Genomic DNA, 144,179 nt, shown 5'->3' on the forward strand with positions numbered 1-144,179 from the left:
CCACCCCAGGAGGCTTTATTCCACATTGGAGGTGTTTGTATGTGTGACCCTAGCTATATGGGTATTGTGGGAGATGGTGATTGCAAAGGTGACCGCATGATGGTTGCTTTGCCACAGAGGATGACACTGTAGGGATGCTGTAGCAGTAACCTGTGTTGTGTAATATCAACTGCAACACACCTTCACCTCATGTGTGGGTAGCCCCTAGCTGCACCAAGGTGTTTGTAAATCCATTGTTAATGGCTCTCTGGCAATTTGTGTGCTGGCATGGGTACATCTTCCAATGTGTGTTTGGGTCGTTCAGGTTACCCAGGATCAAAGTATAGACCCAAATCAGAATACAGTTGATGAGGTTCATATAGACAGGATTGTCTTCCTGGTCAAATGTGGTGGCCAGTAGCTAGGTATGATTTGAATAGTTGTGTTGCCAATGGTGAACTGCCTCTGCAGTTTCCCCTGTGCATCTTACTGCCTGTACAGCATGGAGGTGTGTATGTGTGTCATATATACTGAAATCACATGTCCCGTTCCATTTCTACCCACAATTTGAGGTATGACTGTCTTATAGGATGGTTGACCAGGTAAGGCTGGGGTGCTCTCTACAACGGTGAATCATGTATGTGTGTGACTATGCAAATGTCAGCATTTCTCAGTGTTAAGAATCCTTGCATTGAGGGCAGAGTGATGTATAGACTCCTAGGGTTTTGCAGCATGACCTTCAATGTGTGCTGCTCTGAAAATTGTATGTTGTATTGCTACCCTCACCATTTTTGCTAATGAAGGTACTATGGGTGCGACGAGAACCATTGCCAGATGCCTGAAGGCCTGTTGAGAAATATGGAGGCCATCTTTTGCAGAGCATCATGGTCTGTTGATCATATCATCCCAGGCTCACAAGTGCTGGAATCCCCTGGAATTTCACAGGATAAAAGGCCACATATTAAGGTCAATCATTTTATGAATGTATTGTGGCATCAGTGTGGGTGACAGCAGAATGCTGCATAAGGCTATGGACATACCTGCCTGGGTTACATAATCAGTGTGCTCACCTATGTCTCACTGCATATAGTCCAGGAATGAACATCTCAGGTCAGCCATGCCAACATAGACTGTGACAGACTCATGACAGTACCTGTTGGTGAGAGACAGCAGTGCGTATGTGATATGGCAGAGTCTGTGACCTGACACACAAGTAACTTTGACATTCCACATATACATTCGGGTGAGAGGCACATCACTGTGTCTCACAATGGAGTCTCCTATGTGTAACATGTTTGACATGTGCTGATGCCTGCGCGGCTGTGGGTCAATGGTGTGTGGCTATGTGTGGTATGTGTTGTGCACAGCTGTGCCATTCACATGTGCCTTTGCCTTGGAGGTCTCTGTTGTTTGTGGATGTGTATGTTGAGGTCCACTACATATGTGTGTGTGTGTTGTGTAGGTGTGCCTGGTGTGTGAGGTGTACTGATTGTGTTGACAACCTGCATGGGGACAGATATGCAGCCTTAACAGGGAGAGAGCATGGACTGTAGGTTTCTACTCTCATTGCATCTTTCACACAGTGTGTTCATTGGTGGTGTTTGTAGATGGATGTCCATCCGTGTACATGAGAATGGTGCTGCACTGTACCAGGACACCCAGAAAAAACACACTGGCAGGGGAAACTGTAGGAAATTTTCCAGTTATATAGTCCAGAATCTGAGGTAGGAAGGCCAGGGAGACCTGAGGGGTGGATCTACAGCCAGGGGACTTACTACAACAGTAGAAGGCTGACACCACAGCATACCATGTAGACAAGCTACAAACAAGCAGTATTAGGTGCAACAGGTAAATGCATTTGTACACCTCATAGTACATGCAGCAAGTAGCAGGGAACATCAGGATCAGGGGGGCAATACATGCTGTATTGCCACTATGTTGACCATAGCCACAGACATACTTTGCTGATAGATGGCGGGGTATGATGTCAGGGTTAGCAGTGGATAGTGCTGGCAAAAGTGGATGTGCAAGGTGCGTACATAATAGTGAGCAATGTATGCAGTCCTGTAATGTGTTCCTCTTTTCATGTCTTTCAGGTAGGATGTTTAGATGTTGCAATCCACCCTTATCAGAAACTGAGACCAGACCACTGCAATTATTTAGGTCTTGAAACTCCATCAAAGGGTGCTGTTGTCAAGGACTCACCATAACCAGCAATAATGCACTGCACTGTGGGCAGACCTGTAATCAATAGTGAATGATGTGGGCCAACGGGACAGGAGCTATGAACAGGTCCAACACCGTGCTACAGATATCATACATCATGTGCAGCAAATGGACTGCAGCTGTGGCCAGGGACCATGCTGGCACAGGGGGAGGGCCTGCTACACAACCACCACTATCAGCCACAGAGGAGTTCCTGGCAAACCTGGCTTCAGCCACCAGCTCACAGGAAGCCATCAGTACATATGGCATGTAGGTGGGTGGCACAGATTCCACAGCCAAGGATGGTCCAGGTAAGTCTCCTGTGGTCATCACATGAATACTGTAGCATTCATTGTGGCAGCCTCTGCATACCTGTACACATATGTCAGGTCAATCTGCATTTGTGGGTGGGGTTTTGTAATGTACACACATATTGTGAATGTCAGCAATCTGGGAAGTATCACAGCTTGTACTGTACATGTTGATAAATGCACCTAGTATCCTGTACCAATGTCACATGTCTGTATGCTGACAATACCTCGCCCTCACACATCCATAGGTATTTCTGGTGGGGCTGGGGACCACCAACCTGTAGCCTTTGAGTGTGGAACTGTCTTGTTATGGCTCACCTATACCCTAGTCATGTTAAGGGCTGCCAGTTTGCCATGGACATGACTGCTAAGCTTAGCCATATTGCAATATGTCCATGTTCACTTGTAGTGGGGTTCACACATTGGTAATCACAGCAGCATGCTTGCAGGAGCTGTAACATATTAGCACGTAGTTTTGTATAGGTGTAGCTAGTCTGCTATACAAGGGTAAATTACTATTGTGTAAATGGGTGAACTGTTTTAGGTGAAGGTCCCTCACATACTCTGATTTGTCATGTCTCTCACAGGTGTATAGTACTAGCAACCATTTTTTTTTATTCTACTGACCTCCCCCTGGCTGCTGTGCATCCCTGGCTCCAGCGTTTTGCAGTATCCTACTCTTCTGCTCCTGCCCATCCGGCTCTAACCTGCTCTTCCCTACTTGAAGCCAAGCCCACACTAAGAACCTACAACCAAGGAATTTCTGATCAAATCTAAACTCCCATTTTTCTCCCAGCAAGGAACTTTCAGTGAAACTTGTGCTCCTGCCCATCCGGCTCTAAACTGCTCTTCCCTACCGGAAGCCAAGCCCACACTAAGAACCCACAACCAAGGAATTTCTGATCAAATCTAAACTCCCATTTTCCTCCCAGCAAGGAACTTTCAATGAATGTATGTGTTATTCTTAACCTTTTGTAACAATTTAAGGTAGGACATAAACTCAAGTAGGTCGTGGTGCGCTTCCCCTGTCAGGATAGCCAGCAGCCAAAGCTTTCCCCTTTTCTCGTCTCTTAAATAACCCTACTCTCCCTAGTATATTTCTACCCCTATTCTGACTTCAATAGCTCCCCCCCAACTGGATTTGAGACTTTGTTGCTTCAATCTGACTGCCCACTAGGTGACGCTCCTCTACCTTCTTGCTGTCTCTACTAATTTTCCCTCTCTCCCCCTTATCTTACCTACGTAGCTCCTATACATCTCTTCTACTGCTCTCTCCCTCTCTATTTCTCCTTGGATTACCTATCCTCATTTTTTTTTTCTTCCACTTAGCAAACGTCCATCTCTATTCCCTCTCAAAGCCTATTACCTTCTTCTACTGTCATCTCTTCTATATGTCTACCAACAACTATATTTCTCTGTCAGTCTTTTAACCCACTACACATCTTTGCAAACTTACCTTCTGCTCTCTCACTCTCCTGATTGTTTTCCCTATCATTCTCCTTCCTTTGGCTCTTCCCGCTCCGTTCGCCCTGTGGGCTCACTCCACTCCCCTACCCTGCCCCCAATTCCCCCCGCCCCCAGCACCTCCTCATATATTCCTCATATTTCCCCTCCCTCTCTCACTAATTATCTAATCCTAGCCTTCTCCTTATTACCCCTCCCCCTCTTACTCCTCCCACACCACTATACTTTTCCCCTCCTTAACTTAGTCTCTTTCTCTCCCCTACAAACAATTTTAACCCCATCTACTTCCTCAACTCTCCCTCCCAATTTTCCCTGTCCACTTCCACTACTTTTATTCCATTCAATACTCCCTTTCTAAGCATGACCTCCCAAACCCTTTACTCTATTTGTGTCCCATGCTCCCTTCTCATACTCCTAATTCCTCTCTATTGTGCTACTTCTTACCATTTCAAAACTCCCCCTTACCTTCCTTCCACACAAACTATCCCTAGCTCTCACCTGCAACCATTGCAGTCCACCCATTTTCATAACATATCTTCCTCGCTAATTCAACCTAACCTACTGTACCTATTCCATCCCAAACTCTTCTCCACAACAACTAAATAATTCACTCATATACTACAACTAGCCCAAAGCAGCCTCCACTACATAAACCCAAAAAGCTAAAATTTATCCTCTGCAATGACCTAGCCTTATCTGGAGATATCCATTCCAACCCTGGCCCCTGCCACACCACTAACAACTCCCCCCCTCCCCCTACCTCTCCCACTTCACACAACCCTTCTCCCCCTCCCTCTTCTACTTTTGCTTCCTCTCCTAACACCCTAAAGTTCTTCACTATCAATGCCCAAAGCCTTAATAACAAAATACACCAATTACAAGCTTGGATTTACCACAACCCACCTGACATCTTAGCTATCTCTGAAACCTGGCTAAAATCCCACATTGCCAACTCTGAAATCTTACCTCCTGGTTTCCAAATTCACAGAACTGACCGATTAAATAATAAAGGTGGAGACTCTGCGCTAATCTACTCTAACCATCTTTCCTTAATCCCCCTACAAACCCCAATTCCACAATTCAAAAATTCTGAACTAACCGCTAGTCTACTATGATTAAATAAACATAAAAATATCTGCATTATCTCCCTATATATCTCCCCAGGCAATAACATTTCTACCCTTGAAGATATTCTTCACTGGGCCTCAACTGAAATAAAATATGAAACCTACATCCTAGGCAATGTTAATATTGATTGGAATAAAATCAACTCGCCTTCCCCCTCTCTATTCATTAACCTTTACAACTTCTCCCAAGTAATCCACTCCACCACTCGTCCTAACAAAAACCACCCCCCAGGATCCATCCTTGACTGGATCCTAGTCTCTCACCCCAACAAAATAATTCTCTCTGGCACCAGCCTTGACTCCTTTAGCGACCATCTCCCAGCATTCATTTACCACTCAGCCACCTGCATCCTACATCAACACCACTACATCCACACTCGTAATCTTACCAACTTCAACCCCACTATTTTCTCAAACACTTTTAAACATATAAACTGGCAAATACTAAATACTCTTCCCCTTGACAATGCTGTAGAACACTTTAACTCTGTCTTCCTAAATACTCTCAACTCCCAAGCCCCTCCTAGAAACAAACGAGTCAAAGCTAATTCTGCTCCTTGGCTGTCCAAAGAAACAAAACTTAACATGCATCTTAGGGATAAATCCTGGAAGCTTTACCAGAAAAATAAAATGTCTTCTACCTTGCTCCAATACACCCAACTATGCAACCAAGCAAAAAAACTTATCACCTTAGACAAAAAAAACTACTACAATAAATTTCAGTCCGACATTAACAAGAACCCAAAACAATTCTGGAAAACAGTTAATTCCCTACTCCATCCAGGGTCCAGTAATAATCCCTGCCCTGACCCTAGTATAACTGGCATGGAACTAAGCTCTCAATTCAACACTTTCTTTACAGAATCCATAGCTTTGCTAACCAAATCTTTCCTAAAAAATAATCCATCCAATTCCCCTTCCTCAACACCTAACACTCCTAATAACTGTCCACTCAATTTCCAGCTCAAACCTGTTTCAACCACTTTTATAAAAAGGCTCCTATCCAAACTCAAGCCATGCTCCAATGCCCCTGACAATTTACCTTCCTCCTTCCTCCTTCCTCAAATGTGCTGCTGAAGGTATTGCTCTCCCAATCTCCATTCTAATTAACAGATCCTTAAAAGAGTCTTATGAACCCAAACTTTGGCATTCAGCCTACATTCTACCTCTTCACAAAGGAGGCAAAAGCACCAATATCTCCAATTTCTGCCCCATTGCCCTACTTTCACCAATATCAAACATTCTAGAAAAAATGTGTCCACCACCAACTTATGCCTTACTTAACTCAGAATCATCTCCTAACACCCACCCAACACGGTTTCCGCCCCGGCCACAGCACCATTACTGCCTTACTATCCTTCTTAAAAACTGTAAATCGGGCCTGAGATTCTGGACTAAGAGTATCCACAGTACTCCTAGATGTCTTTAAAGCTTTCGATACCATCTCCCACAAACACCTTCTCTTTCATCTGTCTAACCTTCATCTCTCCCAAGATACCCTTTCCTGGTTCTCCAGTTACCTATCTGACAGATCTCAAGCTGTCAGATGGAAGAACTCTACCTCCTCCTTCTTACCAACTCCCACCTGGGTTCCACAAGGGTCCATCCTTGGTCCCTTGCTTTTCAACATTTTTATAAATAACCATCACTAGGTCATTCCTGACACAACAGTTATCCAATACGCTGACTACTCCACCTTAGTCTGCACCACCTCTAACCTTCCTGAACTTCTAACTAAAACCCAAATAGCTTTCTCTACTACAGAGAACTGGATGCACCAAAACCATCTCTCTCTCAACTCCAATAAATCTAAAATACTTATTTCCACCCCTCCAGGGCTTTCTCTTTTGACAAAAATGCATTCAAAGTCCTAAGCCAAACCAACTCCCTCAAACAAATATTTTTCTATTCTCCTAAAATAAACCTAAGCTACACTCTCTGTTTGAGAAATGTCTCTCTTGACTCCAAGTATGTAAATATTGTAAATAACATGTAATCTCAGAGCCTTGTAGTATAGACAGTTGAATCCTGCTTCCCTGAATGAAAACTCCTGTAAATTGTGTTCTCTACTATCTTTAACTGTGTTTTAAAAGTATATTTTTATGCATTTGCTTTTCTTACTGTATGAATTTTATAATTGTAATTTTACCTTCAACATTATGTAACCTTTATTGTATCATATTGCTTATGGAGCTTTTCTCCCCGGGCTGCTGCCCTGAATGAAATCTCCTGTAAATTGTGCTCTCTACTATCTTCAACTGTGTTTTAGAAGTATATGTTTATGCATTTGCTTTTCTTACTGTATGAATTTTATAATTGTAACTTTACCTTCAACATTATAGGTTCATAGGTTCATAGGTTCATACTAGGCTATCTGAGTCTGACATGGCGCCAGCAACTCTAACCCTGTGGGTTCTGTCACTCAGCCAGTCTGCAACCCATCTTGTGATGTATGGGTTTACATTTAAGCTGATGAGTTTTTCAATGATACCCGAGTGGGGTATTGTATCGAAGGCCTTCGCCAGGTCGAGGTAGGCTGTATGGACTGCCTTTCCCTCATCAATGGCCTTGGTGACTGTTTCAAAAAAGTCAACCAAGTTTAAAAGGCATGATCTGCCTTTGACAAAGCCAAACTGGGTTGGATCCAAAGTCTGCAAATTTCCTATGTCTTTATTTATGAGATCCATTATGATCCTCTCCATGGCTTTGCAGATAAGGCTTGTCAAGCTAATGGGATGGTAATTTCCAGGGTCGGTGGAGGCACCGCCTTTGTGAAGTGGGACCACAGTCGCTGTGCGCCACTCCCTGGGTACGTATCTGGAGGTGAGACTAAGATTAAACAGCTGTCCTAACTGCAGGTTTAATTCCTCATTGAGTTTGTGGAGCACACAGCCGGGGACACCATCAGGTCCCATGGATGCTGTGTTTTTTGCCTTGGAGAGAGCAGTTCTCACCTGGGCGTTAGAGATGTTTGGGGGGCTACAATCATTTGGTATAGATATCTCTCCTTTTGGGGGAGAAGGGGGGGAGAAGTTTGCACTGAACCTGTCAGCCAGTATGTTGGCAATGTCTGTAGGATCAGTAATCTCTAATTATGTAACCTTTATTGTATCATATTGCTTATGGAGCTTTTCTCCCCGGGCCTCCACTGAAAATGGGCACTTTCTGGCCCAGTGGACTCCCCCAGTAATCAAACCAAAATAAATAAATAAATAAATAAACATTAACTGGATGTAGATGAACTGAATGTTATTGAGATCCTGTCTAGAGTGTGTATGTTGTGGTCTGATTGTGTGTTGTGTATGACATCAGTCAGAAGGTGTGGTCTGTATAATGCCTTTGTGGCACCTCACCTGTATATATATATATATATATATATATATATATATATATATATATATATATGTTTGTGTGTGTGTGTGTGTGTGTGTGTGTGTGGATCAGCAGACATTATAGTGCAGGAATCAATATTGTCATGCTGTCTTCCCTCACAGGTGACCATGGGGGTTGGAGTGTGTCCCCCCATAACCTGATGTCAGTGCCTCATTGGACTGTGATGATGATGGTGGCCATTGTGAGGCACAGGTTGGGTTATTGGGAGCTGAATCTATCCCATTGGTTGACATCCCACTTCCACCCCGATGGCCCCACACGTTCAGTATGTCCACACATACCCAGTCCCCAGAAGCCACAGGTACTGGGCAGTCAGAGGGTGGTGGCATTCAACAAGAGAGTGTGGCAACTATGGCATCTGTCATTGCAGATACTAGCCATAGCCAGAGAGCTGGTGAGGTCTTACACAGGAAGATTGACAGGGGTGCTCAAAGGAGGACTGCTGCCCATCCAGCCCCTGTCAGAGGTATCACAGCATGTGTCATCCGATGCATGTTTTGGTCCATCATGAAGGCACAGGGACATTGTGAACAGTACACCAGATGGATGCTCAGGGTCATGGATGTCACACTGCCTGGCATGCATGACTCCCTCCACAGCATTGGCGATGCTTTATGTCATTTCATTGATGTAGTGGATAGACAGTGGAGTGAGACATTGTCAGTCCTTAATCATGCAACATCTGTGCTTGAACATGTCGTGGGAATAGGGTGTTGGATACATGGATGTAGGTCAGCAACAACATCAGCTGAGAGCCCGAGTGGCCATGCACCATCACACTCCTGTAGTGGCAATACCATCAGCACTATGGAAGTGAGGGTGGTGTCCACACCACAATGCGGCAGGCTATGGCCAAGTGGTCCTGGGCAGTCCCGTGAGGGACATAAACCCAGCAGAAAATGGTCACCTTCAGGAAGTAGCACCATATCTGGCTTTGGGCATGGTAGTGCCAGTTCCACTCCTGGTAGAACCAGTTTTCGTGTTTGTGGCTAGAGGCAATGAACTGTGCATTCTGCCATGTATGGTACATGGCTGTCCAACATACCCTCGTGTAGGGCTAGCAAATGGCTTGACTGTGTGCATGCATACACTCACACATCACTGTCACATGTAGGTCACCAACAGACACACACAGCTCCTCTCCATGGCTTAGCTGACCAACACCCCTCCAGACACACACACATAATGTCAACTGTATGGTACAGCCTAAGCCTTTGGCAAACCCACACCTCACCCTCTGCATGTGCCGAAACCTGTGCCACATCCCTGTAATCCATACCATCCATGTAAGGACATGTTATGTGACAGATGCACAGAGTGAATATAGTACACTTAATGGCAGTTTGTAGTGTAGTCATGTCATGCCCTGTAAGGTGCTGTCTGCTGGCAATTGGCATGCATACACATCAAAGTGTATGTACATTTCTTCCATGATGTTTTATTGTTGTTAGTCTCACAGACCTTATTCTTTTTCTGTTCTAGGTGTCTGTGTATCTAAGTCATGGTGAGCTGCTGCCATTACAGAAGCTGAAGATGGCAGAGCAGCAATGCATACACTTTTCATCACCAAGTTGCAGCTGTATATGTGTATGATTAACTGGGTGTGTATGTGTGAAACACTGTTTGAGGAACAATGGATGCACACAGCATAACCTTGCATGCATAGCCCTTGACACAGCATGCTACTCTTGATACATGTCATCCTGGAGTTCTGTAGGATCACAGATTCATATTTACAGAGGAGGCTACTAGAATACTGGCCCTGGGTTCCTTACAAGCCTAGACATTACTTTATCCCCAACAGAGTCATCGATCAGTACCTGTTGCTCCTGTCATTACTGGGCACTGTTTGGACCCCTGGTACAGATGTTTTTCTTTTTTTCATCCAGTCAACCTTGATGCAGTTGATGAGGATTTGCATGGTACTGTGTTTGACATGTTTGGGGAGTACATTCCTGAGACAGGGCAGCCTATGGGAGACAAACCTGTTTCTCCAGCTGTTTTTTTTTTTTTTTTTTTTTTTTTTGCTGTCTACTATATGATTCAGGCCTGTCTTGCTGGTAATGCACACAAAGTTATAGTGACATATATGGGGCAGCTGTTGAAGTGCTGAGCACAACATTGCCATCTAAGCATGCCACAGCCCACCTGTGGACAACCTGTCTGATAACGAGTGAGGCAGTACTGATTTTAGGTTGTCTGCATGTAACAGGTGTTGATGACCATGGATAACCTTTGTGGTTGTTAAGATAGCCTTTCCATTTAGTGCAAATGTCTGTATAGGTACATACCAGGCCAGTTATGCTGATAATGTATTGCTGTACTGACTGAGGACTATACAGAGATAATGTCCACCTTTTGTCTGGATGTGGTCCCTTTACCTATGTGATGAACCAAGTCCAAGCCTTTTCTTACCACTGCCACTACTTGATGGCTGAATGCAACAGTGTTATCAACCTGAGTTGCCATGTCTGTCAACACAGTTTGTATGTTTATGGGGTTGTCGTTGATGTGGGAAATAGTAGGTCCATGTCCTCAACATATGGTATGATGATACTATTTTCTGCATTCAGCTGGAGGCCAGGAACTGGGCACCATTCCATACCCACTGTATGACCCGATTGCTGTATGTTAACATCAGTTTGTGGGTCAATCACAGACAGCACACTACTTACATTTGCCACAGCATTACATGGTACCTACATATGTGGGAGGTGGTGGTTAGCATTCATGCCATTATACATTTAGGTCATTGTGGGTGGCAGCTACTCACAGGGCATGTACATGTCTCCATATTGCACACACATAGGCAACACAGAGTAGGGTTGACACCTTATCAGATGTGTAATGTGGGACACGTCTTGTATTGTGACACTTTGCAGGACATACCATAACCCAGGGCAAGTGCAACAGACAGGACTTCCCTTGATTTGCCAGTATGACAGCTTTTTTTGTCACATTACTATAGGTTTTTTCTATTTTTCATACCAGTAAGGTGCTTCTGATGTGAAATAACTGCTTTATGCAAGTAGTAAACAACCTTAGAAAATATTTGTTGTCCTATACTCTGGGGAACTCTGTATTGTTTGTGTTATTGTCACAGGTCACATTTGCCTAAACATGGACTGCAGCTTTAATCCTGGAACCTCGGCATTTTGCCTTCAAAGGATATCAACATATCAAATTCTAAAGCATAAATATGCTAAACAATTAAACAGTTGTATTTCAAAATTTGTCTATACATCCCACTTTTAAAGTGACCAGTGCACATTATACATAAACACATCCCTTAGTCATGAAAAACTACTACATTTCCCCCAGAACTGCAGCAGCAGAAAAATTACAATGAATTCTACAGCAACAACATTATCAAAAAAATTCAACCAAGTTTACATAAAAAGTACAGCACCACCCTCTCATAATGTGTGTATGTACTCATATAAAATACACACACACACGCACACACACACACACACACACACACACACACACACACACACACACACACACACACACACATATATGGACATATTGTCATTGAAATTTCTTCAAAAATTTCACAACACCTCATGATTTAATCCATGTGGGACCAAGGTTCTAGAAATTATGAATGAAAGTAGTCTCCAGCTGATTTAACTTATTAGCAAATAGAGTTCAACTACCACAGTTGCCAGATGGTTGGGCTAATACACTAAAAACAGGGATTCAAAATTTCCCAAATGGGCATCAGTAAAATGCACTTCCACTGGACTGAAGCCTATATTACCCCTTCTAATATTTCCAAATGTTCCAAAATTCTAATCTTAACTTTTCTTTTGGTCTGACTTATATACCATCTAACCTCATCACACCCACAACCCAGAATGTATATAGCACCACATGATTGACAATTAAACCTTGCTTGAGAGACAAATCTTCAACATCACTTTAAAAGTGGGATGTATAGACACATTTTGAAACACAATTGTTTGTTTAGTATATTTAAGCTTTAAAATTTGATATTTTGATATCCATTGAATACAAAATACTGGGGTATCAAGATTAAAGCTGTTTGGTACTCCAAATCTGTGTATGCCTTTTGGATTTATTAGGTTTTTGTGTTTTTTCTTTGGTTTCGATAAGTGTTTATAATGTGGCACTGTTGGTGTTACCAGTTCTTTTGGTGACTGGTGTTATTATGGAAGCTGCAACAAATAGCTTGTTCATGCTGGAGGGATAGATTCCTATCTGAGAGACTTCCCATACTCTGGAACAAACTACCTATCTATATCAAACAAAGCTCCTCATTAGCACTCTTCAAGAAAAATCTTGATGATTGGATGGGAGATAGGAAATTCACCCCGGGGATCACTTCTGTGGCTCTGCTTGACAGAGGCACAGGAAAATAATTTTGTTGGGTGGCAAAAGCCAGGGTACCATTTGGCTAGGCTTATATAGGCCCTAGGGCCAATAACCTAGTACCTACCTATGACCCTATGAAACTACTTAAGGAGAGAGAATGCCAGCTGACTGGAGCTAATACATGGAGCTCTGCAGGTTACAATGACCAGTCAGTGAAGTTTGAACAGCTGGAGAGACTGATGTAAAATAAATTAATCTTTTTTATGACACTAAACTGCTAGAGAAATATTTGGCTTTCAATATAACTCCCAGAGGTCTAAGTATAGACCGACTTCCAGCTGGAGGGTTTTCAGAGGCAGAATAAGATTTATTGCTAGAATGGCATGAGGTTTTATTACAATGTACTTTGGGCTGGTTAAAAATCCTAGTGAAAAGGAGCTTGCATACTTTAAAACAAGTTTAGCAAGACATTACTAGCTCACTAAAACCACAAATTTCAGAGCCCTCTTATCACAAAATGTGGTGACATTAAACAAAAACTGAATAAAGTGGAAGTTGAGACAATCAGCATAGAGATGGAAAAACTAGAAAGGGGCATAAATTACTTTGCCAGTAGTTCTGTGTATTTGGTTTGCCATTTCCCTCATAAGGGAAGGTCGCAAAATAGAAAGAACATTTTTTTTTGTCATCTAGTCATGATTCTTCATATTCTTCAGCTGAAACTTCATCAAAAAGAATGTCTCTTTTGAGATGCTGCCTAATGCAGGATTAGCTGGTCAGGAGAACCAATCGGGTTCACCACAGGGCTCTCAGGGTTTTCAGCACAGCAGCAACAATGGGAACACAGGCAGCAAATAGAAAAATAAAGGGAAACGTTACTTTTTGGAAATTTGCAACATGCATCTTCCAAATTGTTGATAATGGACTCAATGAAATTCCAGTTAGTAATGTTGATTGTTTAAAAATTGTTAATTTAGCAAATTTTGCACTTTCAGACACAGTTATTGGCCTCTCATGCTAATGTACTTATTGAAGCTAGTAAATTATGTTACAAACTTCATTTGAAAGTATCTTTTTCTAGAGACACTTTAATTAACATGCAAAGAAATGTGTCATCCATATCTGAAAATTATGAGGACTCCTTGTTAGCTGTATCTATATATGACTATGATGAAAGTTTAAATGTACTTAATTGCAGCAATGAATAAAACATTTTTCTTTTGTTACTGGTTATGGTCATCTTAAGATTCTTAGTTTAGCTAATGTGGAAACCACCTTTTGTTCACCTAAACTGTCTCCAGTTGTTGCTATGTTTGAAAAATTGTTGTTGAATAACACTGAAATAGAATTTAGTAAATTCAAATGTAAACAATTTAATTTAAGTAAAGAAGAATGGCAGGAATTTTCCAAACTTTGTGGCCAGATAGGAGATTATATTTTTAGGGTAGCAGACAAGGGTGGTAACTGGGTTATTATGGACAAAGCTGGCTACCAGAACATGGTAACTGAACTTCTATGTGACAACAGAATTTATGTTAAGCTCCATTACAACCCTCTTGTATGGTTTAAAATTGAGTTAAGTGAACTATTCGAGAAGGGGGGAAGATTGGGGTTCCTTTCATCACAGTCTGTTAAGAAGTTGTTTGCTGCCAATGCTTGAGACCCATATTTTTATGCTAAACCAAATATTCACAAGAATGTGAGCAGGCCACCAGGGAAACTGATTATTGCTGGCATCGGTTCTTACCTAGAAAATGTGGGGGTATTATTGGACTCTTTACTTAAAATACATTTCAGTTCCATACCAGCCCACATAAAGAACACACAAGAGCTTTGTGCTCTAATGCAGAATATGGTGTGGAGAAAAGAATATTTTTGGGCTACTTTGGATATTTCTTCTTTGTATATGAATATTTCAACAGGTAAGGGTCTTGAAGCTATGGCATCAATACTGGTTGAAGGGTATCACAGTGCCTACATTTTGGAGTTACTTGAATTTTGTTTAACATACAACTATTTTAGTTTTAACAAGGAATATTATTTGCAGATAAGGATCACTGCTATGGGGGCTCCTTTTGCTCCATCTTATGCTATTTTGTATATGGGGGAGTATAAGAAGTGGTTTGTGTACAGACATATTTATTACAAGGAGAAGGTGATGTTATATAGGTGACACATAGACAATTTGATTTTCATATGTAAGGGACCTCTATCTGAGTTTGAGTAATTTGTGGGGTACTTGAATTCTAGCAGTCATGGTTTACAGTTTTGTTGTCACACAGACTTCAGTACCATTAGTTTTCTAGATGTCCATTTTTTGTGAATGAGATGGGACTTATTCAATATGTTCCATTTAGGAAGAGTACTGCTGTAAATATTTTTTTGCATGCTTCTAGCATGCACCCTGAACATATAATTAAGTAATTGCCTTATGGTGAATTTAGAAGAGTATGGATGAATACTTCTGAGATGGCTTCTAAAGAGAAATCTCTGGCTGAAGTAGAGGAGAGACGATCGCCCAGAGGGTATTCTAGATCTAATTGTTACATAATGTGATAAGTAGGGAACAATTGCATGAGAATAGTAAGTTTGGACATAGAATTCAATTTACTTCAGGGGGGGGGGGCAGAAAATAAAACATTTTATGTGACTACATTTGTTCCCTTTTCAGACACACTCAGACAGGTGGTTACAAGGTGATGGCCAATAATAACAGCTGATGATAAACTCAACACTTTATTTCCACAACATGTGACTTTTTACTTTTGGTAGATTTTTAAACCTAAAAGAATTGCTGAGCTACCCAATTTCTAGTCAGTCCCAAAATAGTTCATTAGGGTCTTTTCCTTGAGGGAAATGCAGTTTGTGCCATAGAATCAGAAATTTATATAATTACATGATCAATTGGCACAGATTTGGCTCTCAAGCAAGGTTTAATTGTCAATCATGTGGTGTTGCATACATTCTGGGTTGTGGGTGTGATGAGGTTAGATGGTATATAGGTCAGACCAAAAGAAAAGTTAAGATTAGAATTTTGGAACATTTGCGAAATATTAGAAGGGGTAATATAGGCTTCTGTCATGTGGCAGAACATTTTGTTGAAGCCCATTCGGGAAATTTTGATTCCCTGTTTTTTAGTGCACTAGCCCAACCATCTGGCAACTGTGGTAGTGGTACTCTATTTGCCAATAAGTTAAATCAGCTGGAGACTATTTTCATTTATAATTTTGGACCCTTGGTCCCACATGGAATAAATAAGGAGATGTTGTTAAAATTTTGAAGAAATGTCATTGACAATATGCCCATATATGTTTGTGTGTGTGTGTGTGTGTGTGTGTGTGTGTGTGTGTGTGTGTGTGTGTGTGTGTGTGTGTATATATTTTTATATGAGTACATACACACATTATGAGTGGGTGGTGGTGTATTTTTTATGTAAACTTGGTTGAATTTTTTTGATGATGTTGTTGCTGTAGAATTAATTGTAATTTTGTTGTTGTAATTTTGCTGCTGCTGAAGTTCTATGGGAAATGTAGTAGTTTTTCATGACTAAGTGATATAATGTGCACTGGTCACTTTAAAAGTGGGATGTAAAGACAAATTTTGAAACTCAATTGTTTTTAGTATATTTAAGCTTTAGAATATGATATGTTGATATCCCTTGAAGGTGAAATGCCGAGGTACCAGGATTAAAGCTATTTGGTACTCCAAATCTGTATACGCCTTTTGGATTTCTTAGGTTTTTGTGTTTTTTTTCTTTGGTTTTAATAAACATGGACTGCAACCTGCAGGTTGGGACAGGTGGTGGCTATATCTCTCACCTCTACAGTGTCTTCAGAATGTCCTGATGTTTGCCATATATCTGTGCTCTGTTTGGCATAACATTGTGGTTTTCTGACAAAGTAGTGTGAAATCATAAAAGACAGACATTACACAATAATGACAGATATTTTCCTGTCAGACTTCATATCCATCAGACAATGCATGTGAATGCACAACCTGCTGTGCTATCTACTTTGTATGTTTGACAGAGCAATACTTAAAAGATTGACCCTAATATTTGGGTTTTGACCCACTTTTCTGTATGGCTTTCTTCAGATGTTTTTGTCTAAGGGTCTGGAGGTACATTTGTAGTCCTATCACAGGCACACTGCTCATAGGTAGGTACTAGGCTATCAGCCCAAGGGCCTAAGTAAGCATAGCCAACAAGGTTTCCTGGCTTTCTCCACCCAAGAAAGTTATTTTCCTTTGCCCCTGTCGAGCAGAGCCACAGAAGTGATCCCCTGGGTGGATTTCCTATTTCCCATCCACTTATCAAGATTTTTCTTGAAGAGTGCTAATGAGGAACTTTGCTTGACATAGATGGGTAGCTTGTTCCAGAGTATGGGAAGTCTCCGGGATAGGAATCTATCCCTACAGCATGTCCTGTTTATTGTGGTGACACAGTTTAGGTCCCTAGAGCGTGTAGCTGAGAGGGATTGGGATTTTTTTAGGTGTAGCATGTCCAACAGCTTTAGGTTTGACATAGCTTTATATGTTAGGCAGACATCACCTCAGAGTAGGCAATATGCTATGGAGTAAAGCTGGAGTTCTTTGAGACAGTCAGTGTAGGGCATCTGTTTGAGGCCAGTAATCCTTTTTGTTAGGTACTTCTGTGGCCTTTCCAGCTGCTGCAGATATCTTGTGAGGTACATTCCAAAAGGGGCGTTGTACTCTATAATGGATCTAATGAGTGTCAAGTAGAGGGGAATAATGACCTCTTTTTCCCTAGATGAGAACCCTTTTGTGATGAGGTGTGCCACTTATAAGGATTTCCTGACTACTGTGGCGATGTGATTAGCAAAGGAGACATTATTGTCCACCTCGGTCCCCAGGTCTCTTATCACACATTCGGCATTAAGTAGACTGCCACCTAAGTGGTAGTTCATGGATACAGAGTTTTTACTAAAGAGGATGAGCCTGTGGCCATGGCTCTGACAACAGGCATCTGTGTCAGTGAGGCCCTTCTGTAGGATGTCCACATCATTTGGGGACTCAACTATGGCTCCTAGTTTGTAGTCATCTGCAAACTTCATTAGCCAAAGGCCTTCTATGTTAGCCTGTACTTCAGAGAAGTAGATACCAAACAGGAGAGGTTCCAGGACTGAACATTGTGGTACTCCACTTGTCACTGGTTTGAAGTCAGATTTGGAGTCTGCAACTTTTACAGTGTGAGTGCTGTCAGTGAGCCAAATGGCAACCCATCTTGTGATGTAGGGATTTATATCTAGTTTAGTGAGTTTAGCTATAATTCCAGAATGGAGGATGGTGTTGAAAGCCTTGGCAAGGTCAAGATAGGCTGTATAAACCACCTTACCCACATCTACAGCTTTGATGACTGCCTCATAGAAGTCTATCAGGTTCAGGAGGCATGATCTGCCTTTCAAAAACCTGAACTGGGTGGGGTCCAGAGTTTGGAGGTTACCAATGTCTTTGTTTATCAGTTCCATGATGATACGGTCTATGGCCTTACAGACCAGGCTCTTCAGGCTAATAGGGAGATAGTTCCCCGGATCAGTGGTAGCTCCCCCTTTGTGAAGTGGGATAACTGTTGCTGTGCACCATTCAATGGGCACAAAGCCTGATGTGAGACTATGACTGAACATAGTGCTTAGGTGAGGAGCCAGTTCGATCTGAAGTTCATGTAAAATGCAGCCTGGGATGTTGTACGGTCCCATGGATGCTGTGTTTTTGGCTTTAGAGAGTGCAGCTTTTGCCTGCATCGTTGTGATTACAGGGACTCTGCATTCTTCCTATATATATATATATATATATATATATATATATATATATATTATATATATATATATATATATATATATATATATATATGAGAGGGGGGTAAAGTTAGCACTGAACCTATTTGCCAGGACGTTGGCAATATCAGTTGGTTCTATTATTTCCGTGCTGTTGTGCTGTAACTCAGAGCAGATCTGGGTGTTGCCATTGAGATTCTTGACATAGCTAGAAAATGCTTTGTGGCTGTCCCTAGAATCAGTGGTGATTTTGTTTTCATAGCTAGCTTTGGAGGATCTTATAAGGGATCTCAGCTTCTTACTGAGGCTGACCAGGGAATTCCTCCACTCATGGGATTTTACTCTCTTTTCCAACAGTTTCTTCCTTCTGTTGTAGAGTTTGTTTATGGCAGGGGACCACCAGATTGGCTTCCATTTTTTGGAGGATACCATCTTGGTTCTGTTTGGGATAGCACGATCCATGCACTCATGTAAGTGCTTATAGAGTGCATCTGTGTAGGATTCAGCAGTCGTAACTGTATTGTCCATCTGCATGGGTGTCATGAAGTTCACCACTTCTGCCTTAAGAATCATGAAGGGGGTGGGGGCGGGATGTGGATATCTAGGGTGATTAGCTTATGGTTGGATCTGACCAATGAGGAGTTGACTTCAGGTGTGGAACACCGGTCACTCATGTCGGTAATGACTAGGTCTAGGATATTGTTGCCCCTAGTGGGGGTGTGGATAAATTGATCCAGGGCATTGGGATTTATGAATTCCAGAAAGCATTGAGTGAAGGAGTTGGTACATGAGTAGTTTTCCCAGTTAATGGTGGGGTAGTTGAAATCACTCATTATTATGGTGTTTGGATGAGGTGGCTTAATGGTTAAGGTGTTTGCCTTACAAACACAAGGTGCAGGGTTTGAGTCTCACAAGGGATAATTGGCTAGGCTTAAAAATCGCTCGCAAGGGCAGTTAACTTAGTACTAAACTATGAACTAATATTTTCCAGTATATCAAGAAAAGAGGAGTGGAATCTTGGGGCATGGTGTGGTATCTGTAGCAAGCTACAATTTGTATTGCTGTTTTGCACAGAGTTAGTTGCACTTTGATAACCTCAGATGCATTATGCTGAGCAACTAGCCTGGAGGTGTGGATATCCTTAACGAATATGGACATACCTCCGCCTTTGGTGTTCCGGTCCAGGTTAGATGGCCAAAAAGTGTGGTATGAGTTATAGTCTGCTAATGCAGGGGTGCTCTCTGGAGCCTTGAACCAGGTCTCAGTCACTGCACAGATATCAATGTTCTCCATTTTAAGGTGTGCCTCGAGGGAGTGCATTTTGAGATTTAGACTTCTAGCATTGAGTAGCATTACCCTCAGTTTTTGGTTGCCTGTTCCTGTTATGGTGTTGAATTTGTCATTTGTACCTTTCCTAGAAAAGGCACTATAGGGGCAGCAAGAGCCTTGGCCAGTATCCGGAATCCCAGGGATGAGAGGTGCAGGCCATCTCTGACAAAGCATTGTGGTCTGTCGACCATGTCTTCCCATGCAGACAGATACTGGATCTCCTTAGAATGACACCAGAAGCTTAGCCAATTGTTGAAGTCAATCATTTTGTCCTTGTACTGCGGTATCATTCTGGGTGATGGCAGGATGCTACTCAGGGCTAGGGTCATACCTGCCCTGGCTACAAGATTGGAGAGCTCTTCCATGTCTCTTTTCATTTAGTCCAGGGAGGTATGTCTCAGGTCATTCATACCAACATGGACAATGACAGAGTCATATTTGTACTTGTGGAGTGACCTGAGGGTGTGGATTATGTGGTGGATCCTGGCACCCAATAGGCAGCTGACAGTAACCTTCTCCTTGTTTAGCCTGGTGAGTGGGACATCAGTGTGCCTGACTATAGAGCCAACTTTGACTAGTGTGTTGGGTACATTGTTTTGCTTTATGAGCTGTGGTTGAGTGGCACACTGAGTGCTATGTGTAATTTGGGTTGTGTTGCGGGGTGGAGTTTGCTTGTGTTTCTGCTTTGGAGGTCTCTGTTGCTTGAGCAGATTATTATTGAGATCCTCTGTGAACGTTTTTGTGTTTGTATGTGTGCATTTTGGTGGTGTTGGTTTAGTGATATGTGATGAGTGTGGTGTGGTGCAAGTGTTTACCTTCTCCTCTTGACTGTCAAGTTCAGTCTTGGTTGGAGAGAGCTTTGCCTTCAGTTTGGCTAGATAAGTACATCTCTCACAGGTTGTGGTGTTGGGTGGTAGGAGGAGAGGGTTTTCTGTGTACATGAGGCAATTGCTACATTGCCCCAAGATGCCCAGATTCATCAGATAGACAGGAGAGAACAATGGGAGCTGACCCTTGGACATGCCTGAATAAAAAACTACTTTCCTCTAGACAAGTGAGGAAAGTGAGTATAAGAGCTGTTTTTCTCTAAGCAAGTGAGGAAAGTAAGTACAAGAACTGTTTTACTCTAGGTAAAGAGGAAGGTTGAGTGCTTTAGTAATTTGTAGCTTATTTAGTGCTAACAACAAGTTCTGTACAAGTGCTGAGCATGAATAAGCAAATTCAAGTGCTAAAACTTAGAATCTGTACCTGGATCTTGAGGTTGATAGTCTACCTAGTGCTTACCACTCCCACTGATATGATAGAAGGCTTCCCTCCAGCACAGAAAAGCTTGGGGGTGGGCTCAGAAGCTTACAAGCAGTCCTGGATACAGCAAATCTGTTTCTGGACTGGACTAGTTACAGGAAATGTGGGGAAAAGCACAAATGCAGAATTTTAAACTAGAAAGTTGAAAGATATGGAAAAACTGCCCAAACGGCCAATAAACTACAATTTCTGGGCCAGAAACCACTCTTGTGGTAGATAACAAGCTAGAAGGCTTCCCTCCAACACAAAAAGGCTTTGGGGGCTCAGAAGCTTACAAACAGTCCTAGTTACAGCAAATCTGTATCTGGACTAGACTAGTCACAGGAAAGGCAGGAAACAGGCTTAGACTTTTTTTTTAGAAAGTGGAAAGGGGAAAAAAGAGAAACAGAAGATAATTCAAAATCAAGGACCTATCTGGCTTGCCCTTCACAAATGTTCTCTCTGTATTAGGTAGATTGAGCTAGTGACACTAGACTGGAATAGAGCTGGGATAGAGTTGAACAGATGGGGCTGGTAGGAATGTCTGAAGTCAAAATATGATCTAACTGTACTCAGTTGAGTGAGCAAATGAGATAGACCCAGGAGGAGTGTTCAAACACAACTTTACAGGAGGGGTGGGCAATTCCAAAGCCACCCAGATTAATTCCAGAACAAGAACAGCGAGGGCAGACAGGAAACTAACTGCATAATCAGAGAGAGACCACAGTATTCTATAAAACAATTATGAAACACACACACACACACACACACACACACACACACACACACACACACACACGCTCATGAATTGCTCTTGTTGATAGTGGAATACCTACCTAGCTAGTTATGCATAAGATAGCACAATATACATAGTGCATGAACCACAGACCTTATACAGTTTTGCAGTGTCTGCCACTACTGTTCAGGTGGTTGACATCTGTAGGTACTGTCAGAATTGCCACGGGGGGGGGTAACATGCATTTAAAATGGTATAACCTTGTCACGCACACAGTGCTGCAGGGAGTCATGCATTCCAACACTCATGCAGAGAGAGTTGTAAGTTTTGGAAATACAACACCTATCTATCTAGTTGTGTACACTATAGCTGTCTGTACATATTGCATGCACCACAGTGCTTTTGTGTTTGAAAATGTGTAACTCTGCATCTAAGGTGCAAGACCTCTGCAGGCTATGAATTGGTTGGTTATGGTGGAGTTAACAGGGTGGCACGGGCACACAAAAAGGAATAAGCATTCCACACATGCAGACAGCAACACTGCTATAAGGGATATGCATACACAGACACATACACTCACACAGTTGCTAGCACTGATATTAGAACCCCTATCCATCTAGTTATATTTACTATAGTGCTATGTCCTTATTGCATATTCCACAGAGCTTATATGCCTGGGGGGATACCTCTCAACCTCATAGAACAGTAAATGTGGACAAAGTCTTCAATAATGGGAGGATGCAGGCCCAAAAATAGGGACAGTTTTTTTACATATTGCTCTTACAAACTTAGATAACCGATAGACAGGTTTAGTATTACCTTTAGTTTTGTGAAGGGTATGAAGTCTGACACTCAACTGTCTTTCATTATTTTCTGACTTCAACTCATACTGATTTGCCCTTGATTTGCCTGGAAACCACAATTTTATGATACAAGGTCCAAATATAAGAGGCCATCATCTGGGTGTTTTGCAAAACTGTATACAGTTGAGAGGTATAGACTGCAGAGTGTCAAAGACTGCATCCAAGGTGGATGACAGTACCAGGGCCTGTAAATTAATGCAATGGGGGGAATCAGCAGGGTGGAACAGGCCTTAAAATGCTATCGCTCACACACACACACACACACACACACACACACACACACACACACACACACACACACACACACTTACTTGGTGGTCTTGAGAATAGAACCCCTCCCTATCTAGTTGTATGTACTGCAGAGTGTCAACTGCTGTATGTAAGGTGGATGACATCAACAGACCTTGCAAATTAATGCAATGGAGGGGGGGGGAGTCAGCAGGGTGGAACAGACCACAAAATGGGATAACCAACACACACAAAATTAGCAGTCTTGCGATTAGAGCTCATACTTATCCAGGTATATGTATTATAGTGCTATGTACTTAGTGCATGCACCATAGAGTTTATATGCCTCTGGAGTATCCAATGCTGTAACTAAGGTGGATGACATCGGCAGGCCCTGTAATGTAGGGCAATCGGAGATTAACAGGGTGGAACAGGACTCAAAATGCATTGGCATTGCAGACACATAGGCAGAAAACACACAAAGCCACAAGGGAATATACTTTATATATGTATATATATATATATATATATATATATATATATATATATATATATATATATATATATATATACACACACACACACACACACACACACACACACACACACACACACACACACACACAGCAACTGATGTGAGAGTACAACCCCTCCCTACCTACTATTACACAATGGGCCTCACCATAGTATTTCCACATGCCACTGGTTAAAATTGGTGTATGTGTGGCTCTTGCAGTACATCACTCTATGCCTTTCAGTGTCTCTCTCTCTCTCTCTCTCCCATCTCTTCTTCTCTGTAAATGATATATTTATATATGTTACCTATATATCTATATGTATATCACAGTCAACAGATCCAGATAACTCTTATATGCACCGCATATGGATAGATGGGGGTAAACATGCCTGATAGGGGTGGGGTTAGATAGTTAAGTTGTCTTTAGCTGCCTGTATGCAGAAGGAATATATGTACATCCCAGTTCTGTAGTCAGATGTGGGTTCAGACATGGGCTGAAAGTAGCTATGTGTAGGAGCATGCCCATATGACCATCAATAGTAAGAGTGGGACTCCAGTCCAGACCTACATGTACTCCAGTCAAGGGTTTTGTGTGCTGCAGATGATTAGCTTATGAGCCTCTGTAAACAGTCTAGCACCTCACTGATATACTGGCTGTGGGATCTCCTGGCTGTGTGCTATCCTTATTAACTGAGTCATATCTACGGTGAGTACACACTATATTGGACTGAGCAGAGTTTTGCATAATATGTGAGGTACATTTTACACAGCACTGTGATGTCCTAGTATGTCAGTGGCAGATAAGTAGAGATTAATGTGAGGAACCACTGACAGACATTTGTCTACTGACTCCATACACTGCAGGGGACCCATGTTACTGCACAAAGTGTTCTAGTCTGCATATTCTATGTCTGTGTTGCCAGTGCTTCCTCCTTCCCTTATATGTTGTCCTTTGTCCTGTCACAGGCTTTGTCCACAGTTGCTGCTATGTAGTTGTAGCTATGGTGTGAGTGGGGTACATCACCCACAGGATTATGGCCTTCACACATCTGACTGTACCTGTTTAGCAGGTTGGCCAGCATTGTGCCCCATACATCTGGTCTGGTCCTCAGACAGTTTGTGTTGCACTATTGTTCTAAGGCTACATGTTGGCCATACCTCTCAAACTCTTACATTCAGACATCTTTTTCAGTGCCATATATCACAGTTAGACACAAGCCCAGACATGGTCATAGAATCTTAATATTGCTCTTCCAAATGTAGGCAGTTAGTAGACTGGTTTTGTATTAGCTTGCATTTTCTTATGGGTATGAAGTCTGCATCTCAACTGTCTTGTCATTGATGTTTTCCCATCAGTCTGTATTGTTTGGCTAATAGTTTCCCAGACATGCAATATTATGACAAACAGAACATATATATGTGGTATACGTGTGGAGATTCTGAGAAACCCTGACATTCCTGGAGTATGGATGGTGCTCACTGACTTGTTGTGAGTACTGAGACAGTTATGGGGCGGGCAACCTTTGTATCCTGGCACTAGACTGACTTGTCACAACTGTTCTAATAGGCACCATCCATGTTACTCAGAGTTGTCTACTGTCCATATCTGTGGCCCCCTGTCTCTTCATTGACCAGATTTCCTGCAGTAACAAATATCGATCTCTGGACAGCCTGCAGAACACCTACAGTAGGTGTTGCTGACATGCAAAATAATAGGCACAACCTGTCTTGAACCATGGACCCTGTCACCCACAGTAATGTACTTAGCCCAGTGAGGCACAACAACTAGCAGTCTGTAATGCCTACTTCCTGATACTATTAACTACACACAAACATTGCACATTGACCTTTGCATATTGTATAAATGGAACATGTTAGCAGGTTGATTGGGAGAGACCTTGAAATGTGTGGCCTGCTGCTATTACCTTACAAACATAACTGTTACTGCAGCTCTATGGGAAGACGTGTGTGTGTGGTGGGGTAAGGGACCATACCTCTCAACTGTACACATTTTCAGAGAATGTCCAGGTGTTTACCTCACATTTTAGGTCAATTTCTCATAACATTGCAGTAGTCTGGAAAATTACTGGCAAATCATTTAAGACTGAAGTTAGAAAGTAATGACAGATATTTGAGTTTCAGACTTCTGTCCCTTCAGACAATTCATGCCACTGCAAAACCTGTTAATCTATCAACTGGGTACATTTGTAAAAGCAATATTTAACAGTTCTTCCTGTTTTGGGCCTTTGGCCGACATTTCCTTATGGCTTTGTACAGATTTCTTGCTTTAAGATGTTGGGAGGTATGTATGGGACTCCAACATTGACATCCATGCACCTGTCCTATGACCCCGCTATTTGTAAGTCTCTCACATAGTGCAGTGGGTTTGATGTCCTGGGGGTCTACTGTATATTCTGGGGCAGCCAGTTGCAAAACCTGTTAATCTATCAACTGGGTACATTTGTAAAAGCAATATTTAACAGTTCTTCCTGTTTTGGGCCTTTGGCCGACATTTCCTTATGACTTTGTACAGATTTCTTGCTTTAAGATGTTGGGAGGTATGTATGGGACTCCAACATTGACATCCATGCACCTGTCCTATGACCCCGCTATTTGTAAGTCTCTCACATAGTGCAGTGGGTTTGATGTCCTGGGGGTCTACTGTATATTCTGGGGCAGCCAGTATTTGGCAGTGAGTTCCTGTTCTCCCACACAGCTGTCTGTTGTCTGCTGCTGTTCTTGTAGCCCACTCCGTTTCCTTGCAAACATGCAACAATACCATAAATATGCTACCACAGTCTACTACCCCATTCATTTGCTGTTAAGAAGAGTGACTTACCTTGTGCCTGCATCAATTGAGAGGACAGTACTTCAGGGCTGACTCTGTATGATGCATGCAGTACACAGCCAATACATGGTAAGGTATAGGTAGTGTGATGTGGCTGGCATCCATTTTACTGTGTGTATGTGAGTCAGAGTGAGGTGTCAGTACCTGGGTCCCTAGGTTGTCAGTATATGTGCTATGCATTATCTCTTTGCCAAGGCCAGAGTGTACTGGGCATGCCTATGTCTGCCTACAGGGACAGGCTCAGGTAATCCTTCCTCCAGGTTCCCCTGTGTCTGTGAGGACCTTGTCAGTGGTGGGGGGGCTATGTGTCCCTTCCCTGTGATGTTCCTGCTGCAGCTGTTTCTGCAGGATCATATTGTGTTGCATGGCAGATACTATGAACATGTGTGCACATGTGTCTGGAGACCACTGCAGGACTCAACCAGATATGTCAAGGCAGCAGAACCATGACTTGAGCAGACAAAACATATGCTCTATAATGTTCCTAATTTGTGATTGTGCCTCATTATGGCATTCTTCAGTCGGTGTGTGTGCATTGCCGATGTGTGCCATCATCCACAGTTCCAAAGCATAACCAGCAGCCCTGACTAGATGGCCATATGGGATGCCCCCCGTGGCAAATGCCTGGTGCAGCTGTGATGCATGCCAGATGTGGGAGTTGTGATAACTGGCTGGGCTGCCAGCACACACATTGACGATAATGCCCTGGGCATTGCACATGACCTGGCAGGTGATGGAGTGATACTGCTTGCATTTGATGTAGACTCTACCCTCCTCACCAGGTGGTGCTTTGATGTGCACATGAGTGCAGTCTATGGCACCCAGTACCTCTGGGTAGTGTACTGCATGGTGGAAGAGACGCATCTTGCTGGTCTTCTCCTCAGGGGTATTGGGGAAATAAATGTGCTCACTGGCATGTGTTTGCATGACATCTAGAATCTGGTGGAGTACCCTGGATGTGGATGCCTTTTAGACCCCCACAATGTCCCCAGTAGGTCTTTGGAAAGTACCTGGAGCTAGTAATCTTAAGGCTACACATACATTTGTTTCCACTGTGATGGGTTGTCCTCTGTTGGATCTGGGTCTGACGTGAGGGTGGCAGAGCTCCTGTAGTATGTCCCTGTCCACCCCGAAGAGCTCTACTATCTCCAGCTAATGTAGCCCCTGAAAGGTTACTGGGGCCTTAACACTTTTTTCCTCCTCAGTCTGAGACTATTGTCAGCATCATCATCATCATCACTGTCCTCAGCCTGTGGCACATACAGATGTAGCAAAGCAGCAGCAGCCACTATCATTTTTCCAGTTACAGTTCCCAAGTGTGTACTCCAATGGTGCAGAGTATGTGGGAAAAATCAGATTGAAGGGTGTATGCATACTTTATACTGGTGTGCTGCAGATGCAGCCTGTGTGATTGGCTGTCTATGATACATTCCACCTGCCAGCTATATTACTGAGGGGTTTGAATGGGCCAGTGTCAGTGGAACAGGGCTCATTAGTCATTTATACTTGATTGACTTTCCCAGGCTATTTTCTTTTATTTATGTTTTTGTTTTGGATTTCTTCCACACTTAAGCCCCATGGCATTCTGTGCAAACCCATGGAGCTAGTGTAAACATTGCTCAGCAAATTTGACACTCCCCTGTACCCAGGCATGCTTAGCTTTTCTTTAACCTGCTAAAACACTTGGTGCAGGGCTATGTATAGCTTAGCAGCCTGAGACACCCCCCCCTGCTTAGCTGTTCTTAGATGAGTGTAAACAGGTACAGCTAATCTCCACTCCACTTAAACAAGGCATGACACACGCCCTTATAATGTTAGCTATCTGTTCTGCCTACACCAACACAGTTCTAGCACTACCACGGTTGGTGCCTATGGACATGGTGGTCCTTTTTTTGTGATTCAGTAACCCTGCCTCATTTACATACCCGTAATTGCATACACCCTGGATACAGCACTACACCAGGCCCTATCTCCTTAGCTACCACTATTACCTTCCATTGTATGAATCTGCATGCTGACCAGTATAATGCAATAAGACTGTGTACTTTTATATTTAATATTTTACACATTTTTTATTAATAGCATGTTTGCACACTACTGCATACCACTTAACTGTGGCATATGTATTAAAAAAGATTCATTTTTAATATATTGCATTAATTTTTCATGTGAATGGCCATAGATCTGGCCATTTGCGTGGCTACTGTCACATACACAACCCTTTATTTGGGCTGTTACAGCCCCTCTTTAAATTTTATAGTCTGGTAAATGGTTTCTAACCACGTACATTTTTTTCTGCAGACATGGCACCTACATAGATGCCTTTCTGCTTCCTGGAATGCAAAATCACCTCAATTGTATGTTTTTCACCAGCAGATAAGGTGATTTGCATTCCACAGACACCTCTATGTTCACACGGTGTCCGCACACTCATGCACGCCCCAGTCCTGTTTCCTGTATTGCTTGGTGGCCATATTCTGTGTTTGGGCTGGAACACTATTCCTACATGGAGAATCACTCTGTGTAGGGTTTATTGAATTACCCTCAATGACTATTCTAAATTAATGATGTCCAACAGAAAAGCACATGTCACTTGTTAAAAACTTAAATAACAACAATATTAAAGCACAAATCTTGTTTTCAGAAAAAATAAATAAATAAAAAGGATTCACCTTCTAAAAGGAAAGAAGATTTTTAACACCTTGGAATATGCAATGAACATTATACAGAAAATAAAATCCTAGAAAAAACAGAAGAAATGGGCTGGTATCGTGTTCTTTGAAGAAGAATGTAACAAGAGATGGTTTGTTAATAAAAGACAAAAAAAAAAGTAAAAAAATTGAAGTACAAATAAAAATCAATGTATTTCATGGTTATGAATTCTTATTAATTTAAGTAAGTGTTTGAATGCTTATGAACAGGTGCTGCATATTACTTGTTACAAGTTAAATAATTTATTTATTTATTTACCTACTCCAGATAGCTAGTAGTTCCCTTTCCAAAATGTTAGATTTTGATACTTTAAGCTGTATATGAAATTAAAATAAATTATCTTGACTTACAGTTTAAAAGGTTAAACTATTAATCTTATTAAAAGATAATCATTATTATCATGAGACATGTTAGGTGGAACACTTTCTGATATCTTGGCATAGTTGAGTACTGTACTATTAAATCTAATACAAGATGCAACAAATGATACTAAAGAGGCATGTAAGGTTCAGTGGCGGCTGGTGACTTCAAATTAAAGGGGGCTGCAAGAGCAAGCTGAATGGGTGGGGCCAATGGGAAGGGGTGTGGCCAATTAGAAAAGGGGTGGGGCTATGCTCAAAAACACAACTGGAACTTTAATTAAATATGCTGACCTGGGTGCCAAACTGTCATTACAAGAGTCCAATCAAGACAAAATGAAGTGTAGAAGAAAAAAATATTTCTAACGCATTGGCTACATGACAGATTACTTAATTATCTGGATGAAAACAAAAAGGTTGTGAGGCATGAAAAAATAAATTACTTTTTAAATACATTACTGGAACACTAGTCAAAATCAGCTATAAAAAACAAGCTCCTCCTTGCACTGCAGTTCTAATTATAACTTATATTCAGCTTTATAAAAGTATCAAGTAACATGCTGAAAGTAGAGTTCTCTGTGATACCCCACTTGTAAAAATGTTTCTTATCCAAAAAAGACCTGCTGCCTGACAACAACTATTTACTTGTTTCATGGGGAAAACATGATCAAAGTAAAAAAATGAACAGCAAACAAGAAACAAGCTCAAGATAAATTGCTTAAAGGATTACTGCACAGGTTATGGACTATACATGATAGATTGGCGTTTTGTTTAGTTTACGAGTAATGCCTGCAAAGATGACTGCAACTATCCAACAAATGTTATGAGCTTCTGAAAATACTGTAATCCTGTCTTTTATTACAAATACTGTCATATGCATTCCAATATCTAAGGCTTGTACATTATCTAGTCATGTAAATATTCTCTGCATGGCAACAACAAAAAGGCTTTCAGTGTTGGTAATTATTTAACAGTATGCTTATTAAAGGTTACTTGCATCTTACAATCTCAGACAAGCTTACCCAATGGTCATTAAAGCATTGCTACTTAAACACAAAGCAACAGAGCACTGCGACAGCATGCATTTTCTGAATAAGAAGAAACATAAAATCAACAGTATAAAAATATGACAGAAAACCAGAACATTCTGCAAAATCAAGGACAGATGAAAAGCCACTATTGTACTTGTGTCTAACTTGGATGGGGGAATACTCTGCACACTTACACTACATAACTGCTCCTTGCTTTGATGGACACATCCAGAATCACCACATGGGGGAGTGGGGTGCAACAAGTATGTTACAATTTGAAATGTCTCTGGCTGACAGTGTTGGCTCTGACACTCATACCTCTCAACCTCAGAGCAAGAAATCTGGACAAAGCCATACATAAAAGTGGGATGCAGGCCCAAAAATAAGGACAATTTTTAAATATTGCTCTTATAAACTTAGAAAGATAATAGAATAGTAGCAAGTCTTGCATTAGTATGAATTTTCTGAAGGGTATGAAATCTGAAACTCAAATGTCTGCCATTATTTTCTAACATCAATCTTTAATGATTTGCCACTAATATGGCAGAAAACCACAATTTTATGAAAAACAGACCACAAACGTGATGCAAAAATATAAAATTGCCACAAAATACAGCTGGGAACCTGTCAAAGAAGGGACACCTTTTTAATATTAGTACTGTTAACTTGAGCATCTGACAAAATAAAGAGCATCTACATGCATTTCTGAAATAAAACTAATCTATAACTCTGATTATTACATTATTTATAATTGTAAACCCTCTACATTTTCTTCCAAAAATTGCCATTTTGCAGATGGGTTATTAGGGGAAGAGCAACATTTTGAGCCAAAATTGGGGACAATTGAGAGGTTTGGATATTCCTAATTCTATAAAGTGATTTATTTGCATGTACCTCTCAACCTCTTAATACAGGAAATCTGGACAAGGCCAAATGAATATATTGGGGGAACATACAAACAGTAGTAAAAATTGCTCTTGTATAAACTTAAGACAGTTGATAGAATAACAGGTCTTGTGTTAGCATGCATTTTTCTGAAGGTTATAATGTCTGAAACTCAATGTCTGTCACTATTTAGTGACTTCATTCCTAAATAATTTGCCAGAAAATTACAAATTTTATGAGGTACAAACCAAACATAAGATGCAAAAATCTGGAACGTTGGGAGGTATAGTTCAGCTGGGGCTGTCTCAGTTTGCTATCCTTCCCCCTCACAAAATCATGGTCGAATAGTGCCTCCCCCCTGCAGCCATTCCAATGCCCCTTTCCTTGGTTATTTTGCCCCATTTACTGTAAACACTGTAATATGCATACTGATTTACTTCTGTGATGATTTGGATTTCGTTTGAAAGTTTTATTTTGCATTTTACAGTACAAACCCTAATAGATATCTGCTAAACAATGCAATGCAGTCTCACAATGAAAATAGACTTAGCATTAAAACTTCTCTGCCCTTGAAACTCACATTCATTGAAACAGCATTGAAACCCACATTTAAAGAAAATACATTTTACCAGTGACAGACAAAGATTAACTTTGGGCTGTTTTCAAATCATAGGCCCCTGCCCCTTGAACATGAAACATACACATGCTCTTTGATACACATTCCTGATTGTATTAAATTATATTCCTTGTACAATACAGTGCAGTTGTTAGAGCATACATTTTTCTGAAGGGTTATTACATCTGAAACTTAATTGTATGTCATTATTTAGTGACTACCATTCCAAATGATTTGCCAGAAAAGCACATATTTTTTGAGGAAAAGATAAAATTATTAAGTAAAAATCTGGACATTCTGCAAAAATCTGGACAGTCGAGAGGTGTTCCAACAACTTTGAAAAAGTGACCTTTGGTTTGTGCCACCACCTTAAGAAATGAAATATTACCTTCCTAAGCTCACACCTAGGATTTGCCACTGCTTACTCTCTGTGTTAGCATTTGCAGTTTCTTTTAATAACTCCATTTTGTTTACCATTCATTAAGTTTTTAAAACGTGAAGCTTATCTTATCTCGATAAAACAAACACAATTATAAATACTGAAGTACATGGCAGCTTGCAAATGTTAGGCTTTAGGAAAAACAGCAGAAGTTTTAGTACAAGCCAAGACTCATGTAAACATACACACATTCTAGAAGTGCAATGTAAACGGTTATATCTCCGCTTTTTTTTTTTTTTTTTTTTTTTTTTAACCATGCATAATTTTTCTTCTGTGTATGCCACCTCTCAGTTGTCCCTGATTTTCAGAAACACCCCTGGTTGTGGCTCAACATTTAGCTCTGTCCCTTCAAATCCCTCCCGAAAGTGGTGATGTCAATAGTAAATGTAGTGTTACTGCCTGTCCCCTTTTTGCGAGGGACTGGGACAGTCTTTGTTTGAGCAGTTGTGTCCTACTGAAAAAAATTAAAAAATGGCAAATGTCCTGGGATGTTAGGACAAAACAACACATTCTAAATTTTCTTTAACAGTTACATAAATTAGTTATCTTGTATTTGAAACACCAGATGATATAAGAAATAGTATAAGCAACATAAATACTACATGAATACTTTTATTTTGGCAAAAATAGTGAAGTTCTGTCCTTTGCATTGATTGTGCAGCACAATACAAAAATGCACTACTACACGGAAATGGACTCATTAACACCCTTCCTCTACAGTCTTGTCCAAGTAATCAGTGTGGCTTAATTTACAGCATAACATTTGATGGCAATATTTTAAAATTGCTTTCTTTAACAGATAATTGTTCATCGAGAAATTCTCCACTGTAACGAAGAACATGGTGTGATGTACAACCTGTTAACAACGTCAGAAGTAACATTTGGAAGTAAGAAACTCATCTAAGCCTCCTTCCCTCTCCCCAAACTTATATATACTAATAACACAGCACTACAGTTGACAAAGTAAAAACTCCCAAAACAATATGCATGTCATGCACGAGCAGTGATCTCAGTTTCTTTGATGTAAAGCATATTTATCCATTTGTGACTGGACAACTAGTCCCTGGTTACCTGGTCATCAGTAACATGTCAGATAAGCACTAAAAGAAATCAGAATGATGGAAACTATTTACAAAAAATGTTCTTTATATAACACCTTTTCTTTGGATGAAGACAATGTCTTTAGTTATATCTTCTAATCTGATCTTTTTAGTAATCTGATATGAACCAAAGGACGTGTGACATTATACATGTTGAAAAATAACAAACAAGACAATCTGGAACACTATGAAAAAGATGACTGCTCCTGCTCCTAACACTGCATACGTTTATTAATATTAATCTGTTCTTTAAAGTTTAGCAGAAAACATACAAGAATTGTATGCCATACCAAAACTACAAACATAAAAAATATAAAATACACTTATGCGAAGAGAGCTCTCTACATACACACACACACACACACACACACACACACACACACACACACACACACACACACACACACTTACCTTGTAGCTGCAAAACCTGCTTCAAAGCGAACCACCATAAATCCAAATCCCTGTCCGCACATACATCCGAGTAAGCTACGAAACCTGCACAAATCCACACCAGACCCTGCTCATTGCGAGATCTTCCCCCAATGCCCCCATCACGAGATCTTCCCTCGACGAGACTGCAGCAAACTCCAGACTGCTGACGTTGCAGTCCGACCCCAACGCGTTTTCCCAGCGAGTTCCAGGACAGTCTATGCAGTTTAAAACTGCATAGACTTCTGGGAACTCCATTCTTCATGTTTCCCAGTCAGGACTGCCGCTGAGACAATCTGCGCATGCTCCAGATTGTCTCAGCAGCAGTCCGGACTAGTGCGCATGCGCAAAAGTCTGCGATTTTTTTAAATTTCTTTAATCTTTTCCTCTTTTCTTTTTATTTCTTTACTGTTTCTTTTTATTTCTTTATTGTACAGTTGAGGGGGCTGCAGTCCGGCAGTCCAATAGAACGGGCTGCCCCTGGTAAGGTTACATTCTGGGTTTTTAAAATAATTCAGTAGTGAGCTACTGATAGTATACTTGACATGCAACAGCACACAGGAAAGACATGCTATGTTTTAAACAAAGTATAAAAAATATAGACTTTTACTTATATAAAAGTTGCTATTGAAATAATATCAAATATTAGAGTATCACTCACACTTTTACAAGTTAAACCTGGATCACACATAACTGTCATTCTTTTAATGCGTGTATAGTATACTTGACATGCAATAGCACCCAGGAAAGTTATACTATGCCATAAAAAATGTAAAAAAATGTAGTTTCTTACATATATAAAAGTGTATAAAAATAAGACAATTCCACCAGTGGTAAAATACTGACTTGAAGAACAAAACCACAGAAAATGAGCACAGTCAGGAGCCAAACCAGATATAGAAAGTAGCTTTCAAAGTTTAATATATCACTTTCATCCAAGCAAGTCTTCATCAGAATATGTTAAACCAAGTTACTCAACAACATTTTTATATAAAACAACTACCAATGAACAATTCTATTTAATAATTAAATTAAAATTCCATTACACTCTAAGCTTGAAACAGCTTAATTAGATTCATGAGCACTTTTGTGATGCTGTGGGAGTTCTAAAATTCTAGGAACTGTCCAGGTTACTTCTTCCTGTCTAAAAGTAAATAATCATAATATTTTGAATCATATGCTAAAATGTCAGTTAATACAAGCAAGTTAGATAATAAGCAAAATACAGTGAATTGCATTTTAAACCACTGTCAGTTATTACATTGTTCTGAATGTTTGTAGTATACAAAAAGGATAGTTTATATATTTGCATATAGAACTTTTCTGATAAAAAAGTAGAATTGTGCTTCTCTGTTATTGTCTCTTTTTAATGATAACAGAACTTAATAACTCAAAAAAATTTATTATGTAAAGTTTGAATCTTAAAAGAGAAGATTTTTCAGATGTTTGTTTAGATACTATTTGACATAACATTTAAGAAAAAATAGGACTGATTCTAACAGCAGTACTAGATTAAGGAGTATCATATATATAAGGGTAAAAAATAGAAGTTATGTCCTTACCATAACGTTCCATGTGGAGTGTTCATCTTGCCTTTGTTCTTACACCTGGGTTCAGAGCCGATCCTCGGCTCCGTGTCGGCCGCTTGGCAAAGCTCTGCATCGAGAAGAAGCTCGAGACCAACCTAACTCCCACAATCCCCCTCTGCCTTTACCTCAGATCTAGTTTGCAAGCAAACCAGAAGTCAACGGAAAAGAATATAACACATTCATGCAAAAAAACCTAGCTGAAACACAGCCGCAACAACTGAACAAAGGCAGGAGCAGGAGAACCAAACCAGACACCTAAATTGGACGTTCTTCCTGAGGGTGGGAGGGTGGGAATGTAAGAAGAAAGGCGAGATGAACACTCCACATGGAACGTTATGGTAAGGACATAACTTCTATATGTGAGAGTGTTCAATCTCGCCGTTTGTTCTTACACCTGGGTAGCGTCCCTAGCTCCATGTTCCTGAGGAACTCAAGGGAGAACGTTCCTGAGCACAGTGGATCCAAAGGTTGCCTTGTCCCTGGAAATCCTATCTACTTTGTAATGAGTAATGAATGTATGTGGTTTAGACCAAGTGGCAGCCGCACAAATAGTGTCCAACGGTAGGCGGGCTGCATGAGCCAGAGATGTAGATATTGATCTTGTAGAATGCCCTTTGGGCTTGACAGGTAAATTTTGCTCAGAAGCAGTATAAACAAAAATAATACAATGGAAAAACCATTTGGAAAGGGTTCGTTTCGTAACTGCCATGCCCTTTCTGCTGTCTGCAAAGGCTATAAAGAGCTGGCCTGTTTTCCTGTGATCCTTTGTTCTATCCAAGTAAAACCTGAGTTGTCTATGAACATCTAACTTGTGTAACATATATTCCAACTTATTGGAATGATTCTTGAAAAAGGTGGGTAGCTCAATGGACTGATTAATATTATTAACGGAGCAAACTTTGGGAAGAAAGGATGGATTAGTGCGAAGAGATACTCTATCAGGGTGAAAGATCAAATATGGATGTTTAACGGAAAGAGCTTGAAGCTCCGATACCCGTCTGGCCGATGTGATAGCTACCAGAAAAAGGGTTTTCCATGACAAAAACTTTAAAGGACAGGAAGATGCTAGTTCAAAGGGTGGTAGCATTAGCTGTGATAATAGAAGGTTCAAATTCCAAGAAGATGTAGGAATTCTAACTGGTGGCCTAATATGGAAAGATCCTTTTAGAAAGGCCTTACAAAGTTTATGAGCCATAATAGGAGCCCCATTTTCTCCCACATGAAACTTTGAAATGGCAGCCAATTGCACTCTCAAAGTGGCAGGAGAAGCTCCTTGGTGGAATAGTTCGGCTAAAAACGCTAAGACTCTGTCAAGAGGGGCTATTACGGGATCCAATTGTTGTGAAGTTGCCCAGTGTACAAAACGCTTCCATTTACTAGTGTAAATCTTTGTAGTGGAAGCTTTATGAGAAGCCACCAGAATATTTTGAACTGCAGGGGAAAGAAGATTAGACCTGGCTAACATTTATAATTTTGGACCCTTGGTCCCACATGGAATAAATCAGGGGATGTTGTTAAAATTTTGAAGAAATGTCATTGACAATATGCCCATATATGTATATGTGTTTTTGTGTGTGTGTGTGTGTGTGTGTGTGTGTGTGTGTGTGTGTGTGTGTGTGTGTGTGTGTGTATTTTTATATGAGTACATACACACATTATGAGTGGGTGGTGGTGTATTTTTTATGTAAACTTGGTTGAATTTTTTTGATGATGTTGTTGCTGTAGAATTAATTGTAATTTTGTTGTTGTAATTTTGCTGCTGCTGAAGTTCTATGGGAAATGTAGTAGTTTTTCATGACTAAGTGATATAATGTGCACTGGTCACTTTAAAAGTGGGATGTAAAGACAAATTTTGAAACTCAATTGTTTAATTGTTTTTAGTATATTTAAGCTTTAGAATATGATATGTTGATATCCCTTGAAGGTGAAATGCTGAGGTACCAGGATTAAAGCTATTTGGTACTCCAAATCTGTATATGCCTTTTGGATTTCTTAGGTTTTTGTGTTTTTTTTCTTTGGTTTTAATAAACATGGACTGCAACCTGCAGATTGGGACAGGTGGTGGCTATATCTCTCACCTCTACAGTGTCTTCAGAATGTCCTGATGTTTGCCACATATTTGTGTTTTGTTTGGCATAACATTGTGGTTTTCTGACAAAGTAGTGTGAAATCATAAAAGACTGACATTACACAATAATGACAGATATTTTCCTGTCAGACTTCATATCTATCAGACAATGCATGTGAATGCACAACCTGCTGTGCTATCTACTTTGTATGTTTGACAGAGCAATACTTAAAGATTGACCCTAATATTTGGGTTTTGACCCACTTTTCTGTATGGCTTTCTTAAGATGTTTTTGTCTAAGGGTCTGGAGGTACATTTGTAGTCCTATCACAGGCACACTGCTCATAGGTAGGTACTAGGCTATCAGCCCAAGGGCCTAAGTAAGCATAGCCAGCAAGGTTTCCTGGCTTTCACCACCCAAGAAAGTTATTTTCCTTTGCCCCTGTCGAGCAGAGCCACAGAAGTGATCCCCTGGGTGGATTTCCTATTTCCCATCCACTTATCAAGATTTTTCTTGAAGAGTGCTAATGAGGAACTTTGCTTGACATAGATAGGTAGCTTGTTCCAGAGCATGGGAAGTCTCTGGGATAGGAATCTATCCCTACAGCATGTCCTGTTTATTGTGGTGACACAGTTTAGGTCACTAGAGCGTGTAGCTCAGAGGGATTGGGATTTCTTTAGGTGTAGCATGTCCAACAGCTTTAGGTTTGACATAGCTTTATATGTTAGGCAGACAGACATCACCTCAGAGTAGGCAATATGCTATGGAGTAAAGCTGGAGTTCTTTGAGACAGTCAGTGTAGGGCATCTGTTTGAGGTCAGTAATCCTTTTTGTGAGGTACTTCTGTGGCCTTTCCAGCTGCTGCAGATGTCTTGTGAGGTACATTCCAAAAGGGGCATTGTACTCTATAATGGATCTTATGAGTGTCAAGTAGAGGGGAATAATGACCTCTTTTCCCCTAGATGAGAACCCTTTTGTGATGAGGTGTGCCACTTATAAGGATTTCCTGACTACTGTGGCGATGTGATTAGCAAAGGAGACATTATTGTCCACCTCGGTCCCCAGGTCTCTTATCACACATTCAGCATTAAGTAGACTGCCATCTAAGTGGTGGTTCATGGATACAGAGTTTTTACTAAAGAGGATGAGCCTGTGGCCATGGCTCTGACACCAGGCATCTGTGTCAGTGAAGCCCTTCTGTAGGATGTCCACATCATTTGGGGACTCAACTATGGCTCCTAGTTTGTAGTCATCTGCAAACTTCATTAGCCGAAGGCCTTCTATGTTAGCCTGTACTTCAGAGAAGTAGATACCAAACAGGAGAGGTTCCAGGACTGAACCTTGTGGTACTCCACTTGTCACTGGTTTGAAGTCAGATTTGGAGTTTGCAACTTTTACAGTGTGAGTTCTGTCAGTGAGCCAAATGGCAACTCATCTTGTGATGTAGGGATTTATATCTAGTTTAGTGAGTTTAGCTATAATTCCAGAATGGAGGATGATGTTGAAAGCCTTGGCAAGGTCAAGATAGGCTGTATAAAACCACCTTACTTACATCTACAGCTTTGATGACTGCCTCATAGAAGTCTATCAGGTTCAGGAGGCATGATCTGCATTTCAAAAACCTGAACTGGGTGGGGTCCAGAGTTTGGAGGTTACCAATGTCTTTGTTTATCAGTTCCATGATGATACGGTCTATGACCTTACAGACCAGGCTCGTCAGGCTAATAGGGAGATAGTTCCCCGGATCAGTGGTATCTCCCCCTTTGTGAAGTGGGATAACTGTTGCTGTGCACCATTCAATGGGCACAAAGCCTGATGTGAGACTATGACTGAACATAGTGCTTAGGTGAGGAGCCAGTAAGATCTGAAGTTCATGTAAAATGCAGCCTGGGATGTTGTACGGTCCCATGGATGCTGTGTTTTTGGCTTTAGAGAGTGCAGCTTTTGCCTGCATAGTTGTGATTACAGGGACTCTGCATTCTTCATTTATATATATATATATATATATATATATATATATATATATATATATATATATATATAAATACAGGCCCTGTATGGGGTGAGAGGGGGGTAAAGTTAGCATTGAAGCTATTTGCCAGGACGTTGGCAATATCAGTTGGTTCTATCATTTCCGTGCTGTTGTGCTGTAACTCAGAGCAGATCTGGGTGTTGCCATTGAGATTCTTGACATAGCTAGAAAATGCTTTGTGGCTGTCCCTAGAATCAGTGGTGATTTTGTTTTCATAGCTAGCTTTGGAGGATCTTATAAGGGATCTCAGCTTCTTACTGAGGCTGACCAGGGAACTCCTCCACTCATGGGATTTTACTCTCTTTTCCAACAGTTTCTTCCTTCTGTTGTAGAGTTTGTTTATGGCAGGGGACCACCAGATTGGCTTCCATTTTTTGGAGGATACCATCTTGGTTCTGTTTGGGATAGCACGATCTATGCACTCATGTAAGTGCTTATAGAGGGCATCTGTGTAGGATTCAGCAGTCATAACTGTATTGTCCATCTGCATGGGTGTCATGAAGTTCACCACTTCTGCCTTAAGAAGCATGAAGGGGGGTGGGGGCGGGATGTGGATATCTAGGGTGATTAGCTTATGGTTGGATCTGACCAATGAGGAGCTGACTTCAGGTGTGGAACACCGGTCACTCATGTCGGTAATGACTAGGTCTAGGATATTGTTGCCCCTAGTGGGGGTGTGGATAAATTGATCCAGGGCATTGGGATTTATGAATTCCAGAAAGCATTGAGTGAAGGAGTTGGTACACGAGTAGTTTTCCCAGTTAATGGTGGGGTAGTTGAAATCACCCATTATTATGGTGTTTGGATGAAGTGGCTTAATGGCTAACGTGTTTGCCTTACAAACACAAGGTGCAGGGTTTGAGTCTCACAAGGGATAATTGGCTAGGCTTAAAAATCGCTCGCAAGGGCAGTTAGCTTAGTACTAAACTATGAACTAATATTTTCCAGTATATCAAGAAAAGAGGAGTGGAATCTTGGGGCATGGTGTGGTATCTGTAGCAAGCTACAATTTGTATTGCTGTTTTGCCCAGAGTTAGTTGCACTTTGATAACCTCAGATGCATTATGCTGAGCAACTAGCCTGGAGGTGTGGATATCCTTAACGAATATGGACATACCTCCGCCTTTGGTGTTCCGGTCCAGGTTAGATGGCCAAAAAGTGTGGTATGAGTTATAGTCTGCTAATGCAGGGGTGCTCTCTGGAGCCTTGAACCAGGTCTCAGTCACTGCACATATATCAATGTTCTCCATTTTAAGGAGTACCTCAAGGGAGTGCATTTTGAGATTTAGACTTCTAGCATTGAGTAGCATTACCCTCAGTTTTTGGTTGCCTGTTCCTGTTATGGTGTTGAATTTGTCATTTGTACCTTTCCTAGAAAAGGCACTATAGGGGCAGCAAGAGCCTTGGCCAGTATCCGGAATCCCAGGGATGAGAGGTGCAGGCCATCTCTGACAAAGCATTGTGGTCTGTCGACCATGTCGTCCCAGGCAGACAGATACTGGATCTCCTTAGAATGACACCAGAAGCTTAGCCAATTGTTGAAGTCAATCATTTTGTCCTTGTACTGCGGTATCATTCTGGGTGATGGCAGGATGCTACTCAGGGCTAGGGTCATACCTGCCTGGGCTACAAGATTGGAGAGCTCTTCCATGTCTCTTTTCATTTAGTCCAGGGAGGTATGTCTCAGGTCATTCATACCAACATGGACAATGACAGAGTCATATTTGTACTTGTGGAGTTACCTGAGGGTGTGGATTATGTGGTGGATCCTGGCACCCAATAGGCAGCTGACAGTAACCTTCTCCTTGTTTAGCCTGATGAGTGGGACATCAGTGTGCCTGACTATAGAGCCAACTTTGACTAGTGTGTTGGGTACATTGTTTTGCTTTATGAGCTGTGGTTGAGTGGCACGCTGAATCTGTGTGCTATGTGTAATTTGGGTTGTGTTGTGGGGTGGAGTTTGCTTGTGTTTCTGCTTTGGAGGTCTCTGTTGCTTGAGCAGATTATTATTGAGAGCCTCTGTGAATGTTTTGGTGTTTCTATGTGTGCATTTTGGTGGTGTTGGTTTAGTGGGACTATGTGATGAGTGTGGTGTGGTGCAAGTGTTTACCTTCTCCTCTTGACTGGCAAGTTCAGTCTTGGTTGGAGAGAGCTTTGCCTTCAGTTTGGCTAGATAAGTACATCTCTCACAGGTTGTGGTGTTGGATGGTAGGAGGAGAGGGTTTTCTGTGTACATGAGGCAATTGCTACATTGCCCCAAGATGCCCAGATTCATCAGATAGACAGGAGAGAACAATGGGAGCTGACCCTTGGACATGCCTGAATAAAAAACTACTTTCCTCTAGACAAGTGAGGAAAGTGAGTATAAGAGCTGTTTTTCTCTAAGCAAGTGAGGAAAGTAAGTACAAGAACTGTTTTACTCTAGGTAAAGAGGACGGTTGAGTGCTTTAGTAATTTGTAGCTTATTTAGTGCTAACAACAAGCTCTGTACAAGTGCTGAGCATGAATAAGCAAATTCAAGTGCTAAAACTTAGAATCTGTACCTGGATCTTGTGGTTGATAGTCTACCTAGTGCTTACCACTCTCACTGATATGCTAGAAGGCTTCCCTCCAACACAGAAACGCTTGGGGGTGGGCTCAGAAGCTTACAAGCAGTCCTGGATACAGCAAATCTGTTTCTGGACTAGACTAGTCACAGGAAAGGCAGGAAACAGGCTTAGACTTTTTTTTTTAGAAAGTGGAAAGGGGAAAAAAGAGAAACAGAAGATAATTCAAAATCAAGGACCTATCTGGCTTGCCCTTCACAAATGTTCTCTCTGTATTAGGTAGATTGAGCTAGTGACACTAGACTGGAATAGAGCTGGGATAACAGATGGGGCTGGTAGGAATGTCTGAAGTCAAAATATGATCTAACTGTACTCAGTTGAGTGAGCAAATGAGATATACCCAGGAGGAGTGTTCAAACACAACTTTACAGGAGGGGTGGGCAATTCCAAAGCCACCCAGATTAATACCAGAACAAGAACAGTGAGGGCAGACAGGAAACTAACTGCATAATCAGAGAGAGACCACAGTATTCTATAAAACAATTATGAAACACACACACACACATACACACACACACACACACACACACACACACACACACACACGCTCATGAATTGCTCTTGTTGATAGTGGAATACCTACCTGGCTAGTTATGCATAAGATAGCACAATATACATAGTGCATGAACCACAGACCTTATACAGTTTTGCAGTGCCTGCTACTACTGTTCAGGTGGTTGACATCTGCAGGTACTGTCAGAATTGCCACGGGGGGGGGGGTTAACATGCATTTAAAATGGTATAACCTTGTCACGCACACAGTGCTGCAGGGAGTCATGCATTCCAACACTCATGCAGAGAGAGTTGTAAGTTTTGGAATTACAACACCTATCTATCTAGTTGTGTACACTATAGCTGTCTGTACATATTGCATGCACCACAGTGCTTTTGTGTTTGAAAATGTGTAACTCTGCATCTAAGGTGCATGACCTCTGCAGGCTATGAATTGGTTGGTTATGGTGGAGTTTACATGGTGGCACGGGCACACAAAAAGGAATAAGCATTCCACACATGCAGACAGCAACACTGCTATAGGGGATATGCATACACAGACACATACACTCACACAGTTGCTAGCATTGATATTAGAACCCCTATCTATCTAGTTATATTTACTATAGTGCTATGTCCTTATTGCATATTCCACAGAGCTTATATGCTTGGGGGATACCTCTCAACCTCATAGAACAGTAAATGTGGAGAAAGCCTTCAATAATTGGAGGACGCAGGCCCAAAAATAGGGATAGTTGTTTTACATATTGCTCTTACAAACTTAGATAACTGATAGACAGGTTTAGTATTACCTTTAGTTTTGTGAAGGGTATGAAGTCTGACGCTCAACTGTCTTTCATTATTTTCTGACTTCAACTCATAATGATTTGCCAATGATTTGCCTGGAAACCACAATTTTATGATACAAGGGCCAAATATATGAGGCCATCATCTGGGCGTTTTGCAAAACTGTATACAGTTGAGAGGTATAGACTGCAGAGTGTCAAAGACTGCATCCAAGGTGGATGACAGTACCAGGGACTGTAAATTAATGCAATGGGGGGAGTCAGCAGGGTGGAACAGGCCTCAAAATGCTATCCCTCTCACAGACACACACACACACACACACACACACACACACACACACACACACACACACACACACTTGGTGGTCTTGAGACTAGAACCCCTCCCTATCTAGTTGTATGTACTGTAGAGTGTCAACTGCTGTATGTAAGGTGGATGACATCAACAGACCTTGCAAATTAATGCAATGGAGTTGGGGGGGGGAGTCAGCAGGGTGGAACAGACCACAACATGGGATAACCAACACACACAAAATTAGCAGTCTTGTGATTAGAGCTCCTACTTATCTAGGTATATGTATTATAGTGCTATGTACTTAGTGCATGCACCATAGAGCTTATATGCCTCTGGAGTATCCAATGCTGTAAGGTGGATGACATCGGCAGGCCCTGTAATGTAGGGCAATCGGAGATTAACAGGGTGGAACAGGACTCAAAATGCATTGGCATTGCAGACACATAGGCAGAAAACACAAAGCCACAAGGGAATATACTTTATTTATATATATATATATATATATATATATATATATATATATATATATATATACACACACACTCAGTTGGCATTGAACCACTATCTATCTAAATGTCTACACTATAGCACTATGTACTTATCCCATGCACCATAGGAATTACACATGCCAGTGCTGTTGGGGTTGATGACACCATTAGCTGCTTACAGGGAGACAACTGTTGTGGATGACAGTAGTCACAGGGCTAAAATATGGGTGGCCATTACACATACATAGGCCTGCTGAGTGTGTGTATTCTGGTGTATGTGCAATACATACAGAAATACACACACACACACACACACACACACACACACACACACACACACACACACACACACACACACACACACACACACAGCAACTGATGTGAGAGTACAACCCCTCCCTACCTACTATTACACAATGGGCCTCACCATAGTATTTCCACATGCCACTGGTTAAAATTGGTGTATGTGTGGCTCTTGCAGTACATCACTCTATGCCTTTCAGTGTCTCTCTCTCTCTCTCCCCCATCCCTGCCTCTCTGTAAATGATATATTTATATATGTTACCTATATATCTGTATGTATATCACAGTCAACAGATCTAGATAACTCTTATATGCACCGCATATGGATAGATGGGGGTAAACATGCCTGATAGGGGTGGGGTTAGATAGTTAAGTTGTCTTTAGCTGCCTGTATGCAGAAGGAATATATGTACATCCCAGTTCTGTAGTCAGATGTGGGTTCAGACAAGGGCTGAAAGTAGCTATGTGTAGGAGCATGCCCATATGACCATCAATAGTAAGAGTGGGACTTCAGTCCAGACCTACATGTACTCCAGTCAAGGGTTTTGTGTGCTGCAGATGATTAACTTATGAGCCTCTGTAAACAGTCTAGCACCTCACTGATATACTGGCTGTGGGATCTCCTGGCTGTGTGCTATCCTTATTAACTGAGTCATATCTATGGTGAATACACACTATATTGGACTGAGCAGAGTTTTGCATAATATGTGAGTTACATTTTACACAGCACGGTGATGCCCTAGTATGTCAGTGGCAGATAAGTAGAGATTAATGTGAGGAACCACTGACAGACATTTGTCTACTGACTCCATACACTGCAGGGGACCCATGTTACTTTACAAAGTGTTCTAGTCTGCATATTCTATGTCTGTGTTGCCAGTGCTTCCTCCTTCCCTTATATGTTGTCCTTTGTCCTGTCACAGGCTTTGTCCACAGTTGCTGCTATGTAGTTGTAGCTATGGTGTGAGTGGGGTAGCATCACACACAGGATTATGGCCTTCACACATCTGACTGTACCTGTTTAGCAGGTTGGCCAGCATTGTGCCCCATACATCTGGTCTGGTCCTCAGACAGTTTGTGTTGCACTATTGTTCTAAGGCTACATGTTGGCCATACCTCTCAAACTCTTACATTCAGACATCTTTTTCAGTGCCATATATCACAGTTAGACACAAGCCCAGATATGGTCATAGAATCTTAATATTGCTCTTCCAGCTGTAGGCAGTTAGTAGACTGGTTTTGTATTAGCTTGCATTTTCTTATGGGTATGAAGTCTGCATCTCAACTGTCTTGTCACTGATGTTTTCCCATCAGTCTGTATTGTTTGGCTAATAGTTTCCCAGACATGCAATATTATGACAAACAGAACAGATATATGTGGTATACGTGTGGAGATTCTGAGAAACCCTGACATTCCTGGAGTATGGATGGTGCTCACTGACTTGTTGTGAGTACTGAGACAGTTATGGGGCAGCCTTTGTATCCTGGCACTAGACTGACTTGTCACAACTGTTCTAATAGGCACCATCTATGTTACTCAGAGTTGTCTACTGTCCAAATCTGTGCCCCCCTGTCTCTTCATTGTCCAGATTTCCTGCAGTAACAAATATCGATATCTGGACAGCCTGCAGAACACCTACAGTAGGTGTTGCTGACATGCAAAATAATAGGCCCAACCTGTCTTGAACCATGGACCCTGTCACCCACAGTAATGTACTTAGCCCAGTGAGGCACAACAACTAGCAGTCGGTAATGCCTACTTCCTGATACTATTAACCACACACAAACAATGCACATTGACATTTGCATATTGTATAAATGGAACATTTTAGCAGGTTGATTGGGAGAGACCTGGGAATGTGTGGCCTGCTGCTATTACCTTACAAACATAACTGTTACTGCAGCTCTATGGGAAGATGGGTGTGTGGGGGGGGGGGGTAAGGGACCATACCTCTCAACTGTACACATTTTTGGAGAATGTCCAGGTGTTTACCTCACATTTTAGGCCAATTTCTCATAACATTGCAGTAGTCTGGAAAATTACTGGCAAATCATTTAAGACTGAAGTTAGAAAGTAATGACAGATATTTGAGTTTCAGACTTCTGTCCCTTCAGACAATTCATGCCACTGCAAAACCTGTTAATCTATCAATTGGGTACATTTGTAAAAGCAATATTTAACAGTTCTTCCTGTTTTGGGCCTTTGGCCAACATTTCCTTATGGTTTTGTACAGATTTCTTGCTTTAAGATGTTGGGAGGTATGTATGGGACTCCAACATTGACATCCATGCACCTGTCCTATGACCCCGCTATTTGTAAGTCTCTCACATAGTGCAGTGGGTTTGATGTCCTGGGGGTCTACTGTATATTCTGGGGCAGCCAGTATTTGGCAGTGAGTTCCTGTTCTCCCACACAGCTGTCTGTTGTCTGCTGCTGTTCTTGTAGCCCACTCCGTTTCCTTGCAAACATGCAACAATACCATAAATATGCTACCACAGTCTACTACCCCATTCATTTGCTGTTAAGAAGAGTGACTTACCTTGTGCCTGCATCAAATGAGAGGATAGTACTTCAGGGCTGACTCTGTATGATGCATGCAGTACACAGCCAATACATGGTAAGGTATAGGTAGTGTGATGTGGCTGGCATCCATTTTACTGTGTGTATGTGAGTCAGAGTGAGGTGTCAGTCCCTGGGTCCCTAGGTTGTCAGTATCTGTGCTATGCATTATCTCTTTGCCAAGGCCAGAGTGTACTGGGCATGCCTATGTCTGCCTACAGGGACAGGCTCAGGTGATCCCTCCTCCAGGTTCCCCTATGTCTGTGAGGACCTTGTCAGTGGTGGGGGGCTATGTGTCCCTTCCCTGTGATGTTCCTGCTGCAGCTGTTTCTGCAGGATCATATTGTGTTGCATGGCAGATACTATGAACATGTGTGCACATGTGTCTGGAGACCACTGCAGGGCTCAACCAGATATGTCAAGGCAGCAGAACCATGACTTGAGCAGCCAAAACATATGCTCTATAATGTTCCTAATTTGTGATTGTGCCTCATTATGGCATTCTTCAGTCGGTGTGTGTGCATTGCCGATGTGTGCCATCATCCACAGTTCCAAAGCATAACCAGCAGCCCTGACTAGATGGCCATATAGGATGCCCCCTTTAGCAAATGCCTGGTGCAGCTGTGATGCATGCCAGATGTGGGAGTTGTGATAACTGGCTGGGCTGCCAGCACACACATTGATGATAATGCCCTGGGCATTGCACATGACCTGGCAGGTGATGGAGTGATACTGCTTGCATTTGATGTAGACTCTACCCTCCTCACCAGATGGTGCTTTGATGTGCACATGAGTGCAGTCTATGGCGCCCAGTACCTCTGAGTAGTGTACTGCATGGTGGAAGAGACGCATCTTGCTGGTCTTCTCCTCAGGGGTATTGGGGAAATAAATGTGCTCACTGGCATGTGTTTGCATGACATCTAGAATCTGGTGGAGTACCCTGGATGTGGATGCCTTTTAGACCCCCACAATGTCTCCAGTAGATCTTTGGAAAGTACCTGGAGCTAGTAATCTTAAGGCTACACATACATTTGTTTCCACTGGGATGGGTTGTCCTCTTTTGGATCTGGGTCTGACGTGAGGGTGGCAGAGCTCCTGTAGTATGTCCCTGTCCACCCCGAAGCACTCTACTATCTCCAGCTAATGTAGCCCCTGAAAGGTTACCTGGGCCTTAACACTTTTTTCCTCCTCAGTCTGAGCGTATTGTCAGCATCATCATCATCATCATCACTGACCTCAGCCTGTGGCACATACAGATGTAGCAAAGCAGCAGCAGCCACTATCATTTTGCCAGTTACAGTTCCCAAGTGTGTACTCCAATGGTGCAGAGTATGTGGGAAAAATCAGATTGAAGGGTGTATGCGTACTTTATACTGGTGTGCTGCAGATGCAGCCTGTGTGATTGGCTGTCTATGATACATTCCACCTGCCAGCTATATTAGTGAGGGGTTTGAATGGGCCAGTGTCAGTGGAACAGGGCTTATTAGTCATTTATACTTGATTGACTTTCCCAGGCTATTTTCTTTTATTTATGTTTTTGTTTTGGATTTCTTCCACACTTAAGCCCCACAGCATTCTGTGCAAACCCATGGAGCTAGTGTAAACATTGCTCAACAAATTTGACACTCCCCTGTACCCAGGCATGCTTAGCTTTTCTTTAACCTGCTAAAACACTTGGAGCGGGGCTATGTATAGCTTAGCAGCCTGAGACACCCCTCCCCCCACTTAGCTGTTCTTAGATGAGTGTAAACAGGTACAGCTAAGCTCCACTCCACTTAAACAAGGCATGACACACGCCCTTATAATGTTAGCTATTTGTTCTGCCTACACCAACACAGTTCTAGCACTATCACGGTTGATGCCTATGGACATGGTGGTCCTTTTTTTGTGATTCAGTAACCCTGCTTCATTTACATACCCCTAATTGCATATACCCTGGATACAGCACTACACCAGGCCCTATCTTCTTAGCTACCACTATTACCTTCCATTGTATGAATCTGCATGCTGACCAGTATAATGCAATAAGACTTTGTACTTTTATATTTAATATTTTACACATTTTTTATTAATAGCATGTTTGCACACTACTGCACACCACTTAACTGTGGCATATGTATTAAAAAAGATTAATTTTTAATATATTGCATTAATTTTTCATGTGAATGGCCATAGATCTGGCCATTTGCATGGCTACTGTCACATACACAACCCTTTATTTGGGCTGTTACAGCCCCTCTTTAAATTTTATAGTCTGGTAAATGGTTTCTAACCACGTGCATTTTTTTCTGCAGACATGGCACCTACATAGATGCCTTTCTGCTTCCTGGATTGCAAAATCACCTCATTTGTATGGTTTTCACCAGCAGATAAGGTGATTTGCATTCCACAGACACCTCTATGTTCGCACGGTGTCCGCACACTCATGCACGCCCCAGTCCTGTTTCCTGTATTGCTTGGTGGCCATATTCTGTGTTTGGGCTGGAACACTATTCCTACATGGAGAATCACTCTGTGTAGGGTTTATTGAATTACCCTCAATGACTATTCTAAATTAATGATGTCCAACAGAAAAGCACATGTCACTTGTTAAAAACTTAAATAACAACAATATTAAAGCACAAATCTTGTTTTCAGAAAAAATAAATAAATAAAAAAGGATTCACCTTCTAAAAGGAAAGAAGATTTTTAACACCTTGGAATATGCAATGAACATTATACAGAAAATAAAATCCTAGAAAAAACAGAAGAAATGGGCTGGTATCGTGTTCTTTGAAGAAGAATGTAACAAGAGATGGTTTGTTAATAAAAGACAAAAAAAAAGTAAAAAAATTGAAGTACAAATAAAAATCAATGTATTTCATGGTTATGAATTCTTATTAATTTAAGTAAGTGTTTGAATGCTTATGAACAGGTGCTGCATATTACTTGTTACAAGTTAAATAATTTATTTATTTATTTACCTACTCCAGATAGCTAGTAGTTCCCTTTCCAAAATGTTAGATTTTGATACTTTAAGCTGTATATGAAATTAAAATAAATGATCTTGACTTACAGTTTAAAAGGTTAAACTATTAATCTTATTAAAAGATAATCATTATTATCATGAGACATGTTAGGTGGAACACTTTCTGATATCTTGGCATAGTTGAGTACTGTACTATTAAATCTAATACAAGATGCAACAAATGATACTAAAGAGGCATGTAAGGTTCAGTGGTGGCTGGTGACTTCAAATTAAAGGGGGCTGCAGGAGCAAGCTGAATGGGTGGGGCCAATGAGAAGGGGCATGGCCAATTAGAAAAGGGGTGGGGCTATGCTCAAAAACACAACTGGAACTTTAATGAAATACGCTGACCTGGGTGCCAAACTGTCATTACGAGAGTCCAATCAAGACAAAATGAAGTGTAGAAGAAAAAAATATTTCAAACGCATTGACTACATGACAGATTACTTAATTATCTAGATGAAAACAAAAAGGTTGTGAGGCATGAAAAAATAAATTACTTTTTAAATACATTACTGGAACACTAGTCAAAATCAACTATAAAAAAACAAGCTTCTCCTTGCACTGCTGTTCTAATTATAACTTATATTCAGCTTTACAAAAGTATCAAGTAACATGCTGAAAGTAGAAATCTCTGTGATACCCCACTTGTAAAAATGTTTCTTATCCAAAAAAGACCTGCTGCCTGACAATAACCATTTACTTGTTTCATGGGGAAAACATGATCAAAGTAAAAAAATGAACAGCAAACAAGAAACAAGCTCAAGATAAATTGCTTAAAGGATTACTGCACAGGTTATGTTTAGTTTACGAGTAATGCCTGCAAAGATGACTGCAACTATCCAACAAATGTAATGAGCTTCTGAAAATACTGTAATTCTGTCCTTTATTTCAAATACTGTCATATGCATTCCAGTATCTAAGGCTTGTACATTATCTAGTCATGTAAATATTCTCTGCATGGCAACAACAAAAAGGCTTTCAGTGTTGGTAATTATTTAACAGTATGCTTATTAAAGGTTACTTGCATCTTATAATCTCAGACAAGCTTACCCAATGGTCATTAAAGCATTGCTACTTAAACACAAAGCAACAGAGCACTGCAACAGCATGCATTTTCTGAATAAGAAGAAACATAAAATCAACAGTATAAAAATATGACAGAAAACCAGAACATTCTGCAAAATCAAGGACAGATTAAAAGCCACTATTGTACTTGTGTCTAACTTGGATGGGGGAATACTCTGCACACTTACACTACATAACTGCTCCTTGCCTTGATGGACACATCCAGAATCACCACATGGGGGAGTGGGGTGCAACAAGTATGTTACAATTTGAAATGTTTATGGCTGATGGTGTTGGCTCTGACACTCATACCTCTCAACCTCAGAGCAAGAAATCTGGACAAAGCCATACATAAAAGTGGGATGCAGGCCCAAAAATAAGGACAATTTTTAAATATTGCTCTTATAAACTTAGAAAGATAATAGAATAGTAGCAAGTCTTGCATTAGTATGAACTTTCTGAAGGGTATGAAATCTGAAACTCAAATGTCTGCCATTATTTTCTAACATCAATCTTTAATGATTTGCCACTAATATGGCAGAAAACCACAATTTTATGAAAAACAGACCACAAATGTGATGCAAAAATATAAAATTGCCACAAAACACAGCTGGGAACCTATCAAAGAAGGGACACCTTTTTAATATTAGTACTGTTAACTTGAGCATCTGACAAAATAAAGAGCATCTACATGCATTTCTGAAATAAAACTAATCTATAACTCTGATTATTACATTATTTATAATTGTAAACCCTCTACATTTTCTTCCAAAAATTGCCATTTTGCAGATGGGTTATTAGGGGAAGAGCAACATTTTGAGCCGAAATTGGGGACAGTTGAGAGGTTTGGATTTTCCTAATTCTATAAAGTGATTTATTTGCATGTACCTCTCAAATTCTTAATACAGGAAATCTGGACAAGGCCAAATGAATATATCGGGGGAACATACAAACAGTAGTAAAAATTGCTCTTGTATAAACTTAAGACAGTTGACAGAATAACAGGTCTTGTGTTAGCATGCATTTTTCTGAAGGTTATAATGTCTGAAAGTCAATGTCTGTCATTATTTAGTGATTTCATTCCTATATGATTTGCCAGAAAATTACAAATTTTATGAGGTACAAACCAAACATAAGATGCAAAAATCTGGAAAGTTGGGAGGTATAGTTCAGCTGGGGCTGTCTCAGTTTGCTATCCTTCCCCCTCACAAAATTATGGTCGAATGGTGCCTCCCCCCTGCAGCCATTCCAATGCCCCTTTCCTTGGTTATTTTGCCCCATTTACTGTAAACACTGTAATATGCATACTGATTTACTTCTGTGATGATTTGGATTTCGTTTGAAAGTTTTATTTTGCATTTTACAGTACAAACCCTAATAGATATCTGCTAAACAATGCAATGCAGTCTCACAATGAAAATAGACTTAGCATTAAAACTTCTCTGCCCTTGAAACTCACATTCATTGAAACAGCATTGAAACCCACATTTAAAGAAAATACATTTTACCAGTGACAGACAAAGATTAACTTTGGGCTGTTTTCAAATCATAGGCCCCTGCCCCTTGAACATGAAACATACACATGCTCTTTGCTACACATTCCTGATTGTATTAAATTATATTCCTTGTACAATACAGTGCAGTTGTTAGAGCATACATTTTTCTGAAGGGTTATTACATCTGAAACTTAATTGTATGTCATTATTTAGTGACTACCATTCCAAATGATTTGCCAGAAAAGCACATATTTTTTAAGGAACAGATAAAAGTATTAAGTAAAAATCTGGACATTCTGCAAAAATCTGGACAGTCGAGAGATGTTCCAACAACTTTGAAAAAGCGACCTTTGGTTTGTGCCACCACCTTAAGAAATGAAATATTACCTTCCTAAGCTCACACCTAGGATTTGCCACTGCTTACTCTCTGTGTTAGCATTTGCAGTTTCTTTTAATAACTCCATTTTGTTTACCATTCATTAAGTTTTTAAAACGTGAAGCTTATCTTATCTCGATAAAACAAACACAATTATAAATACTGAAGTACATGGCAGCTTGCAAATGTTAGGCTTTAGGAAAAACAGCAGAAGTTTTAGTACAAGCCAAGACTCATGTAAACATACACACATTCTAGAAGTGCAATGTAAATGGTTATATCTCCGCTTTTTTTTTTTTTTTAACCATGCATAATTTTTCTTCTGTGTATGCCACCTCTCAGTTGTCCCTGATTTTCAGAAACACCCCTGGTTGTGGCTCAACATTTAGCTCTGTCCCTTCAAATCCCTCCCGAAAGTGGTGATGTCAATAGTAAATGTAGTGTTACCGCCTGTCCCCTTTTTGCGAGGGACTGGGACAGTCCTTGTTTGGGCAGTTGTGTCCTACTGAAAAAAATGGCAAATGTCCTGGGATGTTAGGACAAAACAACACATTCTAAATTTTCTTTAACAGTTACATAAATTAGTTATCTTGTATTTGAAACACCAGCTGATATAAGAAATAGTATAAGCAACATAAATACTACATGAATAAACTTTTATTTTGGCAAAAATAGTGAAGTTCTGTCCTTTGCATTGATTGTGCAGCACAATACAAAAATGCACTACTACACGGAAATGGACTCATTAACACCCTTCCTCTACAGTCTTGTCCAAGTAATCAGTGTGGCTTAATTTACAGCATAACATTTGATGGCAATATTTTAAAATTGCTTTCTTTAACAGATAATTGTTCATCGAGAAATTCTCCACTATAACAAAGAACATGGTGTAATGTACAACCTGTTAACAACGTCACAAGTAAAATTTGGAAGTAAGAAACTCATCTAAGACTCCTTCCCTCTCCCCAAACTTATATATACTAATAACACAGCACTACAGTTGACAAAGTAAAAACTCCCAAAACAATATGCATGTCACGCACAAGCAGTGATCTCAGTTTCTTTGATGTAAAGCATATTTATCCATTTGTGACTGGACAACTAGTCCCTGGTTACCTGGTCATCAATAACATGTCAGATAAGCACTAAAAGAAATCAGAATGATGGAAACTATTTACAAAAAATGTTCTTTATATAACACCTTTTCTTTGGATGAAGACAATGTCTTTAGTTATATCTTCTAATTTGATCTTTTTAGTAATCTGATGAGAGCCAAAGGACGTGTGACATTATACATGTTCAAAAATAACAAACAAGACAATCTGGAACACTATGAAAAAGATGACTGCTCCTGCTCCTAGCACTGCATACGTTTATTAATATTAATCTGTTCTTTAAAGTTTAGCAGAAAACATACAAGAATTGTATGCCATACCAAAACTACAAACATAAAAAATATAAAATACACTTATGTGAAGAGAGCTCTCTACACACACACACACACACACACACACACACACACACACACACACACACACACACACACACACACACACACACTTACCTTGTAGCTGCAAAACCTGCTTCCAAGCGAACCACCATAAATCCAAATCCCTGTCCACACATACATCCGAGTAAGCTACGAACCCTGCACAAATCCACACCAGACCCTGCCCGTTGCGAGATCTTCCCCCAATGCCCCCCCAACACGAGATCTTCCCTCGACGAGACTGCAGCAAACTCCAGACTGCTGACGTTGCAGTCCGACCCAGACGCGTTTTCCCAGCGAGTTCCAGGACAGTCTATGCAGTTTAAAACTGCATAGACTTCTGGGAGCTCCGTTCTTCATGTTTCCCAGTCAGGACTGCAGCTGAGACAATCTGCGCATGCTCCAGATTGTCTCAGCAGCAGTCCGGACTAGTGCGCATGCGCGAAAGTCTGCGATTTTTTAAATTTTTTATTCTTTTCCTTTTATTTCTTTATTGTTTCTTTTTATTTCTTTATTGTACAGTTGAGGGGGCTGCAGTCCGGCAGTCCAATAGAATGGGCTGCCCCTGGTAAGGTTACATTCTGGGTTTTTAAAATAATCCAGTAGTGAGCTACTGATAGTATACTTGACATGCAACAGCACACAGGAAAGACATGCTATATTTTAAACAAAGTATAAAAAGTATAGACTTTTACTTATATAAAAGTTGCTACTGAAATAATGTCAAATATTAGAGTATCACTCATACTTTTGCAAGTTAAACCTGGATCACACATAACTGTCATTCTTGTAATGCGTGTATAGTATACTTGACATGCAATAGCACCCAGGAAAGTTATACTATGCCATAAAAAATGTAAAAAAATGTAGTTTCTTACATATATAAAAGTGTATAAAAATAAGACAATTCCACCAGTGGTAAAATACTGACTTGAAGAACAAAACCACAGAAAATGAGCGCAGTCAGGAGCCAAACCAGATATAGAAAGTAGCTTTCAAAGTTTAATATATCGCTTTCATCCAAGCAAGTCTTCATCAGAATATGTTAAACCAAGTTACTCAACAACATTTTTATATAAAACAACTACCAATGAACAAATATATTTAATAATTAAATTAAAATTCCATTACACCCTAAGCTTGAAACAGCTTAATTAGATTCATGAGCACTTTTGTGATGCTGTGGGAGTTCTAAAATTCTAGGAACTGTCCAGGTTACTTCTTCCTGTCTAAAAGTAAATAATGATAATATTTTGAATCATATGCTAAAATGTCAATTAATACAAGCAAGTTAGATAATAAGCAAAATACAGTGAATTGCATTCTAAACCACTGTCAGTTATTACATTGTTCTGAATGTTTGTAGTAAACAAAAAGGGTAGTTTATATATTTGCATATAGAACTTTTCTGATAAAAAAGTAGAATTATGCTTCTCTGTTATTGTCTCTTTTTAATGATAACAGAACTTAATAACTCAAAAAAATGTATTATGTAAAGTTTGAATCTTAAAAGAGAAGATTTTTCAGATGTTTGTTCAGATACGATTTGACATAACATTTAAGAAAAAATAGGACTGATTCTAACAGCAGTACTAGATTAAGGAGTATCATATATATAAGGGTAAAAATAAAGGTTCTATTATATGACATTCTGCACTAGCATTATGGCTAAAATACAAAAACTAGGAATATAGTATTAGTACAAGACATACTATACAAACAGAAGTAGAAAGAGATCAGAATAAGTAAATATGTATATAGTCAAACAAAATAAATATGTCTGCAAGGGTTGGATTCTCACATGGGGTAGTTGGCTGAGCCTGGAATGGCCCACAAGGAGAGATAGCCTTGTACTAATTTATAAACTTGTAATCCTATGAACAACTTTACACAATAAAACAAAAAAACATTAAAATCATCTGACCTATAAATTAATACATATGAAAATAGCAACTGACTTCCTTCCTATAGTAGACCAAGAAGATAATGTGAGGTACAGAGAAGGATGATTATAGAGCTATTCAGTTTAGTTAATCTTATAATAAAGATTCTGAACACCTGCATATCTTTTTTATTCGTAATAATTCATTGACAGACTTTAAGATGATGCACACTAAAAACATAACTCACATTAATATGATTCAGAAGCATGAGCAAAGCTTTGTTAGTGTAATGGAGAGTTTGAGCGGCAGTTCATCTTTTTCAGCAAACTAGAAATACATTATTCCATGAGCAAAAGTTTTAGGGTTATATCCTTAGGTCATGTATTCATTTCAGAAGTACTGTCCATAGTTAAAGATTTCATATTGTTATATATAAAGTATATAAGTTCTGTAGATAAAAGCAGTTTCATTATACTTGTGTTTTTTTTCTCTGTCTTATCTAAATGTTTGATTTTAAATGCATATATATTAATATTAATGGACTGAATCATCTGTTAAAGAGAGGGAGTCTGTTAAAGTACTTGCAATTACATAAAGTTCAAATAATATTTCTACAGAAAACACATTTACTTAATAAAGATGTAAATAAACTTTCATTAAAGAATTATTTGGTTTAAGCAGTTTCTGGTTTTCAAGCTAAAATAAGAGGCACCCTCATTTTATGGAATACCTCACCAGTAATGCCTAAAGTAAAAAATGTATATATATATATATATATATATATATATATATATATATATATATATATATATATAATTGAACGGAACAGAAAATTATATACATTGGTGAACTCTTATTGGATTCCAAGGGTTTTAGCTAAAGATGCAAAAAAAAAAAAAAAAAATGCTTAGACACTAAAACCTATTACATGAAAGGTGAATTTATAATGGCTGGGGATTTTATCAGACAAAGATTCCAGTATAGATATAAAGCTGAGAATCACATCTTCAGCCAAACAGTTAACACATTTTGTAAATCTAATGAATTTAAAGGATATATATATGAGCTAAGGAAAACAAACTCACTTCATTTCACCTCTCTCTCTATATATATATATATATATATATATACACACACACACACACACACACACACACACACACACACACACACACACACACACACAGAACACAAACAAATATTGATCATTTTTTTATTACATGTCAGAGAAGATTCAATAGTTTCCTGTTCGTTATTGGAACATAATGCTAAAATCTTTAATATCATTTTAAAAACTGACAATCTAATGCATCACAGTAGATTACCAGTTTACATTATTAAAATAAAATGATTCACAGATTGGTATGTTAAAGAGATCAAACATTTCCTAGAAAGAAACAAGAATGGTGAAGTAACTGACATTGTCTTGTGGGATTCACTGAAGGCTTATTTAAATGGAAGCGTTAAAGCTGGCATATTAGTAAAACAAGAGACTGGAACAAAGAAGTGAATGCACTGCAAGCCAAAATAGGCACACTAAAGGTAAATCTAAAACCAAGTGATAGTCTCCGTCTTTCTGAACTTAAAAACTTAAATACAAAATATGCTTAAATTCTAAATTACAAAGTTTAAATAAACTTTGAAAATCTTAAACTTCAGGCATATTCAGTAAGTCCTTTAAGCCTGCATAAACTTGCTCTTAGATCAGATAAAATGAATAAACACAATCATATCAAAGAAATTATAACACACATAAATAATTAAAAAGAAAGTAGAGTAGATATTAAAAGTATTTGTGAGGGCTTTAAAATATTTTATGACAATATAAATAAGAATATAAATGACTTAGACAATGATGATATAGTTGAAACTTTTCTAAAGGAAAATGTAAATAATAAATTAACAAGTGAGCAAACAAAAATTAATTGATAGACCATTCACTTTAATGGGAAAAAAAGATCAAATAAAAAAGTTAAAAACTAATAAGGTACCAGGCTTAGATGGTCTTATACTAGAAATATATAAAATACAACCAGATGATGCAGTTAAAATATTAGATAAGGTCTACTGAGAAATAAAAACCACTGGAAAAGTCACCCCATTATGGAAATATTCCCTTACATAACCTATTTTAAAACAAGATAAGGAATATAAGATAAGGATCCTATAAAGTGTTCAGCATACCGACCCATTTCATTTTTAATTGTGGACTGAAAGATGTTCGTATCCATTTTAGCTAACTTAAATAATCTACTTATACCTAAACTAATTAACAACAGTCAAAATAGACAAGTACAGGATAATATAGTAAGAATACATACATTAATAGACTATGCAAATAAAAATAAAAAATAACTTTTTATCATTAGTCTCAATTTAGATAAGGATTTTGACTTAGTTATTTATCGTACATTTGTAAAACACATATATACATTGGTGAACTCTTATTGGATTCCAAGGGTTTTAGCTAAAGATGCAAAAAAAAAAAAAAAAAATGCTTAGACACTAAAACCTATTACATGAAAGGTGAATTTATAATGGCTGGGGATTTTATCAGACAAAGATTCCAGTATAGATATAAAGCTGAGAATCACATCTTCAGCCAAACAGTTAACACATTTTGTAAATCTAATGAATTTAAAGGATATATATATGAGCTAAGGAAAACAAACTCACTTCATTTCACCTCTCTCTCTCTCTCTCTATATATATATATATATATATATATATATATATATATATACACACACACACACACACACACACACACACACACACACACACACACACACAGAACACAAACAAATATTGATCATTTTTTTATTACATGTCAGAGAAGATTCAATAGTTTCCTGTTCATTATTGGAACATAATGCTAAAATCTTTAATATCATTTAAAAAACTGACAATCTAATGCATCACAGTAGATTACCAGTTTACATTATTAAAATAAAATGATTCACAGATTGGTATGTTAAAGAGATCAAACATTTCCTAGAAAGAAACAAGAATGGTGAAGTAACTGACATTGTCTTGTGGGATTCACTGAAGGCTTATTTAAATGGAAGCGTTAAAGCTGGCATATTAGTAAAACAAGAGACTGGAACAAAGAAGTGAATGCACTGCAGGCCAAAATAGGCACACTAAAGGTAAATCTAAAACCAAGTGATAGTCTCCGTCTTTCTGAACTTAAAAACTTAAATACAAAATATGCTTAAATTCTAAATTACAAAGTTTAAATAAACTTTGAAAATCTTAAACTTCAGGCATATTCAGTAAGTCCTTTAAGCCTGCATAAACTTGCTCTTAGATCAGATAAAATGAATAAACACAATCATATCAAAGAAATTATAACACACATAAATAATTAAAAAGAAAGTAGAGTAGATATTAAAAGTATTTATGAGGGCTTTAAAATATTTTATGACAATATAAATAAGAATATAAATGACTTAGACAATGATGATATAGTTGAGACTTTTCTAAAGGAAAATGTAAATAATAAATTAACAAGTGAGCAAACAAAAATTAATTGATAGACCATTCACTTTAATGGGAAAAAAAGATCAAATAAAAAAGTTAAAAACTAATAAGGTACCAGGCTTAGATGGTCTTATACTAGAAATATATAAAATACAACCAGATGATGCAGTTAAAATATTAGATAAGGTCTACTGAGAAATAAAAACCACTGGAAAAGTCACCCCATTATGGAAATATTCCCTTACATAACCTATTTTAAAACAAGATAAGGAATATAAGATAAGGATCCTATAAAGTGTTCAGCATACCGACCCATTTCATTTTTAATTGTGGACTGAAAGATGTTCGTATCCATTTTAGCTAACTTAAATAATCTACTTATACCTAAACTAATTAACAACAGTCAAAATAGACAAGTACAGGATAATATAGTAAGAATACATACATTAATAGACTATGCAAATAAAAATAAAAAATAACTTTTTATCATTAGTCTCAATTTAGATAAGGATTTTGACTTAGTTATTTATCGTACATTTGTAAATCACAAAGTTTATAATTTATAATCTGAGCTAATTGTGTTAATTTCTAAGTTACACAATAACTCTTATGCTTATGTTAAAATAGGTTATTTTCTTTCTAATTCATTTAAATTACAAAAAGACACACAAGGCTGTCCATTATCACCTTTACTTTTTGCATAAGGTATAGAATTATTTGCTAATAGTTTAGATCCATTAAGAGCATTAATGGCATCTAAATAAAAGAACATTTCATACTAAAGATTCTGCTCTTTGCTGATGATATTTTACTGACAATAGGAAAAATACAAAATTCATTAAAACATATAATTAGTTCTATGACGCAGTTTAAAGAAATCTCAAACTTAAGATTTAATCATAATAAACAAGTACGTAATTAATAAAAATGAAAAAAAAACATACAAAAATATATAACTTCAATTGGAATAGCAATCATATGAAATACCTTGGTATAACCATTATGTCTAATAGTAAAGAAATGATACAAACCTTCAAAAGTTTGTTGATAAAATTTTAAGTTTAGTCACAAACTGGAAGAAATTCTGTTTTACCATGGAATAATAATTAATGCTTATTGAGGTGATAATTCTCCCTAAAACAATCTTGTTTTATCATCTTTAGTACTATCTTTACCAAAAAAAAAAGAAATTATGAAGAAGATAAACAATATTCTAGAAAGACAACAACCATGCAATCTAGGTAAAATTCACGAACAGCTCTAAACCTGGTAGGCAATGTAAACTGGGACCAGAGAAATCAAGTCAAATAACTCAGATTTTTTTTAGTGTTTCAGTCTCTTTTTTAATTACTAAATGTGGAATTTCTTCAGAAATATATTTCATTACAATTTTTTTAGTTAAAAAAAAACATTTGGCACTATAAATTCTTTTAAATCCACCAATAAAATGTCACTCTTTTCAAATGTGTTCATAAGACCTCATCATTAATACAAACTACTACACAGTGAAAAACGTGGCTATAATTCTAAGAACTAATTAATTATAACAATAATATTTAATTTATAAACTCAAAATAATTAATACAATAATCACAATCAGAATCACATTTATTGGTCAAGTATCCACGCATACAAGGAATTTGACTCTGGTTTCAGTGACTCTCCAAGTATGAATTACTTAAATGACATGCATATCTATTAAGAACAAGACAAACAACACACATGCAACTATTAAGAACAAGACAAAAAAGTAAATATACACATACCTTTACATACAAGGTGCAAAATGCAACTCAGTGCAGGAAATACTGAAATAAAATCTGAAAGAAAGAAGTGTTAACTATATGTAAACAAAATTGCAGAATCTTCAGAGGCTTTGTAAAAAGAATACACAAACCCAATAAACTGAGTTAACTGTTTATGAACTTGATGGCCTGTGTAAAAAAAAAAAAAAAACTATATCTGCTTGTTTTGGTGTATATTAATCTATAATGCTTGGCTGATGGTGATACTTCAAAAAGATGGTGGCCTGGATGTGAAGAGTTGGTAATAATCTTCTCTGCCTTTCTTATGACTCTGGAATAGTACAGGTCCTGTAAAGAGGACAAACTAGCACCAGTGATATTTTCAGCAGACCTGACTACTCGATGTAATCTATTTTTGTCATGATTAGACAGAGATCCAAACCACACTGCTATGGATAAGCTGAGAACAGGCTCAATGACTGCTGTATAGAAGTGAATCAGCAGTTTCTGTGGGAGGTTGAAGTTCTTCAGCTGTTCCAGAAAGTATATTCGCTGTTGTGCTTGTTTTATTAGGGACCCTACATTGGTCTCCCACTTCAAGTCCCGGGAGATTACAGATCCCAGAAACTTGAGGGATTCCACAACTGACACAGCAGTATTAAATATAAAGAAGGAGGACAATATTGTAGCACCACTCCTAAAATCCACTGTCATCTCACCAGTTTTAAGAGCATTTAGTTCCAGATTATTCTGACTACACCAAAGGGCCAGCTGCTCAACCTCCCACCTGTATGCAGACTCATCACCATTCCTGATGAGCCCAGTGATAGTTGTATCATCTGTGTAATTAATAAGTTTGAGAGAGGGGTCCTTAAAGGTGCAGTCATTGGTGTAGAGGGAGAATAGCAGTGGGGACAGCATACATCCCTGGGGAGAACCTGTATTAATCATGCAATAGCTAGATTTAAATTTCCCCAGTTTCACCTGCTGTTTCCTATTGGTTAACATTCTACTTAATTTTTTGGCATCCTAAAAAACACGGGTTTCCTTTGATTGGCACAGGAAAGGTTGGGATAATGGTGGAAAAGGATTCCATGATATTCGATTGTATGTTATTTAAACAAATGCAAAAGTTATAGCATTCTGGATAAATTCATCTTATGAGTCAAAATGGAAATGTATACATCAAGAAATATTATTAGTAAATAATAAATATATGACAACTAGTCATAAACAAATAGGACCTAATAGTTTTATCTGATTATTAAAAGATTTTTGCTTAAATGGTATTAGATCCTCTTCTCAAATTCCCTATTTCAATAACATCACTTCATATTTCTAAATGTTCCCATATTCTAACCATTGTATTAACAACTTAATATTTCCAATGTTTCCAAATAGAACACAAATGACTGCTTAGAAACTCATATCTTCAACAAAATGCTAGTATTGAACCAACAAAGTAATTTAGTTTATTGGCATTGATTTTTTAAATGGTACTGGTATATATATATATATATATATATATATATATATATATATATATATATATATAAAAGTAAATAAGATATTAATCCTAGATAAGAAATTGTTCCCCAAATTATTGCAATTCTTAATAAATATTAGTAATAATGGAATGAAAAATAAATCATATTTGTCACAAATTTCTAAAATTCTTAAGTTATATTTCACATATTTAGACAATTCCTATTGGAAATACCCCTCAAAAATTAATAATTAAGACTTCTCTGAAGAATTCAAGAAATTAATTTTAAAATCTACAGATATAACTACATCTTCATTATATTGGAAAATGTTCACTTGGAAATTTTTGCACACAGCCTTTGTCACATGTAACAAAATTACAATTATGTAAAAATCAGATAGAATTTAATGACAGAGATATAATTCTGAAATAATATCTGATTGGATGCATATGGTATATGAATGTGAAGTCATCTCCCCTTTTTGGAAAAAAATAACATTATTCAAGCTCTATGGTAAGATATATGTAATATTTCTGAAATTTTCGTCTATTCTTGCTATAGCCAGAGAAGTAATTACTAAAATTCAAAAAGTAAAGCTACCCCCTCTAGTGTTGAATTTTAGTTTGGCAATAATTGTTTTTAGTAGTGAAGTGCATACACAATAGATGAGAACGTCTAATATTACACATTTAAATAAATATTGTTTTAAACTTAAAGAAATGCTTGAAAAATATTTTTTGTTGATAATGCTTGAAAAATATTTTTGTTGATGTATAACTTTCATGAACTGAACAGATGTGGACCTATGTAAATAGTTATTTGTTTTATAACTGATTTGTTTATTTATTGTTTTAAAACAAAATAAAAAAATTAAATAAAAAAAAACATATATAGTTGGAATTAATTCTAAGCCTTTAAGTAAAGATACAGCAAACTAATTAAAGGTATATCTCTTAAGTTTAATTATTTAGTGATTCTAAGTTATATTTTGCTTATTGATTCCCTGAAAGTGGTTGGAATTAGAACATTCTTGCCTAAATCTGCAATGTCTGCAGCTATCCTGCTTGCACTCACAGTATTTTAATTGAGGAGATAAATCTACATCAATATCAGTATCAGTATCTGAGCGTGCCAAGGAGTTGGAAGATATATCTGAGTTGCACCAAAAAGATTTAGGAGTAATGCCTGGATTATCAGGGTGTCACCCTTTCACAAACTATACAGTCTTTCTAGATTTCATTTTGACAAATGGTGTGTTTAACTCATAGTAAGCCCCTTGAATTTTTTTCATCTTTCTGACATTTTTTCATGATCAAGTTTTTAATAGTTTGCAAAAAAAAAAAAAAAAAAAACATTATTGAGTTCAGCAAACAACCTATGATCTTTAGACACATTCATGAAAGCTAGTCTGTCATTATTGGGTCTATATTAGATACTCGAACATTTTAAAGTTCGAATCACTAAAGAACGAACTTGGGCTTTCCCCCCAGCTTAAACCCTTTACGTTTTCTTTTTTTTTTAAATATTGTTTTTATAGATATTCGAACTTTTAAAAGTTCAGTCACTGAAGTTCATTCTTTAGTGATTCAAACTTTTAAACGTTCGAATATCTAATATAGACCCTCATTATTCATAGATTGCAAATTACTTTGTTCTTTTCATAACATTGAATTAAACAACTAATAATCATGTAAGATGTTATAAAATGGAGTAGAGAATTTCATAAAAGAGTTACATACAAATCCATTTGGTTTAGCCTTTGATGGCTTACAGAAGGGTAATAAAGTCATACACTTAGATCTTATGTTAGAAGAGAATAATAATAGGAGGATTGGAACAAATTTTCCATAGAATGTTTATAGATGGCAACCAGTACCTTTGGGCTACAAGATGCCATCCACCACACATTCTAAAAGCTTTACCTTATGGTGAAATGTTATGTATTTCTAAGCTATGTAGTGACAAAGCTTTGTTGGCACAAGAGATGAATGAAATTACAAAGATGGTTATAGCAAGAGGATATAATATTTGTGACATACAGGAAGCCAAAAGTAGGGTCTGGAAGGAAATAGAAGGGCTAAATAACAGGCGGGGGAGTGTAAGATCAACTTTTGTGATGAGGGCTAGTGAAGGAGAGAAGAAAATAGTGGATCCTATATATTTTGTAACATGTTATAATATCAAAAGTAAGGGAGCAAAAGAATCAATAGAATATTATTGGAAGTATCTGGTACAGAATAAGTTTTTGGCTAGTATTTTTCCACGTAAGCCTTCTTTTTCTTATACTAGGGGAAAAAATCTAAGAGATATGGTTGTTCATGGTATGTTTACTTAATTAGATCTTCATCTATTAAGGGAATGTTAAATTGTGGTAGGTGCAATATATGCATCCACATTGTAATTACTTAGTATGAATCATATAAAATTTGAACTTAGGGGCACTTTCTTTTGTAAAAGCAAGGGAGTAATATATGCTCTAAAATGCCCTTGTCACCTATATTATATAGGTGAAACAAAGAGAGAGTTTTGTATAAGGTTCATGTAAAAAATTGTAGGGAAGATAAAGTGATTGCTACACACTTTAAAATGTCCCATGAAAGTAATGCTGACTTATTGCAATGTACTATTTTGGAAAAAATGGATGTTACAGATAAATTATTAAAACAAAAAATATTGTATAAAGAAATTATTTACATTTTAAAATATAATACATTAATTCCCAAAGGTTTAAGTAATGATTTGAACTGGAAATGTTTGCTTTAAAAGTTAATTGTTTAATTGATTGATGAAATGTAATTAGGACTGTAGTATGAACATAGTTTTTTTTATAACTTTTTATTCCATGAAGGTGGTTACACCGAGGCACTAGAATAAATTATTGTTGTTTTTTTTAGTATGTGGTTTATTTTTTTAAATAAGAACAGCATTTGGTATCCTGTTGTGGTTTGAGAAATTTGTGGAGGTGAAAATGCTGTTGCAAATGTAAGATGTTATAGTCTGTATTGTGCACCAATGGGTTACAAAATTAGTGTTCTCCATTCCCACTACCATTTCTAAATTTACACATACACCCCTCACAGCCATCCCTTGGTGATGCTAGGCCTTTAATAGATATAAATGTGAAATATCAGTACAGAACTTTTTTCAGATTCTGCAAGAACCCTCCTGACATTGACATTGATATCTAAATCAGATGAATCAGAACACCTATTTCTTATATAATCTTAGTTGCACTCCCAAAAGAATGATGAGGTAAAAAGTCATATTTGTCAGCAGAGAGTCCTTTCACATATCCAGAAATATCCACAAAGGGTGCCATTGCATTTCCACAATTCAGCAACTTCATTCCAAAAACAACAAAATTAAAAGCAGTACAAGTCAAGTGCAGCACAATATAGCAAGAGATCCAAGACGGTGTACATAGTCATATACATCAGCTGCTACCCATGGCAAATGTAATATGAATTTGTATGTGTGTGTGTGTGTGTGTATATATATATATATATATATATATATATATAGTTCTACCTGACATAAACAAAACCCCAAAACACCGACAATGCAATCACCGAAACCACATAACCGACAGTACAAAACAACGAAACCCCACATGCCCGACAATGAAATAACCGACAGTACACAAACACGAAACCTCATACACTGCACACACCACAATCACAACAATCAACAAATAAAACACATTCCCTGTCCAAAAACCACATACACAACACAAGCACACCAAAATCCCTACAAACCCACACTAAACCTCACATACACAACTACCTACAACCCTAACCAAAACCCTAACCCTAAGGTCCGTCACTACTGCACACTTACCTGTCCCGCTCCCTAACCCTAACTCACTTATCCCGCCCCTAACCCAAACACAATCACTACCGCACACTTACCTGACCCGCTCCCTAACCCTAACTCACTTAACCCGCCCCTAACCCAAACACAATCACTACCGCACACTTACCTGACCCACTCCCTAACCCTAACTCACTTAACCCACCCATATCCCCACAGACCGTCAATATCCACACTTACCTTACTCGCACCCTAACGTCCGTCACTACTGCATACTTACACAGCCTTTTCCCATGTCGGCATCCTCGGCATCGGTGCTTTCATCTGTCAAGTCGGTCTTCTGAACTGTCGATCTTCTGGGCCCATCGCGTCGGTCTTCTGAACTGTCGATCTTCTGGGGCTCGCGATTTCCATGTCGATGTTCCAGCATGTCGACTAACTGAGGTAGAACCATATATATATATATATATATATATATATATATATATATATATATATATATATATATATATATATATATATATATATATATGTATATATAAAATACTATATGAAACCAAAACCTAAAACACAGTACCATAGTTACCAGTTCACAGTGAGTTTGTTGTTTAGCCACTGTATCAAAAGACTGTGAACTAGGTTTCCTTCTAAAATAAGGAGTTTCTTCAGTTCCTCGATGTAATGAATTCATCCATCCATCCATCCACCCACCCACTACCGCTTTTTCACATTTTTGCACCTGGGGTCAGGGTCACTTCAATGTGACAATCATCTGGAACCAAGGTTCACACCACCAGGTGGATAGCTTTGCTGTTGTAACAAACTATTTAAAAAATTCAAGGCAGGAAAACAACAAATCATTTAAATGGGCAATATACTGAACTGTTTTGCCAAAAATCAATTGATAATAGTTTGTGTATATAAAAATATATAGAAAAGTACATAAATATTTAACTACAAGCTTGACCTGTTTCCTTACCCCTTCATGTATAATATGAAATTTGTCCCTATGCATTCCTAAACAATACCACATGCTCTCAGAATATTCCCTGTCTGGTGTAAGAACAATAAATAAGTGAGTAAGTGCAAAAGTAAATAAAGTAAATAAATAATCCCAATTAAAGAACGTTTCTCCCAGGGCTGCTGCTGAAAATTGGTTGCGTTCCAAGTTGGATTTTCCCAGTAAACAAATGTTAAACCCTTTATTTAACATGGTCGATATACTGATTCAGTCAACTTGAATCACGCCATTTCAGATTATTATATACTGAATTTTAACAAATTGATATAACTTGCTTTGCAGGTAAATACTAATCAAGCAAGACTCTGTATTGTGAATATTTTGCATTACTTCCTGTTTGGTATTTGATATTTGCAATATGTCCCCTTTTACCTTAATGCATGAATTAATCTTGGGAATAATGATTGGTAGGTAATATCACTCTATTATTTAAGGTAATAAAATAATCAAAGTGTTTCTGCTTTATTGACATATGCTTAGTAAAATTATGCTTTCTGCTTCACTTTTTACAAATGTATTGCTACTATAATAAACACCCATTATATGTCTCTTATCATATTTCATATATTATTCAAATTGTATATACTTTTATTGTAAAACCAGCTTCATATTTTAACACACTCAGTGGGATTCAACAAACTATGTGTAGGGTCTGTGTGAAGTGTGGTATGGAAAGTCTAAGTTGTGCCATCATAGCCAGATCTGAAAATGATATAACAGCACTGTATTTTAACATCATCAGAATAACAATAGAGTATAATGTTCCTTTTTGCATGTACTTGACAGCAGATGGAGAGACCTCAGGATTTCTCACCAAGAAAATACAGGGCCTACAAGCCATGTCATGACATATGTGGATAGACTGAAAGCCCTGTCACTATAATTAGTATCATATAGGATGAGGTGACTTGTGCCTGGCCTACAGGCCAGTCACTGACTCTGCCCTGATGGGAATACTACAAATTAGTTATAGGTGATGACATCAGCAGTGTCTGGTGAGGAGAAAATGGTAATAATAGTGTCCATATGCTAGTATAAAATGCTCTCTGTAATGTCAAGCAAGTGTATAAACACACACAACCCCCCCCCCCAGTTGACTGCAGTGAGAACAGGACCGTTACCTATCTAAGTACACTGACTAGAGAACTCTGTATTTCAGTCAAGCACCACAGCTCATGTCTGACTTGGAGAATATCAGACAACAGTTTATAAGTGACGACATCAGCAGTGCCTGGTGAAGAAAAAATGGTAATAGCAGTGTCGCACATGCTGGTGAAATATGCCCTCTCTATCTTCAACCAATTGCCCACACACTCTCACACACACACACACACACACACACACACACACACACACACACACACACAAATAAACACAAACCTCCTCCTCCCAGTTGACTACTGTGAAATCAGAACTCCTACTTGTCTAAGTACACAGAATAGAAAACTCAGTATTTTACACAGGTGCCATGGCACAAGTTTGACTTTAATATAGGTACTGGACAAGTTATAGTGGATGACATCAGCACTGGATGTTGGAGAGAAAATGTTGGGAGGTCTGCATGAAATGGATGTGCAGGCATGTTCAGCTGTCAAAGTATTTCATGTTCTGTATGTTACCAGACTGATGAGTGTGCAAAGTGGAGTGTTTGTGGTTGTGTTCTAATGTGCAGGTATACTTTTAGAAACAGCATTACAAGCTATATACAGATAGGTATTCATATTACTATAAGTACTGGAAACTATGGATGTGTATTGTCATTCTAAAGATGTGCATGGTATAAAACACATTTCTTTTAATTTTATGTAGTGTAGTTGATATGTTTGTGAACAAGTACAGAAAGACAAGGGTTGCAGTGCAAGGGGGGAGGTAACAGATGGCTGAATTATAAATATGTGACATTTTCTTAGATAGGGCCTTCATTTTTTTCTCTTTCCTCATGAAGTTTCATCTCATGAACACTAAATAGACAGTAAACAAAAGTAATACATGCTATTGTACACTTTGCATAGCACACCACCAAGCAGTGGATTTGCATGATGGTTAGCAACGTGTTTACGCATGTCTGATACACATTTATACTGCTTTGCCTGTTTGCATGTAGTTAAGCAGTGTGCAAATGCAAAGCTCATTGCTATAATTATGAGAGTTAGTATGGAGCATATGAAGCACACCTGCTGCTTAGCTGTCTCTGTTGCTGCAGGTGTAAATTCACTGACACTTTTCTTTTTGAGCCCAGGTGCTATATTATTCTAATCCAGGTATATGTTTTACTTTAAAATAACTAGTGATAATGCAATGAAATCATACTTTACACTACCTTCACCATGTATTACTGTGTGCTGATTAATGCAGCATGTTTAAGCGGCATTGCATATAGGTAACTGTACCAAGAAAGAGCTGTTCACCATTGCTTGGCATTGGTGCATGATGCCAAACTCTGCTCAAACATAGAGGCCAAAATGTGAAGGACTCCATTGTTATTTTTTGGTGCTTATGTGTATTGTGTGTCATTCTATTTTTGACCAGATTATAGGTATTAAAATGGGGTAGATAGGAAAGTGGTGAAATGGGGGGGGAGGTAAGAAGAAGGGAGAACAAAGAGGAAGTAATATAGGAAAGTCTAAAATGAAAATATGTACAGAATATTAGCTGAATTTGGACTGTCACCTCCATAACATGGTGTGACAACAATGCCATCATTTTGCACAGCCAGTTGGGGCAAATCAAGTGTGTCATGAAGACAAGTGTGAAATGGAAAGCTATGTATGAAACAAAAGTTTTTTTGTTGTTTTTTTTTTTTTGTGGAACAGGTGCCCATTATTTTTCAAATAAGCGAGAAATGCTAGGTAAGCTAAATTGGTATTTCTGGGTCAGGTAAATTGGGTAGATGAGGAAGCAAATGCAAACAAGCAAGACAGACAAGATAAGAAGCAGGGACAGTGAAGGATACAAAAAGTTGGGAGATACCATGATTGGGGTGAGGGAGGGAACAATGCAAACTCATGTCTGTTGAATACAGGGACAGTAAGAATTTAGTCCTCAGCTGCAGGGTTGTCATCACTGTCCCCTCCCTCTGCTGGTGGCTGGAGTGCTTGATGTCTTCTCCTCATATGGACCACTACACACCAACCCTGGCATTTCCTGGTGAGTTATGAAATTCCCATCTCCTCCAGTACTCTTGGAGGGTACCACAGCACCAGCTGAGGGACAGAGCAACCTGAGGGTGTAGGTTCTGCAGAGGTAGAAGAGGCAGTAGTGCCAGGTTGGGTCCGAGATGTTCTGGGCATTACTGCTGGAGACAGTGGAGTTGGGGCAGGTTGACCCACTGGGGTTGGTTTACCTCATTGTGCTGTGAAGCATTTAGTGACTTGCTACAGATGGATGAGATGGAGGCATTTTGATGGTGCATAATAGAATATAAAAAAAAGACATAAGGGTTGGGGAGAGAGAGAAAAAAAGATAACATTAGTACTATCATATGTGACATACGATGCGGTATCTCAATAATCACAATAATACAACTATTTTATCTGAAGCATTTTATTTAAGTATACATCCAAACAACTACAACTATAATTATGGATTACACAGAGTAATCCCTGGAATGTGCATATATCGCACATATGCTTAGTCCATTTATACAGATTACAGTTAACAGCAAGGCATTTATTCAACTTGTATAGCTTTTAATTTATGCAATATTATTAAAGAATTTGCGATGTTTAATAGTTGTTTCTTGTGGTATTTGAACCCACAACCTCTGACTACAGTCTTACACTTGATTTCTAAAACTAGTTTGTGCTACAGACTTGTGCGTGCATACTTGCTTTTACAGTTAGGGTATGCATACTTACTTTGCTACTACTGTATAGAAACATTTTTCTTTAACTTTTAAAGCTACAATAATACCTCTCTTGTCCTGCATACATATCACTTGCTTCCCCTAGTCTCTCCAGACAGAATGAGCCTGCTTATTCACCACAATTTCAAGATTAACTGTGAAAAGAAAAGAAGAGCATTATACATACCAGTCTTGCCTATATTTAGCTTTCTATGTATTATAAATTCTATTTATTATAATACTTACACGAGTGTGGGATGTTCTTATTTGAATCTCATCCAACCACTGGTTCAATGCATCCTTCTTGCACCTTTTAGGTTATTGATGTGGTGCCTACAGTGTTCTCCAGTGCGTGGGATGACAGTTGCACTTGATGCAGCCTTGGCCAGACTATTCCAAGCCTCAAATTTGTACTGGTGCCAGAATAGTCCCCCCACAGAAGCCTTTGGCTTTGGCTGTTTACCAGGAGTCCAATAAATATTCTGGACTCCTGCACCCGAAATTGGACAGCTTCCACTCAAGCACCAGACATGTCTAATCCCAAAACAATAACAGTAGCAAATAATGATTTCCCACCAATTACTGTTATAGCATTTACTAGTAGTATGCATACCCAAGAAATTATGCACAATGTTAAGCAGAGAATAACAATGCCAAATGGGAAAGAAGACAATTTTTTGAATTGGAAGGTTAATTTGACACTTGATATTAGTTTGAAGGGTGTCTGCTGCTGTAACTGTTAGGTGATTTAACTTTCCTGACATGCTCTGGACGCATGACTGTCCTGACCTGACAGGTTTGTTTGGCTTTCTACATTACTAAAATTGATTTTTATAGTGTGGGATTCAAACCTATGCATAATGGACAAAACATTTTCTTCCACAGCAGTAATTTTCCATCTTTGTTACAGAAGAAGTGCTTCTCATAAATAGCCACAAATCATTCATAAATACAGATGACAGACTGAGGTGTTAACCATGTATGTGTGTGACCCGACAAGCTTCTTGTATCTACATTCATTTGTGTATGTGTCTTATTTAAGTATGAAGGCCATCCATGTCCAGATAGCAGAATTGTACGTGCACAAACATAGTAGACAGTATTCACTCAGTCATACATTTGAACCACCAAAACACAGTATGGGCATCTTATCCCTCATTCATCCAATTCATATCAGGTCCACTATTTATAATTATGTATAAAGTATTACAAGTGATATTTAATATAATATAAAATGAAACAACAGTAAAAATGTCTGGAATTTTCTGTATTAGAATCTATGACCATGTGTACGGCAGCCCTACAGTTATACCTATTGCACAGGAATATTTAAATAACAATTATATATTTTCCTGTTCATTTCTATAAACTGGATTGTCAAACAGTAAAAATATCAGTCCAGTAACGTGTAATCGTGCAGCCAAACAAAACCAAGAACCAGAAAAGCTCACGAAGTGCCGCTTTGCCAAATGTGCTCAAATAAAAGCAAACCACTTGTGGTAAATGTACACAGCATCTTAAATCCACTTAAACCAGACAAGGCATGATGGCAAAATAGTAAAAAGCACCTTTATTCATAACATGAAGACAGTTAAGTGCTTTCATCCTAAATAAATGGACTTCTTCATAACACAAACAACTCCTTTTTATAACCACTAATTGACAAACCACATGATCAATTAACTAAAATCTAACAATTTTAAAGTACGACAGTTAAATACATGCAAGTGAAACTAAACACAAAAAATTAACAGAAAAATTGTCATAAAAATGAAAAGTAATTTAGAAAAACATTTATACACAAAGTAAACCATTAAAATATATTCAATAGACATGTCTTTACAGTTGAGCAGCTTTGTGTTTCAGAACAGGTACAATGGAACTATAGTCATTAAGTCCTTTATCGTTGGCAACATTTACTCTAAGCTGCCGAAACAGTTCCTTCATTTCAAGGTGACTTTCCCAGTTCTCCCTTTAATATCCTGTGGAACAACTTCCACTATACTAAACAAAAATTTTGTGAATCCTAAGCATTCCTGAACATGCCCGTATAAAGCATTGTTTTTGTTAGTTCTACTAATTGCATAAACATGTTCATATACTCTCCTTCTGAGATGATGCTCCATTTTTCTGATGTAAAAACTAAAACAGTCATTATTGGCATAAATTCTGAGATCCTTAATTTGAAATCTAATTTCCATGGAGGTGTTCTCAATGTGATAGTTATAGGGGAAGCAAAATATATGATTATATACTTTTTGGCATTTAGTTTTAGTCCATGGTTTTGACAACAACTATTTGTTTGTGGAAGGTCCTACTGAAGGATCATGATGTCATCTGGCGACTTTATAATAGTACCAAGTTTTAGTCATTTGAAAAACTGGTCAACCCCACACCCATAAAATTAGCTTTGATCTCTGAGAACTACATGTCAAAGAGGAGTGGTCCAAACTCTGAACCCTGCAGTGCACTAAAAGAGATAAGTCTTTTGGAGGAGCAAGTCCACCCCAGTCAACCTTCCTGTATTCCATTTGTGAGCCACTTTGTTATTTAGCAATTTTCATATGGACTGACATTTAGTTGGAAGAGTGCATCTATTATACCTAAGTGTAGGATGAAGTTGAACACATATGAGAGGTCTAGATATGTTGTGTGTATTGTTTTGCATTTGTCATTGCTTTAGTAATTTTTTAAAGTAGTCAATCAGGTTAAGTAGACAGGACCCACTCTTGACAAATATGAACTTGGTTGGGTCAAGAGTCTTTAGGATATTTATAAAATTATTTATTAATTCAATAATAATCCTTTCCATTGCCTTACAGATGAGACCGGTCAGTCTTAATGGTCTATAATTACTTGGGTCCATTGTAGTGACACTTTAATGCAAAGGAAAGACTGTTGTTATCCTGCATTCAGTCAACATGAAGCCTGCTTATTAAATAGCTTCTGTAAAGAAAAGACATGTCATTTTCAGGCCGACAAGTATCTGCCCCCATACATATAGTGTACTTGGCCTTAGATAGTGCCTTCTGAACTTGTTACTGGAAGACTTTGAGGACACACACTGATATGAATATGAGAACAGATAATTTTAGAGGAGAGAAGTGATGATGAAGACTGAGCAAAACTTGTCTACTGGTAGACTGAGTGTGTCCTCTGGGTCTGAATATGTGATATCCTATGCTATTAACTACACAATGCTAGGCATTGTTTCGGAGATATTTAACACTATTAAAGAAGACTTTGTGGTTATCCTTTGTAGTTATAAAACACTACCTACTAAACACATCGTACTGCCCCTGTCATGACCCTGCTTAACTCCCTCATCCCCATCTTCCACTTTATTATATCCTCATTTCTTCTTAATGTTCAACTCCTATGACTTTCTCTTTTTTTTCTTTATCATACTGTCTTCAGGCTCCACTTTCAATGCTGCAACAGTCCATGTAAATATGTATATTTTATGTTCTACTTTAGTATCTACTCTTAAATATCTCATACATTAATACTGCACCGCCTTGTTATCACCATTATGTATGTATTTTATCTACCTTACATATTTTTTCTATTGTTGCTTTACCTTTTCAAATGTTTTAACACTGTATTTTTTTTTTTTTGTAATTATAGCTTTTAGTTTGTATTATTATGGAGCTTTTCTCCTTGGGTCTCCACTGAAAATGGGCTCCTAGCTCATATGGACCAACCTGGCTAACAAATGTCAAATAAATAAATAAATAAGCAGAAATGGCATTATAAAAGATTTATTCTTTGTTTGCGATGAGTTTTTTTTTTTGTTATTATAGAGTCTATTTATATCTGGGGTTTATTTTTGAATTTGGCATTGTATTTGCTTATGAGGGGACAGATGAGTCTATGCAGTTATTTATATGTGCACATAATTTCACAATAAAGGATATTGCATAACAGGGGGTCATCCAGATGGCAGGGGCTTATGAAATTAGCCAAGTATTCACTCAGTTTTAGTTTATTAGCTTTTGCATATGCTCTGAATACTGAGGTACTGGAAATACTTTACTTTTTATTCTTATGATGAATGTGATTAAGCTTAACCTGTGGTCTAATTTAACTACAAGGAAGTTACAAATGGTGATGAGCAAAGCTGCCCCATGTTGGAAAGGACTAAGCCCAGAATGTTATCACTTCTGCTAGGGGAATATCCTTACTGGTCCAGGGAGTTTGAAACTATGAAGTTCAAGAATCTCTGGACATGCATATTTGAAGATGTATAAGATTCCCAGTTTATAAAGGGGTTGCTGAAATCTCATAGGATAATGGTGTTTGGCTTAATTTATAAAGAATCCCATACTAGTTTGGTAGAATTTTTGGGCAGAGAGAGGCGTAGAGGGGGGACCTATAGATATCTGTGATTAGATAAGGGATTTTCTTAATAGCAAGTTGTACGTAGAGGAGTTCCATGCCATTATCTTATCTAACAAATCTGGAGATAGTGTTTTTTAAGACTGTGTTGGCACAGCAGCCTTCAGTGTTTTCATCTGTTGCAGTGGGCCTGAACATGTGATAAACCTTGAAACCCTACACTGATGGATTGCTTTCAGTGGTATTAAACTAGGTCTCTATGAGGATGCATACATCAATCTTTTCAAGGTTAAGGAGTACATGTAGAGAGTGGAGTTTTTTTAAGGCTCCCAGCATTGAGCAGAAATACATTAATGTTATCTGGATTCTATTTATTTATATTAGAAACTTTAGAAGACTGGCATTGTCTAAAGAGGTACTTTGGAGGTGGACAAGGATTTAGCTAATATATAAAAGCCTTTGGAGGGATGGAGGAGAGATTTTTAGGCCATCCTTGGAAAAACAGTTTGGACCGTCTACCATGTCTTCTCAGGCTGTTATATATTGCACACCCTTTGACTAACACCATAATCTAAGCCAGTTGTTGAAATAAATAATCTTTTGTTCATATTGCAGCATCATTCTTGGTAATGGTAGAATACTGCTCAAGTCTGGGCTCATATTGGCCTATATTTGTGTTCTAAAAGCTAGATAATTTCTCTTTTTATAAGCTCCATAATTTCTCTATAAAAGTCCATGGAGGTAAGTTTCAAGTCATTTACATGTGCGGTGTACTATGGCTGTGTAATATGTGTACATATGGTGCAAAGATATGAGTGCTTGTTGGGTGTGGTGAAACTAGGTGCTTGATAGACAACTGAGCAAGACCATCTCTTTGCATAATCTGGTGAGTGGTACATCTGTGTGCCTCACTGTGGAGTCATCTATGAATAAGACATTGGATTGTGTGCACATTTGTCTTATGGCCTTTTGAAACTGAGTCCATCTGACCCTTAGAGATCTCTTTTCATAGTGGATGCTGTCTGTGATGTGTGTTTGTGAGGTTATTGAGCGTAATTTTGTCTTAGGTTAGATTTATGAGGCCATTGTGGTTTAGGTAGGTTACTTTTAAGATTCTCAGTACAGTGATGTCTATGAGTTTGGTCTGAGCTCTATGTGCTTTGTTTAGTGTTGCATTGTGTAGTACCAATAACCTGCATCTTATTTGTTGTATTTTTGCCAATAACAATAACATAGTACAAGTACAAATCACACCCATTGTGTTTGCTGGTTTAATTAGTAGGTGGATGTCAGTAAAAATGAGACAGTAGCTACTTTGTCTCATGATGCAAAATTCAATTAGGCTGGCTACAAAGACAAATGGAAAAATGCAAATCCATCATTAGAGGTGTTTTTTAATGGCTGAAAGTGGCATTGTTCTTGTGGGTAATTAGTTGATTTACTGGAGAATCTACTTATCTGAAACAAACAAACAAACAAAAAAATCTAAGTTTACACAACAAGAACAGTTTGTAACCTAATGGGAACAAGAGCCTCTTCACACAACTACTGATTATTTAAAGTACAATATAAATGGGGGGCTAAGTTGTATAGAGATATTTAAGTCTCTAAATGTCTGAGTCTATACAGTGCATTTGCAATCAGCCATGAAACTGTCTGATGGACACCATCACACTGCCTTTGCAGCTAAATTAGTGAGTTTTTGTTTTAATTAGTTTACTCGTTCCTTCTGGTGTTAAAAGAAGGTTACCAGGCTAGTTATGTGCTTTAGTTGCTACAAAGACCAGATTCTAATGTCTTGCTACTGGTCTGTGTGGTCTATTGAGCTTTCTGTTGTTTATAACAGATACACTGCATTTCAGAACACAACTAGAACAGGGTCAGTGGAAGAGAAAGACACTTAGTACTGTAGATCACTAGCATGGAACTAACTTAATGAAAACACAAACCCTGTAGTAACATGATGCACACTACCCACATAAGAAAAAAACTAGGGTTTAATACCAACAGCAAGTCCACTTAAATGGTAAAATGCAGTGCCACTATTTACTAGAATTACTAATACATGTCTAAAGACAGCTAAATTAGATGCAGACTGTTAAAATGAATTTAAAAATAGATCAAGGACTGAAATATTTTCACTCAACTTTATTGCTGGATGCAATACATTATGATGTCACTATACTCTGTATCCTACAAACCGCTAAGGGGTGGCCTGTGTCTGGCATACAAGGCAACCTGCAATTCATTATTAATGGGATTTACTACACATCCACATATAAATGGCATCAGAAATGCTCGGTATGGGGATCTATACCTCTACTGCAATATCAAAAGAATGGTGTGGAGGGACAGATATATCTTGCAGAGGATGCTGCTGCTGTGGAACAGACTCCCCATCCACATTGAACAATGTTCATCCCTGTTCATATTCAAGCACTACATAGATCTATGGATATGAAACAGAAAATTTGCAACAGGACTGACCCCTGTACTACTAATCCCATACACCGGTCCCTTCCACCTACCAATGGTATGATCCTAGCTACTCTCATTAGGTGTAATAAATAATTATCAGCCATAGAATGGATAAGGCTAATCTATAATCAAATGAGATAGGTTATTTCAAGCACAAAAAGGGAAGGGAAGCTTAAAATAACTGACAAGGACAACTAACCTAGTACTTACCTATGACACATTTGTAACTATGCTCGGTGCATTTTACAGTACCTACATAGTCTGAAAATAATGTATCAAAAACATGAAGCACTGGAGATAATTTTATTAAATTCATTCATGATACAAAAGGAGTTAAACAGGTATTTGCAAGATGAAATCCTGAGTATTTGAACTTAGCAGTCAATAATGAGTTAGGAAAGTATGATTATATATGCAGATTTCAGGAACAGGAAGCCATATTCAGTGACACTGGTATTAGTGTATTATAATGTTTAAAGAACAAAGTGGGGGACAAGTGACTGAAATTCAAGTCATCTTGCCAGTTTAGTCAATGTTCATATAATAGTAATAATAGAAATCTTTGAGGCAGAATTATATAAAGAATTACAACAAAGTGATTGCCACATGCATTACAACTTAATGACATAGACTGTTTGTTTGAAATAAAATGCCTGTAATAACTGAGCATGTCCTGTTTGTAAAGTGGCACAAATATAATGTAAATGTAATGTAAAACTTTTGAGATAATGGTATTTCAATCCACCTTTATAAGCAAACTAAAAAGTTGTGCATTATGTGTAAGCAAATAGTTTGTCTCCTTTGAAAAAAATCAGCCTTTGAATGTCTACATAAGTAAATATAATTTCTGGAATGTAAATCATATTTCATTATTGTAGAAATATCAGGGCCATTGCTGGTTTGTCTAGTGGCTGCTGCCTTTCTTAAATATGGTGACCAATTCTAAGTTTCTGAGTGAAAAAAAAGGTCTGCTTGCTTTTACACATTGCGGAAATCCACTTGCTATTTGCAAATGGCTACAATTTAAAACACAGTGGGCAGGACTCACGATGGATTGCACGGAGTCTAAGAGCCGTGTAAGACTCCATGCAGCCATCGCGATCCAGGAACAGCCCGAAATCCCATGTAAGAGAAAGCTAAAATGACTCTTTCACTGGCAGGGTGTGGATATGCTAATCACCCCACTTGCAGCCGAAAAGAATGCAAATGAGGTAGATTAGCGATCCACAAAGCTGAAACCAGCCCGTGTAAGAGTCGTGTTAGTTGCAGAAATGTACTCAGTTGACAACTGAATACGTTACTGCAAATAACACAACGGAGCCATGACAGCTCCAAATAAAGTGTGCAAATGTTACAGACAGCATGCCAATGACCAAATATGTGGCCATTGGCATGGTAAACCGATGCAAACATGAAAAAAAATAATTTTTTTTTTCGAAGATCAGCGATGTTTAAATGCAGCGCAGCCCCCCGCAAATGGGCTGCGCTATATAAAACTGAAAAAGGAAGGTTAGAAACCCACAAATGTGGGTTTTATGTAATGCATGGATTTGCAATGCAAGGACTAGCAGACCAAAAACAACACGGCCACCGTCTAGTGGTTGCTAAAGGGGGAAGCTGAGTGTAAGACATGTAACTAAGCATTAGTAGGCAATCCTATGTAAATGAATGGTAGGATAGTGAATCACACTGTCACATAGCAAATGAGCACAGTCCGTGTAGTTTAAGAGTTAGATAAGGGGGAGTAACAGAGTAGGAGATAGGTGACATCACAGGGGGGAATGTCAGGAAGAAAGCAAGCTCATTGGAGCAAAGTGGTATGTGAAACATATCAGTCACACAGCAGAAAAAGAGGAGTGTCAACAGATAAGCATGGCAAAGTCAAGAAATGGAAGGTGTACACTGTGGCCAACACGAAAGCTTCTTGCTGTACGTGCATTTGCACGTGTGCGCGCTGGGAGGCGCGAGTAATACAGAGTGCGCTCGTGTATGGTAGAGTAAGCATGTAGGAGCCTGTTTAAAGTTCTGTAAACCTGTTTGCGCTGGTGTACGCGCGTTTTAAACTGAATAAGCAGATCCTAGTCCATGTAAGCATGTGTGCACGCGTGGTAGCCACTGTGAGTGTGTTTTTGCTGATATGCGCGCTGCTCCCCCCTGAGGAAACCGAGAGGAAAAGGAAGCAGGAGAAATAGTAGGAAACTAGCAGGGAATACCTGTAGAGGTAGCAGGTGAAAACAATTAGAAGCAGGCAATTACACAGGCAGAATACAAGCCCAGCCCAGCACTTAAAACACTGCAAACAGCATTGTAGTATGTTTCTCTCAAGAGATACTGCAAGACAGGAGTAAGCTAGTAGAAGTGAAAACTGAAAAAGCTGCACTCAGACCAAACATGCTAGGGGCTGCCATAGCTGTCATAAAGAGACATAGGAGACTTGCTGAGGGTGGTGACAATGGAAATGCTGCCAGACAACCCACAGTGAGGAGACGGAGAAGAGTGTACAGGCCCAGGGTCACCTACCAGGGGTTACATGAGCTGGAGATAGTGGAGCACTATAGAGTGGACAGAGACCTCCTGCAGCAAATTGTTGAGCTGTGCAGGCCACGCCTCACACAGAACCAACAGAGGGGAACCCATCCCAGTGGAAACCAAGGTATGTGTTGGCCTAAGAATACTAGCAACAGGTACCTTCCAGAGACCAACTGGTGATATGATGGGGATATCACAGACATCAGCCTCCAGGGTACTGCACCAGTTCCTGGATGCCATGTCAGCACATGTCGGTGATCATGTATATTTCCCCAATGCCCGTGAGGTATTGGCCAGCAATATGCGTCTCTTCCAGCAAATAGCGGAATACCCTGAGGTAGTGGGTGCAATAGACTGCACGCACATATGCATCAAAGCACCAGCCAGTGAGCAGGGTAGGGCCTACATCAACCACAAGGGCTTCCCCTCCATCAACTGCCAGGTTGTGTGTGATGCCCAGGGCATAATAATGAATGCGTGTGCTGGCTGACCTGAGAGCTACCATGATTCCCATATCTCGCATTTGACGCAGCTGTACCAGACATTTGCCAATGGGGACATCCCACACGGACACCTAGTGGGGGATGCAGGTTATGCACTGGAGCCGTGGCTGATGACAACCATCAGAAACGCACACACACCTGAACAGGAACGCCATAATGAGGCACACGCACAAACACGTAATGTAATAGAGCGTGTGTTTGGGCTGCTCAAGTCACGGTTCCGGTGTCTGGATACATCTGTTGGAGCCTTGCAGTACTCACCAACTACATGTACCCAAATTGTCATGGTATGTGCTATGCTACATAATATGATCCTGCGAAAACAGCTGCAGCAGGACCAGCATAGGACTGGGCCAAACAGCCGCCCACCATTGCCAGTATGCCCTGGCCTTGGCAAAGAGGCAACGCATAGCACATACACTGGCTCAGTAGGAACCCTGGGAATGATACCCCTCTCTGACTCACTCATATAGTAACAGGGATGCCTAAAATAACATAACCTGCTCTCAAACATGTACAGGGAGTGTAGTATGTGCATCCGACAGAGGCAGCCCTGCAGCACCACCTGAGGCATGATTGCCATGTGTTAAGCAATGTAACACCATCTAGTATATGCAGACATGAAGACCCAACCTAACATCTCACCCTCACCAAGCATGATGCCACACTATGAAGACAACAAGATCAAGTACAATAATTGGCTGAGGTATTGCTGTTAGCAAGGGGGAACACATGGCTGACAGCCTGGGCTGACATGCCGAGCAAGACATGATGCCCCACCTGCTAGGGATGGCATGCACCCAGCACACCTGGCTGTGTAGATACTGGCAAAGGCTGCTGTCACCCCCACTGTGCCTGGAATAGGTAAGTTTGGAAACACAAACTCATCAACATAGGTAGCACAAGGGATAATAACCTGGACGTAATGCTACCCAGTGCCAGAAGTCTAACCTGCAAGGTGCATGCAGACCAAACTCACCACAGCATGGAGAATGGTAATATGTGTACTGTAACAGAAACCTGGGCAAGGCCCAGAAGAGCACCCTAATACTACCATCTTATGCCTCATACCATGCTCTACAGCTCCAAAACATGGAACACACGACAATAGGAGTGTGGCTACCAGTAATTATCAAGAATAACCACACCCCCTGATTGGTACCAAAGCAAGAAGCAGCATGGACTATCCACGGGCGAGTAACACTGTCTTAAACTGTGTACCTGTTTGAAGCCTGCTACAGACCCCACACACAAACCCAGGTACCCCAGCCAGCCTTCCTGAAGACACGTCAGAGTATGAATGTCCCAACAAATACCAAACAAGGCACACACAAAGTATGACATAGGTGGCAATCCATTATGTATGGAAGAAGTAGTCATGGACTTAGGGACACAAGTGGACGGTAACCTGTCACGTGACACACACATTGCCAAGGTGGCCAGGAAGACCTGCTATATTGCCAACCTTAATATGAAAGGATGCACATGTACAGCTACAGAGGTCACTGTGCCCCCATACCCTTCCCTTATCAGGCCCATACGTGACAACTATGCCCCAGTCCGCATGTACCTTACCTTACACATGCAGCAGTCAGAAAGACCCCAAATGTACCCCACCAACAGGATAAAGGGTCCAAACATTGGACATCTGCAGCCTGGCTGAAGAAACCACAGCCCAATTCAGAAGCATACTGCACAGTCAGAGGTGATGTATGCCTGATGTACAAGGCCATGGCCAATCCAGAATGAATGGACATGCTCCACTGCAGAAACCCCAAATCCAGCAGACACACCACAGTGAGATATCTGAACCTCTACACATAGATTAATAGGATGGGCTGGAGGGACAGATCCATAACCCAGAGACTCAGGACACTCTGGAACAGAATCCCAGTCCATGATAGGCTGAGCTCCACACACAAACTCAACAAGAGAAATCCATTGAAGTGCATGAGAGATAGCAGGTGTACACTGGAGACCATCCCTGTGTCACATCTAGGAAAGTAAACCCTACGTGGGCATGATATGCACATTGCAAGGGGTGTTGAGACCCACACACAGTCTGTCTGTGCTCAAACAAGGCCAGGGCAGATAGCCTAGTATGAACCTATGATGATACACATTGTGCAGGACACAAAGGATTATTACACAGCTGTCCTACCTGATGGTAGGAACCATGGTGGTAATCCACAGATATGCTCTGCAGCACTCTAATATCACAAACAATACACCAAACCCACACACATTGCCAACATCCTACCTAACAGATTCTTTGCAAACTCCCCACCAGCACCTAACTGCCAAATATCTATCCCAGGAGAGTGCTGGCCCCCCGACATTGCAGATGCTGAGGTAGCAGCCAGCATCCACAAAGCACAGCACACAGCATCAATGGTACCAGATGGTGTCCTGGGTTGTGTCCAAGTACTGTAAGAAGAATGGAACAGCAAATATCATTACTGTGCACTATCAGTCCTACCACAGGATATGTACCCAAAGAGCGGTGTACAGCAACAGTGGTCCCACACCACAAAGGGGGTGCCTGAGTGGATACTGCAAACTATCACCCCTCAACCCTGAATATCTAGGTTGGCAAAGTAATGTAGAGGATGATCATGGATCCCATGAATAACGAGATTGGGTACCTACAGACATTGGACCCTACCCAGTGTGGCTGTCTTAGGGCAGATCCTGACCCGTACACATGTCTGACTCATGTGAAACATGCACCAAGCCCAGTGATGTGGGGAATGTCGATCACACAGCCTATCTGGACCTTGCTAAACCCTTCCATACAATACCCTAGTTGGCGGTACAGATAAGCTCACCAGCCTAACTATAAACCCCTATGCAAGTAGATGGGTTGCAAACCAGCTCAAGGACAGAACTGACCTGGCAGACATGCTGTAGCCATGGCAGACAGCAAACCAGGTACAACTGGCATCCCACAAGGCAAGGTCCTGGGAACCCTCTTGTATGCTATATATGTCACATAGGTACAGGCCAACATGGAAGGACTCTGTCTGAATAGGTTTGCAGAGGACGACAAACTGGCCACCATATCGGACCCTCCAGCTGACTCAAGCAACCTACAAAAGGCACACATAGAAACACACAAGTAGTGCCACAGCCATGTCAACAAGCTAAATGCAGAATAGGGTATAGTCAACCCCTGTGGAAACACAGTACATGGCCAGAAATTACCACATAGGTGTTAACCCAGTAAGTACATCAAGAGCAATAAGAGACTTGGGGACACAAGGTGACACATATCCTGCATGTGACAACCATGTGTCTGTAGTGGTTACAGAAACATACCATATACCCACCTAATCATGAAGGTAAGCACAGCTTGGTTAGGGTAGGTCAATGTACCTCTCCAGTCATTCATCAGCAGCCTCACAATTGTGTACAATGGCCCTTCAGGGATGTACCATAGCAGACACCTGCAGCAACTGGAATGACCACACAAATACCCCACCAGGAGGATTGCAGAGCTGTAACAGATGCCATGTGTTGCCTGAGTAAAGTAACTGCAGCTCCACACAGTGCCATACTGCCTGGCTGGAGGTGAACTGTGCCTGATGTATAGAGCCATGACCAACCTGGCATCAATGGACATTTGGCACCATGTAAACACTGAATGCTGGTGACCTATGCAGCTGACAGGCCTGAACCCCAGCACAGACATAAACAGGACATGCTGTACTGATTGGTCCACAACCCAGAAGCTCACTCCACTCACGACTAAACTCCCACTACAGGATATCCAGGGAGACGCTCAGTGACTGTCATCCAGAGGAATCATGATGACTGGATGGGTGATGGCAGGTGTACCCTGGATATCACCTGTATGTCATGGGTAGACAGAGGCACAGCACACTAACCGTGACATATGTCATGGCAAACACCAGTAAATGTGTGTTGAAGGACAAACACTCTCTGACTAGCATTACAAATGGACTAGGGCACATGGCCATTGTTTGTCACTGTCCACACAAGTTGTGGAATACATTAACAATGTCGGACAATCATGTACTAAGCTGTCCATATCGGAACAAAATGCAACATGGTCATATCTGCACAACTGGCCCTCAACCACTCTGGTGTGCTCACTATAAACATTACAAGCAGTGATAGGACTGAAACAATACAACTGTTTGGTCAGCAGGAAAGGATGATGACAACTGTATGCAAACTATCCCATGGTGACCCTGCAGGCACAGCATAATGCCTGTTAGGTTCAGACACACAGCAGTTGGGCAGTAAAAGTACAACCTGATGTCCAACACTCAACTGTACATGTGATATATAGATGGCATCCACACACAAACAGAAATGTGGTGGTCCACAGATCCAAACATAAGGAAAGGTCACACTGGGCATGCTCGCACACTTAGATAAATGAGATGTGGCAGTCAAGAAGCCATACACACTGTGAACTGGGCATGCTCACACACTTAGGCCATGTCACAGTTCAGCAGGTGCACACACATATCTGGCATTTCTATGTGTTAACACAGGAACCTCCTACAATACAGACATCTGCCCAGTGCACACAGTGAAGTTACAACAGAGACATAAGTAAAGTACTGGATCCCACTCATATGCAAACATCTCCCACAGTACACAAGTTGTTTATAGAGATAGGGAAGGCTATGGCAATAAAGACCCACAAACAGTATATGAGCAACAGATACGTGCATCTGACAGGTAAACATATGGCCGTAGAGTGCAATACCTGACCGGTGTCCCTAGGGAATACAGAAGGCTATCCACAGTGTATTTGGCATCTGCCTCCACAGTACAGTAGGCCACTGTGCCTGTGCAAAGTTAATGCATAGATATGCTCTCCCCCTTACTGATGGATAGTAACAGATGTACATACCTCTTCATCCATAATGATGTCAGCACACTATACATATGTCATGAGCAGAAATTATACCCAGTAATGTGAATAGCGCGCTCCGCTACTGTGTCTCTAACAAGTGTCATAACATAGTTAGGTAGGGGTTTGAATCCTGCAAGTGCCCAGTGTGTGTGTGACTGTATATGGGGGAGTAGTGTGTGCAATTCCATGGGTATGAGAAATGTCCCTTTTGGCAACTTTTACTACACAAAACATGTTGCATATTCCACTGTCTAAACACTGATGATGTCAGCACCCTATAAGTACAGCAGGAGAAAGCAATCCCCCCTAGTAATGCAAATAGCGTGCTCTGCTAATGCATCTCTCACTAGTGTCATAACATAGTTAGATAGGGGTTTGAATCCTGCAAGTGACCAGTGTGTGTGTGACTGTGTATGGGGGAGTAGTGTGTGCAAGTCCATGTGTATGAAAAATGTCCCTTTTGGCAACTTTTACTACACAACACATGCTGAATATTCCACTGTCTAAACACTGATGATGTCAGCACCCTATAAGTACAGCAGGAGAAAGCAATCCCCCCAGTAATGCAAATAGCGTGCTCTGCTAATGTGACTCTCACAAGTGATCTAACATAGTTAGGTAGGGGTTTGTATCCTACAAATGCAATGTGTAATTTTGTCACACAGTTTGTCCATGTGTGTGGGGTGCTGTTCCCAATATTGCACGACATACATTATATCAGTAATGTCAATGCATACATGATGTATGTGTGTGCCACCTACACATATGTACCTGTGAACTGCAAGAGTTCCCATGTCCGAAGCCTACCTCATGTGAATACATGGAATATGCATCAGACAACTGTATGACTGTGGTGTTCTGTGCAGGGGCTGCATGTGGTATGTGACTATACAGTGTGGGTTGTAGATGGTGTCATCCCACCAGCGAGGGATACATGATTGGTCTGGAGCATGTAGTCCACATGTTGGTGATGAACAGGTGCAGCATGTTGTCACCACTTGTGGGAGTGGTAACAAGTTGTTCCATAGCAATGCAGGGAATGAATGATAAGACACCTTCAGATAGGGTCTTGCAGCTAGAATAATGCTCACACTGTATGTTTGGGTAGTTGCAGTACAACCATATAATGGTGTGTGTAGAGACCGTCATATTCCCAGTGTTGTCAGGAAGGCCAAGTGGGTTTCCTGGGTATGGGAGTGTGGAGTGTGCCAGGCTATGAACGTGAAGGCAGTCTAACCCACTGTGTGTTGCACATGGAGAGGCTCTGATGCTTTGTGCAGTGCCACCAACCTGGGGGTGTGTGTATCTGAGGTGCCTTTGGATACATCCCCCCTGTTCTGTTTTGGTGCATGTGTACGGGATGACAAGCATGGTATCAGGAATGACCTGGCACTGATGGTGTGCACATGGGAGCCTTGTACCAGGAGTCTGTTACTGCATGGATATTGCTGTACCCCATGCTAAGGACAGTTTCCACTGCATGCATCTTGAGGTTTACACTACTGCTGTTGAGTAGCATTGCTATTAGTGTCCCATCCCGTGTGCTACCTGTGTAGGTGGCTATGCAATGTCAGCCTTGCATACAAAGGCAGTATGTGTGTAGCAACAGCCTCTGCCAATATACAACGGCCCATGGGTGACAGGTGCAAGCTGTCCCAAGCAAAGCAATGTGGCATGTCCAGCATGTAATCCCACACTGACAGGCATTGGATCCCCTTTGGATGTCACTGAAAGATACGTTAAGTGCAGAAACCGATGATCCTGTCTACATATTGTGGCAGCGTTCATGGTGAGGGTGAGATGCTACCCAAAGCAAGGGTCATACCAGCCTGGGCCACACCCTCAGAGAGCCCCTCCATGTCCACTAACATGTAGTCCAGGGAGGTGCATCATAGGTCATAAGCACTGGCACAGACAATGACTGAGTCATACTGCTACATGCCTTGGAGTGACTGCTTTGCTTGTGTTATGTGGTGGATCATAGTGCCTGACGGGCAGCTCAGCATGACCGTCACCTTGTTCAGCCTGGGAGCAGGACCACCGTGTACGTGTCAACAGAGGTACCTCATACAACCGTAGCAGGTGTGTTGTCTAGCCGTATGGCCTGACACTGTTTGACAGACAGGCTTTGTGAGCTATGTGTCGCATGTGCTCTGCTCTGGCGTAATGTTTGCTTGTGTGTCTGCTTTGCAGGTGTCCGCTGCTCAGGCAGGATGCTATTCTGAGAGCCCAATAATGTACTTGTGTGTGTCTGTGTTTGAATTGTGGTCGTGGCAGGTCTATGGGAGACTGGTACTGTATTCACTGTAGTATCCCACTCCACCTGACAGGGAATGCCAGTGCTGTGTAAACAGAGCTTAGCCCCCAGTTTGGCTATGTGGTTGCATCTCTCATATGTGTTGTACAAGTATGGGAAGGGGAGAGGGTTGTCTGTGTACATGAGGCAGCTGTAACATTGCCACATGACTCACAGATTCACCAACTGGACCTGAGAGTAGATCGACAGGTGACCTTTGCACATGCTACCATAGCATTGTGACTCCCATACTAAGTAACGACACATAGGGCCAGTGGTGAACAAGGTACTCAAGGTGACTATGTGAGGGTGTAGTGCTCCTGAATTGTTAGTGCTGGCATATATGAATGCTGTCTTGAGCAAATGTGAGGTACGTCATATGCAATGTGTTACAGGCAAGCTACATGCAAACAGGACAAACAGTGACGTTCTGTCAAGTGACACATGGACATCAGTACAGTAAGCAACACAGATGTCACTAGGGATCCACAGAGGCACTGTATAGCTGCACCGCAGGTGGAATCAGTGTTTCAGGTACATAACAGGCAAACATGCATACAAACAAAGCTACAGTCAGCAGGCCTGTATGTAGACTATGCTACAACAAACAAGGTGTATGACTTCCAGTATGTAACAGTGCATATATGCAGGCACTCTAAGCCAGTACCCAGACATTCCCAGGTCAGACGGGCTGTGTCCAGCCGCAACCCCCACAAGTGTATAGACCACATACCTTCATAATGTTGAATAACTGGCCTGATACCCAAGTGCTCATACCTGTAATAATACACATGTCAAATAACAGACACTGAGCCCTCACTCAGCAGTTCCAGACATAGTATGATGTATGCTACCTGTCCTGGCACCACAGTATCCATGACATCTATGCACACTCTCCCTCCTGTCATAGTTAGTTCTGTGTTTTGGTGCTGTTATGCATGGTATGAGGTGTGACCTTGCAGTGCTAGTGTGCTCTTGTGAGCCCAGAACCTGCTGTGTAGGACTCCACAGATATCAACATCCTGAAACATCTGCATTGCAGAGTCATGTGTGGACAGCATGCAACTCGCAGTTGACACGGCCATCATTGAGTATCAATATGTACAGTGTTGTATCCCCTGTGCTACCTATGTAGGTGGCCATCCCTTCACAGCCTCACCACCAGTATGCAAAGATATGCAGACAGAATACTGTGGTAATTAGTATGGGTGTACAAAACAATACAATGACATTCATACTGTAACTGCATCAGGCATGCTGGTATATACCCACAATGCTATAATTACACTGTACTGTTGTCAACATCATACTATTACAATACGTCTATGTAGTCACCCTGTGCATCAGCACCATTTTAATCTGTTCCTGCACCAATCTTACAGATTGCAGGAGGTGGCACAGTTTCATCATATGCACAGGGTGTGTACCTGGTATGCCTGAGTCTGCCACTGATACAACCAATTGACATGTCTGTGTGTGTGTGTGTGTGTTGGTGAGGGACAGCAGTACAAGATGGGGCAATGTTGATGCAGTGTGTGCGTGTATGCAGTAGCCCAAGGTTTTATCACTTTACATGTGTGTATGAATGTACACAGTCCCACCACATGGCTGCCATATACAGGTGTTTGTGGACAGCCGCAGACTGTACCTGCCAGGACATACAGATCACTGTCTGTGGCCAAGGACATGGTACCTGTGCCTGGCAGGGGTGCTACGGACTGTATCAGGTAACAATCCAGACTGGGTACTGTCATCAGAATCAGGTGTTCATTGACTGGAGACAGGTCCCTGTTGGGACTGTCCAGCGCCACGTGCACGTGGTCTCCTGGGGTGGTCCAATGACAGCACAGACCCAGCATTGCTGGGGCTGCTGCTGGCACTATGTGAGCGGCCGCGGCCCTGTTGTCGTCCGTGATGGCTGCCAGCTGCTGCTGTTTCTGGCATATGGCCACATCGATGCCTCAACCGTCCACCATTGCCCTGGCTCATGGACATATAGTTGTGGAACAGATCTAATGTGTGTCCCCAATGTCTGTCAATGACCTCGGTGAAGTTGCGGATGGCAGCCGCAACATCACGCATACTGTCACTCATGGCTGTGCGACATGCTCTCGGCTCCCTCAGACCCTGTCTGGTGTACCGTTCCATACGTGACTGTACCTGCATTACAGCCCGAAACATAGCTGGGGTTGAAAGACCTCTGTGGGCACATCTGACAGGGGCGGTATGCCCACGAGAACCCATGGACGTCTGCCTGTGCAGTACCGTGTCAGGGCCCTGGCCATGGCTGCAGTGTGGGGATGCATGTGCCACCGGTACCACATTACCCTGGTCAATGCACACTGTATCCTGTCCATCACCTAGGGACATTGGTGACAAAGGATGTATTGGCAGGATGACTGTGCGCATTGATGGGGTCGACAGCTGTGTAGTGTCAATTGGCTGACCAATGACAGACCCTGGCACACCTACCTGTGCCATTACACAGGTATCATCATCACTATCCACAGCAGCTGATTCAGGTTCCCTGCTGCATGACACCAGAGCAGCACCAGAACCTGTGGGAGTAAGACAAGAAACACAGTGTACAATGTGTACACAATGCCACCACTGATGCACACATGCACACATGCACACATGGGCACATGCACACATGCGCACATGCACACATGTGCACATGCACACATGCACACATGCACACATGGGCACATGCACACATGCACACATGCACACATGGGCACACCTCAGTATATGAGATATCAGCCCACAGACACAAACACACCTGCAATCAAACACATAGCATTACTGCTTCAGCCTATTATTACTATTAGTATACAGAGTAGTGAAGGTAATGGTATTACACACTCACCAGCATGGATAGACTGCCTTGCTGTTACACCAGAGGGACCTGCGGAAAATAGACATTTATCGTCAGTGAGCACAACTGTGCCATTGATACTGTGGGCATGTTACAGTTCAGTAGTGCAACAGTTAGCTTCCACAGGTGTACTGCTGATAATGAGGTGATCACTAATGCACAATAATTACCAAGATAACCGCTACAAATCGAGGACACACCCCACACATGCATAACCTAACAGTGTACAGAATGGTCACTATACACATGGCATGTTTCCTGCACGCTCTGTGTCCTGCTGCTGTGTGGCTCCAGCCTCCATCATTACACATGTATGCTGTTGTTGCTGCTGCTGTGCTGGAGCCACAACACTCAGGAGTAGTCCCTCCAGTCTGGTGAGGGGGGGATGTCTAGCCACCCCACCACCTGTGGCAAGCTGCTGCCTGTGGATATCCGACACACGCTGATGGACATTTCTAATTAAATCACTGCAGTGATGGCGTACCTGCTCATATGTCCAGTCATGTGTGCCTATGTCATTTACCCGACAGACCAGGTCTTGCCACAGTGCAGCCATCTCCTGCTGGTTCTGACTGGTACGGGAAAAGAGTACAGCGAAATCCCGCACCAGGCTCTGGTGTATCTCCTACTCTTCTGCAGCGGAGTAGACTGGGTTCCGCTGGTGAACCATGTCCCTGAAAAGGAGAAGGGAAATATGTCAGCAATATCTGCCATCAGACTATAGCACACATAATACACATTATACTTGACTGCAGTGATATAACTTAGGCACCATATATAGCATCTGTCTGTCTACTGGGGGGATACACGTGTACATGACCAGATATCGGTGCTCATCCGACAACTGTGCAACAGTACCTAGCACACTCCATACAACAGACTAGTATACTGCAGCAGTCAACGCACTGTTTCAGGTACAATACACAACCTCACACTGGGGGTTTGAATCAAGGTACTGTATGGGGAACATTATCAGCCCATGCACTGCACACAATGCATGTTACATATTTCACTGGTACTGCACACTACTCTTACTTGCCATAACCCTACCTACACCACAGTGACATACAGGGTAACACAGCACAACATATGGCAATGTAGTATGTGTTGATCGCAATACCCCACACACCTGTCTCTGGCCTCACACCAAGGACACACACTACCATGACAGACAGACAGTCATGGTGAGCAATCACACCAGTACACAACATGCACCCAGTCACTAGCACACTCATTCCACCTCACATATTCCGTTTGCAATGTGTTAATGGGTGTGCATTGTGTCCTAGGTAGGTAGTGTGCTTTTGGCCCTGGGCCTACAGCAGCATACTGCTATGCTACCCTGCCCCTTGTGACACATGTGTTATGATCATACCTGCTCCTTACAAACAGTTACACAGGGTGACTCATATGGCATATTACCTATCAGCATAACATTCAGCAGGGGTATGTCTGACATCTACTCATGGGGAGGCTTGCTTCTTAATTCTATGTGGTCTACTACAGGGTATGTCATATCTGTGGGTAGGGTCCCATACCTCCACCATGTGCTCTATACTGCAGTGACAAGGATGACAGACATAGGTAATTTGTGTTGTGGATGTTGGAGGTGTTACCATGGTTGGGAGACAACTGTCATGGGTGTGACCGAAGTATGTATATCCAGCAGTATGTAGGTAGTGTGTGTGTGCTCTGTGGTGTTTGAGTGCATTGACACAGTTACTTGCATATGTCTGTGTCCTTCACCATATCTGTAGCTGTCATGGGAGGTACATACTGTGTAGGACATTGTGGGATGTGGAGGGGTACAGTGACCTACATGTCCATAGCTGGCACACCATGTCCGCTGACACATTCCATGTACAGGTATTACAGGACTAGTGTGCCACTGTGTGTATTGATGTGGAGCCTATTGTACACTTGTTGACCCTGTTCCCCCCTGACACATGCAGTGGTGGGCAGGCATGTACATATGTGGTGGTTACTGGTGTCAGTGTTTTTGAATGGGGTACGGTACTCCAGTATCCACACTGGTGTTCACTCCATGCCTGTGACACCAGGCACCTGTAGCAAGACATCTGCACACATGTCCCTCACACAGTCTATATATATATATATATATATATATATATATATATATATATATATTTATATGTATTGATATATTTATAGCTGTATATGGATATATATCTGTTTGTATATATGTATATATAATATGTATATATAGATGTATATATATACATATAGATGTGGGGAGAGAGGGGGAGAGAGTGAGAGAGAGACACAGGGTGATTGTGAGTGTGAGGGGGTGGGACAGAGAGTGAGAGATAGTCATATACAAACATATCTGTTGTCAGTCAGATCTATCTGTATATGTGCAAGTCTCTACAGATATCTATATATGTATGTGTGTATTACATATATCTGTACATACATATTCTACCAATCTCGATGTCTGTGCAGTAAGTGAGAACCTGGTTCAAGGCTCCTGAGAGCACACCAGCAGTACCAGGCTATACCCCGTATCATGCATTTTGGCCCCAGGACTAGGGACAAAACAAAAAGGGAGGGGGTGTGTCCATATTCATGGAAGACACACACACCTCCAGGTTAGTGGCAACACATGAAGCATCACAGACCATCCAGGTGCAGATAACCATAGGCAAACCTGCTATACAACTGGTAGCATGTTACAGACCACCCTCCCGATCTCAGGGACCACAGTCGGCCTTCTTGTACACATTGGAGGATATGAATGTCCCACCACACACCATCATATTGGGATAGTGCGACTACCCTAACATACACTGGGTGCATTATTCTACCCCAAACACCCTAGCCCAAAGGTTCCCGGAATTCACTATGTCAAATGCAGTGGAACAGCTAGTCACCTCTCCCACAACAGGAGATAATATACTAGACCTGATCATCACAAACATGGGGACAATGTGCTACACACTGGAAGTATACCCCTCACTAGTCACATCTGACCACAGACTAATCACCCTGGATATACATATCCCACCTCCCCCACAACACAACAGACTACCGTGGGAAACCTCTCACATGCCGACTTTACACGTCTTATAACTGAGTTGGTATCCTTAATGCCCACTGGGCCAGTGTAATCCACTTCCCACAATACAGACACCCTCACATATGCTTCTACAGACATCTCCAAGAATGCATGGCTCATGCAATCACAAATGGAACCATGACCCTCTCCACCAAGGGCAGGCATCCTGTCTGGTGGACCCCAGCATTGAACAACTTGTATAACAACAGATGGTAGCTACTGCACGGCAGAGCATACTTCCATAGAGCTACGGCATCTCTCATCAGCAGCAGTAGAAAGATAGGTTTTGTCGTACAAACATTCAAGGCCAACAATGAGAGGGACATCGCTATGGTCACTACAGATAACCACAAGGCCTTCCTCTGCTATCTTACACACCTGGGTGGGAACCCTCAGTTGTGTTCACAGTTAGTTCACAGTGAAATACGCTACACTGAACACACAGATAATGCCAACAGTCTGGCAGACAGGTTCAGTGCAGGTTTCTTCACTCCCTCACCCACACATGTGGAATTACTTATCCCAGCTGACTAACCTCCCTGTCATCTCAGATGTCCAGCTGGGAACCACCCTCAGCGGAGCTGTAAACACAGCAGCAATGGGACCCAACAGTATTGCAGGTTGCATGCTATGTGAACTGCAAGAGGAGCTACACATGCACATTACATGCTATTCAGCCGTAGCCTTACTACAGCATATGTACCTGGACACTGGCATACAGCAACAGTAGTCCCACTCCACACAGGTGGCACCTCTACAGACCCTGGTAACTACCGCCCCATACGCTTAACCAGCCTGGTCTGCAACACTATGGAAAGGATCATTATGGTACCCATACACAGAGACATTGGGGACTTAGACACTTGATCCCACCCGGTTTGGCTTTGTAGAGGGCAGATCCTGCCTTATGAACCTGGTTGACCTTTTCAAATCAGTCACTATAGCCATTGCTGAGGGCATAGCGGTCCATACAGTCTACCTGGACTTGCCTACAGCGTTCAACACAATACCACACTCTGCCATCATAGACATGATCAACAGCTAACATGTAAATACATATGTCACATGATGGGTTGCAAACCAGCTAACGGATAGAAACCCTATAGTCGATCTCACTGGTGCCATGTCAGATTCAGAGCCAGTCACATGTGGTGTCCCACAGGGCTCTGTCCTGGGACTACTCATGTTCAGCATATCATTCTCAGATGTGGAAGCAGACGTGGGAGGGTAGTGGCTGACAATGTTCAAAGATGACTGCATACTAGGTGCCATAGGCAATACACCTGCTGACACATACATCCTACTGACAGGCCTCACGGACACCAACAACTGGTGGCAGAGTCATGGCCTGACACTGCATGCCACGTAATGTATACTCATACCCTTTTGGACGGACAAGGTACCTACATATTATCACATAGACAATAGCCCACTCAGTACAGACAAAGTAATCGGAGACCTGGTGACACTGTGCAATGCTGACCTCTCATTTGACACCCACATTGCCAAAGTGGTTGGATGGACTTCCTACCTTGCCCACCTTATCCTGAAGGTATTCACATCCACATCAAAAGGGGTTATTGTACCCTTATACTCCTCCCTTATCAGGCCCATGACTGTGTACTATGCCCCATTTGGTATGTACATCACCTGGCACTTGCAACAGCTAGAGGGACCCCATGAGTACATCACCAGGTGGATCAAGTGTCTGCAACAACTGTCATATGCTGCCAGACTAACATAACTCATGCTCTATTCCATAGCATACTGCCTATGTAGGGGTGATCTGTGCCTGATGTAGTAGGCCATGTCCAATCTGGTAGTGATGGACATGTTCCACCTCATACAATCCAAATCCATCAGAAGCACGACAGCTACGGATTTAAACCTCAGCACACATATGAATAGGACATACTGTAGGGACAGATCCATCACTAAGAGGCTTCCCATACTGTGGAACAGGATCCCAGTTCATGTTAGGCAGAGACCCTCACTGACACTCTTCATGTGCATTCTTGACAAGTGGATGGGAGATCATAGGTTTACAGCATGGGTCTTCTCTGTGTCACTACTAGACAGAGGCACAGTACACTAATGCTATTATGTAGGGGGGTCTTCACTGTGTCACTACTATACAGAGGCGCAGGTTTCTAAATCTATGCTATACACTGTCTGCAGTTAGCCTAGTACTAAACTATGCCACTGTGAAACTATGTCTGTCTATGTATTTCTACATCCCTCTCTATCTATGTATACACATATGCATATTATATATATATATATATATATATATATATATATATATATATATATATATATATATACATATAAAAACATATCTCGATATACATACGTATACACGTTTTATATATATATATATATATATATATATATATATATATATATATATATATATATACTCCTTTTTAGGTCCACATATGTATACACACAGTAACGTACTGCTGAACACCCATTACTGTACCACCTACTTGTACATTGCACTACAACCTACATTGCTATGTGCACATAGCTACCTTCACATACATATGTATGTGGAGCCTTCAGTGACAGTTTCAGTATGTCCCCGTCCCTATGCACATCCTCATATACATAGATACAGACCAATAACACGTCTGGAGTGTTCACAGTATGTAGAGTATTATAGTAGTACTTTACATTACCTGTGTTTGTTGCAGCTGTTTGTGTAGGCTTGCAGTTGCTTAGCCTGCTGTCTGCCTCTTTGCCTTGATGTTTCAGGTTTGTTATTTCTTTCTTTCTCTTTCTTTCTTTTTATTTATTTATTTTTTTTGTTTGTTTTCTCTCTCTCTCTCTCTCTCTCCCTCTCCCTCTCTCTCTCTACCTCCAGCGGGTGCAATGACAGTATTGCATGTATGGACTGGGAGTACAGGATGCTTTTATAGGTATCTGCACATGTCCATGTGATGGCCTCTGCACCAATTGTTAGCCAGCATTTACTAATTGCATGCAGCCTGTTGTGTAGTGATTGCAGTTCTCACTGTCATTACAGGCCTGTGCTATAAAAAGGCCTGTTAGGTAGCATAGCCCTTTCAGATTATCAGGGTGGGGACTATGCTGGTTTGCTGTGGACACTGTTCTGTGAGTGTAAGGGTTGGTATTTCTCTCATATTTCATGCTGTGTTGTAGACACTGCAATGCATGCTGTTTTGTAAGCTACTGTTAGTACATTTGGCAGGGTGTCAGTGGGGCACAGTTGACATTTGTTTTCACATCAGGGACATCCCTGTAACTCAGTCACAGTTGCTATGTCTGAACTTTTAACTATTCAACTATGGCTGTGTTTATCCTGCTCTGAGTATGTGTGTGGCTTGCCAGATGCTACTGTGACATTTTACCTAGTAGCTACCAACTAGCATGACTGTTTCTCAGCACAGAGTACTATTTTACAAATCCACTAGATTTGACAGTAAATATACATGACATGCTTTGTGTACTAGACTTGTATATTCCCTTTAAATTAATTCCTACTATTTTATGATATATTTCTTTCAGCACAATGTTCTTGTATAGTACTCATGGCTTAGTGGTAAGTCATGCAGACTAGTGTTTCCAAGGTCCTGGGTTCGAGACTGAGGGAGGTATTTTATTTTGCTGCTGAGAAAACTATAGGCCTTGTCATTCAGAGTGACTAAGGCACTTTTAAGCAGTTGTAAGCGGGTTAATGCTGGTTTGCGTGGAGGTCATGCATGCACACTGCCGCTTAGCTTTGCGCACACCCGCTTACGACTGCTTAAAAGTGCTTACTCTCGTGGGGAGATAGAAAAGTGGTGAAGAAGGGGTCACAAAGAGGGTAGGACAGTAGGGAAACAAGCTCGGGTTTTTGCAGGAGGGATGTAGGTAAGGCCCATAGCTGCCCATTTCTTCGTCAGCAACAGCTGTGCATATGTTTGCAATTTGGTGTGACATTCAAAACCTTCCACCCCTGAGAGAGGTGTAAGGACAATAATAATACTTGTTGTACAGCCAATTGTAATTGCCAGTTTACATGTCCAGTAGGCATGTGTGCAAAATGGACAGCTATGGGGCGTAATTTTTTTGTGGGTACAGAGTGCCCTTTTTTTTTTTTTTTTTTCAGGTGAGAGTGGTATGTCAGGTACAGGAAGTCAGTATAGCTGGGGAGGTAGGTTGGGGAGGTTAACAGACAAGACAAACAAGACGCATACAGGGGTGGTGTATCACACATGTGGGGGAGGGGTTACACAATTGACGGGGACGGATGTTTGGATATCTCGAGCCCATGAGCCCACAGATGGCAACAGTGGAACTGAGATCCCCACCCATGGGCAGTTGCCACTGTGCCTTCTCTGCCCAGGATGGGGCTGTGCTGGGGGCTGTGTAGGCTGGGCAGCAGGCACGCCTGTGAGTTGTGCCACCCATGCCTCAAGCTGGCGTAGGGGCCCAAGCACAGCGTGCCGGATCTCCCTACGCACCACAGTCCGGACACTATGGAGGGTGAGTGGATGTTCTCCTCCGGCCACGCTTGCAGAGGGGGGACGAGCCCCATCCCCTGCAGCACTTCCACCTACAGGTGGCACAGGGCCACCAGAGGAGGGTCTGGCCTGGGCACTACTGCCAGGTGCACTCACCAGCTGAGGTGGGAGAGGTGGGTCCGCTGGAACCCGCCTTCCCTGTCGTCCTATGTTTTGCATTATGTTATGACAGTTTGGGTTAGTAACATACAATACCATTCACAATTAGTTGTAACAGCATGCATTAGTATTCCCATTAACCAAACACCCATAAATTCAAGCCATTGAACAGCAAGCATAACACATGCATAATTTGAACAGCAATACACAATCCAACAACATGCAGGGCTGATTGATGGCAACAGGCCATCAGGTTTGGATGTATGAACAGGGCAGATGCATCAACGTACATGCAAATATGTATGAACCAACAGGACAAATGTCCAGGGTTGTTAATTGTGATTGCACATACCAATTTCATGTGGAATGGATTATTTGTGGTTATAGGGTAGGGTGAAGAAATATTTCATTAACAACTTCAAATACCAATACATATGCTGTACATTTCTACTAGCTGCAGATATATACACACTACAGTTATGCCTACAGTTTCCTATGTGATAACTACTTCAGGTTGGTGATAAGAATGTTACTGCTACATCAATATACATTTCATATTTATTCATACACATTCATATCTGGCTCTGTTCAGCTACATCATCCTGCTACATTTGCTTTATATAGCTATACACAACTGCGGATGTCTGGTATTTCAGACAACCATACTATCTGCATATTGCAGACTGAGAGCAACATATCCAGATTTTGGGACACACATTCCAGCTGCAGTACTATTTTCAACACATGTTGCTGTTTGGTTCTGCCTGTCACATTCATTTCATTCTGTACTGACTGCAGTATACTTTATTCAGGAGTTATTACTACTTTATTGGTGGATTCATACCTCTTTCTCACACTCTCTCACTTGTTTTATTTTTACAATTCAGGATGGTACTTAATTCTAGGCTTTATTGACATGTTTTACCTTTAGTTATAACAATCCTTTCCAACAGTCTCACTTATGTCATGTTTCTGAATTTCAACAGGGATATATTTCACACGTGTTTTACTCAGCTTCTACAGCTGTACTTTTCAGCCTGCTGCAGGTTATGTACTATTATATTACAGGTGGGACATCTTTATTTCAGACTTGTTTCATTTTTATGTTTGGATTACAGGCTGCATCACACTTTTGTAATCAAGCAATACTTGCAAACCCTCTTACACTGTTACTTGCACATTTTATTTATTAGTGACTACACTGCACTCTTTTGCTGACTGTCATACTTATATATTTATTTACAGTTACAGGGAGAGAATTACTGACCTGCCTGGTGGCGCAACCGCACCAGCCTATCGCCATAGGCTCGACGGTTCGCAGAACGGACACCTGCAGCTGTGATATAAATAAAGTAATATTGGAATGCACATCTCCATAATATCAGCTAGGTTCATTTCTTACATAAATAATTACATGTAACTTACTCACTAGTGGGGCGTTGGGCATTTGCTGGGCCTCCTGGATCCAACAGTTCAGTTGGTCCTGCTTCCATCTCTTCAGGTCCGCATGGTGGTGACGGACCTGCTCACCAGTCCTTGGTATTCCTGTGGCACTGGTGAGATCATGTGCCAACCGGTCCCAAGCCTCAGCCCTATATGCTCCCCACAGGACCTGGCCCTGCATGAGTTGGGCCTCATGATTATGGACGAGGAGCCAAACCATATATTTGGACTCCTTAATGCCCCACCTCTGTGCTCGGAAGCAACTTCCCTCTCCTACACCTGACATCCTGGCTGCAAGTCAGTTCTACAATCGGTTATGCTGTGTATTCCCGCCTATGGGGCTTATATATGCCGTTTTTCCCGCACTTATCTGTGATTGGCCATTTTGGAATTGTATCAGCTTCACAAAACCTGCTTTGTCATGCTCCTCTTTCTATTCATTCCTATATGTATGCTATTACTGCATTTCTAAGTGCAACTGTCATGGCTTAGTGGTTCAGTACTTTGACTATGGTGCATGGTATCCTGGGTTCGAACCTGACCATTGCTTTTTATATTTTATGACTGTCTACACAGGCTAGGAGGTGTGTCTGTGTAAAGGCAGTTTTGATGCAGCTTGCGCTACGTTGCCCGCCGGTTAGCTTGTTGGCATGGTGCGCAGCTCCGCGTAAACGGATCACGCTGGTTTACATGTGGTTTGGCTATCAGCATGCAACTCAGCTACGGGCACACAGTTTCAGCGTGTTAAAATGCTGCTCAACCCCGGGCACTCATTTTACACCTATTGAACCACTGCTCACCTACGGGCACTCATTTTACACCTGTTGTAACACTGCTCACCTACGGGCACTCATTTACACCTGTTGTAACACTGCTCACCTACGGGCACTCATTTTAAACCTGTTAAAACACTGCTCACCTACAGGCAGATATACTCAACTTGTTAGACTGTAGCTCAGCTATAGGAACATCTGATATATATATATATTTTTTATTATCTCACATTTCTTCAAAATACATGGCCCAATTACATTACATTTTACATAAAATATAATTTTATATGTGTACATATATGTCAGGGACTTGTTTCGTGCTTATTTCACTAAAAATAAAAATTGATGTTGTGGGGGCTCAAACCATGACTGCCTCCTCTTCAGCCGACGTCTCTACCGCTATGCTATTGCTTCTTGGCTTACTTTGCATATTTAGTTCTTATATGCTTTTCCACTGACTGCTAACTGTGGCTAAGTGCTGGGCACGCCAGCGCAAACGAGCGCACTCACGGGCAAACATCTTTACAACTTATAAAAAAATATAAGATGTTCATTTATACATTTTATGTTCATAGTCTGTGGGGGCATGTGTTGTGTTGTGTTTATTCACATTTCCATGGACTCTGTCATGGGCGTTTACTTTTGGGACTTTTACTCTTCTGGAGGCGTGTCCGTTTGCAGGGCTCGCCCTACGGACACGCCCCCTACTGTCTTACATGGACCGTGTTAGCCTTAGGTGTGATTCAGCATGCCCTCATGCATATGCATGACATGCTGACGTCACACCGTTTAACTGCAGCCTCTGTGTAAGCCTTGTAACTCTTACACGGAGGCTTTGTGAATCCTGCCCAGTGTATTTCTCTAATGACAAAGAGATGACAATACACAAATGAATGGAGGTACTGTATTAGCACTGTACTGGCTTCTTTCGGATGTGCCGTCTAAAACTTTGCACCCAGAGTGGCTGACCTTTTTGCTGCACCCTATTCATGTTTCCTCAGTAATATAGAAAGTCTGTTAAAATATATAATATTGCAACTGTTTAAAATGGAGTATTATTGTTTAGTCAGATAATTAAGCCTGACTCTTCCAGTCATGTACTTCTCCATCTTTGCTGTCATGCTCTGGCTTCAGCTGCATACCTCTCAACCTCTTAGTGCAAGAAATCTGGACAAAGCCTACAATAATGGTGGTGGTGGGGGGGTGGCAAAGGTCCCAAAATAGGGATAGATTTTAAATATTACTTTATAAAGCTGAAAAGTTGTTAGAATAACAGCTTGTGTGTTAGCATACATTTTCTGCAGGATATAAAGTCTGAAACTGAAATGCCTGCCATATTTAGTTACTTCATTCCTCAGTGATTTGCCACAAAACCACAACTTTTATGAAAAACAGACCAATAATATAAAACAAAAATCTGGACAGTCAACAGTTATACTTCAGTACCAGACATCTGTATGGAATTAACTAACACTGGGATTATTTTTAAATCAAAGGCTGCATAGCAAAAGTTATCAGCTTTATATTCTGTGTCCAATTACAAACATACATCTAGTTTTCTCCATTTATCTTAGACAGCTATATTATTTTGGGGCTTTGATGTAATCAAATTAAAATACAAAGCCATGATTGTGGAATCAACTACTCCATAATAAAGTCTGTGAGAACTGAATGCAGATTAGAACAAAGAAGCTGTGTGCAATTTTATTTGAATTGTACATGAATGACCAGCATGTTGTGTTAGTGATTTAGGAGAGATGCTGATCTCCTGAAATTGTTTCTGTTGGCTTGCGAATGTATATATTTGTTGTGTCTTGTCAGGAATAGTTTTATTGACTGGAAGATCAATCCTGGGCCCCCTCTTGTTCAATATTTTCACTATGAAACCACATTCGGCTTGTTAACTCTCAACCCTATCACCACCACTCATAGTATTTCTAATCTCTTAAAACTTACTCAGGAGACCTTCTCATCTGACGAAACATGGATCTCTGATAATCGGCTAGTACTGAATCCTAAAAAAAACAAAACTTCTCTTCTTTCCTAGAACACTGCCACACCACAAATCCTCGTTTGCCATCACCTCTCTCAACAACACCAAACTACTTGGCACCATAATCGATGATGAACTAAAATTTGACCTACACATCTGACAATGTATAAAAAAAACACCAGAAACTTGGACTACTTTATATAAATCAGAAATTCCTTGCACCTACCTCCAAACTTTCTCTTGCTCAGTCACTCCTCTTACCACGTCTAATTTTTGCTGCCCCTATCCCTACTAACATTCAATATACTTTATTGGCCATACTAGACCAAACATACAATAAAATAGCTAGATTTGCCAATAAGCTTACACACAATTCTCATCACTGTCTCACCCTAAAAAGCTTCAATGGCCAGAATTCTATCATCAACTTGTACTTCCTCAGTTAAACACCACACATTCTGTTCTCTACAATCCTCTTCCTGCCTCTTTCTCTCCAACCTAGTATCTTACTACACCCCCCAACGGCACCTCCACACATCTGAGAAAAAGCTTCTTGACATTTACAAGCCCAAAAAGAACAACAAAAAGTCCCTATACAAGTATTCGGTGTCTGGAACACACTCCCCCTCAATATAAGAAATATCTCCCAAAGGCACCTGTTTAAAAGAGAAACAAAACAATATCCCCCAAAGACTTGGTCCTGCCCATGCCAAGCCCCCACATGACATCATTCTTGTCACTACATACCCTCTCTTGGGCATATTCCTCTGTTATTCCATTAGAATTATCTCCTCCTATTTCATATACTCTCTGACATGTAATTCATTGTTTTTACCCTCTTGCATCTAATGGGTGGAACTTACTCCAATGCTATGTCTCTTTGGTCAATCAACTGAGTACACCTCTTGCACATTGTATATTATTTTAATGGAATATTCATTTTTTACTTAGTTTCTCTGCTATAGATTGGAACTTATCTCCTTATGTTATGTGGTTCTACTTTTTACCATTATGTTACTGTATGTCTTTTGCATGTCTGTATATTGTTGGAGCTTTTCTCCTCAGGTCTCCACTGAAAATGGGCCCTTGGCTCAGTTGGACCAACCCGGTTAACAAATGTCAAATAAAAATAAATAAAGTAGGACATGAAAGGGAATAAAGAGAGTTAATATAAGTTTACACTGAATAACTAATAAATATAATTTGTGGCAGTTTGTAAATTCTTACAGTTGATGAATGAAGAGGGCCTTTTTTGTTCTTTTAATGTTAGCATGACTTTCTGTTGGGGATGTGGGCATCATTCTTACTGTTACAAAAGGGTTTGAAATACATCACATAAGTAATTTATTTGAAAATGCAATGGATATCTTTATCAAATATGCCCTGAATCCCAAGTTGTATAAAAGAAGGTAGAAGAGTAAAAGTGTATTTTATTTTCAGCCCTCTTTTCTTGGCGATTAATGTTTAAATTAAAACAAAAAGAATGAGGATATGGTGAAATCTGTTCTATTAAAAAGCTTTTGAGTTCTTGCAACTTTCAGGGGACGCAACAGGAGGTTTTTTTATACAGAGCTCTCTATACAGAATTGCAATCACTTCTTTCCTTTGATTTAGTTAAGTTTCATTAAATAAGCATCTGTATAGGACTAATTCATGTACTGATTTGAACATATTTGCATAACTTAGACAAATTCTGCTGTTCTTTCTCTCTTCTTATCCTGACAGATTTTTAATTTTTGGAACTACAAATATGGTGCTCATTTCTGGAAAGTTAGCATGCAGAATAGGCTTAAAAACTCTTTGGGGCTGTGCATTGATGCTGTACAACTGTCCTATGACTAATTCTTTGATAGATTCAACAATTCAGCTATTTACGGTGGTACAGCGGTAGTGTTGTTGCCTCACAGTAAGAGGTTCTCCTGTTCAATTCTTGCCTGGAGTGCCTTCTGTGTGGAGTCTGCATGTCCTCCCCATGGTCAAGTGGCCTCCGAAAGACATGCATAAATGGACGTGCCTTCGCTGAAGGTTGGGTGTCGGGCTGGCAACTTGGCACCAGAAAAATCTACTGCCAATCATTAGTGGACCGGAGTTCCGCTGTGGCGACCCCTAACCGGGAAAAGCCAAAAAGACAAATAACAACATGTTGCGCATTTGATTTTAAGTTTGTGGCAATTGCACTGAGTTTGACCCCTGTCCAAACAGACTAGTCCTTTCTTGCTTGGATATCCACGGACTCATTATTTTCAGACTGCACAAAACTCTCTAAGAATCTGAACATTTCCTTTACCTCTAAAGAGGTCTCAGTTGTCATGATTTTTTAAAATAATTATCTCTTTTGGCCCACACAGTCTGGAAAGTTATTGCACAGTCTTTAATATTTCTTATCAAATATGTTGCTCATCTCTTTCACAAAAAAAACAGTGTTTCATGCACTTTGGCAACTCCTACTTCTGTCTGCATTCATTACCTCCTTCTCTCCTTTCATACCCTATTCTGTGCTTTCTTTTCTTTCCATTATGCATATCTATGCAGGATAACAACTTTAATATTTTATCAATCCAGGAATCCTCTGTTCTATTGATCCATTCCTTGTCTCTTGGCCTCTCCTGCTAGATACTTTATTCTAATGCAGCTGAGGTACAAGCCTCTCTGTTAATCATTACCTCTCCTCATTAAATCACATCATTCAATGCATCTTTTTTCCTGCTCTTTCTTTCTACATTATTGAGATTTATTATTGGCATTAGTACCTCCCTTCTTATACAGCTTCCCTTCTTCACTTCTGAAACAGTTTATTTTACTATTTTTCTCACCATCTCACCTGCTTAATCTACTGCTTCCGTCCTCAGATACAACAGATTAAAACTTCAGCTTCTCTGTGTCAAATGAAAAGCAATTTTCTTGCAAATACACTGTATAACATGGGAGACCTGTACATGGTGTTAATGTGCAGGTAATATTCAGCAAAATTAATCCACCACTGCTATCAAGCTTGGGCAGTTAAAAAGCAAACCACCACCATTCTTACACATGACAAACAGTGCTTTGCTGTTTAGTGCTCTAAATAAAAACATGTAAGTGCGCATGTGTTTGTGTGTGTGCATGCATGCATGCATGCATCTGCATATGTGTTTCCATGCATGAGACAGAGAGAGACATCACTAACAGCAACAGGCAGCCCATCTGGAAGGCTCTTTTTAAAAAAAAAAAGAGTTATGAAACTCTTAAGCTCTAGTATTATTGACTGTTTTTAATCCACAGTGATTTACCTGGAAAAATCAATAGACAGAGCAGGATACGCCTGGGCATGTGTTATTGACATAATAACACACGCACCATCTCAGGCATTATTGCTTGCATGAATTACATGTTTGCCTTACCCAATTTATGTATAAATCTTTATCTTCAAATTATTGAATTTATTATGTTAAAATGCAGTTGTCTCTGGTATGAAATGCTACATTCATCCGGTACATATCAGATTGTCCCTTTTGTTGCCCATACCCTTAACATTTTTTAAATCATTCTGCAAATTTTAGAATTGGAAGTTCCATTCTTTAACAATGTGCATACATCTCAACCTCTTAGCTCAACAAATCTGGACAAAGCCTAAAATAATTGGGCAACAAGGCCCAAAAATATGGCCAGATTAATACTGCTCTTACATACTTAGAAAGTTGATAGAATAACAGATTTCATGCCTGTGTTTGTGCTTGTTTCCCACCTTTCCTTTAACTAGACTAGTCCTGATGTAGATTTGCTGTATCCAGGACTTTGTAAGCTTCTGAACCCCCCAAGCCTTTCTGTGTTGGAGAGAAGTCTTCTACCTTATCAGTAGGAGTGGTAAGCACTAGGTAGCCATCAATGGGAGTAGTAAGCACAAGGTAGCCTATCTACCACAAGAGGGGTGGTTTATTGAATGTTTGGGCAATTTTTCCATCCCTTTCAACTTTCTGGTTTAAAAGCCCGCATTTGCATGGGTTTGCACTTGTTTAAGCTCCGCTCAGCGGTGCTGAGCTGAGGTAAACTATTACTGGTGGCAGAAAGTCTGCTCTTAAGTTTTTCCCTTAGATCTTGCTAGTTCTTTCTCTCTTGTACTTCAAATAGCCTAATCGCTTTGTACCTCAACAGGTTTTTGTAGCAATGTAGCATACCTAAGAGCCATCAGCACTAGTCATTCTTCATGGAAATAGCTCCAGTAGTTATGACCACCCCCTCCTGGCATGATTAAAGAGCAATTCCCTGTTCTTTCTTCTATTAACCTGGTACACTTGGGCATTCTGAGGCAGTGTAGCAACTGCCTCATGTACCCAGACAACCCTCTCTTCTTACCTCCCAACACTCAGACTTGTGAGAGATGTACTTGTATCACCAAATTGGAAGCTATGAACTCTCCAGCCAAGACTGGACTAGCTGGTCAAGAGGATAGGTCAACCCTTGCACCAAACCACATAGGACACATAGCCCTCCAGAACACCCACTATCACAGCTCTCACATAAAAAAAGAAACCACACACCCACCTTCACCAAGGCACTTGATAGAAATTTACCCAAACAGCAGAGACCTCCAAGACAAAAATGCACTCCACCACTACAACACAGCACAGGCCACAGGACACATAGCTCGCTTCCACAGTGTGCCCTTCAACCTAAGTCTAAACACCTTGCCCAATACACTATAGGTGACTCAATAGTGAGGCACACAGATGTAACATTCACTAGGTTGAATAAGGAGAAATAACAGTCACCTGTCTATCAGGTGCCAGAATCCGATACACAACACACGGACTCAGGTCACTCTACAACAAGTACAAGTATGACTCTGTCATTGTCCATGTGGGTGTGAATGACCTGAGACACACCTCCCTGGACTACATGAAAAGACACATGTTGGAGGTTTTGCATTATGTGGCCCAAGCAGGTATGACACTTGCCCTGAACACTATCCTACCATCACCCAAAATGATACCACAGTACAAACAAAAAATTATTGACTTCAACAATTGGACAATTTTCTGGTGTCATTCAAAGGGGATCCAGTATCTGTCTGCTTGGGATGACATGATTAACAGACCTCGATGGTTTGCCAGAGATGGCCTGCATCTGTCACCCCTGGTTTTCCAGGTACTGGCTAAGGCTCTTGCCACCCCTATAGTGCTTTTTTTTTAGTGGTGTTCCAAAGATCAAATTACCACCGTAACAGCTATAAATAAATATGATCTGAGGGTCATGCTGCTCAACAATAGAAGTCTAAATCTGAAGATGCACTCACTCAAAGCACTCATCAAAATGGGGAACATCGACATTTGTGCTGTAACAGAGACCTGGCTTAAAGTAGCAGAAAGCACCCCTGCGCTACCAGGCTATAACCCATCCCACACCTTTTGGCCCTGAAATATGGACCGAAGCTCCAAAGGCAGTGGTATCTCCATATTCATAAAGGATATGCACACCTCCAGACTCGTAGCCCAGCATAATGCATCTGAGATACTTCAGGTATAACTAACATTGGGTAAGACTGTGATCCATGTCATAGCCTGCTATAGGTCCCCAACCATGTCCTTAGATTCTCACTCCATGTTCTTAAGGACCATGGAATCTATAAAGGTCCAACCCAACACTCTCATACTAGGAGACTTCAACTACCCCTCCATCAACTGGGAAAACTACTCAGGCACCAATGCACTGGCCCATAGCTTCCTGGAATTCATCAATTCCAGTGCCCTGGACCAGTTCATTCTTACCACCACTAGAGGAAGCAACATCCTTGACCTGGTTATTACTAACATGGGTAACCATTGCTCTGCACCAATAGTCAATTCAGCCCTGGTTAGATCCGACCACAAACTAATCACCATGGAAATCCATGTCTTACCCACACACCCCCCCGCAAAGGTATCCACCATGAAAAACTTCTCCGATGTTGACTTTGGACTCCTAAAAACAGAGGTGGATAACTTCACAGCACCTGTGCCAATGTAAAATAGATGCATGACTGCCGAATCATACACCAATGTACTGTATGAACACATACATGAATGCATGGAACTAGCCATACCCAACAGAACCAAGACGGACTCCTCCAAAAAAAGGAGGCCATTCTGGTGGTCCCCTGCCATTAATAAACTCTACAACAGAAGGAAGAAACTGTTGCAGAAAAAGGTGAAGTCCCAAGACTGGAAAAATTCCCTTATTAGCCTCAACAAAAAGTTGAGATCCCCCATCAAAACCTCCAAAGCCAGCTATGAAGGCAGAACTGCGGCAGACACTATAAACAACCACAAAGCCTTCATTAGTTATATCAATACTCTCCATAGCAATACTCAGATTTGCTCTGTGTTACTGCACAATGATACCTCCTATAGTGAGCCAACAGATATTGCCAACATACTGGCCAACAGATTCAGTGACAACTTTACACCTCCCCCCAAAAAATGACCAATCTCAATACTGAAAGAATGCCAGACACCCTGCATTACTGCAGCACTGGTTAAAGCTGCATTGTCTAAGGCCTAGAATACAGCTTCCATGGGACCTGACAATATCCCTGGCTGTGTTCTACATGAATTACAAAGTGAACTGGCATCAGATCTGTGTGCTCTGTTCACTTACAGCCTCACCTCAGGCTTTGTCCCTAATGAATTGTGCACTGCTACAATCATCCCTCTCCATAAAGGAGGAGCACCTACAGACCCTGGATATTATTGCCCCATTATCCTGATAAGACTGATATGTAAGGCTATGGAGTGCATCCTCATGGACCTAATTGACAAGGATATAGGGAATCTTCAAACTCTAGATCCCATGCAATTTGGTTTTGTGAAAGTCAGATCATACCTGCTCAACCTGGTTGACTTCTTTGAGTTAGTCACCAGAGTGGTGGATGAAGGTAAGGCAGTCCATACAGCCTACCTCAATCTGACCAAGGCCTCACTCAAGAATTATTGATAAACTCACCAAACTAGGCATCAACCCCCTATATCATTAGGTAGGTAGCAAATTTTCCTCACAGATAGAACACAGAATGTGAAAGTAGCGGACTCCAAGTCAGACTGACGACCTGTCATGAGTGGAGTCCCACAGGGATCAGTCCTGGGTCATCTCCTGTTTGGCATTTACTTCTCAGAAGTCCAGGCCAACACGGAGAGACTCTGTCTGACCAAATTCACAGACAGCTGCAAGCTGGGAGCCATTATTAACTCCCCAAGTGATGCAGACATCCTACAGAAAGGCCTCACTGAGACCGATGTCTGGTGTTGAAACCATGGTCTTAAGCTTAATCCCAAAAAATGCATTGTCATTCCCTTTGGGAAAAACTCAGCTCCCATTAATAACCACATCGATGGGAGCCCACTCAACACTGAAGGCATTATAAGAAATCTGGGGACACAGGTTGACAGCAACCTCTCCTTTGACCACCACATTGCCACTGTGGTCAGAAAGTCTTTCTATGCAGCACATCTCATTACCAATAGTTTTGTTTCCAGAAAGAAAAAGGTCATCATTTCGTGTACTCTTCCCTCATTAGACTAGTCATAGAGTATAATGCCCCATTTGGCATGTACCTCATTAGACACCTGCAACAGCTGGAGAGGCCTCAAAAGTAGCTCACAAAAAGGATCATAGGGCTTAAACACATGTCCTACATGGACAGACTCAAAAACTCCAGCTATTCTCTGTCTCATATTGTCTACTAAGACGTGATCTCTGCTTGACTTACAAAGCCATGTCTGACACAGCTCTGCTAGAAATGCTACATCTAAAGAAATCCCAATCCCTCCGCACCACACGCTCCAGAGACCTCACCCTCATTACCACAATCAACAGATCATGCTGGAGGGACAGGTTCATAACCCAGAGACTGCCCATGCTCTGGAATAGACTTCCCATACATGTCAAGCAGAGCACCTCACTTGCCTTCTTCGAGAGAAATCTTGATGAGTGGATGTGAAATAGAAAGTTCACCCCGGGGTCACTCCAGTGCCTCTACTTGATAGAAGCACTGGGAAATAATGATGGCCAGCACAATGCCAGGGCACTTCTATGGGTTAGGCTTGTAAAGGCCCCAGGGCCAATAGCCTAGTACACACCTATGAACCTATGATAGTATGCAGTTTTTTGAAAGATATGAAGTATAAAAGTCAAATGTGTATCAATTATTTACTGACTTCTGTCCTTAGTGGTTTGCCAGAAAACCACAAATTTTATGAGGAGCCCCAAAAATATAAGCAAAAATCTGGATGTTCTGTAAAAATCTGGACAGCTGAGAGATGAGCACTTTCTTTTTATAATATGATGCCGATCATTACATGCTTGTTTTTAGATTTTTTTTTTGCTTGGAATACACTGCTAATAGGATCCTGACAAGCCTGATGCATCAGGTTAGCAAAGTAAAATGAAATAATGGTACACTTGTAATAATACCTGTTTTTTTTTTACTTTAAACAATGAGGGTGGTTCAGAAAGATTCTCTCTATCCATGCTGCTTGGACAATATGAACTGGTCAGTTAGTGCAATGGAGAAAATCTCTTATTTAGAAATGTGTTAAAGACATGCAGAGAAATACCTCATTAAGGGCTCATTACTATTACTGTGACATGAACATTGTGCTGTCAGGCCTGTGAATGCAAGTGCTCTCCCTAGTAGCCCATGCACTGTGGTAGAATAGGCACCCCATCACACAAACACACACACACATCTACTCAGCCACTTTCATGCCCAAGCAAACATGCACTGAACTGTTTGCATACATAAAGAGACCCATGGCTCTGCTACTCTTAACTGCACTGTGACTATTCCCCCAGGACTGAATTGCTGAACAGTGTCAAAAGAGAGCATTCAGTTTTTTCCTGCAAGTTCTAGTCCTAAAGTACTAATCACTCCACTGAGTTACTTCTGAGGTACAGTTATTTCTGTGTGGGAGCACATGGATAACTTGCTTGCCTGAATTGTCACATTAGCATGCATTTCCCCCAATAAGACTACTGTCTGTGCTACAGCACTGCCAGTATAAAACGTTAGTGGGACAGTAGTCCCTGAATCAGAAAGGTTCCCTGCAATAAAGAAACCTTTGGGGTTAAGGCTTCTGGGATTGCTGTAAACCCTTGTGAATCCCAGGGAATATCTGTAATGTACTTTGCAGTAAACTATGTTAATAAAATTTTGATTTGTAGCTGCATTTTGCCACTTGTCAAGGTGTTTTTACTATGCAGCTTGCATTAGGTTTAATGGCTATAGTTTCACTGTACTGTGAATTGCTGGGACAGACTTACACGTGGGATATTTTGCATCTACAGCTGGTTACTAGCTGTTGTTACACTAAATAACTATGGTAGGAACCTAATTATTCCTTGTGACATTATTAGCTAATTACGTCAAATAAATGGTAAGTGTTAAATACATGAGATGTCATTACATGCATGGCATCTTTTGTTTGAAGAAATTATGGGAATTCATATAGTTGGTATATATTTAGCAGTTGTTGCCACATAATTTTAAAGTAGGGCATCTCAGTTTTTTGGGCCATAAACTTCAGTGACCAGCACTGCCACAGACATGTTTTTTAGACATGTTGGTATATCTCCCTTTTGTGATAGTCTGGTGGCATTGGATCATTTCTAACCAGTAAAATGAAGCAAGTAGTGTCAAAACAGTCACCAAAAAACTCCAGAATGATAGACACCACTGTAGAAATCACCATAAAATGAATCCTTTAGTATAAAAAGCAAGTTTTAATCTGTTGGTGCTTTCTACAGTGGTGTCATTGCATCATTTCTATTATACTGTGTGCCACTTCAAAGGGTTCCAGATGTGCATGAAACATCTCATAAGGACTCTAATACAATGCCATAAAACTTGGTAATTTAAGATCCCAAAGGCAGCATAGGCAATTACAGTACACTCTATGTATGCATGTCTGGCAATATAAACTGTTGCTCTGCCACCTCTGACTGGCCCAATTCCTATTATGTATGCTTCCTATCACAACAAAAAAACTGATAATGGATTACAGTGATGTGAAGAACTGTTGTTTATAATAAAGTGAAAAATGATCAGTTGGAAACAAATGAATCCATATACTACATTTATGGCAGCATGGTTGTGGCCAATATAGGAAGCTATGGAAGAAATTACTCTTTTTCTCTATTTGTTTGTTGTTTAATCTGTTTGGATATTAAATCACCCTGCTAAAGGATAATCTAGCCAGGAACTAGTAGTTTTATTGGTGAATTGCACTTTATGGTACCTCTTAGCTGTTTTTATGTTAAGGTGACCAGCTTTATCCATCTTGTGGTAGAAGGTGTTTGCATGGTCATAATGAGTTGGGAAGCAGTCAAGAAGAGCCCAAAGTGTAGTTGTTTATTGGCCAGAGGGCACAAGAGTTAATCTTCACTTCTTTTTTTTTCTGTTGCTCTAAACTAGGCACATTTGAGTGGAGCTGCTCACTACTCATTGGTGGTTGACAGTGCTCTGTATAATAGCAAATGGTTAGACAGTAAGATTTACATATAAAACCAGTATTAGCACTGCAACCTGCAACACAGTAAGCCTTTGTATGTAGTAAAGCTTAGAGCAGTTATTTTGTCAGTCAAGCAGCACTGATACCATAGCCTAGCACTATCTAACATCTGCCCTTATCCCTATAAACCACCCATGAGGCCTTTGTAAAACCTCATCCTTAAACCATATCAGACCACCATAATACAGGACAAACAACACAGATATGCAATTTCCATATGCCTCTATGGCCAGCTTGGTAGATATGGGCATCCTGAGACAATGTACTAATTGGCTCATGTTCTCAGACAACCATTTAATCTTTAAAGAAACTAACACAGTATGCAAGACATGTACATACACAACTTCCTTGGAGGCAAATATCGCTCTTACAAATAAGGTTAAGAACACACACACACATACATACACACACACACACACACACACACACACACACACACACACACACACACACACACACACACACACACACACACACACACACACACACACACACAGACACACACACACACACACACACACGCATGCACACCCACACACACACACACACACACACACACACACACACACACACACACACACACACACACTACATCCTCTACACACACTGCTCAGCACACATATATAAACCATCTTATGCTGAGGCACTTACAAGAAACCTCACCAAACCTTAAAGACCTCCTAAGCCTAAAAAGAACAATGTCTATCCCCAGCAATCTCTAAAGCACACACCAAAAGAAAAAACAGTTGCCACATTTATGCCTATATCCAATGATCCCCTAAGATTTAAGCCCATAAGGCAAGCAAATACTTTACTTAGAAAGGGATTCCATTATACGATACACAAATACCCCACTCACCAGGCTGGACAAGGAGAAGATCACTGTTAGTTGCTTATCTGGAGCCAGGATTCGCAATATCATTCATGCACTCAAGTCGCTTAACTACAGGTAGTAATATGATTCTATCATAGTCCATGTGGGTGTAAATGACCTGAGATGTACCTCACTGGACTATAAATTGCCATTATGGATCTCTCTGAACATGTGTCACAGAGAGGTATTTGTCTCGCACTGAGCAGAATTCTGCCTTCATCAAGGATGATGCCACAGTATTAACAAAACAATGATTGATTTAAATTCTAGGCTTAGTTTCTGGTTTCATTTCAGGAGGATTCAATTTCTGTCAGCATGTGAGGACATGAATAGTAGAACACATTGCTTTGCCAAAGATGGTTTGCACCTGTCTCCCCTTGGATTTTGGATATTGGCTAAAACTTTATCTACCCCCTTACAGCCTTTTTAAGCAATGCCAAAATGAAAAACCTTCAAATATAAAAAAAAAAAAACTCAACACCCTATAAACATGTCTCACTTTGGTGAATATAGACATCTGGACTGTTACCAAGACTTGGTTTAAAGACACAGAAAGTATTCCAGCAGTGCAAGTATACAGTGGGTCTATATTACAAAATCAAAAAGACTGATAATCGAACGCCATTTACATTGTGCCCCCCACATCCCCACTAATTATATATATCAACTTTGAGATCGCACTACAGTGAGGAAAGGGCAAATTTTCCGATCTTCAGTGTACCGTGACCTCACTATAGACACCTTGAGGAACTGCAGTTCGATGTACAGTGATGTTCGATTAACTCACTTCAATACCATGATACAGACCCAGCTACAGTGACTTCCACACATTTAGACCAACAATAACACAGAGAGGGACTAAAGGTTAGGTGTTTCAATCTACATCAGCAACAAATATACCTCCAGGTTGGTAAGGCAGGATGATGCTCTGGAGGTCATCTACCTGGAGGTCACTATAGATAAAGTCCCTTACCATATCCCAGCTAGCTATAGTTCACCATCAATGCTCCAAGAATCATGTACTTAGGTCTACTGTGCACACTCTCTTCAACTAAATTCCCTTTTCATGAAGGACTTCAACTACCCCTCTATAGACTGGGAAACATACACATCTTCAGAATGTCAGGCACAATGTTTCCTGAACTTTATTAACACAAATACCCTGGATCAGATAATGTGCACACCCACCAGAGGTTAAAATGTATTGGACCTGCTACTCACTAATATGAAAGAGCACTGCACCCCCCACCATGTCACATCCTCACCGGTGAGGTCAGGCCACAATGCAGTCTCCTTCAAAATAAAAAAAAAGCAGCAGCTTGAAAAACTCAACTACACCTGTACTAGGAACCATTTTAATGCAAACTACATTCTACTGAGTGATAGCTTGTTAAAATTCATTGCCCCAACCCAAATCACAAGATTACATCAACCTATGCAAAACTGTTCACAGAAACCCTGTACAAACATACAAATAGCTGCACAGAGGCTCCTGTACCCACCAAATGTAAGCCCATAATAAACACCAAAAACAAACACACTGCTGGAATCATAACCTTAACATGGTATATAACAAAAGGGAAAAAGTTATGGCAAAATGAGAAGGATCTGCTCTAATAAAGACAAGAGCTCACTGATTAAAAAAACAAGAAACTACGAGGGCTAGTTAAGTCTAATAAGGGCAACTATAAGGTCAGATTAGTCTCTCAAGCTAAGGAGAAACATAAGACCTTCATCAGCTATGTCTGAAACCTTAAAGGTAACACACAGCAGTATGATGAAGTGGTGGTAAATGGCATTAGCTTCACTGAGCAGGGAGACATAGTGAATCTGCTGACTGACAAATTCAGCTCAAATTTCACCCCTGCTCCACTCTTCATACTCTCCTGTGAAATCCATATTAGCATATTGCCCCCAACTATCAGGAAGGAGTAGATCTTGGTGGCACTCACTAAGACCAAAAAAACTGCTTCAGTGGGCCTCAACAATATTCTAGCTTGCTTCCTAAGTAGGTTAAAACATGATCATTCAGGACCACTTGAGGCACTTGTCAATTATTGCTTATAAACACTTTAGTTACCAAGTGAGTGAAGGACTGCAACAATCATGCCTCTTCACAAGGCTGGTCCATCAACTGATCCCAGGAACTACAGACCCATCAGTCTGAGAAGTCTAATATGTAAAGGGGTGGAATAAATTATCAACAAGGCCATTGGAAATTTGACCTAGACCCATCCCAGTTTGGTTTTGTGAAGGGACGCTCTTGCCTACTAAATCTGGTAGACTTTGTTGAGGAGGTCACCAAGGCAATGGATGAGGGAACACAGTGCATATCACCTACCTTGACCTGGCTAAGGCATTCAGTATTATACTCCACTCAGGTATCATTGATAAATTCTCTGAACTGGAGATAAATCCTTATTTAACTCACTGCATTGCCAGTTGGCTCACAGATAAGACCCAAAAAGTCAAGATTGGTGGGGCCACTTACACCAAAAGACCGGTCACTAGCATTGTACTTCAGGGCATCATTCTGGGCCCGATCCTATATGGTATCTACCTCTCAGAAGTCAAAGCTAACATCAAGGGCCTCTGGTTCACCAAGGTGACAGTTGACTGTAAATTGGGAACTGTCATAAATTCCCACCAAAACAGTAGTATCCTGCAAGACCATCTAACACAAACAAGTGACTGGTGTCAAATCTGCAGATTAAAACTCAATGCCAAGTAGTATATTACAGTACCCTTTGAGAAAACATCCACCCAAGCTAAATACACCATTGATAAAGCACCTCTAATAGTTGACCTGGTAGTTAGGGATCTCAGAACATATATAGACAGCAATCTGGCCTTTGACCAACATGTAGCCAGTATAGTAAGAAAGTCACTCTATGTTGCCTAGGTTGTAAGTAAGGCATGCTATCTAGGTCCAAATAACTTATAGTACCACTCTAGATATTGCTTATAAGTCTCATCATTGAGCACAATGTCCCCTATGGCATGTACATTACTAGGCATTTCCAACAGCTGGGATGCCCACAAAGGTTCTTCATCAGAATAATCCAGGATATTAGCACACATTGTCCTACACCAATCACCTTAAGGCTCTATTTCTAGTGTCCTACAGGTTACTAAGAGGAGATCTATGCCTGGCTGACAAGATATGATCAGATTCAGATCCAGCCATGATGCATCTTTTGCACATCCACAAAATGAACAGCTCCAGAAACACTAGATCCAAAGATTTGAACTTTGCCTGCAACATAAATAGAGCATGTTTGAAAGACTGATGCATATCTCAAAGGATCTCCATGCTGTGGGAGAGGATCCCTTATCCATGTGAAGCAAAGATTATCCTTGACACTGTTCAAATGTAACCTTGACCAATGGATGGGAAATCATAAATTCGCCCCAGGTCTGGCACCAATGTCTCTGATGAATAGAGGCAAATGGTAAGTAAAATATTACATACCTAACACCCCCCCTGCACAAAGCCCTTTGCTGCCTCCTAACTAACATAGCCCTCCTAATAAACTCCCAAGGTACATGGGAACACAACTCTGTTGAGTTGCCTGGTTAAGCTTGTAAAGGCCCTGGTGATCATTGTCCTAGTATATACCTATGAATATATGCACATGGATACTTTGTATCCCATCTAATCTTACTGCAGAAATGCTTTTTTAAAGCATACATTACTTGTTTAAACTAATAAGACAGAAACCAATAATATTGTGCCATCAAGTAATACAGGATGGTAGCACTTCCTTCATATTAAAATTAGTAAAAATGGGAAAACATATCACGTGTATCATGATACACAGTATTTTATTTGTAAATTTATCACAGTGGGTACATTTTGAAAGGCAGGTAATACAATGCTTTTTAATTTTGAATGTCTGCACATATGTTTTTAAGAACTAAAATAGAGTATCAATGATGTAATAGGCCAACTCCTTTACTTTAGTATTGTATGCAGAAATAATTTATATTTTACAATATTTACTGACTTTGTAATATTTTGTTATGAAATGACATATCATATTTCTAAGTGTAAACAAGAAAAGTAATGCTTTTTATATATGGATAGACTCGTGATTTAAGGGAAGACTTTAATCTTATTTCAACTTATCTAACTAAAGAGGGTGAGTTTATAATTTTACAGCAAGCAATATTAAAAACGGACCAATTCAGGACTAAACACATATGCTCTCATTCCTACTCCAAAAAAACACAATATTTTCTCACACTCTTCACCAAACTCCAACATCTGTATAACCATTTTAACTCCAGGCTCACCATAAGTGGGGATATCCACCCCAACCCAGGCCCAAATCCATCCTGTCCAACACAGACTGCTCCAACACAAATGTCAGATCATAACATCCCCACTTTCTTCATCCCTGGGCAAATCAACAACAGCATCAAAACCAACCATCTTTTAATGCTAAATATTAATATTAGAAGTATCAAAAATAAAATACCTGAACTCCAGGCCACAATAGCACACTACTCCCTAAACATAGTTGCTTTAACATAAACCTGGCTAAATAAAAACATAGCTAACTCAGAAGTTCTCCCTACCGGCTACAATATCATTAGACAAGACAGACCACTTTGTAAAGGGAGTGGAATTGCCTTACTGTACAAGTCAAACTTAACTGTCCGTCAATTACCAAACTCCTACCCCTCCCCCAAAAATTGGGACATACTTATCTCACAACTTCAACTTCACCCTAAAAAGGTCATCACCACAATTGTGATCTATATTCCACCTGGTAACACTCCTACTAGCCTTGAAGACTTCTTATCCTGGTGTTCTTTCACATACTCACAAGAAACCCTTATTCTGGGGGACTTCAGCCTAGATTAGTTCACCTGTATATCAGAACCACCAAGTGATCTAATAATTCTCCATGACTACCAGCAGCTAGTCCAAATTCCAACTAGATGTGATAAAAATCTAAAAGGGAATCCATCCTTGACTGGGTCCTAACTAACAACCCCACATTGTACCCTCACACAGGCAGTCTCCCAGACACCTTAAGTGACCACAACATAATATACTTTATACGTAGTAGAACAAGCATATGCAAAAAACACTAACTATATATCCACTAGAAACACAAAAAAATTCTCTCCTGAGGTCCTCAACACTTTACTCTGTAACTGTGACTGGACCCCCCCTAAAAACCCTCCCACTTGACCAGGTGTAGCATATTTCAACAAAACATTTCTACAACACCTAGACACTGTTGCTCCATTGCGCAAAATCAAGGTTAGAACCTCTACAAACCCCTGGCTCAGTAAAGAAACCAAACAAATTCTCAAGTCCAGAGACACTGCCTCGCTTTTACTATAAAAAAATCAAAGAAACACAAAGCCTAACTAAGTTCCAAGAACTGCTCAACCTTGCACAAAAATGCATTAGGCTGGACAAAAAATCCAACTACACAATATTACAAGCTAAATACCAAAACAACCCACAAAAATTTTGGAAAAATGTAAACCAGCTACTAAAATCCACCCAAAAGGCTACCCCCGAACCAATCACCCCTGACACTAACGTTGCCATCGAAACACAAATTCAACTCCCACTTTGTGAACTCAATTCTATCCTTAGTATCACCGGACAGTTCCTTCCTCACTATCCCCCCCCAACACAAATAACACTAATACAAGCTTTACCCTCAAAACGGTTTCCACCACTTCAATCAAAAGCATACTCTCCAAACTAAAAACCTCATCAACAGCAGCCGACCTACTCCCCAGCTATTTCTTGAAACTCACAGCAATGCTATTGCTATCCCAGTCTCCACTCTCACAAACAGATCAATTGTTGAAAACTATGTGCCCAAACTCTGGAAAATATCCTATGTTACACCCATACATAAAGGTGGGACCTCCACTGAACTTAATAACTACAGACCCATTGCTTTACTCTCCCCCCTGGCCAAAATCCTAGAAAAATGCATCCATAACCAGATGCTATACTGTCTCCTAGACAGCAACATCCTGTCACCTACTCAGCATGGTTTCAGACCTGCCCATAGTACCACTACAGCCCTCCTCTGCTTCACAGACACAGTAAACCATCTCAAAAATGAAGGCCTACAAGTGTCAACTCTTTTTTTGGATATGTCCAAAGCATTTGACGCAGTCTCACACCAAATCCTGCTAAACAAACTAAACCAATATCATCTATCAAATTCCACTCTTACCTGGTTCCAAAGCTACTTAACTGACAGGTACCCAGCTGTGAAATGGGAAAATTCTCTCTCTCCTCAGCTGCCCATAACTATAGGAGTCCCACAGTGTTCTATCTTAGGACCACTACTATTCACAGTCTTCACAAATGACCTCCATACCTCCACACAGCATGCATCTATAATTCAGTATGCAGATGACACCACCTTAATCTGAGCTGCACAAAACATTTCCACCCTCCTGCAAACAACTCAACTAGCATTCTCTGATGTTGAAAACTACTTTACCAAAGCCCAACTTATCCTCAATCCAAAGAAAACTCAGCTTATGATTATAACCAGTTCAAACAAAAACACTAACAATCAATTCACTATCTACTCCACTAATGCTACTCCAATTGCTCCAGTGGCACAGGCTAAGCTATTGGGAATAACCATAGACTCCCACCTAAAATTTGATAGTCATCTCAACTTAACTATTAAAAAAGTACATGCCAAACTGGGGTCACTCTACCGTATCAAATCATTTCTTACCAACAACACAAGATCAGCCATTGCTCGCTCCCAGCTTCTATCCACCCTACTATATGCATCTCCCATTCTGACTAATCTCAACAAGACTGAACTAAGCAAAATGGAAGCCTGCTATAACAAAATTGCCCGCTTTGCTGCAAATTGCTCATATAGAACTCATCACTGTATTGCTTTGAGACAGCTCCACTGGCTTGAACTGCCCAACCTCCTAACCTACAATCAGCTCTGCCTCTGTCATTCTATCTATTACCTCCCCAATAAGTGTTCTGGCCTCAAAATCCTAGTACAATATCACTCAGCCAAAAGGCCTCTTAGATCATCAAGCAAACTACTACTAGAAGTCACCAACAGCTACAATAGCTTTGGAGATGCACTATATAGTGGTTCAGTGGCTAAAAAAATGGAACTCTGTCCCTAAAAGCATTCAAAACACATCATCCAAAGCCTCCTTTAAAGACCCCATCAGGCAACATCTCAAGGAAAGCTGGCACTGCCATGATTTCTCCCCAGGCTAGTGAAAGCGGATAACACATACATACAAAATCTAGAGCACTTGATAATAGTTTTCAATCTTACTCACAAACACTGGCTAATCTACAATGTATGTACTGTACCTGTGTACTATGTATGTATTCCACCTATGTTCCAAATTTCAGCTGTACACCACAAATCTATTAATTACCTTTATTTTAAAATTAATATTTTTTTGTTTGTTTTCTCCACTGTAACTGTTTATGTGCCACATACCACTGTAAAAACATGTCTCCTGTAATTTGTGTGTATACTGATCATGTCTAAATAACTAAATGTGTCTGTAATTTTTCTTTGTGGAGCTTAACTCCCCAGGCCTCTGCTGAAAAAGGGCCTTTTCGGCTCAGTCAGACACCCCCGGTTAACAAATGTAAAATAAATAAAAATAAATAAAATAATAAAAAAGGAATTCCACCTCTTCTGTACAGAGTTATGGGAAAAGATATCTCTCCTGTACTGGATTTTTGGTAAGGATGCTTCTCATATGTAGGATAAAGGGAAGTGTCTCTTTCCTGTACCAGACCGTGAATAATTTTATCCTGTCTTAGTAATTGATAATGATATTTTAGGAGCTTGCAAACTTCATCATAACATAAATCTTTAAAACAACCGTAGAGAACACCATGCATGGTTATTAACCATGAGGTACAAACTAAGTATCTTAGCTTGAATTACTTGAACTGTTTACTCTTATCAATAAGCACAATATCTTTCTGCTCTGCTTTCTTCTCTCTATGTCTAGATGATGCCTGAAATTACTTTAGGCACAGCATGCCATCATGAATTGTGAGTTCACATTTATTTTGAAATGTAGCTGCAATAGTTACTCTCTTACTTATATCCTTAGTAGATCATAAGAATGAATCATATTATCTATATCTGGAAGTACTGGAAACTGCAGAAAAATTCCCATGTTGATTTTTTTTCTATATGTCTGGATCATCTTGGCAAACCACACTTACCAATTTAATTTTACAAGCAAAAAGATCAACTGCAGCAAGCCACAATTCTCAATTGTCCATATGTTTGCAGAATGTCCAAATTTTGCCTCTTATTGTTGGTCTATTCCTCCTAAAATCTGTCATTTTCTGGATTTTTGTGGCGTATTGGTGAGGACTGAATTCACTAAATAATGACAGCCATTTGAGTTTCAGACATCTTTCAGAAAATGTATGGAGACACAAGACCTTGTATTCTAACAAATTTGTAAGTCTATAAGATCAATATTTACAATTTGTCCCTATTTTGTGAGGTTTGTCCCACCACTATTTTTGGCTTTGTCCAGATTTTGTGGCTAAGAGGTTAAGAGCTTTGTAGCAAACATGCCTCTGCATTTTGGTGTTTTCTTGCAGAACCTCTTATTTCAATGTATTTCCAAGTAAGTAAAGAGTAAATAATTAGAAACCTAAATGTATATTAGAATAGGGGAGCAAATATAAATAAACACTGCAGAAGCAAAAACTTCCTCACAAATGAAGCATGGTAATGTTTCTTCATCCATGTAGAATAAACTGGTAATTATTTTTTGTTGCTGTAGTAAGTCAGCTTAAATAACCTCTTATGAAAGATTCTGCTATGGATCACAAAAGTGCAAAGCTGCAAACATCACAAATAATGAAAAATAATGCCTGAAACACAAATGCAGGAAAGCTAATTTTAAGTGCCCCCCCCCCCCAGGGAAACAAATCCACTGAAACTCCAAGTTTATATATACCAAATCCTTAGATGCATAGCTGCACCTACTCAAAGAAGGGAGAATTATCCCAAAAGAAAGGAATCATTACAGACACACATTTAGAAATCTTACTGACAATGATTTTCTATTTAAACAGGGATTGATAGTATGTTCCACTGTTCTGTTTTGAGCAGCTGTTGCTCAAGGGATTTCACCTTGAACAATTGTAGGCAAGTCCTTCCGAAAGGTACACCAAAAAAAATGTTTCTCAACATTCTATACACTTAGCAGAAGAAAAAAAAAACATTGCCACTGCAGTCAGGTGTCTGCACTGCTTTTTCATTCTTCACAAGTCATTGTACAGCAGTACAATATGATCCTCTAGCATAGATAACACAAGATACCAACTTTTAAGATGTTGCACATGTCTACTGCTAACAAAATATCTGTAATCATTATATAAACTATAGATAAAGGACATGTTTGTTGTTAATTACTATTTGGTTGGTAGATAACTAGGAATGCTATGGACAATTAATTACAATGTGTATTATTGATAAGGAATTTTCTGTTATTCCACATAAGATATGGATTTTACAACTATAAAACCTCAAACCAAATGGGATAGGTTAATTCAAGCACAAAAAAAGGAAATTGTTTAGACCTAAAATGCCCACAAGGCATCCAGCCTTGTACTTAAATATGAACTTTTAAAACATGTTTCCTCTTTACGTTTCACCTAATTGGTTAGACACATAATGTCAATGTGCTCTTCCTACTGAATGGTACTAGCATGAGGATGCAATACTGATAAAACTCTAACTGTGTCAAGAATAATGGGATATATTTGATATACTGTGTTTTTATTTTATGCAGAATCCTAAATTTAGTTTTATTTGAGAATACAAGGCCTAATGGAAGTTTTGATATGGTGACAATCAAAGTGTGAGCCAATTCTAAAGTGAATTGACATAATTATTGACATACCTATTACAGTGTAATTGGATTTCTGGCAGGGGTAGCTTAATATAACTTAATTAACTTTGTAATTAGTTGCAGTATAATTTTATTTCTGACTTAGGTAATTCAGTATAATTTCAGATACTATGTAGATAGTCATTAAAGTAGTATTTATAGCATAGTAGTTGCAGTAAAGTTACATTAACATTGTAGCTATTCTAGTGCAATCAGTTATTGATTGCACTGGTATGTGATAATTGCTTGAGTTCTTACACTGCACCATTATAGTACAGGGCTCAATGTTGTTCTACCTCAGAAATTCTAAGCTGTGTTGCCAAAGTCAGAAGATTCTAGAATGATGGATACCTATAATAAAGTACAGTTGTGTAAGTTGAGCTTCCCATAACAGTAGATGGTCAAATGATCACTGCTTCAGTAGCCTTAGCTATATGGGTTATATCCTGGCAGGGATGTAACAGATGGCCAGCTTCTAAAGTCTCAGAGCACTTTCCAAGCATCCAAGCTATCAAGCAGCTTGAGCTGAGCTGAGTTGAGCTGAATAAATGACAGGTTTGGATGCAAAGCCCTTCAGAGCTTTCCTGCCAGAAGAGAGGGAGGCTGAGTCCTGAAAGGATAAGGCTAGGAATAACAAAAAATAAATGTCCACACCTTGGCAAAAAACACACCAAAATAGAGAGGGTAGAGGGAGGGATGGAGAGGCTACTGCAGCAGTGATCATTTGATCATCTACTGTTATGTAAGTTCAGTTTATACAACTGTACTAAGTTCTTCTTACAGAGCACAATCACAATAGCCTCAGCTATATGGGTAGAATACACAGTTAACTATATCTGGGAGAAGGAAATAGAAGGGTCCAGGAGCCCCTGGTGTATGGTCCTAGTAAAGCATGATCTAAACCTAGAGAAGTAATCCAGCTTAAAGATCTTTGTAAAAGTAGGTAAAGATGACCAAGTAGCAGCTTCTAGAATACTTCTAGAATCCAACCCTTTTCAAAATCCATAGAAGAAGCCAAGGTCCTTGTAGAGTGGGCCTTGACCCTGCTTGTAATACATTTGTCATGGTGAGTATAACAAAAATAACAGCCTTAGACAACCAGTTGGAAATAGTCTGTTTTAACATCAGTTTCCCTTCTTCCAACCTTCACAACAAATGATCTGAGAAATTTAGTTAGTCAAGATAGTACTTGAGTTGTCTGTGGAAATCCAAGATATGGAGTATCCTAGCTCCCTAATTTTTAGGTTTAGGATAGAAAATGGGGAGATGGGTAGTTTGACTTAAATTAAACTTGGATTCCATGCTAGGCATAAAAGAAGGATCAGTTCTCAAAGAAACCCTGTCCTTGTGGAAAATGAGATAGGGTTGATTCAACTTAAAAGCTTGCAAACTCAGATACTTCTCTTGCAGAGGTTAAAGCAATCAATAAAACTGTTTTCTATGTTAAAAACTTCAAGTAAGCTAAACTAGCTGTTGAAATGGAACAAGTGTTAGTTTCTCTAATACAAAATGAAGATACCAGAGATGGACCATCAGTTTACTTGGAGGCTTCTTATGCAAAATTTCTTTCAAGAACATGCTGACATGTGACTGTCTTGAAGGAGGTGGATCCATGGGCAAACATGCTGAAATAACCAATAATGGAGCCTTGATAGAGGGATGAGAAAGGTCATAGGATAGTTACTGACACAAATATTGTAAAACCAGAGAAAAAATAGCTCTGAATGGGTGTTGGCTATGTTGATGGCACCAACTAGAAAACATTTTCCATTTACTAATTTATGATTTTCTAGTAGCAGGCTTTCTTACCTCCATTTTTACCTGCTGTACATCCACCAGGAAACAGGTACCTAAAAGGAATTAGGACCTTATCATTCGGGCACTCAATTGAAGGTGATTAATGTTGGAGAATATCAAACACCTCTGCTCTTGTGTGAATAGATCCATTCTGTGAGGAGGCTTGTGGTAATTGCCCATGGCCATTTCCAAAAGAAGGAAGAACCACAGTACCCTGTGCCAGAAGAAAGTCACCACAATGATCTTCAGGGATTTCTTCCCAATCTTCAGAAATACCCTGGATATTAGTGGAATGGATGGAAAGTCATACAGGAACATTGCTGTCTTGCATGGACTCTTGGGAGATAATTTTTCCCGTTGATTATTAAAAGTGGAGGCAAAGATGTCTGGTTGAGAAACTCTCCATAGGTGGATCAAATCCTGGAAGACACCCAGATCTAATTGTCATTCATGAGGATCTGCCCTAGTCCTGCTCATTTTGTCTGCTACACATTTTTCCTGTTACAGAGTGTAGGATGTCTGTAGAGTGAGGTTGTGCTGTGAAGCTATATACCAAGCTAACATGGTTAGTGTGTAAAGGGGGTACGACCTGATTCCCCCTGGCTTGTTGATGTATCACATCACTGTGGTATTGTCTGTAGCAACTTGAAGAGGTCGTGGGGACCAAAGATGGTTCAGAGAACTGAGTGCCTTAATCAGGGCAACCATATCCTTGATCTGGTTGCTCTTGCATTTGTCCTTGTTGTCTCATACCACTTGTACTTGTAAATCTCCTGAAACTTTTCTCCATGCAAAGTCTGAACCATCTGAGGTGACTGACTGCTTCGGAGCAGGGAGGGAGAAGGGGAGACCTTCATTTAAGGATATCTGTTGTCAGCCCCAAGTGATTTCTCTTCTGACAAACCCCAGTACTGTTATCTAAAAAAACAAAGGGTGTTGATGATGGAACCAAAGAGATTTCAGATTAGATTGTATTTATATCATGTTGAATCTTGCAAGGGGTATCGTGAGAATCATAGATGACATGATATCCAAAATCCTGAGGTGTTGCCTCACAGTGACTGAAGTCTGAGTGGAAAACCTTTAAAATATATTTAAATAAAGTTCTATTTTTTTCCTGTGGAAGAATAGCTCTTTGAACTGAGGTGTCTAGATGCATCCCAGGAACAGAATCCTGTGTGAGGAAGTCAAGAAAGACTACTGAATGTTCTCTTTGAATCCTAGCTTGTAGTAGAGATCTCTTACACATAAGAGGGAGATTCGTGACATTTGAAAAAGGCTCTGCAAAGATAAGTGAGTCATCTAAATATGGAAAATGTGGACACCCTGTAGCCTGCAATGAGCTATAACTGTCTGGAGGTAGACACTTTGTAAACACTCTTGGTACAGTGGATAGTCCAAAGAGTAAGTCAGATAACTGATAATGTAATACAGACCCATAGAACCTAAAGAAATATCTAAAGGATGGATAAATAAGGATGTAATGTTAAGTATCTTTTAAGTCTAGCATTACCAGGAAACTTGGAAGAAGAAGAAGAGGCAATATGTTGTGAAGTGATATCATTTTGTATCTGGGCACTATCACAAACAGGTTTAGGAAAGAAAGATCCAAAACCTGGCCTTCAAGTATTTTCTTTCTTTGGTACTAGTGACATCCTGGAAAGGAGGAACCGGTTTTGTCACTCCTTAAGAGAGTATGTGAGGAAGAACAGGTGGAAACTAAACAGACTCATCTGCAGAATCAGACATGACCCCACTTGGTGAAGAAGAATTTCCTCCCACTGCCATCTGTAACCCTCATAAATGATTTTCATAACCCATTTGTCTGAAACCATCTGTTGCCAAACAGGAAAATGAAGATTCAGACTTTCTGGAAAAGAAAGAAGACCAGGGTGATATGGGGTCACAAGGTCTCTTGAATAGTAATTCAGACTTGTTTGAGCATCCTTGGTTTCAGGTGGTTTGTGCCTTATTTTTTTAACCTCCTTGCCATATTTTCAATTCTGTAGAGACTGTTTATTTATTTATTGGAAAAATTGGATGAGGAGAAAGAAAATTCCTTGGACAATTGGAAAAGAAGGGATGAAAAATCTTACAGAGGGATCAGGTTGTCCCTTTCATCACACTTATAGATCACTTCTGCACCACAGGAGCCAGACACTAAATCTCTATCCAAGGAAGAATTTAGAATCTCATTTTTAACATCATCTGGAAAGTTTTGAGAATGCAGCCACGCAAACTTCCTTAAAACTGTACCAGTGGTCATATCTATGGAAGAAGTAGCAACAGAGTCATGCACACACTGTAAACAATGAATACAATTGAAGAAACTAAGTTATTTAAAGCAGATTTTCTTCACAAGAAGAAACTGTACATAAACATCCTTCATACTTTTACAATATGTCTGAATATGAGCCTGACAATTTAAAATTCTGAAATTCAAAGTTACAGAAGTATACACTTCCCTCTATACTTCTCAATAATGCTATTATCCTTATTAGAAAGAGTAGGATTGGAATTAGGCTTCCACAGCCTGGACTCGTGCCTTTCAAAGAGTGGAAGTGCTGTGCTGCAACTGCAGTTAACAAGCAATGGCTTCAGTGTTCACACGCTAGGGAAGAGAAGTGCATGGTGTTAGTGAACTGATATACAATGTACCGGTGTATTAAGTTTTGGCGCCAAAATTGGGTCCGAAAAGATATTTAAAGAGCACTGTGACATTAGATTTACGTTCTGAAGAAGTCTGCTGGTACAGATGAAAGCGCTAAACGTATTCCAGTTTTTGGTTTTTACCTAGTTCAATAAAGAGTTTTGTGTCTGAGCCAAGGTTCCAATCGTTTTTTATCATACTAGAAGCAACATCACTGGATTTATTTACATTGTTGTTCGTTATCTTTGAGGATTGGAATTAACTAAATACTTAGCAACAGAGGAGACAAATAAGGCTATAGCTACTGGGTCAGGTTTGGGAATAGTGTGCATACATTTTAAAGACTGAGAAACAACATGCATCCTAGCTGCCTTTTTTGGGACAGCTGGCTATCAGGAAAATTGCAGGCAATAAGAAACACATCCTCTAAATTAGACAGAACAGCAGGAATGGGTATAGGTTCTGGAAAATTCTTCTGTAACAACTCATAGTATATTTTGAGGGACTGACTGAGAAACCTTAGTGTACTCCCACTAAAAACACTGGGACATTCTAGCAATAGTGTCAGAGAAAGCGAAACCCTAAGATGGAGAATCAGAAGGTGAGCTCTCCTCTGAGTCTGAATCATAAATCTGACGACAAAACCCTGAATCTGTCTTTGCATCTTCCTATTCAGATTCTGAATCTTGAATCTGTTCAGTAAAGGAGGCATACCTCTTTCTTTTACTGGGCAATACTCTACAAGGAGGAATAATAGCCTGACTCAAACCCTGAGCTAATACTAGCAGACTACTCCTATCCAAAAGAAATTTGAGGAGGAGTACATAGAGGCTTGGTTTTCTGTTTCCTTTTGAAAGGAAAATGAGGCCATCTACTGCTTCCACACAGAGGGGCAAAGCATTCTGACACAACAAGGAAACCTTCCCTGTCCCCTCTCCCTGGACCAACAAGAGTGGCTCTCTCTTGCCCACTATAGGGACTCCAACAGCAACAGAGAATGTGGCTAACCCTCAGTCCACAGTGACTGTAGGTGCTACACCAGAGGGATCAGTGAAAAGATGAGTGGTCTGAGGTACAACAAATGGCCACAGAAGAGTCATTCACCTGCGGTTCAAGCAAGTTTCTAGCTTGCTGTGGTGGCAAAACATGTTTGCTTAACTTTTTTTTTTTGTGTGTGTGGCTGGAAGAAGGACCAACCATGAGAATGACAATCTGTTCCATGGTCAAGCTGGAAATGGCACTTCTATCCTGGGGAAAATAAGTAAAAATGCCAGTAAAACTACCAGTTCCTAAAAGTTTACTTTTTCACAAAAAAAACACAGTCAAAAGTACTTTCAAACATGATGGCAGCCCTACAATGTTAAAATACATACAATTTCTCCATAGAAAATTTGTTATAGCAATACCTTATGGCTGGGTGTGAGTAATACTGGATTACAAGGGGGGTAGATGTAACTTTAATTACTTAGGTGGACTTTTTTTTTGTTCTTCAGTGGAAGAGGTAGCTGGAGTGGGGTCTGTATTATAACATCGAAGTTCATAAACATCGAATGTTATAATATCGAACCCTAAACACCGAAATCTGAAAACATCGAACAGTCAGAATAGCAAATTTTTTCCCAGGTAAAAAATTTGCTATTCCGAGAAACATACACACAACACAAACACACACAAAAATCAGCAATCCACACACATACACTTAAAATCCTACCCCTAAACCTAAACTAAACTTTACATACACTACTAGCTATCCACATACCTTAACCCAACCCTAATCCTAAGGTCCGTCACTATCGCACACTCACCTCACCCACGCCCTAACCCTAACTCACCTAACCCACCCCCTAACCCTAACCTACACACAATTGCACACTTACCTGAACCTGACCTGTAACATTCCAACATATTGAATGCTGAAAACAGCAAAGCCACAGCAATGGCCCACCGAATTCTTTCCCTGGGAAAGAATTCGGTGTCCTACACCTTCGCTGTTTTCAGCATTCAACATTACAGGTTCGATATTATAACATTTGATCTTTGTAAAATTAGATGTTATAATATAGACCCGCTGGAGTGAGCATGGATATAAATGTAATACTATTCTATTTTAGTCCCATGCAGTGATGGGATCTATATGGCATGTCAGCCATGAAATTTAACAATTTTGTTGTAGCATTTTTTTCTTTCATTTTTTTTTTTTTAATATTTTTGAATGTTGCAGCATTTTTCTTACATGGTTACTTGGGTAGCTTGCAGACTGACAAATATAAGAGCAGCATATAGGAGGGTAGGTAACAGAAGAGTAGAGGCAATAGTTTTCCAGCCTGGTCAGTCTTTTAAGATTTGGCTCGATACAGGGAACTACGTTTTTGTTTATTGTGCTGATAGTTTGCTTTATTTGTTGTCAAAGTTCATGTCATCATCTATGATGACACCGAGGATCTTGGTATGAGTTACAAATTCAATTTTGGTTTGATAGGAAATAATTGTGAAAAGAGGTTTGTTATTTCAGAACCATTTATGTGTGAACAAAATAACTTTGGTCTTCTTAGGGATTAATCATTATTGGAAGTTATGAAGCCATGTTTCAATGGAGTTGACCGATTCTGCATTTAGGTTTGAAGCTGCTGCTAAAAATCACCTGTAATTGTTGTTTTTTTTGCAGTGCAGATGAGTGTGGAATCATCAATGTACTGAATAATCGTGGCATTTTTTACTTGTTTGTAGGTCATTGATAAAATAATTTGATAATGAGGGTGGAACGATAGATCCATGAGGCACCCCTAAGTACAATGAGAGAAATGGAGTGATGCAATTTATTTATTTGTTTGTTTGTTTGACATTTGTTTTCCATTTTTACAACTTGAAGTCTGTTGCTGAGTTAGCCATAGAACCAGGTGAGAGATAAGGTATGAGCTCCTAGAGAGAAGAGTTTGTAGAGCAGCTTTTGGTGAGATGTGCTTTCAAAAGCTTTTGGAAAATCAAGAAAAAGGGATAATAATATGTTCCCTGCATTCGTTCCTTTTACTCCTGATGGTGGTAGCAAAACTGAGCAAAGCTGTTGTACAATGGTATGGTTAAAAACTGTATTGTGTGTTGCTTATTAAGTTGTTAGTGGCAATAAATGAATGTAGCTAGGATCTTACAGACTTCTAAGACTCATGGGTCTCAGCAAGTATCAAACAAGAAACCATAATATAATAGGATTTTTTTTTCAAATTTGTGCTGCGGTTGCGTTGTCGCCTCACAGTAAGACGCTGTCCGGTTCGATTCTCAGCTAAAGCGTCTTCTGCGTGGAGACATGCGTGAATGGGCATACCTTCATTGAAGGTTGTGCGTCAGGCTTGGCAAGCCGGTATGTAAAAATCAACTGCCAATCATTAGCGGACCGGAGTTCTTCTGTGGCAACCCCTAACCAGGAAAAGCCGAAAGACACAAACAAAGGGATGTAGCATTGCATGATGGAACATTTTATTAGGATGGTGATTGGGTAAGCTAGGGTGTCTCCTGAAAGTATAGTATACTCTGCAGGAAGATAGTCTGGGGCAAATGTAGTTGATTTTAGTCTGGGAAGCATATATGGTGATGAATTCCAAATCAAATGTGTTGATATTATTTGTTTTCTCTGCAGGTGTATGAGTATTACATCTCACTCAACTGTTAAAAACAAATATACTGTGTGGATAAAATATGCATTGACTTGGCTAGCAGTGCTGTCCTTATGCAGTTAGTATAAGGGTTTATTTGGATAGTGTGGACAGCATGTATAAGTTTGTTAATGGAGGATCAGAAAAGTTTAGAGTGTTTTTTCTTGGTGTATTGGGTTTGTTTATAGTTTTGGAGGCTGGAGTGAGATTTAGTTGAACACTGAGTTTTACAAATTCTGTCTCTTCCTTAAATTATAATTTTTTTTTCTAGTTAGCTAGGATAAAAGGTTTACTTTACTCCTTTTTCTCAGTGGAGCATGTTCATTTAGGATGTTGTGACATTAAAGTACACTACAGTATCATCTAAAGGAAGAGTATGAAGGTGTTTCCAGTTATTGTATCTTAATCTGGCCAGGAAGGTGTCTTTATGGAATGATGTGAATTTATGTATTAGATTATAGCAGTGATGTTTCACATGGGAGTTTAGCTGTCCAATTGTAAAACTAGGGGGGGAATCACTTAAGGTCTCAGGGAAGGAACCAGAAATGAGAATATTGTTTGGGAAATGTGCGAGTATCCAGTTAATGGTTAAGTATTAATACTGGTTTTATTTTATCTAGTAAGAGTGGAGATGAGTGAAGCCGTATAAGCTGATTATATTATTGTTGTGATCATTATTAACAATTTGACAATCTGTATTGAAGTATTTTTACAATTACAGTTTCTTGCCTGATATTTGCTGAGACCCATAAGGTGATTTCCTCTGGAGTATCTGTGTTACCTGAGGGTATGTACATAACAATGATGCGTAAAGTGAAATAGTTATCGTGTATATGTCAGAATACAAGAATCTCAGCATTTGTAATAGCTGAAGACTATAATTTAAGTGGGATAGTTGCAAGTTGGTTTTGTAGATTATTGCCACATTGCCTGCATTTTGTTTGTATGTTTTCTTGAATGTAAACATGTTATACCATGGTGGTAGAATGTCGTCATCTCTTATATCTTGTTTTGGCCAGGTTGCATTTATGACCATGATTTCAAGGGAGTGGAGTGCAATCTATGCATGGACCTCTGGGAGTTTGTTTCTAATGCTTCTCAGGTTAATACTATAAAGAGGGAGGTTATTGTTTTTAGAGGTAAGCCTTAATGTGCAGGACATGTTTGCGGTGGTAGTTTGGCAAGGATTTTGTGAATATTAATAGTTTGGTAATCCTTTTATTATGGGAGGAGGGGAGATGGGTTTTTATAAATATCAGAACAGAGGTTAAATGAGTGAGAGAGGATTGGTAGGGGAAAAACTGTTTTAAGTTTCATTTTTATTTAAATTAATTCTGTAGAGAATGGGGTTCTGAAATGTATAGTTTGGTTTGAACATGTGATTAACAGCTAAACTGACTAGGCAAGGTTTTACATGGAAATGATACTGTGTTTGATTTTGAATTAGAGAATGTGATTCTTGAAACTGAAAATAAAACAAACTTTCATATACTGATGACAGTGTGAAGCAGACCTAAATGTATTAAACTGAATTAGAGCCTTCTGACCAGTAGATAGGAAAGTAAAAGCATAAAGAACTAATTGCATGCTTCTATATAGCTAATTATATACCACGCTGCTTGAACATGTCATATAATATAGCAATAATTTTTTTGCACACACATTGCAGAAGGCAATGTATTTATTTGGCATGGAGTATTGATTTTAAAATAGGCTGCAATAATAATAATAATAATAATAATAATAATAATAATAATAATAATAATAATAGAAAACAGTGCACCCCTACATAATTATATTCTCTGCAGTCTCTTTAGTCCACCTCCAGTCATTGGCATGACTCACAGACATGGAATACAGAAGTGTATAGGGGTCTATATTAGTTCGCCAAAAGTGTATTTCAACGAACACCTAATCATCAACCCCTAATCAGTGAAAATTGCTTCTACGATTTGCTAAATTTACCAAGGTCAAAGAAGTAGTTGGACAAATGCACAAAATTTGCCTTTTCTCCACTGCAGTGCAATCTCAGAGTTGGTATATATAGTTAGGGGGTGGGGGTAGCCCTCTACTTGGGTGGGTTTGATTAGTAAGATGTTTGCCCATTGCACTATGGGGCAAGTATTTCATTGCCCTTGGTAAACTCAGTGAATCTCAGAAATGATTTTCACTGAATTGGGGTCGATGATTAGGTGTTCGCTGAAATGCACATTCGACGAACTAATATAGATCCATGTACAGCAGGAAACAAAAGACAGCTTTTGTGAAAGGCATACAGGTATGCAGACCTCTCAGTGACATCTTTATTTTTATAATTAAACAAAGTGATAATTCCTTAGAAGTATTATGTATCCTCAGGAAAGCATCAGAAAAAGTTACTCCAATTACCAACATTAACCTTATCACAAAGCCACATTCCCAGCTCCAGTGTCTTTTTAAATCTGTTTGTAAAATTCATTGTTGCTCACCCTTGTGAGTCAGTAAATGTGCTCTAATCTGAAGAGTAAAAACAAGAAGCTGATTCTCTTCAACTTAGTTGCAGCTTCTGAAAGTCTTCTCACTGGTAATCTAATTTGTTGAATTTAGTTTTGTTTTCCATATGGATTTTAATACTTCAGCTGCACCCCCATTTCCTGATAAGCCCAAACTAACCAAATAAACTGAGATAAAGCAAATAAATTGAGATGATCTATCTTATCTGCATTTTGGCAAGATTAGCAGGCAGCACCAAATTAGTTATGTCCTGAGACTACAAAATAACATGTTGTAGAATGAAAAATTGTATTACTCTTCATTTCAGCCATCCAGATCCTTGATTAGAAAGGTAGGATATGCTTTGTTTCTAAACCTGATACACCTTTCTGCCATTGTTCCTCTGTACCTCCTATTTTGCCCTCATGCTTGTCTCCAGGGTCATATGGATTTCCTCTGTTCATTGTTTTGCAATTTTCTACAAGGTACTGGTCCAGATGACATTACTTGGAGACACTGAAGTACTAAATAAATTTGAAATCTAGAGTTTTATATCCAGGTTATGAGTATATTCTGAACTGGACAGGGTAGTGTTTTCATCCTCATAATAACTTCAGGCAGATAACTTATAGATAACTGTACTAAATGGCAGCACTGTATTGTTAAAATATAGGAATCAGACTCAAGATAACCTTGTTCATTTTTGACAGCATGAATCATACACTGCATCTGCACATTCTTAAATCATTGACACTGAATGTTACTGTCCACTTACATGTTTTGCTATATAGGCATTGCTGTATGCCAGTCAGATCTTTACTGCAAAATGCAATTTGACTTCATTATGACCAAATCTGTTGCTATTCCTATTTTGGTTGAATGCAAAGGAGCTAAGGATTTGTTGCATTTTAGCAACAGTGCCTCCATCCTAGACCCTTCATGAGTGCCCTCCTGCCACCATATGGTTGTTGCTTAACAAGTCAGTTTAAGTCTCTGTAGTTTTATACATATGTCAGACATGTTTTTATCACGTGATACCAGGTAAGTTGTGGATAGTAATTAGTAAATAGCTGAATTATTTTTATCTGGGAGGGGTGGATGGCAAGAGTCAAGTGGGATAAGCTGATCCTTCCAATGGAACAAAGAGGTTTAGGCTTACTTGATTTGAAGGGATATTTTACAGCTATACAGTTAAGGCACTTATGCATAACACAAGCAGAAAGTTATAATTCAAAGTGGAAAGGGACGATGATGAAGCAGGGGAGTAATACAAGAAATAAAGAGTGGGATCTGGGACATAGATAATTAAGGAGAATAACATAAGTCATGCAGAACATTTTGTTAATAAAGCAACATAATGTATACTAACAACTAAGTCAACACAGGACTGAAGAAAGGAGATTCTGCCAGTAGGGATGACTGTAATTAGAGGTACAGAAAATAAGCAAGATGGTATTGGAATTTACTGGAGTAAGCTGGTAGAGGAACCAAGGTATTGGGAACAAATAATTAGAGAAAAGAAATAGAATAGGAAGAGGCCAAGAAGACATTTGGACTGCAGGCTAGACATTGCCTTCCTTATCAGGGACTGATATCAGAGTATAGACAAAGAGAAAGGGATAGAGGAATCCTGAGTGAAAGACCTGCACTGGCTGAGTTTTTTAGTTGAACCTAGAAGAGAAGCTACCATTGAAAATTTGATAATTAGTAGGGAATATAAGATATTGCACAATAACTATAGGAATCAATCAGTATGTCAGAAAATAATGGAAAGAGGTATTAGATAAGCAATTCAAAAAAAAAAAATGGGCGGGCATATGTATGGCTCCCAAATATGCAACAACATATAGAAGATTTAGGATTTTTGCCTGGAAGCATTTCTATAGGTACTTTTATACCCAAGCAGACTCCAAAGAATTATTTTCCTTCAGGTAGGTGGCAAACATTGGAGATGTAATTGAAAAGAATGATATAACATGGAGCAGATCTTCTTGGAGCATAATGAGTTGGCAGACTGTAAAAATTCCCTACAGAGCAATCTGTTACGGATACTGGATGAACAAATGAGTGTAGCTAAGGAAATTATTTTTTGAGCTGAGATACAGGATCTGAATTGCTGAGACATAGTGATATATAAGTGAAGCATAATGTAAGACCTTGTTAAGTTTAATTCTGATGGCTGCCAAAAAAGCAATTACTAGAGCATGGAAATCAAAGTCGAAGCCTATATTTAAAGTACTGCATATTGTAACAGCGATAAATGAACAGAAAATGGATCTTTAGAAAAGGGTAGGAGTAAATTACATAGAATAAAATAGAAATTCTGGGAGCAATTCATGCAGAAAATGTTTTGGAGGAGGAATAAAAATTAAGAGAAAGCATGAATTTAACAATTCATGCAATGTTGGTTTGATTATACTGTATATAACTAAATATGTGTGACATATAATGTTTGTAAATGTGATCTTGTTTATATAGTTTGATTACTTTTATATAAATAAAAGTTTGCCTGTGTCACCAGTGAGAATTCAATAAAGGTGTTTAAAAAAAGAGAAAGAAAGAAATAAACAAATCAAGTTAGATAAGGTGTTCTTAATTTTGAAAGATACTAGGTTTTGGCATTACTATATCCTCCAAGGGTCTACTTTTAGTCACACTAGGTGTTTAGTAAGTCATAGTGTTTGCAATGTCACTTGAAAACTTGGGTCTTTATTTTATCATCAAAACAGCATTATAGCGAATGCCGTTTTGCCGACACATATAGGCCAAAATCAGAAAAGAACAAAAGCTCAGTTTAGCGATTTCTTTCCCAGGGAAAGAAATCACTTGGCCTCAGGCCATGACATTGCCCTTTACCCGACTGTAGTGTGATCTTGGAGTTGGTATATTTAGTTAGGGGGTGTGAGGACACAGCCCCTCGCATTGGGGGTGTGAGGGGCTTTCTTTGTAATGTTTTAAGTGGTATGTTGTGTTTTGTTGGTTCACCGTTTTTTTCCCATGGTAAAAAAAAAATCAGTGAACTGCTGTAATGCCATTTTGCTGACATAATATAGACCCGAAAATGTACCACCAGAGGTAAGTATTAGGTTGCAGTAGTAAGGATATGCTCAAAAAAGTGAGCCACGGTTTGATAGTGTGGGAAGAATAATGGATTCAGCATGAAGGAACCATTTTTTATCTAGAAAAATAAACCGATAGTACAGTTTGGTGTGTCCTGAACAAAACATGTCATATTTAGTGTCTTCAATCAGTCCTTCCATCAGTTATAAAAGAAAAAGTCATCTAGTTACCTGAAAATGTCTGACGTTCCATATAGTTGCAAAGAAGGAAGATGGTGGGCCATACAAGATGAGACTCTAGAATATAAGAGCATTAAGTTGCAAGCACATCTGAAAGCAGAATGTAAAAACCGTTGGCTGCGGGGAAATTTGGTCAGTTATTTATACTGAATTCCTTACCGGTTAAACTGACAGGGTTCTAAATATTGGCCACCCTGGGTCAAGGAGGTATCCATTTTTAGAGTGACCATTGTGATGGAGGTATTGGAATAGAATTCATGTACTGTAGAAAAGAAGAGGAAGGGACAAACTACTTAAGTGTCAATATATGTACATAGGGACACATTTTCATTATTTTGGCTTGGGTGTATTTGAAAAAAAACTTCTATATTGCAAAATATTAACAAAATATATGGCAGATGTAGATTCTAATATCAAGGGTCACAATGAGTGGTCTGTGTAATGAATAATTAATAAAGGAACTACCCTTTTTGCAATGTCGATAAATCTTAGAAATCACATTTCTGATTGTACTTTACTAGATGAAAAGTAGGAAGAAATATTGTGTGAATAGTATATATTTCTAAACATTCCTGCACTAGACATTACTTATTTATAGCTCCAAAAATGACAAACCCCTCCAGTGAGGCTTATAACTAGTAGCTAGAATGGGATGAACACTTGACAGAAGTCCTAACTGGATTTTGCTACAGAGTCCCCAGATCAGACAGCTAACTTAATGCAGGTGGTAAGGAGTGGGCATAGTGATACTGTGTTTGTCACATAAACACAGGGTAAAGGTTTTGATTCCCATCTTTAATTGTATTGTGTCCACTGTACTTGGAAAATGTGAGGTATTTGAAAAGCACCTGTGTCGCACCTCATCTGACCAAATGCTCTAGGAGAGGTGATTCATTTCTGTTACCATAGGAGTTGAGCATCTGAATAGTAGCTCTATAATTGGGTGAATTGAGTGACACCCATAAATACTGCAGTTTTTCATATTGGCAAGGTGCCTAATTTTTTGCAGATAATGGAGGTACAGAATTTCAGGCAGAGATGGCAAACTACAGAGTTTCAGGCAGAGATGAAGTACAGAGCTGTATCAGCTGGTGGACCTGAAGGAAGTGGATTTTGACAGGTGATGTTGCTGTTGGAGGTTCTGGACATTGGTGGAAGGCATTGACGTTGCAGGTAATGACACAATTTCAGGTTCTCATTTAGGCAAGTAGGAGTTTGTACACATTGGGATTACTGTGGCAACAGGTGTGCTTGATGTAAGTTAGGGACATGTTGAAGCAGGTATTTAGTTTGCATTAAGGGGATTTTGGGGTTGAACATAGATGGGGTGGAGGTACAACAGCTGAGGTGGGGTTGGTTTTAGGATCTGGTTGGCTTAGTAGTTAGTTAAGTGAGCTTTGGGGCAAGGGTGGAGGGTCTTGTAACTTTTCACCTACCGCCTTTAGTTATAGAAAAGGTCTGGAATGGGAGTCTGTAACTTTGAATTAATTTATATGGTGGGGGTTCAACATCTGAGGGAAGCAGGAAATGCAAGCAGTAAACCCCTTTGGAGGCCTCAATGGGCTTCTGGCTAGTGGCAGGGGACAGTTGGATGTTAAGCTTCATTAGGCTTTTGCTTTTATTGTGGAGACAGTTTTGGACTGGGGATACATGGATAGGCAAATTCATGGATGGGGATGCGGGTTGGTTTGATTAAAAAAAAGGCATCAGGAACTTCAAACTGTAAGTTCGGTTTGAGGCTTTAAGTTTTATGCAGTGCATGTAGTTTTGGTTGCAGTAGGATATGGCCTCTATTGTCAGTACTGATTAGTTACAGGGGGCAGTGTTGTGTGCATTTGTGGGTTGTGTGTAGGTTTCAGCTGTACTGGGGACAGACGGGGATGGCAGGTTGGGTAATTGAGTTGCAACAGCCTCTATTTGTTATGTGGGTAATACAGCAGGTTTCCTTAAGCATCTTTTATTGAATTAAGGACTGTGGGGTCGAATTGTTGGACTATTCATCTTTTATGAAGGAAGGTAGTGATTGTGAAGCTGTGTTGGGGTACAGATAGCAGATGGGTAGGTTATTTAGTTTGTTTGATATTCTTTTTCTGAGTCAATAGGTGATGGTATGATATGTGCAACCTGAGAGTAGGTAGGGTTTGTGGGAGCATCACGGGTACGCAAGTGTAGGTGGATAGGCAGTAGGTGTTCCAGTGGCTAGGCTGAAGTGGTACAGATTAGGCAGAGTATGCCTTTTGGTCTTCCAGCAGATGTTTAGGGTTTGTTTTGTTACTGGATGGTAAGGTGACACATTGAAAGGAAACCTTTAAAGGGGAAATCCTAAGGTAAGTGGTGGATTAAGGTTGTTGAGCTTTTGGTAGATGTATTGGTTAGTTCATGAGGATTCCCATTGATTTTCCAGCTTGGCAGGAGGATTGGGTTGGGCCATACTTGTAGGGGGATTGATCTGGGGCTTGGTGTTAGCCATGTCAAATTGTGTGACAGCTGCCAGGGGGTAGGAGATTGGTAGGATGGATTGTTGGCTGATTTGTTTCAAGACTGTAAACAAAGTGGGGCTTTTCAGTTGGTCAGTGAGGGGTTAGCTGTGATTATTTCAGTTGTATGGGTGTTAGGGTATGTTAATTTACTGAATCTTATACAGTGGTTCACATTGCCTGAAGGATTAGAGTAGGTCTAATAGAGCGAAGATTAGCAGGCAATGACTATTGTCAAAGTACGTTGGTTGTGAGGTTTGTCATTTGGTAAATTGAAGGTCATTGGATTATGGTTTGTGGGACTGCTATTTCCTGGATGTATTGAAGTCATTAACTGTGTGGTTTTAGGATCTCAGATGTTTCTTGCTTTATAAGGATAGTAGGTATGAGGGTGGGATTGCTATGTAATTGAGCCAATTTTTATATAAAAAAAATTCACGTTGGTCATTACTATATTTGTTGGGTAGAAGAGGGGTTATGATTAGGCATGTGAAGGCATTGTTTTGTTTTGGGTGACATTGGGCTTCATAGGGTTCTGGTAGTTCATTTGCTGGGTATCTATGGGTATGGATGTATTGCATTCATTCAGAGGATGGTTTGTTGGTTTGCAGATGCTATGATGTCATTAAATGTGTTGTTTATTTCAGATAGTGTTGATGGTGGGATTACTATTACACTGAGTGGAACAGAAGTTTAATTTTGGACATTAATATGTACATTGAGTAGTATTGGGAAGCTACTATTGGTGGGTTAGGTAAGTAAGAGTTTAGCCAATATACAGGGGTTAGGCTAAGTTATGAGGTTATGGCTTCTCACTTTGGCATTGGAGGGGGATCGAGGTTTAATTTCAGTTATTTAGCCAACTGGTTACTTTGGCCATTTATGTAATAGGGCTTTGGGAGGTGATGGCATGGATCCAGTTTGGATAGAGAGGATGCTGTATACCAAATGATGTTTGGTATGATGCCTTTTAATGACCAGTTAGGTTGGAAGTTTAGTAGGTGAGAGGGAGAACAGCCTGGTCAGGCTGGTGGGCAGAAAAGAGGGACAGGCTTGCCCTCTTCTGTTCCACCTCTGTTGCTGGATGTTTATTTCAGTGAGTTGAGGAAGGAAAGTGAGCAGTTGGAGACTGCTTGATAAATAAAATAAGTGAGCAGAGGTAAGGATGATGCTTATTTGGTTGGATGACTAATTCAATAAATGGTAAGTGAAGTGAGTGATGGAACGCTGCTTCATAAGTAAAGTTAGTGAGTAGAGGTATGGATGCTGCTTACTGGGTCAGGATGAGTAAGGCCATGCTGTCCTGATTAACATTACATTGATGTTTATCCTATGATTAAATCAGCTATACTATGCTTCAGTTGTAATTAATATATATTGGTTAATAAAGTTATGTTTATGGAAGTTTAATAAAGGTCGTCAAATGTCATTTGGTGTGATGTGTTTATTGAAGGGGACCTGGACAAATAAGGTTTGGTAACAAACCATTTTGTCCAGGGACATCTTCAGAGGGGGGGGTTAGATAAATATATCAGTGGGAGTTAAGAGGGTGGGGGGGAAGGGTTAATGGGAATGAGGGATGATTGGGAGGAAATAAAGTAAGGATAGGGAAGGGCTTAACTGGTGTATGAAGGTGCAACTGGGTAAGAAATCACATTTTGGCATGAACTTGCTATCCGCCCTCCCTCCCCATTTTTGGAGGGTTAGTGGGGATTGTTGTCTTATCAGTCTGGCTAGGGTGGAGAACAGGAACAAGCTTGATCTCTTCTGTTCCCCTTCTGGTGTTGAATGTTAATTTCAATGAGTTGCGGAAGGAAAGTGAGCAGTTGGAGGCTGCTTAATAAATGAAATAAACGAGTGGAGGTTAGGATGCTTCTTATTTGGTTGGATCCGTAATTAAATAAACAGTAAATGAAGTGAGTGCTGGAACGTTGCTTCATAATTAAAGTAAGTGAGCAGAGGTAAGGATGTTGCTTATTTGGCTGGATGTGTTACTCAATAAATGGCAAATGAAGTGAGTGGTTGGATGATCCTTCATAAGTAAGAGAGTGGAAGAATGGATGCTGCTTACTAGGTCAGGATGAGTGAGGCCACCCTGTCCTGATTAACATTACATGGATGTTAATGCTATGATTAAATCAGCTGTACTATACTTCATTTGTAATTAATAAATATTGGTTAATAAAGTTATGTTTATGGAAGTTTAATAAAGGTTGTCATGTGATGTGTTTATTGAAGGGGATTGGGACGATGTGGGAATGTTCCAAGATTCAGATCAACTGGGGAAAATTAAGAGAAGCAGTTATGATTGTCATAAGATCCTAACTGCAACCTGTTGTCTGTTAGCTATTTTGTTTGTCTGAATTCAATTTAAGAGTAATTGGCTTTCTGGTTATGATGAGTAATGTTAGTATACATAGTAGTCATAATTTCTGTATGGTCATTTTGTACTGAAAAAAAATTTAAAGTGTTTTATATTCATTAATATAGACTTGCTAAAACATTTATCAAGGTGAAAGAAGATGTCAGATAATAGAAGGTGGAAAATATGTATTTTGTCCTAAACAATTCTTTATAATACATTTATATGTCAGAAGAGAAGAAGTAGGGATGATATGTATTTGCCTAAAAAAATCAAATTTTTTACTAGTCACATTTGACATAAGTTATGCTTTTTTTTATTAGAATTTATGGAATTTATGATAAAGACATTCAAAAGTTAGTGTTTATGCAGGTTAACAAAAGCAAAGCAACTCAGGTTA

The sequence above is a fragment of the Protopterus annectens genome, chromosome 4.part1, assembly GCF_019279795.1.
Source record: "Protopterus annectens isolate FY-2018-M chromosome 4.part1, PAN1.0, whole genome shotgun sequence".
Classification (NCBI taxonomy): Eukaryota; Metazoa; Chordata; order Ceratodontiformes; family Protopteridae; genus Protopterus; species Protopterus annectens.